The sequence below is a fragment of the Erinaceus europaeus genome, chromosome 18, assembly GCF_950295315.1.
Source record: "Erinaceus europaeus chromosome 18, mEriEur2.1, whole genome shotgun sequence".
NCBI classification, from domain to species: Eukaryota; Metazoa; Chordata; class Mammalia; order Eulipotyphla; family Erinaceidae; genus Erinaceus; species Erinaceus europaeus.
In genome coordinates this window covers 7,085,347-7,229,525 of record NC_080179.1, presented here as the reverse complement: position 1 = coordinate 7,229,525, position 144,179 = coordinate 7,085,347, and the positions used below count along the sequence as shown (strand labels likewise).

The following is a 144,179-nucleotide window of genomic DNA, read 5'->3' as shown; positions in this document are numbered from 1 at the left end:
TGAAGCAGGTCCTTCCTTGGGAAGACTGGAGATACTAATCATTTACATCATTCTGTCTTTTCATCACACAATCATGATAATTCTTTTTAGCTGGGGAGTTCTCTCTTGACACTGAGCGCTGCCTGCTTGGAGAACGGGTTGTTTCAGGCAAAATGATTTTATTCTCCCTCCCTTTTGTGTGGTTATTCTCAAGTTTGTTGTTGTTGTATTGTTGTTATTGTTGTTTTCACAGCATTGTTGAAGTTTTTGAAATGGACTCCAATACTCTTTTTTTTTTTAATGGACTCCAATACTCTATTTTTTTTTAATGGACTCCAATACTCTATTTTTTTTTAATGGACTCCAGTAATCTTTTTTTTTTTTAACAGGCAGGTGGGGACCAGCCCCAGGCTTTAAATTGTTCAGTGTGGGGAGGGGTGCTAGATCATGTCCCAGGTCCCCTCAGCTGCTGAGGAATCTGGCTGTTTTGTTTTGTTTTCATGGATAACTATTTCTTTATCTTTCTTGAGGGTCTCCTATTCTCCTCTCTTGGTGATATCACTCTTAAGTAATTTGTTTTAAATTTGCATGTGAATTGCTCGCTTTTACACTATTATTCCAGACTCTTTGCTCCTTGATTTTGAGATTTCCTAGATGGTCCTCCTCCTCGGAGAAATCTACTCATTATTTTCCAGATTGTGGCCTCTTTTGTACTTGTGGAGTCTTGGACTGATTTATCCAATACTCACATCCCTCACTTTGATGGCATTTGCATTAAGCATTCCTCAAATTTCAGACACACTGGCTAATGGACACAATCTGGCTCTGTATTTTGTGCATTCGCATCTGTGGGTCTTACAGACAATATATCATTGACAAAAATCATTTTATATGTTTTGTGCCTTAATTTAGTAATAGTTTAGAAGTAATTCTAAGTGACTTAATATACATATGCCTTTTCTTACAACCACTAAATTGAAGTTTGAACAGGGATTAGCGTTTACTGGATTTGCAGAAAAGGATATATTCTCATGTTCTGCTATTCTCAAAGGAGTTATCTTTCAGCCTTTTAATATCATTCCTTCTTTGATCTATTTCCAAATTCCTTCCATGCTTTTATCACTTTAAAATCATAAACTACTGGAAAGATTTTAGAACTTTTATTTTTTCAGCCTTACGAAATCATTGTATCACAATGTGTAGAAAGTAGTTTCTTAATTCAAACACAGTTGAAATTCTTCCCAGTTGGGTTTACTACTTAATGACTTGGATTTCAGCTAGATTGACTACATTTAAAAGAATGGCATGTGTACCCTTTAATGATCCACTGGTAACTTGAAAGTCAAATTAAAGACCTACAAATCCAATCATCTGTGACAGTGACTTTAATCACCTCTTGGAGGAATTTACTGAGAATCCAAACTTTTCTAGTTCAATAAGAACCTTCCTACATTAAAGTGAATGTCAAAGAAAATGTAGTAAGGATGAAAACCTTAAGAAAATGCCATGTCTGTTGTTTTTTTTTTTTAATCAGAAATCTGATAAACAATAAAGTCATTTATTCAAGTAGTTTTTGTACCTTCTCATAAATGACAGAAAAATAAATGAAAAGCTTTGTTTATAAAAAAAAAATGTATCTATCTGACATAGGCTAAATTTGCTTCATGATAAAAGCAAAGCTATTTTTATTGATTAAAGTGAGATACAATTTATTGAGTGATTATAGATACTATTTTTAATTATAGATAATATTTATTGAGTGATTATTACTGAGTAATTATCAACACTGTGCTGAGTACTGTATTGATATTATCTGAGTTCATCTTTCCAACATCTCTATAATATAAAACATCACTCCAATTTTAGAATTAAAGAAGTGGAGATTGAGACAGTTTCACGTTTTTGCTGATGTTCCCAAACATAGTGAGAGTTGAAACATGAGAATCAGACAGTATATTTTAAGAATACATCTTCCACTTGACCTTTGGAATAAAAAGATGAAATTATATCTGTCCGCAAGAAATGTACAATTTATTTCAATCGAAGATAATTGTTTTAAAGAGGAGAACTGGTTGAATGAAAGTATAAGCATAAAAGTCAACTGAAAGCTGTCTTCAAAGATTGCACAGAAAAGCTAGGATTTAAGCTAAATCTTCTAGACTAAGTAAGAATTTTTCAGTCATTAAAACAAGAGTTGGTATTTAGGCTGAAAAAAAATAGTTGAAATTCAGAAGTCTGAAAGCAAAATGACAGCTAAAAAAATAAATTCTGAAGTTTTGACAGTATACTTTCATTTTCTACATATAAGCGTGCGCACACACACATACACACACACTCACACATACACACACTCACACAGTGCCTGGGAAAAGTATGAAAAGACAGGTTCTAATTATCTAAATTACTGGAAAATAAACTTCTGTTTTTTCCCCCTGTTGACAACTTGACACTACCTTTTTTTTTTTCCCCTAGTTCTGCTCAACAAAATAATTTGGTTCTTACTGGAAAGCCCTAAAGGTTTAGAGTGTGGACTCTCTTCAGCAGAGCAATGGAGTTTTCTGCCATTTTCATTTATTTCCATCTGTAACAACATAATTACAAATAAATGTTGACTGCTAGGCTGCTGCTGACACTGACGTGTGGAGAAATATGGCGGTAACCCGGTAGGCTTAAACCCCTGAAACTGTGAATTACCTAAGGTAAAGAATATCCAATAGCAGGTGGAGGGGTAGATAGCATAATGGTTATTCAAACAGACTCTCATGCCTGAGACTCCAAAGTCCCAGGTTCAATCCCCTGCACCACCATAAACCGGAGCTGAACAGTGCTCTGGTTAAAAAGTTTAAAAAAATAAAAGATATAAAGAAAAGAATATTCAATAGCATCTGATTTAGTTGGTGAGCAGGAAAAGCAATAACATTTTCAGTGGAAGACTAAAGAAGCCTTGGCCTGTGAGCAGGCTGAGCTATGCTGTCAACAGATGACCTTTCCAAAGTCTCCATTCTCTTTTAAGAAAATGCAAAACTGATAAGAAGATCTATTCTTATCAGAAGCAGATTCTCTTATAAATATTTATTGACTAATGAGAGAGAAAGAGATGCCACTCAACTGTGGGATGTGGTGGTGCTAGCACAGGAATGAATGAACGTGTGTCTTTTGGGGTCTTGGTCATTCAGTTTGAACTTCAATTCTTCTTCTAGTATTTGCCCTTCTTCCGTAGCCAGTCAACAGCGTCAGGTTGAGCCTGATGTCAAGTTTCGAGACCTCCTTTGAATCTGGAGAGGTGGCAGTCATTGACTATGTGGGTCATAGTCTGTCTGGAGCCGCAGGGGCAGTTCGGGTCGTCTCTGGCTCCCCAGCGATGGAACATAGCGGCGCACCGGCCATGGCCTGTTCTATAGCGATTGAGGAGGGCCCGATCATAACGTGCTAGGTCAAAGCCGGGTTGACGCTCGCAGGGGTCTGTGATGAGGTGTTTGTTCTTGACCTCAGCTGACTGCCAACTCTGTTTCCAAGAGTCTGGAACAGAGAAGTTCAGTGTAGGCGTAGGGGACCAGATTGGGTGACAAGACGTCAAGCGTTGGACAGGGTGGGCGAAGATATCCGCGTAGATTGGCAGGTCCGGTCGGGTGTAGACGTGGGAAATGAACTTAGATGATGCCGCATCCCGACGAATATCTGGTGGGGCGATGTTGCTAAGAACTGGCAGCCATGGAACCGGGGTGGAACAGATGGTTCCAGAAATGATCCTCATGGAGGAATATAATTTGGAATCGACCAAGTGGACATGGGGGCTACGGAACCATCCTGGGGCACAGTATTCTGCAGTGGAATAGCATAATGCCAGAGATGATGATCGTAGTGTGGCAGCCCCATGAGGAGCTGGCCAGTCTTGCAATGATGTGATTCCTCGCGCCCACCTTTGCTGCAGTTTTTATGAGATGTTCGTGAAATGACAGGGTGCGATCAAGAGTAACGCCAAGATAGACTGGCTGGGCTTCATGCCGGATTCTCGTATCGTCAAGCTGCACATTAAGCTTATTGAACTTCAATAAGATCAGCTAAATATTTGTTGTTGTTTTGATCACAGTACCACGGACCTCTGGCTGCTGGTGCCACAGATCAAACCTGGGACCTTTTGTACATAAATATTCTATAACAAAATTGCATCATTTCCCTGATAGTAGGATTAATTTGAACCAAACCCGCATGCCGTGCTCCACAAGATTAAAATGGCAATTCGAATGTCAAGAAGCATTTTTGGATCTTGTGTGCATTCTCCCAGGCCTTAATAACCTCTTGCTCTGAGCCTCTGTTTCTGTTGATTTGGTCCAGATTATGAATAATCTCACTTGCTTTTACATAAAAGTATTTGCAACAATTGCCACACATGGAGCTAGCACTTTCAGCTGAATATGTGCATAAAATTGGGCCAAGTCACCACTGTGGCCTGTCCTCGACCTTGCCACTGGGACTTCAGGTAGAGTCCAAAATCCCAAGAGTTTTGAAGACTTGCTAGAACGTCGGAGCACTCCCCTATGGTCTGCGTTGTGGACATGCCAACAACCTGAAGGGATCAGGCAGCTCCACACACCCCTACACTACCTTTCCCCCAGCCCTCTGCAACTCCCTCTCCATTACTAGATTCAGGGTCACAAGGCATTTTGATATGCCTCTACCCACAAGCAAAGTTCTCGCCTCATCAGTCAGTCTCTAAAATCTGAAGGAAGTTGCTGGCTGTTCATTTAAGCAGACACCTATACAAAGTTAAAAGAATCACAAAGAATAGCAAAACAACTTCTTTTTTTTTTTTATTTTACTTTTTTTTGAGAGAGATGCAGAGAAACACCAGAGCACTGCTCAGCTCTGGTTTGCGGTGGTGCTGGAGATTGAACCTGGGATTCAGGAGCCTCAGGCATGAGAGTCTGTTTGTGTAACCATTATGCTGTCTCCCCCACCTGCAAAACAACTTCTTCCAGGACAAAGATTTTGTGAAGCGAATATTCCATCACATTCAAACAGTTAATCTCACTTGTTAAATGGATGTAAGTCGTCTCAATTCATAATACTTAAAAATACCCATTTGAACTTCTTACAAAAAAAAAGCTAGTGTTATATATATAAACTTGTTAGATTTTTTTTATTCATTTGTTTTATTTTAGCCTACAGATTTTTATGAAATGTTTGAGGTCTCAAAACTAGCAGAAATATTTTCCTTAAAAAAATTTAGTTCATCTGTTAATAAATGAACAGTTAGGAACCTTAAATTAGGACCGTAAACCCTCCTGACATTAAATAAGTATCATGGTTTTTAATATGAAAATTTTCAAATAGCTGCTGAATTACAAGTTCTAAATAAATATTTTTATTTACAAAAAAAAATTTGGTAAATAAGCCAAACTTTTGACCTTCTACTACCCTGCCTTGCCTAAAATACTCTCATTTGTGATGCTGAAATAACTGAAATTGGCGTCTGGGTGATGACGAAACTAGTTGGGCACACATGTTATAGTGCACAAGGACTTGGCTTCGAGTCCCCGGCCCCCACCTACAGAGGGTGGTGAAGCAGGGCTGCAGGTGTCTCTCTGTCTCTCTCTGTCTCTAGCACCCCCTTCCCTCTCAATTTCTGGCTGTCTATAGCCAAATAAATAAATAAATATATTTTTTTAATTAAAAAAAGAAATAACTGAAATATTAAGTAAAATAATATGTGCGAAACTCTGTTTTATATCTTGGTTCATAGTAATTATCAGTAAATATTATTTTCATTAATTCATGAAGATTATTGTTATTCATTTAACCTATTAACAAGAAAAAGGATCTAAATGATAAACATAAGTAATAAAAATATTTAAAGCATATGAAAACCTTATTGATCTTGTGATATAAATTCCCCTCCCTATTCCTTAAAATAGATTATATGCATCTATTCATCTGGACTGAGTGGAGTGGAAAGTAAGGGGAGAGGATACAGAATCATCTTTAGAGTCCCGAGTCAGGAAAGGAAGAATTTAAGAACTCCTAGCTAAGTCTTTAATGTTCAAATATTTGCATAACCTGTGACTAGGGTGTTTGTATTTGAGATAATTGACTTTTATTTCCATACCACCCAACCCCTCAAAAAATTCTTTATTGCCTGAAATGAGTTGTGTACTTTTTCAATTAATTTGTAAGTCAAACTCAAGGTTCCGTTTACCAAAAAAAGTAAAAACAGAGAGCAGATTTGTCCTTGGGCTTTTCATGTTGGGTTACAGCAAGACAGGCTAGAAAGGGGATATAAAACGAAGCTGAAAACAGGCAGCGTAGCTAATACTGTGTGGATGGATACTGGCACTTCCATTTATTTCAATGGCAACAGCCCAATGTCTTTGCAATTTTATGTCTGACAAAGACAAAATTTAGAAAGATAGCTAAAAATAGGGTTCATCAGACTGACCGTTCAACAAGAATTTCTCTAAGCAAACTTTCTTAAGCCCAGTTACAAAAGTCCTGATTGATTGATTGATTGATTGATTGATTTGGCAGTATCTCACAGATTTTCCAGATTGGTGCCAGGATTGGGAAAGATGGAACATTTTCTTTTCCTAGAGAGTATTAAAAGTTTTCTCCTTAGTCCTGCTTTCCAGGCAAATCTTCCTTTCAATTCTGACTTGAAATGTCCATCACATAATGGTCTGTCAAGTTTAGACTAATTCCTCAGGGAGGGAATAGGTATAAATGTAGGTGGATTCCACAGGGACTGGATCTATTTGCATAGCCAGCAAGAAGAATCCCTTCCTTCCTTCCTTCCTTTCTTCCTTTCTTTCTTTCTTTCTTTCTTTCTTTCTTTCTTTCTCTCTTTCTCTCTTTCTCTTTTTTTTTTTTGGGGGGGACAGACAGAAGTTCTGATGCATCCAGTAAAATGTACATGTTACAATGCACAAAGACCCTGGTTCAAAGCCCCCAGTTGCCACCTGAAGGGAAGAATCTTCACAAATGGTTTAAAAAAACAAAATACAAAAAAAGATGCTGTTGAGAATATTCAAGATGGCAACTGTTAAACAGTGCCGGGAGAGCTCTCTGGAAGACAGAGATAATGGTGGTAGCAATACTGACATCAAAGATTCAATTCCAATATCAAAAACCTAAACAAATACAATCAAATGGAATTGCTTCAAGTTGAAAATTTTCTGTATAGCGAGAGAAGCAAAAGTATAATAAAAAAAAAGATCCCCCACCAAATTGGAGAAAATAAACAACATGCAAAAGGACAGTATATATGATACTGTATATATATATATATATATATATATAAATTTATGAGGCTGAGTGGAGGCACAGATGGTTGAACACATATTACAATGCACAAGGACACAGGTTTGAGCCCCCAGTCCCCACATGCGAGGGAATAGCTTTGTGAGTAGTGAAGCAAGGCTGCAGATGTTTTTCTGTCTTTCTCCTTCTCTACCTTCCCCTCCCCTCTCAATTTCTGGATGTCCCTATCCAATAAATAAAGATAATTTGAAAAACACTGAAACAAAAAATTCACAAAACTCAACAAAATAAGAGCAGATGACCCACCCCATCTTAAAAAAAAAAAAACAAGAAGAGATCAACAAAGAAGACATACAAATGCTTAACAGAACATGAAAAAATATATAATCATTATTTATTATAAAAGGAATGCAAATCAAGCAACAATGCAATAATCCCAAACACCTGTGAGAATGAGCTACATGAAAAAAGCCAGAAACAATTATTGCTGGAGAGTGTGTCGGAAAAGGAGAGTTCATGCACTGTCGGTGGGAATGTATACTAATCTAACCAGTATAGAAACCAGTATGGAAATTTCTGAAAAATAAATTAGATCTGTCAGATGATCCAGCAACCTGAGAAATTAAGCAGAAGGAATATATCTGAAGAATACAGAAGCACCTGGGCTAAAAGATATACGCATATCTATGTTCATTGCAGTGTTCCTTACTAACGTAAGATTCAGAGTCAGGGGCTGGGTGGTGGCCCACCTGGGTAAGCTCACAGGTTACAATGGGCCAGGATTCAGGTTCCAGTTTCCCTGAGGGAAAGCTTCACAAGTGGTAAAGTAGTGTTGCAGGTGTCTCTCTTGATTTCTGGCTGTTTCTATCCGATAGATAAATATAACTCAAAAGATTAAAAAAGTAAAAAAATTCAAGATCACTAGTTAGCCCATAACTGCCCTTGGGGGAATTCCTGTAGCTTCCAATGGAGGGAATGGAGATACAGAAATTCGATGGTGGGAATAGTGTGAAATTATTAACTCTCCCCCCCCCAATCATCTTACAATTTTGTAAATCAATATTGAATCACTAATAAAATTAAAATTGGGAGTCGTGGTAGCGCAGCGGATTAAGTGCACGTGGCACAAAGCGCAAGGACGGGAGTAAGGATCCCGGTTCGAGTCCCCGGCTCCCCACCTGCAGGGGAGTCGCTTCACAGGTGGTGAAGCAGGTCTGCAGGTGTCTGTCTTTCTCTTCCCCCTCTCTGTCTTCCCCTCCTCTCTCCATTTCTCTCTGTCCTATCCAACATCAGTGACATCTACAACAACAATTATAGCTACAACAATAATTTTTTAAAAAGGGCAACAAAAGGGAATAAATAAATATTTTTTAAAAATTAAATTAAATTTAAATTAAAAGATTCTGGATCAGTCCAAATGCCCAACAAGTAAGAAGATTAAGATGCCATGGTATATATATACAAGAGATTGCTCACTACTCAGTTGTGGGATGAAATGAGACTGTGTGTTTTGCTACAACACTGAGCCGGTAAGTGAAGTAAGAGAGAAAGGGAAAGATGTGTAACAGATTATCTCACTTATCTTGGAATTACAAAGAGGGAAAGCAAGGAAACTAAAACATATATCTTTTTTTTTATTTTTTAATATTTATTTACTCCCTTTTGTTGCTCTTGATGTTTATTGTTGTTATAGCTATTATTGTTGTCGTCGTTGTTGGACAGAGAGAAATGGAGAGAGGAAGAGAAGACAGAGAGGGGGAGAGAAAGACAGACACCTGTAGACCTGCTTCACCGCCTGTGAAGCGACTCCCCTGCAGGTGGGGAGCCGGAGGCTCGAACCAAGATCCTTACACGGGTCTTTGCACTTTGCGCCACCTGCGCTTAAGCTGCTTCACTGCCATCCAACTCCCCAGCATACTTCTTTAATATATGACCACAGTTCTGATGCTACCAAAGGAGGACCACAAGGGAACTGAAAGATCTATGGATTTGAGGGATGTGGGTGGAGACTGTCACTTTGTTAGTGGGCTAGGTGCAGTGACATCTACTCTGTAGAGGTCTTAATGTCACCCTAAAATAAAAACAGTTCTGTAAAACCATAACTTAATTAATTAATTAATTAATTAATCAGTTTAAATAAGGTATTGCTTATAAAGTGGTACAAATCATAGTTGTCACTTACACATCTGTCCTACATGTCGGGAACTGAACGAGGGGCCTCCATAACTATCACTCAGTCTTCTGACTGACTCTTCAAGATTTTCACATTTCACGGATAAAGAAAATGAGATTTATGGAAATCAAGTCATCTAGTCAGTAATTAGTTGTACAAAATTAGCTCAGATTTAAATTTAAGCGATTTCACACATCAAAACAAAGCATTGCCTATATTGTTGGAATTTGAGGGTTTAAAGGTCATGTATCATGTGATGAACTGATTTCCCCAATACTTTTTTATATTTGTATTATTATGAAATGCCTATTTTTAGATTGATGTGAAAAGTGACTTCTTTGAAAAAAAGAATTACTTACTGATTAACCTTTCTCACTATTCTTTTTAACACTCTATAATAAAGTGACACATATTTCTAACATCCCATCATTTTCTTGTCCATTTGAAGTTGTAGTTCATTAAAAACTTAAAGGCCTCTTGTACTAAAATGTAATATGGTTTTATTTGCTACTGAAAAAAAATTTAATAACACTAATGAAAGGATTCATTGTAAATAATTGATTAACTTTTGTTGTTTTGGTAATTGAACATTCCATCTTATGGGTCAATTTTTTTTTTTTGCCAGAATGACTTTAGATATACTGGTAGCATGCAATTTTAGTCACAAATAAAAATTAGGCAGTATAATTGCAAAACAGAGAGCTTCCTTGCAGGTAAAGCTCTGTGCTTATTAAACTAGTTCCTCATTATCAACAATTGAAAACTGTGCTATCCTGGTGAGCTAGTTCACCTAGGAGGTGCCTTTCTTGTCACCGACACATCCTAGGATTGTGTCCCAGTTGGATGCATGGAAGTGCTGTGGCACTGAGGGAAACTTTGTTGCTACAGGTGTCTTTCCCTCCCTCCTCCCCTTCCCCTCTCCCGCTCCCTCCCTCCTTCCCTCCCTCTCTTTCTATTTGATTCTCACTCTTTCTATCTGGAAAAAAAAAATCCTTTCAGAGCAATGAAATCCTGATGATGACAATAAAAAAAATAATAAAAATAAAATAAGACTGCAAGGGCAGGGGTAAATAGCATAACGGTTATGCAAAGAGTCTCTCATTGCTGGGGCTTCAGAGTTCCAGGTTCAATCCCCCGCACCACTATAAGCCAGAGCTGATCAGTGCTCTGGTAAAAATCAATTGATTCATTAGTTAACTGGGGCCAGGATAAATAAATAAATCAATAAAACCAGGCAGTGGTGCACCTAGTTAAGTGCACATAGCACAACGAAGCTCAAGGGCCAACTCAAGGATTCTAGTTGGAGCCCCCGGCTCCCTATCTGCAGAAGGATCGCTTCACAGGCGGTGAAGCAGGTCTGCAGGTGTCTGTCTTTCTCTCCCCCTCTCTGTCTCCCCTCCTTTCTCGATTTCTCTCTGTCCTATCCAACAACAGTGACAGTAATAACAATAACAATGATAAACAACAAGGGCAACAAAAGGGAAAAATAGTCTCCAGGTGGATTCATAGTACAGGGACCGAGCCCCAGCAATAACCCCGGAGGCAAAAATACATAAATAAATAAAATAAAATAATTTGTCATCTTAACTCAGAAATTTAAGCATGAAGGAAATCATCTTTTAACACTTCTATTGACACAGCATGTGTATACCTGGAAACATCTAGATGACTAAAAGAGATCATCACGTCTGTTGCTATCACTTGTGCACTGAACTACTGTTTAATGTAAAATTGTAATGGTATCCTTAAAAAATTAAATCATTTTTAAAAGAATCGTTCTTTGCTTAATAATGAAGAAATCTAAAAATGGGGTTCTTTTACAATGGCTTCATTTTCTAAGGCCAAACACAAGAGATTTGTAATAGGACTTCATTTCTACTAAGTTAAATTTATCACTAACAGCCAGAGGGAAAGTGCTGAGGGAAGAAAACTTTTCCCTCAGCGCACTGAAAATAATAACTTGAGTGGTTATTGCATGAAATAAAACAAACAAACAAAAAGAAGTATGTTAAGATCATTGGGGATGTAAAGAATCAAATAAATAATACTAGTTTGTTCCTCCCCTAAGTTTGAAAATAACAAGTAGATTCATATTTTATATAAAGTAGTGCCTTTATTTCCAATGAGATAGAATGGACAATGTGGTTTTAGCCCTACAGTTTTTCCAGGCATCTTAACACATTATCCTGAATAAGATCAATGTATCCTCAGGAAGTAAGGGGAAATTTCAAACCTTTCTAAAAAAAAGAAGGTAAAAAGAAACTCAAAGTTAAGCATTCAGTGGCAGTTAGACTGAAGGATCCAAGCGGCAAAGAAAGAAATAGGATAGATTAGTCCAGTTTCTCCTCCCAAAACAGGAGAGTCCTGAATGAGTATGAAGAGAGACACCAGAATGCTGTGCTCCATCAAGCCCCTCCATGCGAAAAACAAAATGCCTTAGATACGGAGTTTTCTCCCAGTGATGATATGTGCTTCACAGGTCCAATCAAAACATTGGGAAAATTACTAATAAATGTCAACCAATACCAAAATTAATGGTGTTTTACTTTTTCAGCTTTAGTAAAAAGAAAAAAGAGAAAAACAATGTAAGATATATCCTAGGGAAAGGAAATGTCTGTGTACTTGTGTTTATGTTTTGTTCTCCCAATGAGCCCCAATATAGAGCTAATTTCATAGCTTTCCTTGAAAAATGTATAGTCTTTAGATTTAAGGAAACAGTTTTTCTTCTGTCCCCTTAAAGAAACTCAGTGAACGTGGATAGGCACAATTAAAGGAGTCGTGTTAACTGAAAGGAACCAGGGGAAAAGGACAAATAGCAGATCGTCTCATGTATAGGTCAGATTTAAGAAATAAGGAAAGCACAGGGTGAATCTTGAATTAGTTTGCAGTAATGCCAACTAATTCAACTAACTTGGGGTGAGGTAGGGGGATTAGCTGGAAGCTGTGTGTGTGTGGGGGGGGGGTGTTTGAAGACCCAGAGCACAATTACACAGGAGCACTTATTTGACTTGGTGTGAGGAGTGGTGTACAGATACCTGTCATGGGGAGATAAAAAGTCATACTCATGGGGAAACTGTCTTACATATAACTGTTTCCCACACCTAAAGCAAAGAGAGACTGAAGATGGAAAATAATAAAATCTGAGAATACACATAGATCAATGGTCATACATCTAAAACCATCTAAATGTAATAGAAAAAGTAGGGTTAGATTAAAATTTCAAAAGAAAGAAGGATGTTTGGCAGGACATAAAATTTAGAGAAATTTTAATGAAGGGTAGAATTATACTAGCAAGTAAAAATTATTTATGTTGAATGTGTGTGTGAAAATCTATAGCTTTAAATCTATAGCTTTATCCCAATGTACAAAGTTCCTAATAATCCTTATATTTTTCTGGTAAAAAGAAAGAAGTGGTTTGATTTTTTTTACTTCTAGTCATCCAAAGTCTCTAGTCATATGAAAAGTCAAGACCTGTAATTATTCCTGAAATACCAAAGGAGACTTTCTGTAACTGTCAGAGCTGTTCATGTTTAGTGTCTATCATAATACCCTAAGTGAAGTATAATTTGATAGACTTAGTTCTGAGACTTACCACAGCAACTACCTTAAAGCTAAGTATGATTTAAAGAATAGCCTCTTAGCAGAACTTGGACTAGAATTGGAGTATTGCATCAAAGTGAAAGACTTCTGGCAGGGGGCAGGGATAGTTCAGGTGCTGGAACATGATGGCAGAGGAGGACCTAGTGGAAATTATTATTATGCGGAAAACTGGGAAATGTTATACATGTACAAACTATTGTATTTACTATTGACTATGAACCATTAATCCCCCAATAAAGAAATTTAAAAAAGAAAGAAAAAAAGAATAACTTCTTGATTGAATGTTGAGACAAGATTTAGAATATTTGAATTTCCATGAGTATTTAGCTAAACTAAATGAGGTCAAAAATGCAAAGATTCTTTAACTATTCTAAAGATCTTTCACTAAAAGATCTAACATCTTTTAAATAAAATTGCATATACTGGAGGAAGTCTAATTTTTCCTGGTTCTGCTAAATATTCAAGATAGGTTAAGAGGACAGCTATGAAGAACAATAATCCCACTCATAAACAGAAGTTGAGAAAGAAGAACAGAAAGGGAAACTCAAAGCAGGCTTTGACTAAATTTGGAGTAGGGCACCAAAGTAAAAATCTCTGGGTTTGAGGGCAAGGGTGGAAGTTCTGCTTCACTTGTGGGGGTGGGTGGGTGGGGGGGATAAGATGGGACACAGTCTTTTGGTGGTGGGAATGGTGTTTATGTACACTCCTATTAATTTGTAGTCATATAAATTACTATTTAATTAATATGAGAAGGGAAAAACTGATTGTATGTCTCAAACTCATTAATGCACAGGCCATAGGCTGAGTCTTTGATATGTTGACTCTCTTAAAAGCTTAGACCAGGGAGAACAGAAGCATAATTTATGTCAAAGGACATAAATTATGGTGATGTTGTGTATGATACAGTAAATCCTAACAAAGGTATTTTTCAAAGCTAACCCAATTGCCAAGTAATATGATTATAGAAATAACTATCTATTGCCTTCTTGCAGGGCTAGCCTGGGGCTGCCTCTTCCAGGGCGTGTACTCTTTGGGTTGGAGAGAACGTGACCGGAGCCAGCCTGGGCTGCTACTCACTCAGCCACGCAGGAGAGATGACTCATGAACTCGTGGAGGAGTGGCGATACAATGTCTTTATTGATCAGAGAGCCAACACTTTTAAATGACGGTAGACCCAGGAGTGGCAAGTTGGAAACAGAAATGGCTAGGAAGGAGGTGGAGAAAGGCAAAAGCATACTGCAAAGGTAGCAACTTCCTTACCTACTGTTGCAAGGGTTTTAACTGGTAGGATTAATATTACCCTGCAGGCAGGGAGGGTCTCGAGGTAGAAAAAAGATAGATCAAAGGAATGGAATGGGTGGGGATCTCTCAGGCAAAACAATGATTATGTAGATAGGTCATATTATGAGGTATGCAGGGTGCTTTGTGAGTCTCCTCACAATTACCTGACACCTCTTAAACCCTAAGAGAGCAGGAACCTCCCCCTTCCTCTATGGAGCCTATATTTCCCCAGTCCTGGAACCTCTACAGTGGGGCTCACTTTTCTGCATGCTTCTCTCAATTCATAGCAAATAATATTGCATCCACTAATCCCAACCTAATCAATGCAATGAGTACCACCTCAGCATGCTTCACTTCAGACTGTGTCCGAGACATCAGGCATGGAATGTCAACCCTTCACCCTCATTACTTGGGTGAGACCTTTCCTTTCATAGGATTTTCTAATTCCATTCCAGGAGGTCCACTTTCTAACAAAGTCCCAAAACCTAGATTTAGACCAAGTCCCATGAGAAAGAGCATATGTTCACGTGTATCCATAAAATAGGGCAAAATACATACCTGAAAGCAAAAGTACACAAGAGTCTGTAGTGAGTCAATATAAAGTTCATAATGAAATAGTGTCTACTTAGACCTACATAGCCTCCTCACCTACTTCCTATTACACTTCCCTCACTCACTCCAAAGTTAAACTTATCAAAGCAAGGACTGCAAAAGCTGAATAAGGGCAAGAGACTGGCATACTTTAACAATGACTCTTTAGTCACTATCAGGCCACCCCATCAGCTGGGGCCCTAGTTGGGGAGTCCTGAGATTCCCAAGCAGACATGATGGACCTAGACCTTGAATAAATCCCTCTCCCCAATATTATGAGTCATTTCTATCAGGAACAACAAAATAGACCCCTTTGTGGGCCCCCATAAGACCTTGCCCTCAACTTGGATCAACAATGATATAGAATGTTCTATCCTCTGAAGGGAGGATGTACAACATACTTTATGCTCCACCCGAATATATGTCCTGAAATTGAGGCAGCTTGGAATATTCCTACTCATGACCACAGAATGTGAGCTCAGATCTACAGGGATGCAGAGGTCACATAGGCTACTAAGCTGAATATGGGCCCCAGGTCAGATCAAATCAATGAGGCTTATAGTCAACAATATTTATACACCTTTCTCATGTTTGAGAGCTACTCTCTTCCCTGATCCAGCTTTCTGGTCCTTTTTCCAATCCATGACATCATCTCCCCAGACAATAACTTGGATCCACCTGCATATCAGATGTCAGGCTCAGGGAAAAAAAAAAAAAAACTAGTATAGCTACAGGCCCTTTGGAATAGAACTAAAATAGGCCTACTAGCTATCTACAAAATGGAGACCACCCCACCCCCCAACTCTTCATCTGCACTATTCCAGCCTTTCGGTTCATGATTAGTCAACAATTTGTTTGGCTTTATATGTTAACTCTCTTTTCAGCCACCATGTTCCAGATGCTACCATGATGCCTTCCAGACTTCCCTGGACAGACAACCCCACCAATGTGTCCTAGAGCCCTGCTTCCCCAGAGCCCTGCCCCACTAGGGAAAGAGAGAGGCAGGCTGGGAGTATGGATCCACTTGTCAACACCCATGTTCAGCAGGGAAGCAATTACAGAAGCCAGACCTTCCACCTTCTGCATCCCATAACAACCCTGGGTCCATACTCCCAGAGGGTTAAAGAATAGGAATGCTATCAGGGGAGGGGATGGGATACGGAGTTCTGGTGGTGGGAATTATGTGGAGTTGTACCCCTCTTGTCCTATGGTTTTGTCAATGTTTCCTGTTTATAAATAAAAAATTTTTAAAAAGATAAGTTAAGGGGAAAAGAAACCGTAACACCAATGTGTTGCTTATAATAGTCTCAGTTCTTACACTGTATGTTGATAGCTTAGTGAAGGTTGTAAAAATCTCTTTCCAGTTGCTCTTAACTCTCAGCAGAAAATTTTACAATAGAGTGGTAACCATAAATAAATGGTGTATTTCACACATTTCAGAAAAGCAATATAAAATAATGTGCTTAAAATTGCTTTCAAATGCTACTCTGTCTGAATCTGACTGCCAACTCAGCCTCACCTTTGCACAGTAACTCGGCTTTGTTTACTAAACCTACCTGTGTGTCAATGATAATAGAACCTAGACTTGTTAAGGGTGATACTTTGTATAAAAATACTTGGAATGAACCCCTGCACACTTGTTAAGTATTAACTGACTATTATTCTATTGGGAAAATAATGATTCAGAGGTCGGTTGTCATATGGGTACAAGTTCTCATCTTTCTGTAATAAATGTCTGCTTACCACTCCCACCAACAACATGTCTTCTTTCACCATTGAATACTGAGTCTCCAAGGCCTTCTCAGCCTCCTGCTACTCCCTCACACGTCCTTGGTCACACGACAGCGGACTAGTCCAAGTTTCATCCAACGTTTACCTCTTTCATCTGATAATCATCCCTTTCCTTCTGGCTGATTATACTTAATCGAATTCCTTCAAGTTCTATTCAAGATGAAGTAGAGGAGATGATTCCATCCTTTTATATATGCCACATAATTTTCTGAACCATTCATCTGTTACTGGGCATCTGTGTATTTCCATATTTGGGCCATTACAGGTAATGTTGCTATGAACACAGGTGTACATAGATCTCTTTGGATATGGGTTTTTTTTTATTTTCAATGGGCAGATCCCTAGGAGAAGGATTGCTGGATCATAAAGTCCATCTCTGATGTTCTGAGGTATTTCTAGACTGTGTTCCACAGTGGCTGAACCTATGTATAATACATTCCAACAGCACTATAGAATTCCCCCTCACCCTTGACATTCTCACAGATGTAAAGCAGTATCTCACTGTTGTCTTGATTTGAATTTCCCTGGTAAACAGTGACTTTGAGCATTTTTCCTATGTCTGTTGGCCATCTGCATATCTTTTTCATTAAAGATTTTGTCCATGTTCTATCCTTGTCTTTTATACCTTAAAGGGCTGGGGAGACAGCATAATGGCCATGCAAAAAGACTTTCATGTCTGAGGCACCAAAGTTTCCAGGTTCAATTCCCAGCATCACTATAGTCCAAGCTAAGTGGTGCTGTGGTAAAAATAAATATAAATAGATAACACATCAATTTTTAAGATTTTTGGGGGGAGTTGCTTTTACTAGCTATGCAAAAGAAAGAGAGAGAGAGAGAGAGAAGAATTGCTTATACATTTTAAAACACAGGGGGCCAGGTGGTGGCACATCTGGTTGAACACACTTGCTACAGTGTATAAGAACCCAGGTTCAAGCCCCTGGTCCCCGTTTGCAGGGAGGGAAGCTGCATGAGTCTTGAAGCAGGTCTGTAGGTGTCTGTCTGTCTCTCTATTACTCCGTTTCTTCTCAGTTTCTGGCAGTCTCTATCCAATAAATAAGTAAACATAATTTTTTTTAATTAAAAGAAAAAATTTAAAACATAGTTCATTCCATCTCACTTTAGACTCTAATTTTGGCTGAAATAAAGGTAATGGTCAGTGACAAAATATTTCACAGAAAAATAAAGGGGCTGAGACATAGTGAACATGTTACCTGATGAGTGAGTATCCATCCAGACTTAAGCTCCAGCCATCACGTGAGAGCAGCCAGGAAAGAGGAAGCTTCACAGCACTGTGGCATCTCTCCTTTCTCTAGTTCACTTACCTCTAGAGGAAAAAAGAAAAATTAAAATGAACTAGTAGGAAAAAATCCTGATGTTACTAAAGTGCCTTGAATTTGATATATCCTGCCTGTGAAACTTTCTGTGACTTCAGTTAAATCCAGCTGTTCAAACCACAGCACCATGCTGAGTCTTCAAGCTCCACTGGAATTCAGTTCACTGTTTGCTTTCTCTCACTCTGCTTCAAAAGTAACATGGTCTAAGAAAATTTTTTAATAGGTTTATTCATTTGTTATAGGGTAGACACAGAGAGAGATTGAAAGGGGAGAGGAAAAGGAGGAGAGGAGGAGGGGGAGGGGGGAAAGGGAGAGAGAGAGAGAGAGAGAGAGAGAGAGACCTGTAGCACTTTGCTTCACTGCTCATGAAACTTCCCCCTACAGATGGGGACCAGGGACTTGAACTTGGGTCCTTGTGCACTTGTAATGTGTGCACTTAACTAGGTGCATCACTGCCTGGCCCTTAATTTTAAGTTTGTAGTTTGTTTGTTTATTTATTTATTTATTTTCCCAGAACACCGCTCAACTCTGGCTCATGACCAGAGTTTGGAACTTTGCAGCCTCAGGCATGAGAGTCTGTTTGCATAAGCTTTAAGCTACCACCACCTTCTAGGCGAATTCTTACCCCAAAGTTTCTCCACTGATCTTTGTTCCTTACCTAAAAAGGAAAACAACTTGACAAGGGTGGAAATAAGCTTTTCATGTACCATCTCTCAGAGCACCAACTAGTGGGACGCCAGCATCATTTTTACCATAAAGGTAACTCCCTAACAGAGCAGCGTAGTACATCAGAATATGTTTTATCAGTGACATCTATTACTCTTTTTTTTTTTGCCTCCAGGGTTATTGCTGGGGCTCAGTGCCTGCACCATGAATCCACTGCTCCTGGAGGCCATTTTTTCCCCCTTTTGTTGCCCTTGTTGTTGTAGCCTTGTTGTGGTTATTATTGTTGTTGTCATTTGTTGTTGGATAGGACAGAGAGAAATGGAGAGAGGAGGGGAAGACAGACATGGAGAGAGAAAGACAGACACCTGCAGACCTGCTTTACCACTTGTGAAGCGACTCCCCTGCAGGTGGGGAGGGGGCTCAAACCGGGGTCCTTACGCTGGTTCTTACGCTTTGCGCCAAGTGGGCTTAACCCACTGCGCTACAGCCCGACCCCTGACATCTATTACTCTTAAGTTCAAAAGTATATGCTGGCATTTTAGTTCCTCTGCTTGAAATTAACTTTTACTTTAGTCACAAGCATTTGTAGAACAATTAGCTTTTTCTTAATTAATGTATGCTACATTCATTTATGATAGACACACACTTTCGCTAGAGGTTAGCATATGACCTAAGGGACTAATTCTCACATACCACCAAACAACATTATTAATTTAGGTGGACCTTGTCTGGCAGTGTGTCTTTTTAAAGAAAAAAAAAGTAAGTATAGGAGTGTGACTGACTGGCATGCCTAGTCAATGAATGTTGTAATTTTTCAGTGCCTGTCAGCTTGAAAACAATGTTTCACCCCAGTGTTTTCTTTCAAAGACCTCCAGAGGAAATTTGGCAAGATTAGGAGAGACACAATGGAACGTACAAAAGATATTAGCTTTTTTTTTCTTCTTCTCCTTGAACTCTTATACATTCTACACATTCTATACACAATAGTGACATCTTCTGGTTGGTTGGAACACTGATATTTGGACCAATGCTTTGAAACCAAGATGTTTCTTCTCCATCTACTTGAAACAATCCTGATTCAGGATCACTTTAATTTTAAATATCAATATATACCATCAAAGTTTCAATTTAATTTTTTGGTGACAAAACCATAACAGAAGAAAAGATAATTACATCTTCAAAACAAATTCAAGCTGCGGGATAAATCATATTAAAAATCAACTGAACGTCAATGTCCAGCCAGCACATTGGACAGCCTGGGGAGTAAGCATTTGCAATGGGAAGTTTAAGTTCTAGAAATTTCACTGTCAGTTTTGAAGAAGGTAAAAAAAAAAAAAAATGAATGAATGAATGAATGAATGAATGAAAGTATAAATTTTTCTGATGTTATTTCTATGTTATTTTGAGTGGGAGACAAGACAACTATGGGCGTGGAAGAGAAGGGAGAATCTCCCGTAAAGCTAGTCTTCTCTGAGCCACTTCCTAAGGGTCTTCCATGATGCAGAGCACCAGAGTGGCCAGAAGATGTGCAAACGATGCTTTGCTTAGCATGAAATGTTCATTTTAAGGCTATAACTTCCTCCTAGTGCAGACAGCCACCCACAACAGCTCCGTTTCTCCTGATAACTGTCTGAAAGAACCGAGAATCCCAAGTTTCATGAGTATCGAACCAGGCACTGATCAGCTAAGGGCAACTTATTCACATTATAGTCCCTTTCCATAGACAATAGAGAAAGGATAACTTCCATAATTCCAGGGTGATTTTCTTATACCTTTCTTACTAGGCAAAAGGAAAAGATCCCAACTAAAATTTTAAAAGGACACACCTAATAAATAATCAATAACAACAGAGAACTCTTAACAGTAGACCACAGCAAATTTAGTTTCACATCAGCAACTGTTCGCCAAAAAACAAATTTAAAAATTAAGAGCAACTGAATTAGCATTGCTCCATCTGTCATGAAGGCAGTGAAACAATTAGTATTATAAGTTCCAGTCATTCATTTTAAACTTATTACAATTACACTAATTATATTTCGCTCTTATCTGGATGAACTCATATCTGTCTTGGTAATAACAGCTATTCACAGTCTTATTACCATATGTCTAAGTGAAGATTTGTAAAGAACAGGACCAGAAACATATTTAATACTAAAAAATATACTGAAGAATATAGGTCACATTCTTCGATCCATTTAGCAATTAAGGAGTTTATGTCATCTGAAATTGCAAATCAAATTTGACCATAGACACAAGTTATAAGAAATGTAGAGTTTTCTTTTAAATGATGCTTGGATTTTATGACTAATTGAAATTTGTCTTTACAGTGTAGATTACATGCTGGATATCTTTCTGAATCCATAAATTTTTTTTTTCAAAAACAAACAGAGGGTGGGCCGGGAAGTGGTGCATCTGATTCAGTGCACATGTGACAATGCACAAGGATCCAGGTTCAAGCCCCCAGTCCCCATCTGCAGGAGGAAAGCTTCACAAATGACAAAGTGGTGCTGCAGGTGTCTCTCGCTCCCTCTCTTTCTCCCCAGTCACTCTCCATTTCTCTCAGTCTCTAGCTGATAAACAAATAAACAAACAGATAAACAATTGAGCCCTTTTCTTACCTAATCTGTAACGGCTATGCTAGATGTTTCTGGTATCATTATTGCTTTACTACTCAGATTCTAAACTCTTTTTTAGAAACTTTCTCTCTGTGGAAAGCAATAAACAGACTTCCTACAATAGCTATGCCTGTCATAGACCTATTCCCAATAGAACTTTTAATTATACCTAATTAAACCGTAGGGCCCATTTTCTGACTGACAATAAAATTAATCAAGTTTCAGGTAAAATATGCAGTTAAATAAAACAATAATTTTTTATATTTAAACACAATGGATGCAGCTTGTTAGCAATTTTCCCTAAATGTATCAGGTAGACAAAATGCTAATATAAACTTACATTTATCTGTATTGATGTATTTCTAATATATCAATAAAACTTTCACCATTAAACTGATCTCTGTAATGGTCTTTCAAAACAATTGTACTAATTAAAACAACTCTTTTTAAATTTAAATTTATTTATAAAAATGAAACAGTGACAAAATCATAGGATAAGAGGGGTACAACTCCACACAATACCCACCATCGGCAGGGGGGGAGATAGCATAATGGTTATGCAAACAGACTCTCACGCCTGAGGCTCCTAAGTCCCAGGTTCGGTCCTCCACACCACCATAAGCCAGAGCTGAGCAGTGCTCTGGTGTTTCTCTCTGTCTCTCTCTCTCCATCTCTCTCAAAAATAAAATAAATAAAATATTTTTTTAAAATCCCCACCATCAGAACTCTGTATCCCTTTCCCTCCCCCAATAGCTTTCCTATTCTCTATCCCTCTGGGAGCATGGACCCAGAGTCACTGTGGGATGCAAAAGGTGGAAGGTCTGGCTTCTGTAATTGCTTCCCCGCTGAACATGGGCTTTGGCAGGTGGATCCATACTCCTAGCCTGTCTCTCTCTTTCCTTAGTAGGGCAGGGCTCTGGGGAAGCAGGGCTCCAGGACACATTTGTAGGGTTGTCTGTCCAGGGAAGTCTGGTTGGCATCACGGTAGCATCTGGAACCTGGTGGCTGAAAAGAGAGTTAACATACAAAGCCAAACAAATTGTTGACTAATCATGAACCTAAAGTCTGGAGTAGTGGAAATGAAGAGTTGGGGGTGGTCTCCGTTTTGTAGGTAGCTAGTAGGCCTATTTTAGTTCTATTCCAAAGGGCCTGTTATACTAGTTTGGTTTTGTTGTTTTTTGTTTGTTTGTTTGTTTTCCCTGAGCCTGAAATCTGATATGCAGGTGGATCCAAGTTATTGTCTGGGGAGATGATGTCATGGATTGGAAAAAGGACCAGAAAGCTGGATCAGGGAAGAGAGTAGCTCCCTAATATGGGGAAGGGGTATAAATATTGTTGACTGTAAACCCCATTGATTTGATGTGACCTGGGGCTAAAACAACTCTTAAAAAATAAATAACTAGAAAACTCAGGATCCTCACGTTACATGCTGAGAAGTCTAGAGGCTGTTTATCAGACATCTGTGCCTGAGAAGTCTAGAGGCTGTTTATCAGACGTCTGTGCCTGAGAAGTCTAGAGGCTGTTTATCAGACATCTAGAGGCTGTTTATCAGACGTCTGTGCCTGAGTCTCTGAGGTCCCAGGTTCCATTCTTGGTGCCATCACAAGCCAGAAGTGACTATTGTGCTCTGGTTTCTCTACTGCTAAAATAATATAAATATTTTTTTATTCTAAACACTGTATGTTTGGGCATGTATATGGGTGTTTGTGTGATTGAGAGCAACTATGTTCTGTCAAAAGACGGAGACTTTTTTCAAGAAGTAAAGCGAGTGCTCAATCTGAAAGACATCCATGCCTTCCAAATAATTCACAACGTTTTGTATAATTCTACAGTTCCAATAAAATGAAAATATAATGATTTTACTTTTCTCAACTGAGTGATCTCTAGTTTTTTAAATAAAAGTTCACAAACATAAGACAGATACAGGATGCACATAAATCATAAAACATCACTGACGTAGCAATGCGTCACTATTTTAATAATTTTCACTGGTCCGGGAGGTGGCGCAGTGGCTAAGGCACTAGACTCTCAAGCATGAGGTTCTGAGTTTGATCCCCGGCAGCACATGTACCAGAGTGATGTCTGGTTCTTTCTCTCTCTCCTCCTATCTTTCTAGTTAAAAAAATAATAATAAATTCTTTTTAAAAAAAAAGAACTTTCACAATTCTTCTGAGTTTTTTTTTTTTTTTTAAAGCAAGGCTGCTGGGAAGATAGCATGTTGGTTATGCAAAAGACTTTCATACCTGAGGCTCTGAGGTCTTAGGTTCAATCCCCAGCACCAACATAAGCCAGAGCTGAGATGCACTCTGGTCTTTCTCTCTGTATCTCTTGTATTAAAAATACATAAATAAAATAAAATTTTGAAGCAAGAGGTTGTTTATTGGCACTGGATTTGACCAGATGATATATTTGACATGTAATTGGTTTTGGGGGGGTATGTTGAGTCTTTGTGTTTTATTGTCAGTGTTTTGTTGTTGTTGTTGTTTAATATTTATTTATTTATTCCCTTTTGTTGCCCTTGTTGTTTTATTGTTGTAGTTATTATTGTCCTTGTTATTGATAATGTTGTTGTTGGATAGGACAGAAAGAAATAGGGAGAGGAGGGGAAGACAGACAGGGGGAGAGAAAGACAGACACCTGCAGACCTGCTTCACAGACCTGTGAAGCGACTCTCCTGCAGGTGGGGAGTCAGGGACTAGAACCCAGGTCCTTACACTGGTCCTTGTGCTTTGCACCACCTGCGCTTAACCCACTGTGCTACCGCCTCACTCCCTATTGTCAGTGTTTTTAACTATCTCCTACGTGCTTAGCAAGAATATTTCCTTCTCTCCTGCTGGACACAAACTGATATAAAAGTAAAAGTGTATCTGTATCATCCAAACATTCTTGCTTTTTTTTCCCTCTTAGTATCAGTATCAGAGGAATAAGGAATAAATTAAAGTCTGTACCTGTATTTACTGTGATCAAATTACTTGTTTCTATAGTTCTGTAAATTTTTTATGTTTAGGTTACACTTTTGGTTGCAAGAATTTTCACAACTATATCTTATGTCATCATTATCTTGTATGATGTTCTAGCTGTGGAATCTGCTTAGTGATTTCAATTAAATCCAGCTGTTCAGACCACAGCACCACACTGAGTTCTTCAACTTCACTGCAATTCAGTTCACTATCTGCTTTCTCTCACTCTTTGCTTCAAGAGTAACTTTGTTTAGGCAAATTCTTTTTAAAAAATAGGTTTATTTATTTGTTAATGGATAGAGACAGAGAGAAACTGAGAGGGGAAGGAGAAGGGAGAGAGAGAAAGAGAGAGAGAGAGAGAGACCTGTGGCCCTGTTTCACCACTCATGAAGCTTCCTCCTGCAGGTGGGGACCAGGGGCTTGAACCTGGGTCCTTGCACACTGTGATGTGTGCACTTAACCAGGTGCACCAAATTCTGCTTTGATTCACATTTGCCTGACAATTGTTTACAAACCTTATATAATTTTATAACAGGAAAAATATTTGTGTGATCTGAAGAGACACTGGAGCATAATTTTGGAAACACTTTATTTGGAAATCTTTGAAAACCCCGCCTGAGCTCATGATTTTGTTACTAGTGAGAACAAGACTGGTGCGGACTCAGATATAAGAACCTACAACAGAATAATGAGAAGCCCTTGAAAGCATTTTTTCATTTTGTTTGTTTACTTCTCCACGGATATGACAAATTTAACCTGCAGATCTAACTTTCCACTCCTCCACTATACCACTCTTTAACTACCCAGACTGTAAAATTTACTATTGAGAATAAATACTTAATAGACAAGAACAGAAAATAAATGAATAACTTAACAACTTTCTATAAATCAGTGGGATGTGCCTCTTAAGAAAGTTAAAAAAAAAAAAAACCTGACCCTATTGTGCATTTAGAAATAAATTTCATTCTATTTTCTCTCGTATAAAGTAAAAATTGAAGCAATTAACTTATTCAACACTATATGTAACAGAAAATGAAGTGTGTGTTTTTTAATCCTTTTAATTCCTTGTCCCCTTTTATTAAGAACTGATTTAGGGAATATAGACCCAGGGTCTTTTTATCACTATTACCTTTTAAAACAATTCCTTATTTTTTAACAATATGTGCGGTCAAATCTGTGCCAATATTTTCACTCTAATATTTCACTCACCACAAGACCTTTCCTATGATTTCTTCTAGTTTCTGAGTTTTCGAGTTTGATACTTTATTATCTAGATTTTCTCCTTATCACTTGACTAAAGTTATAGAGATGGTCATGGAAATATCTCAACCATCTCCAGAAAATCTTTGCTTTATTTCAGAGGATAAAAACTTTTTCCTGGAGGCATCACACTCCCAGACCTTAAACTATATTATAAAGCCATCATCATCAAAACAGCATGGTACTGGAACAAAAATAGGCACACAGACCAGTGGAACAGAATTGAAAGCCCAGAAATAAATCCCCACACCTATGGACATCTAATCTTTGATAAGGGGGCCCAAAGGATTAAATGGAAAAAGGAGGCTCTCTTCAATAAATGGTGCTGGGAAAACTGGGTTGTAACATGCAGAAGAATGAAATTGAACCACTTTATCTCACCAGAAACAAAAATCAACTCCAAATGGATCAAAGACCTAGATGTCAGACCAGAAACAATCAAATACTTAGAGGAAAACATTGGTAAAACACTTTCCCACCTACACCTCAAGGACATCTTTGATGAATCAAACCCAATTGCAAGGAAGACTAAAGCAGAAACAAACCAATGGGACTACATCAAATTGAAAAGCTTCTGCACATCCAAAGAAACTATTAAACAAACAGAGAGACCCCTCACAGAATGGGAGAAGATCTTCACATGCCATACATCAGACAAGAAACTAATCACCAAAATATACAAAGAGCTCAGCAAACTTAGCACCAAAAAAGCAAATGACCCCATCCAAAAATGGGCAGAGGATATGAACAAAACATTCACCTCAGTGGAGATCCAAAAGACTAACAAACATATGAAAAACTGCTCTAGGTCACTGATCGTCAGAGAAATGCAAATTAAGACAACACTAAGATACCACCTCACTCCTGTAAGAATGGCATACATCAAAAAGGACAGCAGCAACAAATGCTGGAGAGGATGTGGGGACAGAGGAACCCTTTTACATTGCTGGTGGGAATGTAAATTGGTACAGCCTCTGTGGAGAGCAGTCTGGAAAACTCTCAGAAGGCTAGACATGGACCTTCCATATGATCCAGTAATTCCTCTCCTGGGATTATACCCCAAGGACTCCATAACACCCAACCAAAAAGAGGTGTGTACCCCTATGTTCATAGCAGCACAATTCATAATAGCTAAAACCTGGAAGCAACCCAGGTGCCCAACAACAGATGAGTGGCTGAGAAGGCTGTGGTATATATACACAATGGATACTATGCAGCTAACAAGAACAATGAACCCACCTTCTCTGACCCATCTTGGACAGAGCTAGAAGGAATTATGTTAAGTGAACTAAGTCAGAAAGATAAAGATGAGTATGGGATGATCCCACTCATCAACAGAAGTTGACTAAGAAGATCTGAAAGGGAAACTAAAAGCAGGACCTGATCAAATTGTAAGTAGGGCACCAAAGTAAAAACCCTGTGGTGAGGGGTAGACATGCAGCTTCCTGGGCCAGTGGGGGGTGGGAGTGGGTGGGAGGGATGGGTCACAGTCCTTTGGTGGTGGGAATGGTGTTTATGTACACTCCTAGCAAAATGTAGACATATAAATCAGTAGTTAATTAATATGAGAGGGGGAAAATCAATTGTATGTCTCAAAGTTTTTCAAAACACAAACTGAATCTTTTTAATATATAGGCTGTGTATTTGATATGCGGACTCTCTCAAAAGCCTAGACCAAGTAGATCAGAAGCATCCAATAGCACAGCTATATACAAGATACTGGATACTGTACAGCAAACCATAACAAAAGGACTTTTCAAAGTTAACCCAATTACCAAATAATGTGATGATAACATTAACTATCGATTGTCTTTTTGAACCCTAAGACAGCAGGAACCTCACATCTCCACTATAGAGCCCCTACTTCCTCCAGTCCTGGAACCCTTGGATAGGGCCCACTTTCCCGTATGCCTCTCCCAATCCATATCAAATAATATTGCATCCGCCGATCACAACCTAACCAACGCAACGATTGCCACCTCAACATGCTTCAGCTCAGACTGTGTCCAGAGACTTCACGTGTGGAATGACAACCCTTCAGCTTCATTACTCGGGTGAGACCTTTCCTTGTATAGTACACTCTAATTTCATCTCAGGTGATTCACTTTCTAACAAAGTCCCATAACCTTGATATACACCAGTTTCTGTGAGAGAGAGCTTATGTTCACACGTATCCATAAACTACTGCAAAATATATACCTGAAAGCAGAAGTACACTAGAGTTTGCAGTGAGTACCTCCCTAACACTTCCTCTCCACCATTCCAAGCTTTGGCCCCATGATTGCTCAACAATTTGTTTGGCTTTGTATGTTAACTCTCTTTTCAATCACCAGGTTCCAGATGCCACCAGGATGCTGGCCAGGCTTCCCTGGATTGAAGACCCCACCAATGTGTCCTGGAGCTCAGCTTCCCCAGAGACCCACCCTACTAGGGAAAGAGAGAGGCAGACTGGGAGTATGGACCGATCAGTCAATGCCCATGTTCAGCAGGGAAGCAATTACAGAAGCCAGACCTTCTACCTTCTGCAACCCTCAATGACCCTGGGTCCATGCTCCCAAAGGGATAGAGAATGGGAAAGCTATCATGGGAGGGGGTGGGTTATGGAGATTGGGTGGTGGGAATTGTGTGGAGTTGTACCCCTCCTACCTTATGGTTTTGTTAATTAATCCTTTCTTAAATAAAAAAATAAATAATAAAAAAAAACTTTTTCCATCATGTCTCTTAAGCCATCATCATTTAAAAAAAAAAAAAAAACAAGGAGTCATTATTGACTATCTGTCTGTCTTGCAGTAAACTCTTTCCTACACATTCAGTTCTCATGTAGGCCTTCTATTTTTATTAGTATTTTTATCAGTATTCAAGCAAAAGAGTAAGGACATATCCCGTACTTATTGCAAACTGGGATTCTAATACTTCCAGTCCTTGATATCACCAGTTGGCTAGTTGGTGGGTTAAAACATAACCTAGAGATTTCCTCTAGTGAGCAGGTTAGAAATGCCAGGTTTACTTTGCTATAATGGGACATAAGACCCTCAAAGACTTAAGAAGATTGAAGTGATAGAGTGAATTCAGCACTTAATATCTACTCATGCAAACCAGGAGAATGAAAGTATATTGTTAATCTTCCTCCCAGGATTCCCCAATGGAATCTATAATCTTTTACCAGAGTAACAGTATGATAAGGGCCAGGATATAATTATACCTTTTAGAGCATACTGGTTACTGACTCTGATTGGCACTTATTCCAAGAGACCCAAAACATCACTGTGACATGTTGCCCACCAGTCCGAGTAGGGACTTAGAGAGACAAAGTGGCAATGGAGTTTTTATTCAATTCCATCTCCTACCAGACCCACTGGGTCTCTGGATTCATTCAGTTGTTATTTTTCCCATTCCAAAATATATAAGTAAAACAGGCATACTCAATATGGGGCAGAATCCCCACATACTTGCTTATTATTAAACACTATTTTATTATTATAGTTTAACAGTTTGGGGTTTTTATTTTGTTTGTTAGTTAATGTTCATCTTCCACGTGTAAGTGAAATAATATAGCATTTGTCCTTTTTGTTCTACTGACTTCATTCAGAATACTACCTTTTCTTTTTTCTATAAATATTATTTACTTATTTATTTTGTCTAGAGACTGGGAGAAATTGGGAGGGAAGGGAGAGATAAAGTGGGAGGCAGGTAAGAGACCCTTGCAGCCCTCCTTCACCACTCATCAAGCTTGCCCCTGAGGGTGGGGGTCAGAGGCTTGAACCCAGGTTCTGGCACATTGGAATGTGCATTCAACCAAATTCATCACCACCGGGTCCCAGAATAATACATTTTCATAAATAAATTAAAAATAAATAAATAAAATAATTTTTAAATGATAAACAAATAACAATACCCTTTCAGTAAGTTCATGTTGTTCCAAATGGCAGAATTTCATCTTAAAATTTCTTTTTAAAGGCCAATAATCTTTTGGGTGTATACATACCACATGTTGTTGTTTTTTTTTTAATTTAGGACTATCTTGCAAAACTCACAGGAGGAATTTTTTCACACACTTTGGTGATAGTCAGTCTCAAATTTATTACTGCAAAATATTTAAGCCAAAATAATGAAATTTATATTTGCCACTGTTAAACTTCATATTCTTGCTTCTCGGCCTCCACTAAAAGCTATCAAGATATTTTTGATTCATAAGTAATCCAACAGGCAAACATTTATTGATGACCTACTCAGAGTCACGCCTGGTAATGGAGCTGTAAACATGAACATGACACTGTCTTTGACCTCCAGTTCTATCTAGCAAGAGACACAAAATGCAAAGAGTAGACAAGTATGGAAAATACGAAATTAGTCCATGTAGTTGCTGTGAGAAAGACAGTAAGAGAAAACCAATACTGACCCTGAATGAAGCTATCACTGTAAGGAAGGAAAATGCTGAGGGCTGAGCGACGAGAAAAAAATAACTAAAGTCCAGAAAAAAAGGATGAAAGAGGACACAAAAAGTTAAGATTAAGCATCTAGGGAAGAGTCTGAGAACTCCAGAAGACTGGAATTATAAAACTCTCAAAAACCACCACTGGTCCCTGAAATGTCACAACCTACTTTCAAATAATGCCAACAGATAAGTTTAGGTCAAATGATAGATTCAGTAAAAAAAAAGAAAATTGTTAGACTCTGGATGTTGATGCACACATGTTACCATGAGCCAGAAAGTGGTCCAAGCCCCCACTCCCCACCTTCAGGGCTTGCTACTATGATGCCACTATGGTTTCATCCTGAACTCCCTGGTTAGATGACCTGACCAATGTGGACTTCACCTCTCCAGAGCCCTAACCCACTAAGGGAAGATAGAAACAGGCTGGGGGGATGGATCCACCTGCTGATGCCCATGTCCAGCAGAGAAGCAATTACAGACGCCAGAATTCCCACCTTCTGAATTCCCAAAAGAATGCTGAGAGGAGGAGAAAAGTTAGGGAGAGATGACCAGAGGCCTCTGAACTCCAATTCAATCAAGACCCCAAGACCCAGAGAGAAAAGAGGGAAAAAGGAAGGACTTTTGGAAGCAGCAATAGGTGTAGATGTGCCTAGAAATGAAGGGATGACAGGACCAGAAAAAAAATGGACAAATATGTATAAATATAGCTCATATAAAAATAATAGTCAACCCATAGCTAAGATCTTAAGAGAACTACTGTAGTTTCCAACGCAGGGAATGGGGGCACAGAACACTGGTAGTGGAAACAGTATGGAATTATACCCCTGTTGTCTCATAATTTTGTAAATCAATATTAAAACACTAATATAAATAAATAAATAAATAAATAAACATTCAAATGTCATGACTTGTTTTGAATAAGTAATGTTTATGTGATTGAATCTATAATTTTGGTATCAAATTAATAAATCAAAAAAATAAAACAACAGTCACATAAACTATACGTAAGTAGGAAGAGAATTATTTTCACATGGTGTTTACAAAGCATGAACAGTTTTTGCTTTTGTTTCTACTTCCAGGGCTTTGATTGGGCTTTGCATGTGTGTGGTTCCACAGTTCCCAGCCAACTTTTATTTTCTTCTGTATAGAGAATGAGAGACAAGAGAGGAAGAGCGAAGGACAAAGACACCAGAGCACTGTTTCACTGCACATAACACTTGCTCTTTGCCTGAGACTCCTGTGTCTTTGCCAAGGTCTTGAACTTAGGTCCTCAAGCATAGTACAGTGAGTGCTCTCCCAGGGACGTTAACTGCTGGCCCAATAGTAACAGTTTGATCTTATTTTTGTGACAACTTTGGTCTTTGCACTAAGCCCACAGAGCAAGTTAAAATTCAGACTGTTTGAAGTTTAAAATATATAGTAAAGATCCTGGTGAGAAAATCCTAATAGATATTATTTTAGAAAAAGCAAGGGGCTGGGAGGTGGCGCACCTGGTTAAGCGCACATGTTACAATGAGCAAGGACCTGGGTTCAAGCTCCCTGGTCCCCACCTGCAGGGGGAAAGCTTCACAAGTGGTGAAGCAGGGCCACAGATGTCTCTCTGTCTCTCTCCTTCTCTATTACCTCCTTCCCTCTTGATTTCTGGCTGTCACTATCCAATAAATAGAATAAAATTTAAAAAAGAAAAACATTTATTCCAGTCTAGCTACACTAAAAACATGCAAATTATAATATTATGTATTAAGGTGTGATTGAATCTTTCCTGTATTCAAATTTTTGCTCAGTAACAAAAGTGTAGAAATTGCATTAATTATAAGTAATATCAGTACTAATTAATAGACCTTTTGATAGCTTAGATGCACTTACCCCTTATCACAAACAGCCATGGAAGGCATATATTTTCCCACATAACTGATACTAAGCTTGGTTACATAGCTTTACTTGGCCATTAGAATATGCACAGACATGGGGCCAGGTAGTGGCGCACCTGGTTAAGTGCACACAGCACAACACACAAGGCCCCGGGTTCAAGCTCCTGGTCCCCATCTGTAAAGCAAAGCTTCACAAGTGTTGAGGTAGAGCTGGAGGTGCCTATCTGTCCCTCTCTCTCCATCTCTATTGCCTCTATTTATATTATTATAAATAATAATTATTAATAATTATTATTAATAATAATTATTATTAATAATAATTAATATTATTGTTAATAATAATATCTGATTATTTTTATTTATTCCCTTTTGTTGCCCTTGTTGATTTTTATTGTTGTAGTTATTATTGTTGTTGTTGATGATGATGTTGTCGTCGTCGGAACAGAAAGAGATGGTGAGAGGAGAGATGGTGAGATAGAACAGAAAGAAATGGTGAGAAGAGGGGAGACGAGGGCGGGGGGGAAAGATAGACACCTGCAGGCCTGCTTCACTGCTTGTGAAGTGACTTTCCTGCAGGTGGGGGGCCTGGGCTCGAACCGGGAGCCTTCAGCTGGTCCTTGCGCTTTTGCGCCACGTGTGCTGCGCTACCGCCCAACTCCTCCCCTCATATCTATATGTGCAAGACATGACAGTGTCAGCTTCAAGTCTAGTTAAGAGATTTTCACTCACCCTGGGAGCCTTCCAACTTTACCATATAAAATAAACAAAAAAGCTTAAATAATCACCTCTCTTCACTTCAGACCTAGAATAAGACATTTAGAGGGCTGAGGAGTTAGCAAAATGGTTATGCAAAAAGAATTTTCATGCTTGAGGCACCAAAAATCCCCAGATTCAATCCCCAGCACCTCCATAAATCAAAACAAAATAGTGCACTGGTTTAAAAAAAAAAAAAAAAAGTGATGTAGGGGACAAGAGCCGTTTGGAGCTTTTTTCTTACTAATTTACAACCAGAAGAAGAGTCAGGAGCTCAACACATCTACACAGCTAAATTATAAGTGTCCTGTTAAGTCACTGAATTAGGGTAGTATGTGTAAGGCACTACCCAACTGCAATTGGTACTGCAGAAAAAAATAAGAATGTTAATTTATACAAAAATTCTTCTGTGGGGCAGAGGTAGATAACATAATGATTATGCAAACTGACTTTCATGCCTGAGGCTCCAAAGTCCCAGGTTCAATCACCAGCACCACCATAAGCCAGAGCTGAGTAGTACTCTGGTAACTAAAAAAAAAAAAAAAAAAAAAAAAAACTCGGGAGTCGGGCTGTAGCGCAGCGGGTTAAGCGCAGGTGGCGCAAAGCACAAGAACCGGCAAAGGATCCCGGTTCGAACCCCGGCTCCCCACCTGCAGGGGAGTCGCTTCACAGGCAGTTGAAGCAGGTCTGCAGGTGTCTATCTTTCTCTCCCCCTCTCTGTCTTCCCCTCCTCTCTCCATTTCTCTCTGTCCTATCCAACAACGACAACAACAATAATAACTACAACAATAAAACAACAAGGGCAACAAAAGGGAATAAATAAATTTAATAAATAAATAAATAAAAATTCTTCTGTTATTGTGTAAGGGAAACAATTAGCATTAGAGTACAAGTCTTACAAGTCTGAAATCTTAGAGGACCAAGTTCAATATGCAGTACTACCATATGCCCTAGCTAAGAGGCGCTCTTGTCCTCCTCTATCTCATTCCCTCACTTCCATAAAAACAAGTAAGTCTTTAATTAAAAAAAGATTTCTCATCCTAAAATATTTTACAAATTCATCCTTCACGTGTGAGAAGCAGAGGAGTTGCAAGGTAGCTCACACAGTCAAGTGTACATGTCGCCAAGTACAAAGCCCTGGGTTCAAGCTTTGGCAGCACCTAGTAATACCATGGGCAAAAGTGAACTCCATATGGGGTAATGGGGTTCCATGCCTGGATCTCTGTGCATATCTCTCATTTTTGTCTCTCATTCTCTCTCTCAAAAATAAATAAGTAACACTGGGCTGGATAAGCCACTCAGTGGTACAGGGTACACAGAAAACTCCAAGACCATTCCCTAGTGCCATATTTAAAAAGGATAGTAAAAAAAAAAAATTCAGGCATATTTTTAATATAATTAGGCCTTGTCTTTGATAGAAGAGCACCCTCTATTAGAAAGTCAATATAATGAAGGCAAGTTAAAAAGAGCAAAATTCTGAATGATTTATGGCAACATTATAAACAAAATCATGAGCATTAATAATTGGTCATGAATAATTAACATTTAAATACTATCAACATATGTATAAATCAAGGAGTGTGTTAATGTCTATGTAGTAAACATACACCAAAGCAGTACTCATAAATAAAATAATCTGCTGACAATAGTTCTATAAAATTAGATGTATTATCATGACAGTGAAAACATTTAACTTGACCTGAACTTTGGACTTCTGTACTTAGCTGGTTATTTTAGCTAGAAAAGTGGTAAGAAAAAAAAAGTCATTAAACACATAAATCTATAAAAACTCGCCAAAATAAAGATGATGTAAAGGGGCATAGGTAGATAGCATAACGGTTATGCAAAGAGACCCTCATGCCTGAGGCTCCAAAGTCCCAGTTCAATCCCCAGCACTTGCCCGAGCTGAGCAGTGCTCATGGTAAGGTCTTGTATGATACAGCAAATCCTAACCATGGGATTTTCAAAGTAAACAAAATTCCCAAATAACTTGGTTACAAAAATTATTATCTATTGTCTTCTTAAACTCTAAGACAACAGGAACCTTCTCCATTCTCTATAATACCCATATTCCTCCCAGTCCTGGAAACTCTGGGGCGTAACTCATTTGCCTTCACACTTCTCTCAGTCCATATACCATCTGACCGGATCTGCTGAGCTCAACCAAATCAAGACAACCAGTCCCACCTCGACACGCTTCACTTCAGATTGTGTCCAGAGACGACAGGCATACAATGTCAGCCCTTCAGCTGCAGCACTCTGGTAAAACTGTTCCTAGTTCATAGGAACCATACTGGGTGGTGCACTTCCCAACAAAGTCACAGAACCTAGATATAAACAAGGGCCCATGAGATGCGCCCATGTATCCATAAGTTAAGGGAAAAAATATATATCTTAGTGTAAAAGGGCACAATATTTTCCAGTGATTCAATAAGTGCAACAAGCAAGTAGAAAGACTTAAAATAGACACATTTTTTTTATTTTTTAGGTAACATAAACTACTTAATCAAATAATTTCTTTTTTATTTTTTTTAATATTTATTTATTCCTTTTGTTGCCCTTGTTTATTGTTATAGTTATTATTGTTGTTGTTATTGATGTCGTCATTGGATAGGACAGAGAAAAGTCGAGAGAGATGGGGAAGACAGAGAGGGGGAGAGAAAGATAGACACCTGCAGACCCGCTTCACCACTTGTGAAGCGACTCCCCTGCAGGTGGGGATCCTTAAACCGGTCCTTGGCGCCACCTGTGCTTAACCAGCTGTGCTACCGCCCAACTCCCAATCAAATAATTTCTATTTAGACCTAGATACCATCCTCACCTACTTCCTATTCCACTTCCCTCAGTCACTCCAATACTAACCTTGTCAGGCAAGGTAAGGACTACAAAATCTGGATAAGGGCAAGGGACCAGCACACTTTAATGATGGCTCTTTTGGCCACTACCAGGCTGCCCCATTGTCCAGGGCCCTAGTCAGGGAAGCCTGGGATACCCACATAGACATAATGGACCTAGACCTCTAAGAGATTCCTCTGTCCACTGTCACTGGTCATCTCCATCAGGAACAACATCATAAACCATCTTGTGGGCCTCTATAGGACCTTGCCCTCAGTGTGGATCAACAATGGTAGGAACTGCCCCACTCTCAGAAGGAAGGTTAAGTCAACATGCTCTGACGCCTGAGAAAGACAGGTTCTGCAATTAGTGCAGCCTAGAATGTTCCCAGCTATGACCACAGAATGCGAGCTCAGACCTACAGGGATGTAGAGATTACACAGACTCCTGTGCTGAATATGGGCCCCAGATCAAGTCGATAGTATTTATAGTTATCAATATTTATATACTTTTCCCAAATCTGGAAGCTACTCTCTTCTCTGATCCAACTTTCTAGTCTTATTTCCAACTATGACACCATCTCCCCCAGACAATACCTTTAACCTTCCTACATGTTAGCTGTTGGGCTCAGGCAAAAAGGAGTAAAGTTGTGGGCCTCGTGGAATATACCTAAAATAGACTAGTACATTTTCCCAAGTGGAGACCCCAAATCTCACCTGCTATAAACTTACCTTTAGGTTCCTGATTACTAAACAATTTGTTCTGCTTTGCATCTTAATGCTTTTTCAGCCGCCAAGTTGCAGGTGCCACCATGATGCCAACCAGACTTACCTGGACAGATAACCAATGTATCCTGGAACCCTACCTCTCCAGACCCCCTGTCCCACTAGGGAAAGATAGAAACAGGCTGGGAGTATGGAACAACCTGCCAACGCCCATGTCCAGTGGAGAAGCAATTACAGAAGCCAGACCTTTCACCTTCTCTACCCCATAATGATCCTGAGTCTGTGCTCCCAGAGGGATAAAGAACAAGAAAGCTTCCAATGGAGAGAACTCCGGTGGTGGGAATTTGTGGAATTTTACCCCTCTTATCTTATGGTCTTGTTGATCATTATTGATTAATAAATATAAAAATTTAAAGATACAGTAAATATCTTACACAAATAAGTAATTCATATCTCTTTAAATTTCTCAATATGATTCCTACATTTGTGAGGAAAAGAGAAATACTATCATATGAATAAAAGCCTACATGCAAACATAGGTAATTACTTTTAATTCTCATTTTTCTGAACAAGAAGAGATTATCTTTTCATTCCAAAAATTGAATGTCATTCCACATAATAATGAAAATTAACATTTTAAGCTTATTATATTTTAAAATGAATTTGGAAAAATTGTCATGGTAATTTGGAAACATTCAAAATAATACAATTTGATGTTTTTTACTTTTAAAGGGCTTCAAAAATAGCACCCAATTTGAATAAAAGCAAGCAAACTCCGACTAATTGTATCTTGTGATCATAAGCAAAGCAGCATATTACAGACTAACAGAAGATGGAGTCCAGAGAAGTGCAGGTTTCAGGCCAGTGAAGTGCTCACTCAGCCACCTGCTTCGTCCTGTGAGCAACCACATTCAATTCAAGCCTTCACCACACTGAGGAAAGCGTCAGTGCTGTGTTGTCTTTCACAAGGGGAACATTAATGAAGATCAGGCACTGCCCCCACACTTATGGACATATAATTTTTGGCAAGGGGACCCAAAATACTCAGTGGAGAAAGGAATGTCTCTTTAATAAATGGTGTTGGGGAAATTGGGTTGAAACATGGAAAGAATGAAACTGAACCACTCCATCTCATCATGCACAAAAGTAAGCTCCGAATAGATGAAGGGCTTGGATGTTAAACCAGAAACCATCAAGGATTTGGAGGGAAATATTGGCAGAATTCTTTTTGATCCAAGTTTTAAAGGCATCTTCAATGCCTCCAGTCCTTCCTTTTTTTTTTCCCCCTATATTTTATTTATCTATTCATGGGAAAGATAGGAGGAGAGAGAAAGAATCAGATATCACTCTGGTGCATGTGCTGCCAGGGACTGAACTTGGGACCTCATGCTTGAGAGTCTAGTGCCATCTCCTGGACCACAAGTCAAGTCCTTTCACAAGGAAAAGAAAAAAAAAAAAAACTAATGGGACTAAATCTAATTGAAAAGTTTCTGCATGGCAAAAGACCCCCTTATGCAATGGGAGAAAAATCTTTTTATGATAGACATCAGACAAAAGATTAATAACTAAATTATACACAGAACTCACCAAACAGAGCAATGAAAATGTAAACAGTCCCATCCAAAAGTGGGAAGAGGCTATGGACAGAGTATTAGCTAAGGAAGGGACCCAAAGGGCCAGCAAACATATGAAAAATGCTCCACACCCATGTTCAGCAGGGAAGCAATTACAGAAGCCAGACCTCCCACCACCTTCTGCAGCCCACAATGACCCTGGGTCCATACTCCCAGAGGGATGAAGAATAAGAAAGCTATCAGGAGAGAGGATTGGGATGCGGAGTTCTGGTGGTGGGAATTATGTGGAGTTGTACCCCTTATCCTACAGTTTTTGTCAGTGTTTCTTTTTTATAAATAAAAATTTTTTTAAAAAGGAAAGAAAAATGCTCCAACTCTCTTGATTATCAGAGAAATGCAAATAAAAACTATGAGAATTCTGAGCTGTTCCTTTGCTTTGTTTTTTTATTTGCCACGTATAACTAAAATCATCTCATAATTACCCTTCTCCTTCTTTCTATTTCTTTGACATAACTGATAACATCCATTATATTAGTGAAGAAAGAAGAATCTTGTCCAGTAAGCAAGGTTGAGAATCCTTCTCTAAATAACGAAAACATGAAATCATATCCACTACTTTACATTATTCTACTGATTCCCTACCTTTCATTTATTGGATGCCTGTTTATTGTTTAATATTTTCTTCTGGTTTAATTTCTTTTATTTTTCTAGTTTCTCGAGGTAGTTTTTTTTTTTTTTTTTGGTTTTACTGAAGTAACACTGACAACACTGTTTATGTCAGGGGAGTTGAGGATCACACTTCTCCAAATGTTTGTCACTACTGTATACTCAGTACAGAAGTACCAATAACTGTCCATCACAATTCACTGGACAGCCTTCCCCTTCCTCCCACCCCCTTCTTGCCTTCTGATAACCTCACTTCTACCATCGCAACCAACGGTTCTGAGTCTGTTTTGAATGCTCATAATTAATTACCTTCCTCCTTTCTATTGCTTTATTGATTCAAGTGTTATTCACAAGTACATTATTTAGTCTTCACATAATTGTGATACTCCGTTTTCTTCTGTTATTGATTTATTATCACATAACGCTATGATCAGAAAAGACTGGATATATTTCAACCATCATATACATTTTTTTAAATTTATTTCTTTATTGAGGAATTAATGTTTTACATTCAACAGTAAATACAATAGTTTGTACATGCATAACATTCCCCAGTTTCCCATATAACAATACAACTCCCACTATGTCATTTATCATCCTTCATGGACCTGTATTCTCTCAGCCCACCCACCCCAGAGTCTTTTACTTTGGGGCGATATGCCAATTCCATTTCAGGTTCTACTTGTGTTTTCTTTTCTGATCTTGTTTTTCAACTTCTGCCTGAGAGTGAGATCATCCCATATTCATCCTTCTGTTTCTGACTTATTTCACATAACATGAATTTTTCAAGGTCCATCCAAGATCAGCTGAAAACAGTGAAGTCACCATTTTTTACAGCTGAGTAGTATTCCATTGTGTATCTAGACCACAACTTGCTCAGCCACTCATCTGTTGTTGGACACCTGGGTTGCTTCCAGGTTTTGGCTATTACAAATTGTGCTGCCAAGAACATATGTGTACACAGATCTTTCTGGATGGATGTGTTGTGTTCCTTAGGATATATTCCCAGGAGAGGAATTGCAGGGTCATAGGGTAGGTCCATCTCTAGCCTTCTGAGAGTTCTCCAGACTGTTCTCCACAGAGGATGGACCAATTGACATTCCCACCAGCAGTGTAGGAGGGTTCCTTTGACCCCACACCCTCTCCAGCATTAGCTTCTGTTACCTTTTCTGATGTATGACATTCTCACAGGAGTGAAGTGATATCTCATTGTTGTCTTGATTTGCATTTCTCTGACAATCAGAGACTTGCAGCATTTTTTTCATGTGTTTCTTGGCCTTTTGTATCTCTTCTGTGGTGAATATTCTGTCCAAGTCTTCCCCCCATTTTTGGATGGGGTTATTTGTTGTCTTGTTGTTGAGTCTGGCAAGCTCTTTATATATGTTGGTTATTAAACTCTTGTCTGATGTATGGCATGTAAAGATCTTCTCCCATTCTGTGAGGGGTCTCTTGGTTTGGGTAGTGGTTTCTTTTGCTGTGAAGAAGCTTTTTAATTTGATGTAGTCCCATAGGTTTATACTTGCCTTAGTCTTCTTTGTAATTGGATTCGTTTCATTGAAAATGTCTTTAAAATTTATGCGGAAAAGAGGTCTGCCAATATTTTCCTCTAAGTATCTGATAGTTTCTGGTCTAACATCCAAGTCCTTGATCCACTTGGAATTTACTTTTGTATATGGTGAAATACAGTGATTCAGTTTCATTCTTCTGCATGTTTCAATCCATTGTTTCCAAAACCATTTGTTGAAGAGACTCTGCTTTCCCCATTTAATAGTCTGGGCACCTTTGTCAAAGATTAGATGTCCATAGGTGTGGGGCTCAACCATCATATACATATTAATAACTGTTCATGTGTCTCAATATATGGCCAATTCTTAAGAATATTCCAAATAAAGCATGCATAATTTTACTTTTAGCACAGTGCATTAAATCCATTCATTTTGCCACAAAGAAAAAAGCGAACTTGATAAATAAAATATCAATCAAATAGAGCAGATAAGTAGTGAGGTAAGATGATGAAATACTATTCATCATTAAACAGACAGTAAAAACTCAATTTGAGGTAGAAGACTAAGCCACAAAACATGTAAAAACCACTCAAAAGGGGTCAGGCAGTAGCACGGCGCGTTAAATGCACATGACACGAAGCGCAAGGACAGGAGTAAGGATCCCGGTTCGAGCCACGGCTCCCCATCTGCAGAGGGGGTCGCTTCACTGAGCGGTGAAGTAGGTCTACAGGTGTCTTTCTTTCCCCCTCTCTGTCTTCTTCTCTTCTCTCCATTTCTCTCTGTCCTATCCAACAACAATGACAGCAATAACAACAATAAAAATAACCACAACAACAAGGGCAACAAAAGGAGGAAAAATAGCCTCCAGAAGCAGTGGGTTCATGGTGCAGGAACCGAGCCCCAGCAATAACCCTGGGAGCAATAAAAAACACTCAAAAGGTGACAGGCAGTGGTGCACCTGATTAAGAGCACACACTACAGTGCAGAAGGACCAGAAGGACTGGGGGTCAAGCCCCTGGTCACCACCCACAGGGGGAAAGCTTCACAAGTGGTGAAGCGAAGCTATAGGAATCTGTGTCTCTTTCCCTCTCTATCTCCCCCTCCATGCTCAATTTCTCTGTCTCTAATAAACAAATGCATTATGTATATTAAAAAACCACTCCAGGGGGCTGGGTGATGGTGCACCTGGTTGAGCGCACTATTACAATGCACAAGTGTTGGTCTGCTTCTAATTCTGCTTCTAAGACCCCTTCTGTTTTGATCATCACATCAGGTTCATTGCTTAAAGCTGCATTGCTTAATGCTGTGGTCTATTTACATAATCCCTGTTTTACCTGAGACCCACCCTGCCTGCAGGGCACTGGTTTAATCCCACTGGTTTGCACTCTCTTTTCACTCCACCCCCTCTCCTAGTCACACCCTGTTTTTACACCCTACCACTTCCTTCCTGGAGGGTATAAAAGCAGATGAATAAAGGCAGCATGGCATTGCATTGCCTCCCAGCTCAGCCATGAGTCCCTGTTCATCTCTCTCTTGCCCGCGAAGCTAGCCCAGCATGCAAGGATCTGGGTTCGAGCCCCTGGTCCCCACCTGCAGGGGGAAAGCTTTATGAGTGGTGAAGCAGGGCTGCAGGTGTCTCTCTGTCTCTCTCCATCTCTATCACCCCCTCCCTCTTAATTTATGTCTCTAGCCAATAAATAAAGATAAAAAAGTATAAAATCTAAAAATAGATTTTTAAAAAAACCACTCAAAAGAATGAAAGCTAAATAAAGAAAAGAAAAATAAATTTTAAAAAGAAGGAAAACTAAACCACATATTTGTGACATATGAAATAACTAGAAAAAAAAGTCTAAGGAATGGGGGACAGATGGTGGCACACCTGGTAGAGTGCACGTTACAGAAAGTCTAAGGAACATGAACCATAAATTTCAAGCTTATGGGAAGGGGGCAAGAGAAAGGTTGAGACTAACTTGGCTTCAGCATTATTTGACAACAAAAGCAATATTCTATTTCTTAATCTAAATGCAAATACTTTTTGGTATATAAAATATATATCACAATAAAATGTATTAAATTTTAATCATGATTTTTTTCTTGTTATCCTAAGAATAAAGCTAATGGTACTAATTTTAATGTACAGAGACTAAAATAGTTTTATCCTTCCTGTTTCCTCCCACTCTGGACCCTACACAGTCTCTGCACTCATCTGCCCTTTGCATTATGTGTTTATTCCCAACTTCATTTTGATTTTAATTATCTTCCTGATCCTTATAAAACTGAATGGTTTCTCTCATTCAGGTCTCAGCTCAAATTTCATCTCAACACACAGACCTTTCTTAAACATTTCCTAGCAAGTAACAAACAGGGTCTAAAAAACATACACCTTCCTGACAAAAGCTTCAGACAACAAATTTCTTTGGAATGTATCATTTTATCAATCAATGCCATCCCAAAATATAAAGTATATAAAAATGGAGTCTAAACTGTTTTGAGTGGGTTATATCAAATATGACAAACAGAACTGGCAGTGGAATGAAGAATAAAGACCTAACTTGTATTGCTATTATAGAAGTTGTCTACATGTTAATTTACAGACATTTTGCTTGGGTTCATACTTTATTCTGAAGTGATTATAGCTTGCTAACAAAAACGTTATATTTATAGTGCTAAATTTAGAGACTTGCTACTCTTTTTCCTGAACTTTTGCCCCAATCAAAATAAGCTGTACTATCATTAATACTTCCTCATTTTTCTCATTTTTATTCCAGAGTTTTTAAAATTAACTCCAATAATTCATACTTAACAACTGAAAAAGCTAAGAAGGGGGGGAGGGACTTTATTAATTTCTAGTTCAGATTTATTCATCAGACATAAATAGCTTGCATATTTCCTTTTGGAAACAAAAAAGAATTGCATTCAATACTTCACAGGAACATAGCAATTATCTGCATTTTTATATTCTATCTTTAAACTACTGATTACCTCATTTTTTACTTAGACCAATTAGTCTGGGTTGCTAAAGATATTATTTGATATGTAAAAAAAAAAAAAAGTAACATCTTTGTTGTAACCTTATTATTCTTTTTCTAATTTATATTGAAACTCAACTTTGCACATTTTAATATGCTCATTTTATTTCAAATATTAATTCCCTGTCTCCTTGTTAACATGGTATATCTCAAAAGAATTTGGCTTAGAGGATCCAGGTGGTGGCATACTCGGTTGAGTGCATGTGTTACAATGTGCAAGGACCTGGGTTTGAGCCTCCGGTCCCCACCTGCAGGGGGAAAACTTCACAAGCAGTGAAGCAGGGCTGCAGCTGTCTCTCTGTCTCTCTCCCTCTTTCTCTCCCCCTTCCTCTCGATTTCTGGCTATCTCTGTCCAATAAATAAAGATTTTAAAAAATTAAAAAAGGAATTTGGTTTAGTAAAACATTATTTTTAATTTTTTTTAAATAGGTGGCACACTTAGTAAATGCCACTGCTACAGAAATTAAACCCAATTGCTTATAATTGACTGGTGTGCAAATAATATTTGGTATATGATGCAAATATTATTTCTTTTTTTTTTCTTGATTGGGGATTACTCATTGACAGTTGACAGTAAAGCACAGTAGATGGTCCCTGTGTAACATTTCTGTTTTCCTCCTAACACTCTAACTAACCACCTATTTCCTCCTCCACCATCATGTTCCAGTAACATATCAAATGAGTGGTACGACTTTTATTATACTTGATATATTTTTATTTTCAGTAAGGTGATTTTAAATATATAATTTGTTCTATGTTGCCCATTAAGTAAGATATTTAAAACTATAATAATGTGCCAAAAAGAAATATTAAATATAGCAGTGTAAAATTCTTATTCAGTTTCCAGGGAATAAAAAGTAAAAGCTTACATAGTTATCATATATGATCCTAAATATTTTTGAAAGAAAAAATTGACCACAGTTAAATATATCTATCACAAAAAAAAATGTTAAAAAGTATAAAATCACAATATTTCCTTTTCTTGTTAGGATGTAAGCATTTCTCAAACTCTCGAGATTTTATGTGGTTAGAACTAGTCAGTGTTCTTTCACATATTATACCTTTTTGTGTCACCTTTGATAAAGGATATTTCCCCTACTGTTTGTCCTTTAGAATATCCCATGTAGACTTGAATAGTATGTATATTCCAGTTTCTTTGGATAAATGACTGAAATATCCAATAATTTTAGTTTATCTCTTCCCTTGTTATCTCGTTATCTTCCTTTGTTTATCTGTCTCTTCCCTTATCTATCTTTCCCTTGTTTAATTCCCTTCTTTCTTTATTAATCTTCTGCCTAGGTCATCTGTCAAGTTGAGAGCGCACGGTATTGAAGTCTACCACTACTGTGTTGCTACTGATACAATGCTGTAGGTCTTTTAGTAGATGTTTGATGTATCTAGATGACCCCTCTTTGGGTGCATAGATGTTAATAATTGTTAAGTCTTCTTGGCTGACTGATCCCTCTGAGCACTGTGTAATGTCTATCCCTATCTTTCATTACTTTATTTATTTTAAAGTTGTGTTAGATGTGAGAATAGTGGGAGTTGGGCGATAACGCAGGGGTTAAAGCACGAGTGGCGCGAAGCACAAGGACCTGCATAAAGATCCAGGTTCCCACCTGCAGGAGAGTCGCTTCACAGGCGGTGAAGCAGGTCTGCAGGTGTCTGTCTTTCTCTCCCCCTCTCTGTCTTCCCCTCCTCTCTCCATCTCTCTCTGTCCTATCCAACAATGACGACCTCAATAACTACAACAACAATAAAAAACAACAAGGACAACAAAAGGGAAAATATATAAAAAGATATGAGAATAGTTGTTCTTTCCCCCTTAAAGTACAAAATCTTGAAGTCAGAGAAATCTAAAACGTGTGGAGAATAATTAAGTATAAATTCTAGCCTAAAATAAGAAATATGAACATCAACATTACAATTTGCACTGAAGTCGGATCATTAAATGTAATAGGATCTGGATAAGTAATTTAGTGAATAATTATCTATTATAAAACCCTCAAATTGTGAAATCCCATGCAAACATTTTAAAGATTTATATTATTTCATTTATAAGCAATCGAGAGGTGTGTGTGTGTGTGTGTGTGTGTGTGTGTGTGTGTGTGTCAGAGAGAAGCCAGAGTATCTCTAAGCACTCTGGCACGTGTGACACTGGTCAACCAGAAAGTGTACCATCCAAGTCCTGCACCTTATGAGCTGAGCTATTTTCCTGGTCCTCATCACATAACTTTGATGTCATAATCTTCTCTAGTAAAAATATAGTTTGGTTTGGGAGACAGCATAATAGTTATGCAAAAGACTCTCATGCCTGAGGCTCTGAGGTCCCAGGTTCAATCCCCAGCACCGTAAATTGAAGTTGAAAAGTGCTCTGGTCTCTCTCTCTCTTTACTAAGTTATACATATAGCATATATATGTATATATTATATATATGAAAAAGGGCATATATATATATAGATATATGAAAAGGGGATATATATATGGAGCAATGACGCCCCACTGACTACCAAAAGATAAATAAATAAATACAGTTAGAAAAATTCCAGAAAATCAGCTCTGAATTATTACTTAGACTTCCTTACATTATGTTTAGTAGCAATTGAGAATTGTTGATTACTGATCTCATACTTGAGGTGCTAGGAATTGTAACTGGGACCTCTGATGTTTCAGGCATGAAAATATCGTTATGCTCTGTCACATTAAGCTAGCTCTCTGGCCTACAAGTGGAATTTCTAATCTTCACTTCTCTTTTAATCTCTTTTGGGAATGAAAGCATTGCAGGGAAAGTTAGTTAAAGGTGTGAAGACTTTATGCTCCTTGAGTTGAAGGCATCCAATAACGGAACATAAATTAATAATCCAGCCTGACTAACACGAGTTATACCTAAATTTGCTGGACTTCAAAAGTAAATTTGACTTTTTTACTTTTATTAACCCATTTCTTCTGACAGTACTTCCATGTTATTAGAGAATTATATGTGGAAAATTCATATGGAATTGAGATTTTTTTTCTATTGGCTCTTTTTTCCCCTATTAATTTATCAGGTACTTGAAACTGGTCAACAATAGAATATATAGAATGTTGATGTATCCATTTGTATTTTGTGATTGCAACCAAGTTTACAGTAAGTTAAATATCTCTAGTTCAGAAAGTTAGACTTTCTAATCTCAGCTCTAGAGAGAGGGAGAGAATGGCAAGGTCTTAATTCCACCACTAATACATTTTACAACTATTTTTTGTTTTAACCAGTGTTAAGTATTACTGAAAAGAAGGCCACGTGAGCATGTATATATAGCGGCTAACAATAAGAATTTCCCCCAGAGAATTTCTCACTGTAACATCCCATCAAATTTTACCATACAATCTTTGTATCTCCAAGACAACATGCTATTTAATTTGTAACTATTTATTACTCCAATACAATGTGTTATTTAATCTAATACTCAACTGTAATCACTAACATTTTAATTAAAAGTTCAAATTTCATTTAATTCAGTACGCACTCATTGCTGTAAAGCGGTTTAGTTTATTGTTGTTGACAGGCATGGTTCACAGCATTTCATGCTTCGCTAAATGAAGAAAATATTTTGAGATCCTTGGGCAACATGAACGAAATAATAGCTATCTGCTTCTCCAAATTTAATTCAAAATGCTAAAAACACACCATAATTCATACAATTTATTACCAAAAAGAAAAAAAATACAGTGTTATGCTTTCATTTTTTGCAGAGCTTAGACTCTACAAAACGCAGAGGAAGAAGAAAGAAGGCTGGCAGATGGAGAGGGCTTGATGGGCTGTGGTGAAACCAGATTGGCACTTTGTTGTGGCAGATACACAGACCTTGTTCAAACATTTTCACTTGTGATTAATAGTGGTTTATAAGATTGTAAGATTACAGGGTATAGTTCCATACTACATGGTAAATATGTCTTCAAGAGGTGAGATATTGAATACCTAAAACTTGCAGTCTTAAAAATCATCATTATCTCAGGGGAAAAAAAAAAAAAGTATTTTAAGTTGCCTAGCAGCAATAAAACAAAAAGAAGTAAGATTATGACTTAGTGTTTAGTTTTGGGAGAGTTGGGATAGGAACTTTTTTGTTTTATTTTATTTTTTCATATTAGTTGAGGATTATAGTACTTAGTTCGCTCCCTTATTGTCCCAAGGCCCGTTAGATTCTGTGGCCTGCAGACCTGAGTGTGTACGTCCTATAGCTTACTGGGGTGAGGCCATAACCTCTAGTCAGACAGACTCCCCACATTGCTTTCCTGCCTCCCAGCTCCGCCCAGGTCTGCATAATTGTCACAACTCAGTGGTTCCCAGTCTCTCACATACACTGACCTCTGCTCAACTCAGGCCTGCCCAACTGTGACACACAGGTAGGCGTGAGAACTTAAAACTTCAAATTCTAGGTTACTGCTCAGGTCCTCGGAAATCAGCTTGTCCCTGGTGCTACAGCTGTTGCTGCACACTGGGCATATCTAAGTCTGTGCAACCTGCCTGTAAGAGGTGCCCCTGGGCACATGCAAGAGGGAGCACCAAGTTGTCCAGGCTCACTAGCCTTGGTGTCATCGCCACCATAGTGACTGCATACCTGGTCTGCTACTTAAACCTGGTGGGTGGAGAGCAGAGAGTATTTATTTGATCAAACCCAACGTGGATGCCATAGCTACTCGAGGCAAAGAACAACCGATACCTTGGATTCACAAGGCCCATCCAATCACAATACAAAGCTGCCATGTGACACCAGCAACAGCAAAAACAATTTAGTACACTAATAATGAAGGAAATGAAAGACTTATGCACTGAAAAATAAAATCACTATTTAAAAAAAAAAGCTGATATATTCCGTACTCTTTGATTGGAAGAATTCACTCTGTCAAAATGTTCATCCTACACAAAGCACTTTAGAAATTCAATGAAATCCTATCAAAATCCCAAAGGCATTCTTTAAGGAAATAGAACAAACAACACTGAAATTTGTTTTTGCTTTCTTTTGTTTTTTAGATTATTTTTTGCAACTTTTATTTTATTTTTTATTGTCTTCACTTACTGGATAGAGATAGGCAGAAATCAAGAGGATAGGAGAGACAGGGGGTGAAAGAAAGAGAGACAGCATCAGCAACACTACACCATTTGCAAAGCTTCCCCCCTACATGTGGGAGCCTGAGCTCAAACCTGGGTCCTTGCACATTGTAACGTGTGTGCTTAACCAGGTACACTACCACCGGCACCTGACACTTTTGAACCATGAAAGACCCTGAATTGTCTTTCAAAGCAACACTGAGGGGGATAAAAAGAATAAGAATGATGGAGGTATTATGCCTCTGACTTCAAACTACACTGCTACATTAATCAAATCAGTGTGGTATTGGAATAAGAGCAAATGAACAGATCAATAAATAGAAACCCATGAAATTAGTCTTCATCTGTATGGTCAAGTAATATCTGACAAAGGCATAAAAGACATAAAATGGTGAAAAGAAATTCTCCTCAGTAAATGGTAATAGTGAAATCGGATTGCTACATAGAAGACAATGAAGCTGGATAATGATTTCTCATCATGCACAAAAATTAATTCCCACTGGGTTACAGATGTGTTTGCTACAATCGAAACCATAAAATCACTCAAGGAAATGAAGATGTAACTTTCCTTGATACGGTGCTATCGAATACATAGAAGACTGACAGGACACTTCACAATGTCTGCTTTAGAGTTTCTTTTCAGAGACTTGAATCCAACAGCAAGGAAAATAAAAACAAAAAGAAACTGATGGAGCTACAGCAAACTGAAAAGCTTGTGGACAGCAAAGGGAACTATCACCCAAACAAAAAGATATCCTACAGAATAGGAGGAGATCTTTACATGCCCTACATCAGATAAAGGAGTAATAAAAAAATATTTCCTGTTCTTTAACCCTCTGGGAGCATGGACCCAGGGTCATTGTGGGATGCAGAAGGTGGGAGGTCTGGCTTCTGTAACTGCTTCCCCGCTGAACGCCTGCCCTTCTAGTGGGAATGCACACTGGGGGTGGGCTCAGTCTTGTGTGTACAGTAAAGCAAGCACAATAGCCAAGTGAGCTATTTCTCCAAACCTCACTTTAATATCTTACTCTTCACTTTATTTTGCCTTGCTCCTTATTTTCTTTCTTCTGTTCATTAAGATAACACTGGTTTATAAGCCTATATATGTTTTAGGGCTATAATTTTACACCTCTTTAAAATATGTTACCAGGGTTAGGGAGTGGTGCACCTGGCTGAGCACATGTGTTAACATATGTTACCAAGTCTACATTTTTGTTGCTTATTATTCAATTTTCCTTTCTTTGTAATCTTTTGTTATTTTCTTTATTTATGTATTGGACATAGATAGTCAGAAATTGAAACGGAAGGGGAGATAAAGAAGAGAGGCAGAGAGACACCTGCAGCCCTGCTTTACCACTCTCAAAGCTTTCCCCCTGCCAGTGGGGACCGAGGGCTCAAACCTTGGTCCCTTGTACATTATAACACGTGCGCTCATCCAGGTGTGCCACCACCTGGCCCCCTATTCGATTTTCTTAACACATCATTTTGGTTTTGTTTGTTTGCTTATTTATTTGTTTTAGGAAATGCAATCGAGTCTGACCTCGAAATACTATCTTAACACTACACCACCTGTAGTGCTTCCATTTTTATGCTGCTATAATTCCAGTTTCCCTTACAATTGATAAAAACTCTGAGGGTACTACTTGGGCAATATTTAGCTTTGTTGGCATAAAATAGGAGAAAGATCTACCAGGAAGCTGAGAACTTCAGATTTACTAGGCAAGCTGCCGCTAGTTCATACAGAGGCAGCCTGTCTGACCCCTGACATTGTAGACTGAATTGTCACTGAAGCTAATGTAAGCACCCAGAAAGAGCCAATGTAGTTGAAACACTGATACATTTGGCAAGCCTGGGTTCGGAGAATCCCATTTATATTTTACTTTTTAGGCAATTAAAAAAAAAAAGTGTAGCTTCCAGCTAAGACTAAAACTTGGCAGCATTGTCAGTCATTGCAAGATAAAAATGCATCTCACAGTTACTGGAGAGGTGGGCAGACAGTCACTGCTATCAAATCCTTTTACTGGGATGTTAATGGTTTGCCTTACAACTGTTGGCACCTGGTCACAGTTTCTCATTTCTCCGTCATAAGAGACTATAAAACCCTCTTACTTTCAGCTAAGGGGTTGGCAGAGAAACAGAAGGCCAAACAACAGGTTTTCCATCACTAAGACTGTGGTCTTCAAAACAGAAAGCTTTCATTCATCCTGATAAGAAGCACAACACAGTCAGAGCACTATTACAGGTCCCATTACTGTAAGTAAATTCACAGTGTGCAGCTGGCCTCCAGGAGGCTTTGGTTTCAGTCCTTAACCCCACCTTGACAGTTTTTGAAGAACTAAATTTGTAAGCGTGTAAGACATGCACTAGAAACAGGTTTTCCCATGCCTTTAAATTTTCTTCCTTTTTTTTTTATTGATGAGTTTAATGCTTTACAATACAGTCATTGGCATACACATACTTTTATTATGTACTAGGCCTGTGAGTTTTTTTTCCTCCCTTCCTCTCCCTCCCTCCCCCAGACTCCTTTGCTTTGGTGCAAATACCCCACGTCCAGTCCATGTTTCACTCTGTGCTCTGCTTCCCCAACTTTTGTCATATTGGGTGGTTTAAAAATATAGTTAATTTGTTCCTGCCATGGTAATAAAACTAATATTGTCGCCTGATACATTATATTCATCAGCCCTGGCTGAATGGAAGAGTACAATACTCTCTTCAATTACAATAGACGATTAATTTACAAGAATGTAGTAAAAACCATCCTGGGAATGAAAACACATTAAGGAGCATGTCAACCTTAGAAAACTGTGAAGATTTCTGATTTATGCTATGAAGAAATAACATTATCCCTGATTTGTACCCAAAAAACCATTTATAAACAGATATTGTAATGGTAATTAAGCATGAACTTGGGTATGTTTCCTTTTAACTCAAAAAATCACACACTCTTAAAAGAATATTCATAACAGTCTTTTTACTGATACATAATTAAACTAAAAAAAACTACTTTTCTTTTGATTCATCAGCCTTACATTAATTAGCTTTGGAAAAGATCAAAGTGAAATTATTTCTATTATCTGATTTCTTTAAGAGGTAAAGGAGAAAATTTTGTGTTAGCTGGTAGCCAAGTTGATAATTCAAGCATAAAAAAAAATAAACCTGAATAGTATTATTATTCACAATTTAGTATGTGATAAAGCAAAGAAGAAAATTAAAAGGAACTTTGAATAAAATAAGACATGAATAAAGTATATTTTAAGGCAAAAGATAAATTATAAATAGTACTCAGAGGTGTGGCAATTAGTGATATTTCTAAGAATACAAAATTTTAAATAATGACTGCATTATCAAAAAGTCTTCAGAATTTTCCAGCAGTACAGATTCAACAAAATATTTGACCACAAAAGCATAACATAATTTGTTCATTTTGTAACAAGAAAGCTAAATTTTATTTTTACTTTTCTGATATTCGGTGATAAAAGATAAAGTAATTAGGACTTCGAGTCAAAATGATGTGGACTAGCAGATTCTGTCCTTTTTTTTTGCCACCACCACTAAAAGATGCTTTAAAAAAAAAAAATAATAACCCTTCATAGACACAAGTAGATAAACTAATAAAAAAAAAAAAAAGAAAAGTCCTGAATCCAGGTGGCAAAGACAGACAGACGTTCAGTTCTCACTCAGGTCCGCAACATCTAGCCATGTCTTTCTAAAGGTTTTAGTTTTTATTAGTAATTTAATTTAATCTTGATTTACAAGACTGTAAGGGGTATAACTGTAATAGGGGTACGATTCCATACATTTCCCACCACCAGAGTTCCATGTCCCATCCCCTGTATTGAAAGCTTCCCTATTCTTTATCCCTCTGGGAGTATGGATCAAAAAATTTTATGGGGTTCAGAAGGTAGAGTTCTGGCTTGTGTAATTGCTTCTCTGCTGAACATGGGCATTGGCAGTTCAGTCCAGGCCTCCAGCCTGTTGAGTCTTTCCTTAGTGGAGTTGGACTCTGGAGACAGGAGGCTCTGGGACACAGTGGTGAGGTCATCCTGCCCAGGGAAATCAGGACAGAATCCTAGTAGCATCTGGAACTTGGTTATCTAGCCATGTTCCCACTGCTGTACTCACACACTCTACCTTTCTCTCTACACCGACACAAAGAAGCCCCGCCAGCTGCTTTTGCTGATAACATTCATCCAAGTTATGCCCTTCCCACTGTTACTAGCTGTGACCCACCGACCATCATTACAGTCACCTCACCAGATGGCTGGATCCCTGTCACTGCCATCAACAGGCCCGTTACCACTGCCCGCTGCAGCCCCCCAGCCTTGCCCACCATGTCCTGACTATCTCTGCTGCTGCCTCATCTTTGTGACAAATCTTCATCTACAACTTTACAAAAGGGCAAGAGGAAGAAGAAAGAAACGAAAGCTATAAACCACATGACAACTGCAGACAACTAAAAGAAGCCACTGAGTCTGCCTACAGGGCCATACCGCCCAAACATGCAGGACATGCAGGATCCCATCTGAAAGAAGCCACTGAGTCTGCCTACAGGGCCATACCACCCAGAACATGCAGGACATGCAGGATCCCATCTGAAAGGAGCCACTGAGCATCTCAGTTTCCATAACAATGGGGCCTGGGGGGAGATCCAAAGAGAAACATCCAAAGTACAGACTATTAGAGTCCTCCCACCAATTTGTGATATGCCTAAAACTTCAAACTGCTGGTTTAATGGACCAAGCCAGGTAATTGTGACTATGAATTCTTACCTAAGGCCTAAAGCTGTTCACACAGAGTGCTGACCCTGCACCTCACAGAGGGTCACATACAATAAGAAAGCAAAGGAGAGCACTTCCAATGATGGAGCAAGACTACGCCTTAACTCAGCAGAGCTGCGCAGACTTCCTGCTGAAGACTTCGCAGCTGTGATCCCAAGAACGCTCTCCAAAATGAGAAGACCTATGAAAGCAGACTGCAACAAATTCAGGGGGGGGGAAATGAAGGAAACTATCAAAGGATTTTAATAGAGATCAGAGGAGCAAAGTACACAGTCAATGAGAAACAAACACACACCAAAGAGGGGAACACCTGCAGAAGAACAGGTACTGGAGATCTAAGTGGAGAGTAAGAAGCTACAGTAAACTGCCCAAAGAAACAACAAAGGAAGCAAACAAACAGCACTAAAACAAATGAAGATTTTTTAAAAAGTTTTAAATGAAGATGTTGTAGGAGAGTTATGGGACAATATCAAGAGGAACAGCATGTGTGTCACAGAGGCATCAGAATTAGAAGGAAAGGAAGGAAGGAAGGAAGGAAGGAAGGAAGGAAGGAAGGAAGGAAGGAAGGAAGGAAGGAAGGAAGGAAGGGAGGGAGGGAGGGAGGGAGGGAGGGAGGAAGGAAGGAGAAAGGGCAGAATTCATATTTGAAGAAATATTAACTGGAAATTTTCTAAAATAGGAAATAGACAGTCAAAAGTCAAATCCAGGAAGCTCAAAGACTTCCAGAAACAAATGAATCTAAACCTAAGTCCACCAATGTGAGAATACTGGGTTGTCAGGAAAATTATGACATGTTTTTGCACAGAAAAATACACCATCATGACTTTTCTCACAGCCCAGTAGTTAAAATGGAATGAATCCAAGTGATAATTCTGATTCTTTTCTTCCTTTTTTTTTTTTTTTTTTTTTTTTAGTCAGAGTGCTTCTTAGCTCTGACTTACAGTGGTGGCAGGGATTGAACCTGGGACCTCCAAGTTTCAGACAAGAGTTTGCTACATAAACTGCATTGTTATCTCCCCCCCACACCCTCTTTATTTATTTATGTTTTTTTTTTTTAAGCAGAGCACCATTTATCTGTATTTTATGGTGGTTTCTGGTATTGAACTAAGGACTTCCAAGCCTCAACCATGAAAGGCTTCTGTGTGAATCATTGTACAGTCTCCCATGCTCTGGTGATAATTCTGAAAGCTGTTAGACAAAAGCAAATCGGGGAGGGGGCAAATATTCGTAAAATAGCAGAATGATAAAGTATGAATCTTAGATTGAGTATCTGAAGGACACACTTGACACAGTAGATGAATGCAAATAAGAGGGAGCCGAATGAAAACAAGCAGATCTGTAAGAGGCACTGGGAGTGGAAAGGTGGAGCGTCTGAACTGGTGGACTCCCAACCCAACAAGTTTGGTGGTTGTTGTTTTCCTGCACTGAACCCTTGGGCATAGGAGCAGAAAAAGCAGATTATGTGGAATATGAGGTAATTTATAGGGACAAGAAGCCAAGAGCTTTTAGGATACAGACAAAAGAATAACAGAAGTAAAACTTGAAAGGGCAAGAATCTGAAGACCGCCCCCACATTCCCTCTAAAGAAAAAAGTAGACAAATGGAAAAGGGAAAGGTTATATGGTGTCTGCAATGAACCTACTAGCCTTTAGATAGTTTGTCTAGGTGACTTTGTTTCGTTTTCACAATAACCCATTATGAAAGTGTGTGTTCTGCTATTAAATAAACTGAGCTGAAAAGAATCAAAGTAATCTTGACCTAGATTTTTAATTCAGAAGGAAGTCAGATGATGGTGAAAGAGTGGTACATTCAAGTGTAAGATTTCAAATATAGAACTTTTTGAACACAGCTTAGCATTGTAATCAAATAAAACCTGTAGTTATCATTTGATAGATATTAATGATACTCATCATGATCGTTACACATGAGGTAATTATCCATAGATGATATGTTATTTTCATTATTTTTATTGATGACTGTCATTAGTATTAATTTTTATACACCAAAGTCAGGATTTTTTTTTTCTTTCTTAGTAGTCCTCTGATAGCTATAAAATCCCTCCGTGGTGACTTATATCCTTGGTACTAAAGAGAGTAAAATCAAGATTACATAGTGCTAGAAAATAGTTTCTGAGCTGACTTATTTGCTTGAGAGAGTTATCTTCTTCTTCTCCCCAGTCAATTCAAAACTTCTAATCCCTGACAGAAGAAAAGGTCTTTATCTCCCAGTCTCTATGGTAAGCGAAAAGGCAAGAAAAAAAAAGTTGACAAGACTAATGTTAATTGAGCACTCTTAGATCAATGACATAAAATTCTACCAATTGTGTTGCTTTGCCTACAAAAAAGAATCAGCATTCACTAAGAGGGTAATAACTAACATAAATCTCCCTAGGTTCTAATCTAAGTACCATTACTATTTGCTGTGTGAGAAGGATAAATTAATAAAAAGGAATACAGAGAGATATTTGAAAAGACAGGAAAAATAAAACATCCCACTAGCTATTTTTAGTATGTAAGCATTTTATGATCAAATAATATCCCACAGCAGCCCAGCTCCTAAGTGAGGCTCTTCCCATTCTGTTATCACTGGGCCAGCAGAAAAAAATATTAACTCTTCACACTCTGTCTCTGTGAGGATATTTTATAGGAAGCAAGAACTCTCCCATTGTTTAAGGTCTTTATTGAAGGAGTACTAAATATGCTATAGTGAATTTTACCTTTCAAACCAAAATATGCTTATCTTCTGACTACTTGACAATAATATAAGATGTATTTCTATGTTTCAATGACAAAAAGCTGTAACTACTTGGTGCAAAAGACAAATTCCAGGTGGCCAGGCGAAGGTGCAATGGGTTAAGCGCACCAGCTTAAGGATCCCGGTTCCAGCCCCCAGCTGCTGCAAGGGAGTCGCTTCACAGGTGGTGAAGCAGGTCTGCAGGTGTCTGTCTTTCTCCCCTCCTCTCTGTCTTCCCCTCCTGTCTCCATTTCTCTCTGTCCTATCCAACAATAATGACAGCAATAACAACAATAATAATAACAGCAGCGATGAACAAGGGCAACAAAGAGGGGAAGAGATGGCCTCCAGGAGCAGTGGATTCGTTGTGCAGGCACTGAACCCCAGAGATAACCCTGGAGGCAAAAAAAAAAATTTTTAAGACAAATTCCAAAATACTTTAATCCTGCTATAGCTCAGCCTCTAAAAGGAACCACAAAGATGACTATGAGCTAATGGGGGGGGGGGGCGGGACAGATAGTGACACACCCAGTTGAGTGCAAATAGCCCTATGTACAAGGGCCCAGGATCAAGGCCCCGACCGGAGCTTCAAGATCCGTGCGGTCATGCATTCATTCATTCGTGCATTCATTCATTCATTTCTCTCCCATTCTGTCACCCACCGCCCATGTTTTAATTGTACCTAATTAAAAAAAAAAAAGTCTGCTGGGAGCATTGGAGTCATTATGTAGGAACCAAGCCCTAGCTATAACCCTAATGGTAATTAAAAAGTGAAATAAGATAACCTAAGCACTAACACACATTTAGGAAAATTCAAGGTTTTTGTTCAATCAGGCATCCAGGAGTTTCTGAGCCCTTCCCACCTCCACTTGGGTGACTCAGAGCTCCAAGAGGCTTTAGGGTTACACAGCACGACCAATTAAAGGACAATATTGTCTCTAGGACAGACCTTATTAGAATCATCAAACAAGAAAATGCACTAAAACTTGAGGCTTACTTAGACCCCACTAAAGCCCTGAGGGTATTTCCCCCTCAACTTGAGGCCAGACCCCATCGACCAATTTGAATACAAGTGACACTCGATGCTTTAACAGCTGAGCTGTCTCCCCCACCACCACCAAGGTTATTGATAGAGATCAGGGCTGGCATTATGACTGCAGTGCTCCTGGCAGCCATATTTTCCTTCTCCTTCCTTCCTTCCTTCCTTCCTTCCTTCCTTCCTTCCTCCCTCCCTCCCTCCCTTCCTTCCTTCCTTCCTTCTTTCCTTCCTTTCTCTCTTTCTTTCTTTCTTTCCTCCTTTCTTTTTCTTTTCTACTTTTATTTGATAGAACAGAGAAATTGAGAGGGGAGGGGAGGGGAGGGGAGGGGAGGGGAAGATAGGGAGAGCCAGGTGCAACATTGCCTGGTGCCCTGCATGATGTTAACTTGAGCCTAATCCATTCTGATACACAGCTTTATTTAAAACACATTCCTCATAGATAAGTTGGCCGGAGTTATTGAGAAATTGATTATATGATACCATTTCTTTTAATTTGGCCATCCTCAGTGCCAGAAAGTGCAGCAATAAAGAGAGAACAATATTCAGAAGTAGCCACTTTGTCCATACAAATAGCAGTATTCAAGTACAAAAGAATGCAAAATATCTTGCTTCTCTCTCATCATTTCAGTCATTTGAGATCAATAAGTAACTTCTCCAAAGGGTACATGTTGTCAATATATTAGAAATAAAGGCATTGTTAGTGATAGGAATCAACATAGTGAATTGTAACCTGCTCAAACTTGTCTGTGACTTCCACAGATGAAGAAGGAGAAGAAGGAGAAGGAGAAGGAGAAGGAGAAGGAGAAGGAGAAGGAGAAGGAGAAGGAGAGGGGAAAGAAGAAATACCACTACACTCCCAATAGAATAGAACTAAATGAATCTCAATTTCCTCTTTTCTTTCATTCTCTTACCACAGTTAATCTCAAAACCTCCCAACCTTCTTCTTCTAGCGTTTGCCCTTCTTCCGTAGCCAGTCAACAGCGTCAGGTCGAGCCTGATGTCTGCTTGTTGCTGGCTTTGAAAGTGACTGGGATCCATGTGGATTCAGTCGGCTAGGAAGGATCGTCAGTTTCCCCAATAAATGGATGCACCACGAGAAGGTCGATCCAATGCATCCCAAACCTCCCAACCTAATCAGGGCCAAATCTGCTCCTTCTTCAATATTTGCAGTACTCTTGCTTTAATTCAGACGTGGTACTTCTTACTGGCATTACTCAGCCTGTTTCCTCTGCCCTTCCCTATCCACCTATTTTCCCTTGGCTTCTAGAATAATCTACAATTCAAAAAAATATATTCATATTCGACCCATTACAAAATTTGCCAATGGCTCAATTATTTTCAAGATTAGGTTCTAAGTGTGTCACAATTCTGCATGATTTTCTTGGTATAACCCTTGTTTATCTTATGCAACCTCAGCTTATAAAGCCTAATAATATAGCACCACCTGCAATTTCAAATGAACAGTGTTCTCTCTGGCCCTAGTATACCTGGAAGAGTCCATTTCGAGTCACAGCTCCTCTGGGGACCGCTGTTCATTCTTACCAAAGTCAGTGAGCTAAGGATTTTAGACACGGCCTTTTGTCTTTGCTTGCATATTTGTACCTGTCACTTCCTACAGACTCTGACTGTGAGTTCCTAATGCTAAATGTCTATTTAATGTCTATGGGATGTGTTCATTATATAGACAAATGGATGCTATTTCCATACAACCTGGGGTTTTAGAACATTTCTGATTATCATTGTCTATCTCTTCATTAACCTAAGTATTGAATAGTTTGGAGATGCTGCCTTCTCATTCCCAGTATCAAAAACATGAATTTAAAACATGGATTTAACCAGATGTGGGTCTGAGAAAGAACAGAGTATGCTGTGCACCTTATGTTATATTTTTATGACAATTTTCCTAAATTAGTAAAGCCAGGTGGTTGCAAACCTGGTTGAGCACACATGTTACAGTGTACACGGATCCAGGTTCAAGCCCCTGTCCCCACCTACAGGGGGAAAGCTTTAAAAGTGGTGAAGCGGGGCTGCAGGTGTGTCTCTGCCTCTCTCCCTCTTTATCTACCCTTCCCCTCTCAATTTCTTCTGTCTCTATTAAATAAATTAAAAAAAAAATTTAAGTAATTTTCCTGGATTATAAGAAATAGCAGTTAGGTAAACAACAATAAGATACTATTAGAAATCTATCTATAAGCCAGAGTTTGGTCAGTTTTTGCTTTCAAAATACATGAAATAATAATCAACTTCCTTTTTTTCATTTTTTTTTATTATCTTTATTTGTATTGAATAGAGACAGCCAAAAAATCGAGGGGGAAGGGTGGGATAAAGAGAAAGAGAGACAGACAGACACCTGCAGCCCTGCTTCACCACTTGTGAAGCTTTCCCCCTGCAGGTGGGGACCAGACACTCGAACCTGGGTCCTTGAGCATAATAACATGTGAGCTCAACCAGGTGTGGCACCACCCAACCCCTCAACTTCCTTTTTTCTATAATTGCCAATTAATATTGTCTTTAAAAAAAAAAAGAAAAAAAAAGACTTGTATTTGCTTCTTTCACACTTGTAATTAGCTTGAAAGAACTCAATTCTTATGTGCAGTTTCCTGCTCGAGTGATAACAGAAAAACACTGGATTACTATGTTGATGATACAGCCTCTAAAAGAAGTAGCTATTTCCCTAATTTGGGGGGAAAGTCCTCCCTCTCAGTGTGTGTACCTCACTAGCAAGATCTCCACACCAGTGACACATGCGTTCCTTAGCTGAGTTCTGTGAACACTTTTTTTTTTTTCAGTCTCTCTTGTTCCCTTCCAGGATCTTTTTTTTTTAATTTATTTATTGGGAGATTAATGTTTTACATTCGACAGTAAATGCAGTATTTTGGACATGCATAATATTTCTTAGTTTTCCACATAACAATACAACCCCCACTAGGTCCTCTGTCATCCTTCTTGGATCTGTATTCTCCCCCTGACCCACCCCAGAGTCTTTTACTTTGGTGCAATACGCCAATTCCAGTTCAGGTTCTACTTGTGTTTTCTCTTCTGATCTTGTTTTTCAACTTCTGCCTGAGAGTGAGATCATCCCATATTCATCCTTTTGTTTCTGACTTATTTCACTCAACATGAATTTTTTCAAGCTCCATCCAAGATGGGCTGAAAAAGGTGAAGTCACCATTTTTAATAGCTGAGTAATATTCCATGTGTATCTAGACCACAACTTGCTCAGCCACTCATCTGCTGTTGGACACCTGGGTTGCTTCCAGGTTTTGGCTATGACAAATTGTGCTACTAAGAACATATGTGTACACAAATCTTTTAGGATGGGTGTGTTGGGTTCCTTAGGATATATCCCCAGGAGAGGAATTGCGGGGTCATAGAGTAGGTCCCTTTCTAGCCTTTTGAGAGTTCTCCAGACTGTTCTCCACAGAGGTTGGACCCATTTACTGTGAACACTTTATAATGTACATTATATGCATTCTCCCCCATCCCTTTTCCCTAACCTTTGTTACAAATTTATGGACAGAAGGTCGTGAGTGGAGTATTTGATACCCAAAAGGATATACTTCCAGTGGGTTATATGTACTAATGATATTTTGGTTTTGAGACAAGCAGAGCAGAAGGTCCTAGTGACTGGAATCTTGCAAGCTGGTCACCTCTGATCCTTTGCAGCCATTTTATTTTCTGTGTCCCATTATCATTCAGTGTAAATACCACGATGTGACTGTGGGAAACATATCAAAGATTTAGGCAACAAATCTCTAGCAGACACATCATTTTCCTCACTCCAACTTGCTACTACCTTTATATTTTCTATTTCTTTTGCTTGCATCACCATCTACTCAGTCACCACATTTAGAAATATTAGTCAGATGAGACCATCCCCTGTCTTATCACCTTTCTAGTTCCTTATTCACACTCCTCCCTTCCCCGGGCAGACGACTTTGCCCATGTGTCCCAAAGTCCCACCTCTCCAGAGCCCTATATGACTAGAGAAAGATAAAAACAGGTTATGGGATATGGATTCACCTGCCAACACCCATGTCCAATGAGAAGCAATTAAAGAGCTAAAAAGAATTATGGTCCAGGGAGGTTGGGTGGTAGCACAGCAGGTTAATCAGAAGTGGCACAAAGTGCAAGGACCAGCATAGGATCCCAGTTCGAGCCCCCAGCTCCCCACCTATAGGGGAATCACTTCATAAGTGGTAAAGTAGGTCTGCAGGTGTCTATTTTTCTCTCCCCTTCTCTATCTTCCCCTCCTCTCTTCATTTTTCTCTGTCCTATCCAACAACGACATCAATAACAACAATAACTACAACAATGATAAAACAACAAGGGCAACAAAAGGGGGAAAAAAGCAAATAAAAAAAATAAAACCAAATTTAAAAAAAAAAAAGAATTTTGGTCCATACTCCCAGAGGGATGAAGAACAGGGAAACTTCTAATGGAGGGGTTGGGACAAGAAGTCTGGTGGTGGGAACTGTGTGGGATTGTACCCCTGTTGTCTTATAATCCTGTTAATCTTTAGTTAAAAAAAAATTTTTAAATACTCCTACCATGGCCAACCTGGTGTTGCTAAGCAAAGCTGTCAGAATAAATGCACAGTAGTAGCACACATTTATATAGGAATTATACCTGACAGCCATAATAGATGTAAATAATTTAAAGAACACACATACATTTAAGAGCATAGATATTTATTTTACATATATAGATTAGGAGGTGGTGAATTGTTGTATGCTTTACATTGGTTTGGTCTAGCTCTCGCCCTGCCAGGAAAATTGGTTTAGTCCTGCTAGTTTTGCAGGCCCGCTTGTCCCCGCCCCAAAGAACCCTGACAGAGTTAGAGACTTCTTGGCGCCGCCATGTGAGAAGGAGGCAGGAGAGTTCAGTTTGGTGATTAGTTTGGGTTAGTTTATGAATCATTGTTCGTGAATAAAGAAATACAGCTTCCCGGCCCAGCCGCGTGTCTCTGGTTGTCTCTGTTACCTGCCCGTGAAGCCAGCCCGGATAAAACAACATATGGCGCCCAACATGGGGCCGGACCCACGCATCTCTCAGATAAGTGAAGACAATTTGGCTACCTATGCACTATGGCCTTCTCTTCTGCTTGTGAAGAGATCTCCAAAGGCGTCTGCCCTTTCTTCACGAGACTGTTTTGCTGTTTCTGGAACATTTATCTCTGGACAACGTAATTCTCATAAAGATAAAATTAACTTACATTTAAAGTCTGAGGTAAAAATTAGTTAACAATCAATATATTTTAACTAAGTTGGTCTAAACAAAACCTGCGCACACCTAGGGTGTGTCTCCATCTTAAATGGTGTAACAAAAGGTTAAATAGACTTGTTGATATGTAAAACTCTCGATTACCTTCCCTATTAGAAATGGTAGATTACACAATGGCTATGCTAATGATACTCATGCCTGAGGTTTTCTTTCCTTGATTCTCATGTTTACCTTTTCACATTCTATTGTTTAAACTTTAACCAACCTTAAAATCATTCTTTAAAAGACTTCTAATTGTAATAGTTATCAATTGTGATAAACTTCTAACCTGCTACAAGTTTGTTTCATAGTAAGTAAATTGCATCTGTCAAGTTCTCTACAGAAAAGCAGAATTCCGGCAGCGGACCTTCCTCATACAATGCTCCACCCCTGGCATTCTTCCGTGGACATCTGCTTTCGACTGGCACTCCTATCGGACTCACGGATACACCCTTAGACACTTTGCACAAAAGTGCAAAAGTGCTGCTATATTTCTCAAATACTGACTGCAGCCAACTGCCTTTGAGACTCTAGGCCGTTCCCCACCCCCATGCTATAAAATGCCTGTCAAGGCAAGTACACCCCCCAGAGGCAGGAAATGTTTTTTTAAGCTGATAAAGTTTTGCCCACAGAGGCAAAAAAATGGCCCCCTCAGGCCCTCCCTTTGCAGCACACTGGTTCTTGTTACTTGCTTACATGTTTCTCTATGTTTGTGCCAGTTTCTTTTTTGAAAATGCCTGTACAATATAGGTTTCTGTTCACCCCACACTCCTGATACTGTAGTCATTTAGTTAAAAAGAAAAGGGGGAATTGTTGTATGCTTTACATTGGTTTGGTCTAGCTCTCCCCCTGCCTGGAAAATTGGTTTAGTCCTGCTAGTTTTGCGGGCCCACTTGTCCCCACCCCAAAGAACCCCGACAGAGTTCGAGACTTCTTGGCGCCACCATGTGAGAAGGAGGCAGGAGAGTTCTGTTTGGTGATTAGTTTGGGTTAGTTTATGAATTGTTGTTCGTGAATAAAGAAATACAGTTTCCCGGCCCAGCTGCGTGTCTCTGGTCGTCTCTGTTACCCGTCCGTGAAGCCAGCCTGGATAAAACAACAGTGAATTTTCAGTGGTTATTACTTTTGCTTTTAATAAAATGCATTTAAATTGTAAAGTCATATAATTTGATTTTAATAATGACTATGTCTAACTAGAAGCCTCACCAAATTCCTGAAAGTTTAACAACCAACACCTGCAAATCACATTACTTGGCTCTAGCCCCATATCAGTAATATTTGCATGTTCAATATTCTGGCCTCGTTCCTAATTAGCCAAGGGCTACTTTTTTTTCTAGACAGAGTTTCTCCAAGTGTGAGCATAATCCAAATGCACCTACTTCCCTGGGCTGTTTGCTAAAATGGCAGTTCCTAGCAGCAGGTGGCTCAGAGTGCCAAGAACCACCCTTACCTCTGCAAGGTTGATTCACGTACCAGGAACTGAAAACTCCTTCCTCCCCAAGAGTCCTTTATGTTGGTGCAATATACCAAACTCAAGTACAAGTTCTGTTTTGGGGTTTCACCTTACTGTTTTTATTTCTCAACTTCTGTCCATGAATGAAGTCATCCCATATTCATCCTTCTCTTTCTGGCTTCTCTCACTTAACATGATTCCTTCAAGCTCCAGCCAAGATCCAGTGAAGAAGGTAAATTCAACAGTGTTGGGAAAAGTAGGTTGAAACATACAGAAGAATGAAGATGAACCACTGAATTTCACTACCAAAGCACTACCAAATGTCATCTGTAAGTAAGAAGGAAGCAATAGGTCATAAAAAGATTTTTTTTTATCTCAGCTTGAAAAATGATATACCTTAAAATTCTCTCAATGTGTAAACAATGGATATAAATTTACCCCCAATCTCAAAAGATGACACTTGATAAGAATATTATATGCATATTTAACAACAAGTAGAGAATTACACAGTCAAATTGTGATGGGTTTTGTGGCAGCCAGCTAACTTCAATTACCAGATAATCTACTTGTTTTTATGCTATGCTTTATAGCACCTCAAATTCAAATCTCTTCCTCAGCCAAATTTCAAATGATTACCTCAGGGGGGAATATATGCAGAAAGTTGTAAAGAGAAATACCTTAAATATGGAAATGCATGAATATCCATTAACATTTGCTTCTTAAGAAATGCATATTTCTTTTCAACACATTATGTAAATGCAAATAACATTTTTTTCCTGACTCTTTGACCATAGGAAAATCACTGCAAATATTACCACCTCTAAAATACATTGTCATTTGTGCACTGACTCTTTCTCAGGGCCAAAATCATAATTTACATACAGTATATCTTCAATAGATCATTTCTGAATTAATGAAAGAATGAATTTGAGAACACTAAGAATGATTCTATTTGAATGTTCCCTTTGAACATAATATGAGAATGTTCCCATTTCACGAATAAAAGTGAGGCTTCAAAAAAAACTGGTTTATAATTTAGATACAGCAAGCATCAAGAAAATTCCTTGGCAAATAAGAGTTCTCACTATTCAGTCCAAATTATGCCCCATTGATGTCAAATTACTGGAGGACTGCAGACATTTATCTTGTATTTTTTAAAGAAGCACTATATTGTACCTGACACTCAACAAAATGCCATGAACATTTTTAATCCAAGAAAAAGCCCAAAAAATTACATTACAAATAAAGCAGGATTATTAATATTCAGAATACCTGTAAACAGATTTTTATTCTGATAAGGTCTAATGGTCTAATAAACTCTTCCAATTTCTCCCATCAAAACCGAGAACAGATCAGGTAAAGAAAGACAAAAATTCTAAAAGGTTAACATCTACATATACATACTCCTTCTGAGCAGGACAGACAGCATAGATACTATTTTTACCACACAGTAAACATAGAAAGAAGCCTAGCTCCTACCTCACTGTTGTATTTGTCATGAATAATGCATGCATTGTTGTGAGGGTTGAAAATGGGTACAGGTATAATCAAGGGGAAAATGGGTACAGGTATAATCAAGAAATTGCTGGCATAGACCAGACCTGGATGGTGGTTAGACACCAGAACAATAGAAAGGTTAAAAATTAACCAGACCTAGAGTAGAAATAATGCTAATTTTCCACTTCTGTAGACCCTGCCGCTTTCAGTAAGGTAGGATGTTTGTTTCTGGGAAAACAAGATGTTTTTGTACCAAGATGTAGTGCAAGCCTCAAAGCCCCCTAGTCATTAGATTTCAGGTAAACGAGCCAAGTCCCAAAACCTGTGCAAAACTATTGTACGTAACCAATGCCAGCATCTGCTGCAAACTCTGTAAAAAGATGCTTGTGACTGTGGTTAGGCGTTCAGTCCGTGGGTAGCTCCTGCGTGCATCTTCCCTGGACCCTCAGCTGAGCAGGCTTAAATAAAATTCACACTCGACCACCTGTGCTGTCACCTGCAGGGCTAGTGTGAGGGTGTTTCTTCCCAGGCACATGCTCTCTGGGTTGGAGAGAACTCGACCGGAGCCAACCTGGGCTGCTGCTTGCTCAGCAACACGGGAGAGAGACCAGGAACTCGTGGTGGAGCCGGAACGCAATGTGTCTTCATTAATCAGGCTTTTATATCTTAGAACCCAAAGTGGCAGTTGGAAAAGGAAATGGCTAGGAAAGGGGGTGGCGTAAAGGAAAGAGCAGGAAGGTAGAAAGCTTCCTTAGCAACGGTTGCTAGGGTTTTAACTGGCGGGATTAGGTACCCTGCAGGCAGAGTGGGTCTCAAGGTAGAAAGAAGATAGATTAAAAGTGGGGATCTTTCAGGCAAAACAATGATTATGTAAATAGACCATAGTGTCAGCAATGGAGGATGGGGGGGCTGGCTTAAGGCCCGACAACCACCCAGCCCACAGAGGAATTTTTGTATTTGACCATTATTTGTGGTGTCATCTGTAGTTTGTGTCCTGGCTTTTGCTGTTCAGATATGGTTGGGGTGACCTGTAGTCTGCGGGTTCCTAGATAACTAAAGGCAGTCAGCTTGTGGTCTGACTCAGGAGTGGCTGGAGCTGTAGTTCTAATGTGATAACAGTCTTTGGAAGAAGAAGTGTCTCCTGTGTTCAAACTGAAGTGAGGGGTATATGATTAAAGCAGCTATAAAAACAAACCAAAAAAAAAAAAAAGGCAAACCAGACCAAACCTAAACCCTCCTGCTAACAAGAGCACAACTAAACACCAATAAAAACAACAAAATCAAAGATTAATCAAACCAAAGAGAAGGAAAAGAGAAAGAGGGGGCAGAAGAGGAAAAAAAAAACCCTACCAAATAAACTGATGATCAAACGAAGACAAATCAACCAAAGAACTCTCCCTCAAAATAAAGCAAAAACAAACAATTACAAACAGCAACTATCAAACATCAAGTTAAGATACAAGGGAGGGGGTCGGGCGGTAGCGCAGCGGGTTAAACGCACATGATGCAAAGCACAAGGACCGGCTTAAGGATCCTGGTTCGAGCCCTCGGCTCCCCACCTGCAGGGGAATCGCTTCGCTGTTGGTGTGCTTCTAAATTATGGTTCTAAGATGCCTTCTGTTACATTGCTTGAGGCTGCGGTCTATTTACATAATCACTGTTTTACCTGGGTCCCGCCCTGCCTGCAGGGTATTGGTTTAATCCCCACTGGTTAGATGGAAGCTCTCTATGTTCTGTTCAGGCTCTTTTTTTGCTCCGCCCCCTCTCCTAGTCATTTCCTTTCCCTTGTCACTTCCAGTAAAGAGATGCATAAAAGCCGATGTATCTCATTAATAAACAAGATACTGCACCCAGCTCAGCCGTGAGTCCCTGGTCATCTGTCTTCCACCCACGAAGCTAGACCAGCAAATGGTGCCCTGAACTGGGACTGGCACTTCACTGCCGGTGAAGTAGGTCTGCAGTGTCTTTCTCCCCCCTCTGTCTTCCCATCTCCATTTCTCTCTGTCCTATCCAATGACGGCATCAATAACAACAACAATAACTACTACAACAATGAAACAACAAGGGCAACAAAAGGAGAAATAAAAACCAAAAGATATGGAGGGAAATATCAAACTAAGGGAATAAGACTCCACCCCCACCCAAACTGTGCCTTGGTACCATCTGTCGCTCAGATTCAACAAGGCAGTTTTAGATCGCTTCCCACTGGGTTCAGACAAAAGGTTCAGCCTTGGAATATTGCTTGATGAGTCTAATTCCACAGGTGGTTGTCTTTGTCTCTGACTGCCCCTATTTCCCCAAGTAGGCCACCTCTGGCCTGGGGGATAGTTGGGGGAAGGGGGCTGTGGGAGATTCAGGGTTTGCTTTTCCTTTGCCCTTTTCAGCTTGCTTTTGCCAAGTTATAGATGCATTAAAATATTACAACAACTATGGTTCCTCTCTGCCCCATCCTCTAAAGCTCTCCTACTGGCCTGGAAATAAATCCTGCTGCCACTTGGAATTCCCAGGATTTGAATCAGTTTTGTTTTGGGGTTTTTTTTTTTGTGGAGAATCTGTCTAGTTGCTGCCTTCAAGCCACCATCTTGACTCCACCCCACTCCCATCTCCATCTAGAACCAAAAAATATTAATAGAAATCATTTTGAAACAAAAAAATCAAGCAAGAGGCTAAATGAGTCCTTTGCCAATTTTGCGTCATACTAAAGTCTTTCTCAGGGGCCTCAGATGTGAGCATCTAGGAATATGATGCCATGTCATCCTGACTCTTAGCTAAAGTGCCTGATTTCCAGCTTGTTGGAAATTCACAGGAGACTTATTTTTCTTTGGATAAAGACAATTAGCGTGAATGTAACAGACTACATATCTCTGGTTCTATAAAAAAAAAAAAGGATTTGTTGTTACCTTTGCAGCATTATTAGCATATTGCCTGGGGTTCATCTCAGTTTGGCTTAATAATTTTAAAGTAATAAAATTGTTGCTGTTTTCCACATTTTTATAATATATTCACTGGGCTGGCAGAAGATTTTTTCCTATAAAATTCAAATACACTATTTTTTTGTTTGTTTTATAAACTTGGAGTGAGGGGAAAAAATCATTCCAATTTTAGTATATGTGCTGCCAAAATGAGCACAAAAAATCAAGAGTTACATTAGAACAAAAAGACTGGATAATACAAAGCAGATGCCTCAGACTAAGTGACTAAAAATGATTCTTATCTAGCAAAACTACAGTAAATGCTATTTACTTGTCCTGACAAGGACAAAGATTATAAAACTTATATACATTAAAGTCAATGTTAAGAAACTATTCAAAAATCCCAGAGAATTAAGCTTTGGTCTTAGCTAAATCCTTCTGTGTTGGTTAGTAAAAGGAAACTCAATAGCTGTACATCAAAACAAGGTCTTTATCTCAATGACAACTAGAAAGGAATGAAACTACATGCTAATACAAATATTTAATTGATGAAAATGGAAAAAATATCAGAGAGAAAAATGAAATATCCTCATCAATGAATACATTAAAACCTCACTGTAGGGGTGATTTAAAATTTGTCATCATAAAATAACCTCATAGAAAGTGATCTACTATATGTGTTATCATTAATTAGCACTCAATTATATTTCACACCATTTAGTCTAGCACAAAGAGAAAACATAAAAAATGTCATCCATATGCTTCTCTAATATCAAAGTGCTCTCTACATGATTAGAAGCTTCCGATTTACACACAGAGTTCTAATCAGATAAGCCAACCAAGAAAAACGTCCAAAATCCTTTCAACTGCGATAGGCTTCTTTCCTGACGTTAGGCCCTCCTATCTGTAAGAGCATTTTCTTTAGAAACTTATACATTCTGTCTCTGAAACTTTGAAATGGAAATCTCTTTAGAGGCCTCTTGCCAGCTTCAAAAAACCAGGATATTTTATTCAATATCTGACCACCATTTTTTTTACAGTTATTTATTTTCCCTTTTGTTGGCCTTGTTTCTTTTTATTGTTGTTGTAATTATTTTTGTTGTTGTTATTGACGTTGTTGTTAGATAGAACAGAAAGAAATAGAGAGAGGAGGAGAAGACAGAGAGGTGGAGAGAGATAGACACCTGCAGACCTGCTTCACCACCTGTGAAGCGACTCCCCTGCAGGTAGAGAGCTGGGGGCTGACCCTGATCCTTATGCCGGTCCTTGCACTTCCAACTACATGCTCTTTTCCCACTGCGCTACTGCCGGACTCCCCACCATTTTTTTTTTATGTAATCATTTGGCGTTTAAAAGCCTAACTTTTTTGATAGTCACTAATTAGCAAATACAGACAGCCTAAACACAGAGGAGGGGGAAGAAAAGCATTTTTCAAACTGGGATAATCAACATAACCTGTTGACCAACTTCCTCCAGTGACATCCGTCAGTATCCTTCCACTAGCATATCTCAGTGCCCAAATAGCCTCCTGTTGTCTTTCCAGCAGCATTGATTCAGATTTCCTATTGCTCCCACATTCTGCAACAGACTTGGAAAAAAATGTCTTCTTTATCCACATATCTTTCTCCAGTTCAAGTACTGTTATGACAAACTCTAGCATATGAATTATAAGAAACATCCAAGTTCGACATCCTCGAGGAAACACTCACGAAAGACATGTCTCTGATATCTGATTACTGTAAAAAATGGTGACTAATCCCTAGCACTGCAAAAACAGTATCATCTGTTTTCCATCTACACCATGCCTCGGCCTCGCGTGAGCTTAATGTGCAGCTTGACGATAAGAGAATCCGGCGTGAAGCCCAGCCAGTCTATCTTGGCGTTACTCTCGATCGCACCCTGTCATTTCACGAACATCTCATAAAAACTGCAGCAAAGGTGGGCGCGAGGAATCACATCATTGCAAGACTGGCCAGCTCCTCATGGGGCGCGAGCGCTTCCACACTACGATCATCCTCTCTGGCATTATGCTATTCCACTGCAGAATACTGTGCCCCAGGATGGTTCCGTAGCCCCCATGTCCACTTGGTCGATTCCAAATTATATTCCTCCATGAGGATCATTTCTGGAACCATCCGTTCCACCCCGGTTCCATGGCTGCCAGTTCTTAGCAACATCGCCCCGCCAGATATTCGTCGGGATGCAGCATCATCTAAGTTCATTTCCCACGTCTACGCTCGACCGGACCTGCCAATCTACGCGGAGATCTTCGCCCACCCTGTCCAACGCTTGACGTCTCGTCACCCAATCTGGTCCCCTACGCCTACACTGAACTTCTCTGTCCCAGACTCTTGGAAACAGAGTTGGCAGTCAGCTGAGGTCAAGAACAAACACCTCATCACAGACCCCTGCGAGCGTCAACCCGGCTTTGACCTGGCACGTTATGATCGGGCCTTCCTCAATCGCTATCGAACAGGCCATGGCCGGTGCACCGCTATGTTCCATCGCTGGTGAGCCAGAGTCGACCCGAACTGCCCCTGCAGCTCCAGACAGACTGTGACCCACATAGTCAACGACTGCCACCTCTCCAGATTCAAAGGAGGTCTCGAAACTTCACATCAGGCTCAACCTGACGCTGTTGGCTGGCTACGGAAGAAGGGCAAATGCTAGAAGAAGAAGAAGAACTTGGGGCAGGTGTTGGCGCACCAGGTTGAGCACACATGTTACAACACACAAGGACCTGGATTCGAGACCCCGGTCCCCACCCACAGGGGGAAAGCTTTGCAAGTGGTGAAGCAGGGTGGTCTCTCTCTGTCTCTCTACTTCTCTATCTCCCCCTGTCCTCTCAATTTCTGACTGTCTCTATACAATAAAGACAATAAAAAAAATTTAAAAGAATCATAAGAACCTTTGCAAAAACAGAAAAATATAATAAAGTTGAAAAGAATAAAGGTTATTTAGTCATTTATTTTCTTTATGTATCAGATTTTTGTTGGGTACTGATAGCATAGTTTGATACATATGTATCTATATATAATCTCAGATATAATAATCATATATCTGTATAAACATACTGAAGGACATCAGAATATGTTACCCAATCAATCAAATGTATCTATTCAGCATACAGATTATTCTGAGGAAGATCTGGCACAGAAAAGGTTTTAAATAGAGCATCCATTTTCTTTTATAAAGGAAACTTATATTTATATAGATACATTGTGCTTTGTAGCACAATGGGGCTTGGTTCAGGCACTACAAATCCACTGCTCCTGGTGGCCTTTTTAATTTTTTTTTTCCATTTTATTGGATAGGACAGAAAGAAACTGACAGGGGAGAGAAAATAGAAAGGGAGAAAGAAAGATAGACACCTGCAGACCTACTTCACTGCTTGGGAAGCTTCCCCCTGCAGGTGGGGAGCTGAGGCTCAAACATGGATCCTTGCATGGATCCTTGCACTTTGTTCGTACTGTGTGTGCTTGACCAGGTGCACCATTGCCCAGCCCCTAGATACATTCAGTTTGTAATGGTGGCTTCCTTTTTAATATCCAGAAAAACTATTCTTATCAGTGAAAACTCAGCATCTTAAATCTGTATAATGTACACCACAATATGCCAGAGCTGAGCAGTGCTGCTCTGGTAAAAAAAAAAAAAAAGGAAAAAAATCTATTTCTAAGTTAAAATTTTAGCTTCCCCTATGATTTTCTTTTTAAAAAATGAACATGGAAGTCAGGCAGTAGCACAGCAGGTTAAGCGTGTGTGTTGCAAACTGCAAGGACTGGTTAGGATCTGGGTTTCAGCCCCTGGCTTCCCACCTGCAGGGATGTGGGACTATGTGAAAGTTTGGTAGAGCTTAGGGTAGCTCTCCCATCCTTGGATGGAGGTATAGAAAGACACCCCGCTTGTTAGCCTCTCTCGTCATAGAGATGAGCCAAGAGGGAAAAAGTCTCCCAGACTAAGCTTTTCTTGTTAGCCTCCCAGGCTCAAAGAAAACCTACAGACCTCTTGCACTTAGTTTCTCCCTGCTGGCAGGCCACATGGTTGCATGCTTTAAAGTTCATTTACTCAAAGTTCACCTCACCTTCTGATCACAAAAGAGAATACACTTTATCACACACTCCTAACAGTGCTCTTTGATGTCCTTAATTTACATCAAGTCTTGCTTATCTTCTCTCTATCTCACCTTAACTGGTTTAACCCCTATTCTTCTCTCAATTGCCTTTGGGTAATTAAATGCCTGCATCAGGAGACTAATTATCTTGACCTTTATGTATTTGCATCAATTCTTGTCATACCAGCCCCCTACTATAGGGGCAAGCTGACCTTTAAAAAACCTATAATTTCTGATGTATTTGAAAAATATTCTTTGTTCAACTTTATATATATCCAAGTCCACCCCTGAATAAATCGAGAGTGTCCGTACCAGAATCCTCCCTGAGTCTCTTTCTTTATCATGTAGCCTCTTGAGCTAGTGATGGAGTCTCTGTAAGCTTACCTTCCTGGCTGAGAATCACCCCACGTGAGCCCCAGCACAGGGGAGTCACTTCATAGGCAGTGAAGCTGGTCTTCAAGTGTCTCTCTGTCTTTGTCCTTTCTATCTCCCCCTTCTCTCTCAATTTCTCTCTATTTCTTTCCAATAACAAATTAATTAATGAATTAATTAATTACAATTCTAAAATCAGCATAATGTAACTAGGCACAGCTACTTTTCACACATTTCTCTGTCATCTTACCATTCCTTACTCTAAGGAACCCAAAATCCCTTTTATTTTCTTTAACATCTCCATGTTGTGTTATTTATTAGGATAGTATACCTAGAATTCTATCTCCTTGAGTCTCATTTCTTCCTAAATTCTTGTGCATAGTTGCATAATTGTTTTTCTCTTGTGAATCATTTCTTATCTCTTTTTTTAATTTCTTTATTGGGGAATTAATGTTTTACATTCAACAGTAAATATAATAGCTTGTACATGCATAACATTCCCCAGTTTCCCATATAACAATACAACCCCCACTAGGTCCTCTGTCATCCTTTTCTTATCTATTTAATTATCAGCTCATTATTGAACTTAAGCAGAGGGTAACTTTATTTCTTACTCTAAAGATAAATTTAATTGAAACATTCTCCCAATGCTTTAATGATAATATGGAGAGGAAAAGTTCTGAAGTTATTTTTGGTTTGGTTTGTTTAATTTTTATTATCTGTATTTGTTGGATAGAAACAGCTATAAATTGAGAGGAAAGGGAGTGATAGAGAAGGAGAGAGACAGAGAGACACCTGCAGCACTACTTCACCACTTGCAAAGCTTTCCCCCTGCTGTTGCAGGTAGAGACCAGGGGCTTGAACCCAGGTCCTTGTGCATTATAACATGTGTGATCAACCAGGTGCACTACTGCCCAGCCCCATGAAGTTATTTTTGAATAGTGCTTTATCCCATTAATTTCATACAAAAGCAAATGTTCAACCTAGTCTCTTAAATTTGTATTCATTTACTATATACCAAAGCACAGCTCAGTTCTCATCTCTAGTGGTACGGGGGATTGAACCTGGGACTTTGGATCTTCAGGCATGAAAGTCTTTTTTGCATAAATCATTAGTTTAGAATAAGATCCACTGGTGGAATTACTAAGAAAAGTATTGAATCATCCAAAATAAGCCCCCACACCTATGGACATCTAATTTTTGAGAAGGAAGAACCAAAATATTAAATGGGGGAAAGGAGAGTCTCTTCAACAAGTGATGGTGGAAAAATTGGACTGACCCATGTGGAAAAATTAAACTGAACCACATTTCACCACATGCAAAAATATAGTTCAAATGGATCAAGGACTTTGATGTTAGGTCAGTAGTTATCAAATATTTAGAGAAAAATATTGACAGAACTCTTTTCCATCTGAGAAATTTTACACACTTATCAGCAACTCTATTTTCTATATAGCATTAATTCCCCCCAATAAAAAATGTTGAATTTTCTTTAATTGTATTTAAGTGCATACAATTTATGCAGCTTGATATACTAATTTAATTTTTATCATGTTGTAGAGTGTATCAAAATTTTTATTTAAAACAGTAATGATTAAGGAACAGACTTTTGGGGCCGGGACGTGGTGCACTAGGTTAAGTGCACATAGTACAAAATTGCAAAGGCCAGCTCAAGGATCCTGGTTTGAGTCCCTGGTTCCCCATCTGTGTGTGTGTGTGGGGGGGGTCACTTCACAAGTGGTGAAGCAGGGAGCAGGTGTCTTTCCCTCCCCCTCTCTATCTTTCCCCTCCCCTCTCAATTTCTCTCTGTCCTATCAAATAAAAGTGGAAAAAATGGCAACAAGAAGCAGTGGATTCGTAGAGCATACACCAAGCAAAAGTAAAAAAAAACAAAAAAAAAAACTATTTTTCAAGAAAGAAATGTACCTAATAATTGACACAATTTTTTTTAGATGAGGGTATCAAATCTGGTGTGAGAACTAGAGGGAAATATACCAGTCTTTCACTTAAAACAATTTCATGGGAATTATCAATATGAAAAACTGCAGAATTTGAAGTCTTCCATTATTATTGAGTTGTGTTTGAATTCATTCTCGAAAGAAATGAGTGACAGAGAATTTTTTTTCTCTGCTTTCAGATAACTTACTTACAAAATTATTTATGTGAGCATCTCTTTTGGGAATGGTGTTTTATGACATATTACTATTTTGAAGAACAAAGTACACAGCAACAAGTTAGAGAAAATAAAATGCTTGCCTACCTGAAAAATGTAAATCAGGAAAATAGTCTTAAAGTTGTTATCACATAAAAAAGAAAGTAGGAGAAAGGAGGAAAGAGAAAAAGGGAAAAAAGAGACAGAGAAAAATGAAATGCTTAAAGGTACAAATTTGAAACCTTTATAAATTAACTAGGGAAATAACTACAATTTTCATGTAAATATAAAAGCAATTTAAAAGCATCACTTTTCTCTTGTTGAAATAGTTCTGCTAATTATGTACTTTAAATTTTTAGTGAAAAAGAGCAAAAAAAAAAAAGCTTATTTAGCCAGAAAAGAATCTTGAGTTATCTGTTCTCTCCCTTTCAAAGAACACAGTGGGAGTCTATTGAACAAACTAATCAAATAATGAACAGTTTACGAAGCTCTTATATTCTTCTAAGAGAAAGCACAAACCAATAACAAGATATTGAAGTCATCCATGTAATGAAGAGATGCAGCATAATATTCTTAGTGAATGTTCTGAATGTTTGCAAGGTTTTGCCACATAAATTTGACTATTATTGTATTATACACTGAGCTCTAGGTGGTTGTATTTGAGAGGAAAATCAATAAATCCAGAATATGGTACTTAGTATATTTTATTTAATACTTTAATCCTTCTAAAAAGAAAAGAGCAATGTCTCCCAGATAGAGACATTTTATAATATCCTCATTCTTCCTAACAAAAGGATCCAAGGGGTAAATAAAGCTTTTCAGTTTATATTTTTTGTTTTGGTTTGGTTTGGTTTAGGGTCTTTTTCTTTCTTTCTTTCTTTCTTTCTTTCTTTCTTCCTTTCTTTCTTTTTTTTTGAGGGGGAGTAGAAGGAGGAAAGGCAATGTAGACATGATGTTTTATTGTCTTTTAAAAAGTGGTTTGAACCTGATCCTTGTGATGACTCAGGTTCAAGACCTTAGTCCCCACCTGTAGGGGGAAAGCTTTGCAAGCGGTGAAGCAGGTCTGTAAGTGTCTGTCTTTCTCTCCCCCCCGTCTTCCCTCCTCTCTCCATTTCTCTCTGTCCTATCCAACAACAATGACAGCAATGACAACAATAATAATAACCACAACAACGATAAACAAAAAGGGGAAAAAAATAGCCTCCAGGAGTAGTGGATTGATGGTGCAGGCACTGAGACCCAGCAGTGACCCTGGAGACAAAAAAAAAAAAATTACTAACTTAAATGAGTAATATAAATAACTATATAGACATATAAATATAGATTTAAGTTTCCTCATATATCTTTGTTTGTTTGTACTCCCCCAATATATTTGATTGGCTCTAAATATACCCAAGATGAAGATTTATTTAAAAGTTCACTACAAGTCCAAAGGTTCCAGCACAAATGAAAGAATAAGGGAACCCATGAACACCCTGCAATCAGATCATACAAGTAAACACAAGTTGATACTATTTTCTATGAGCATATAATAGTCATGTGATTTACTAGACCCTGAACTCAAATCTCTCTCAAATATTCAGCAATGAGACAGAACACATGAGTTTAAGTCTATTGCAAAGAGAGTAAGATTTCCGGTGCTACAGAAAGAAGTCTTGCTACCAAAGATGAATGGGGAAGTAGCAGAACAGTCCTGTTTCTGGCAGCATTTTCTAAGACCCACAAATCAAGAAGAGGATAATAAAGAAAAATAATAAAAATATAAAAATAAAAAATAAAAAAAATAAAAAATATAAAAAAATAAAAAATTAAAAATTAAAAAAATAAAGAAAAATAACTCACCCCAAACATTTACCATATCCTAAACTTCATAATCTAAAATTAAAATGTGTGAATCTATGCTATGCTTTTCCAGCCAACAAATTTATAGTAGATCTGATTAAGCTTATTCAACGTTTTAGCATATCATGAATTATTAAGACTAAATATACTTGTACGTCATTACCAAAAACTAAACCACAAAGACTATGCCCCTAAAAGAAACCTATGCCTGCAAGGGGTAGATTAAAAGTGATTAATGATGCTCTTAGTTGAGTATTATCATTTACTGTAATTGAATTACTTTAAGAATTTGGCCCAGTAATGTATGAACATTAAATACACAGAGAATAGTATTTAAAAAAACAAAAGCCAGAGAAACAATATACTTTGACCTTCAAAAACAGACTTTAATTACTTAGCAAATCCAATTTATAATCAACAAAGCATAATAGCCTGTGAATGCAGGATTCGAATGTGCACTATGTTGTGTTCTTTCTACATTTGGGGCTTTCCGGACCAATTCTCTACTCCATTCTAGAACATGACATATCAAACATCTCTCACTGGTACACATTTGAATTCTGGAAGCTGCTTGCATCTATTCTAGTGTTTTTCTCAAAATGATCAACTTTCATGATTAGCAAATTTATTTATCTTCATTATTCTCTATTTGGAGTGGGAAGGACGTTTTTCTTTTTATTTATTTATTCCCTTTTTGTTGCCCTTGTTTTACTGTTGTAATTATTATTGTTGTTGTTGATGTCATTGTTGTTGGATAGGACAGAGAGAAATGGAGAGGGGAGGGGAAGACAGAGAGGGAAGAGAAAGACAGACATCTGCAGACCTGCTTCACCGCCTGTGAAGCGACTCCCCTGCAGGTGGGGAGCCGGGGGCTCAAACCAGGATCCTTATGCAGGTCCTTGTGCTTGGCGCCACCTGTGCTTAACCCGCTGCACTACCACCTGACTCGTGGACGTTTTTCATATCAAGAAGTTTATTGTACATAACAGTTTCACTAAAGATTTATTCATCTTAGAAAATTATAAATTGGGAGTCGGGCTTTATTAGGTCTAAGTTTAATTGTTGGGGGAAGGTGCCACTCAGAAATTGGAATGGTTACAGGTGTGGTATAGAAGGTGGAGGCAGGGCTTTGGGTTTAAATCCAGGAGTCTGAGAACTCTGACTCTTTGCCTGGCCTTCCATCACCATGTTAAATCTCTTTCTTCTGCTCTCTCACTCTCTCTTTGGCCTGGACCACAACACAATGTGAGTCAGTGTCTTTCTCTCTCTTTTTTCTCTATCTCGCTCTCTCCCTCTCATACCCTAAGAGCTTTGTTTTTTTAGTTAAGTTTAAATTACCTGAAAATGATGCTCTCTCCTCAATTCTTTGTTGAGAAAAAAGCATGATGAGCCTTTAGAATGGGAAGAACAAATGCTGTTCCACCCCACCCCACCCCACCCCCATGTAACGTAAACATGGAGGGCTGCTAGCACTTTTACTCTGAGTTATTACATAATAGCCTTTGCTAATGGATCATGCACACATACAGGTTCCTAGTACCTTCGGGCCTGGCCTGTAGATAGTATCTGTAACTTTGGTAGATAACATGCCATCTGAAATGGAACTAGGTAGTCCCATGTGTTAGGAAAGATCTCACCAGGCAAGAGGAGTTGTGAGGCCGGCATCTCAAGCTTGGTGTCTCTGGAGACAATCCGCAGTAACAAGGCAGTAACAGCATAACATGGCATGGGGGCGCTGCTAGCTCTGATTCAGCTTCTTCTTCTAGCGTTTGCCCTTCTTCTGTAGCCAGTCAACAGCGTCAGGTTGAGCCTGATGTCAAGTTTCGAGACCTCCTTTGAATCTGGAGAGGTGGCAGTCGTTGACTATGTGGGTCATAGTCTGTCTGGAGCCGCAGGGGCAGTTCGGGTCGTCTCTGGCTCCCCAGCGATGGAACATAGCGGCGCACCGGCCATGGCCTGTTCGATAGCGATTGAGGAGGGCCCAGTCATAACGTGCTAGGTCAAAGCCGGGTTGACGCTTGCAGGGGTCTGTGATGAGGTGTTTGTTCTTTACTGATTCAGCTGAAGTCAACAGAAGCGGAATAAGAAGGTAAGGGACCAGCAAGAAGAAACATTAAGAAAAACATGAGCAGAGTCCCAAAAGTTCAGAACTAGGAAAATACAGATTTTAAAGAGAATGGGAATAGTTCCTTGTAGTTTTAAAAAGTTTTACTTAGCAATGATTTATTATTATTACTATTACCAAGTTAATTGAGAGCTTGTTTTTTTCAAGAGGTTGTCAATACCAGATAAGGGTGTAGGCAGGCAGCAGCCTCCCAGTTGACAATATGGTCAACAGTCTGTTCTCTGTGCTAGTGAAGAACCCAGCTTGCTGTCCTGATGTTGCTGTAAACTGAGTCCTGTCTCAAGATTTCAAAGGGAACATAATGAGAATCTATGCTCTTGAGGGAATGTCCCCAGCCCGCTAGATCCTTGACCAGTTAAAGAGAGGAGAAAGGCTTCCCAGAGTCTTCCCAGAGTTTTTAAGCAGCAGGGACCATCTCCCTTTAGAGTATGGGATAGACAAAGACTTGTTTGCATTGATAAGGGGAGAATTAAATGGTTTTCCTAGTCCTGCACAAGCTCCATTGTTCTCAGCTTAAATAATTAGCATATCAAAGGATGGCAACTTGGGGCCAGCTCCTAAGAAACTTTCTGAGTCTATTTATAGTACCTTTTCTCTACCTTGTGTTAAAAGAATAGAGAAGTTGTTAGTAATGTGTTTATCCATGGTTTACTGGGGCAAAAGAAGTTTTCCTCCCTAGCTTAATTTTCTTTCTTCAGCAAGACACTTAATTTACATGAGGTTCTGTGCTGTCAAACACTAGAAAAATGAGCTTTAAAACTGTCATATAGCTGAATGGAGAGATAGCCTAATGGTTATGTTAAAGGCATCCATGACTTAGGCTCTGAGGTCCCAGGTTCAGCTCCAGCCACTATCATTTTGAACAGTGCTCTGACGTGTATTATTTAAATATTAAATGTTTACCTTTTGTTTGTCTTACCAACAGTTGTGTGTGTTGTAGTATTGTTCATCTTGTCGGTTTTTTTTAATATATTTCACTCAGGCTCTTTTTCACTTTTGAGTTTTTTTTTTTTTTTTTTTTTTACTCTCAAAGACAAAGTTATGTGGATTCTTTTCCTTTCCTTGCCCCCCTTTGGTCTCTTAACACAGGATAAACATCCCAGGCCTTTCCTAGAATTTACTGTCATATACATTTTCCAGACATATGTTATTAAATTGATTTTTCTTTGACTGATTTGTCAGATGCTGCTTTAATTGCATTTCCAGTCTGAGAAGAACATGGAAGGATTGGGGATTTTTTTTTTCTCCCCTTGCACTCAGACAACTTTTTTTACATTCCCTTTCTAAGTTGTTAGGCCAGATAAGATCTGATTTATGAATTGTTTACTAGGCTACCCTTATGTTACCTCCTTCATTTTGAGATGGGTATGAAAGAAATCCTCATCAAAGAATAGAGTCTACTGCTTCTCCCCACTGGGAAGCTTCAGTTGACATTGTCAATCTCCCCACAACAGTAAAAATACATTCACTCAGACAGTTTGCAGGTTCCCGGGATACTGAGCATTATTTGATTAGACGAATAGTCTTTCATTTCTCTGTCTCATCAGGAGCACAGTTGGCAGACAAAGTAATTAATATATGCTGGGATAGCCTGAAGGTGCTGCTTCCCAAGCAAGTGCTCTCTGGGTTGGAGAGAACTAGACTGGAGCCAACCTAGGCTGCTGCGTGGGAGAGGGATCAGGAACTCGTGCCGGGCTAGCGTCGCAGGAGAGAGACTCTGGGACTCTCAGAGACGGAAGGCAATTCCAAGTGTATTTAATCAGAAGAGCATCTGTATTTATACTCGCCAAGAAGGAAATAGTAGGGTGGAAAGTAGGATGTGACTTAGAGAGGGTGGAGCGAAAAGAGAGTGCAAACTAGTGGTGGGAAACAGGGTGTGGCTAGGAGAGGGGGCGGAGCAAAAAAGAGTGTGAACCAGTGAGATTAAACCAGTGCCCTGTAGGCAGGGAGGTTCTCAGGTAAACCGGTGATTATGTAAATAGACCACAGCATTAAGCAGGGGGGAGCTGGCATACTGCCCAACAAATATACTTCTATTGCCTCGGTTCATCCTAAAAAGAAGACAATCAGAAATTGATTTTAGTATTGTCGGTTGGATTATATTATTTTCACTTCAAGAGTCGAGGGATCTAGGCATACTGAGTCTGTCAATGCAAGCAAGGGCTAACACACTGAGGAGGTATATAAGAACAGCCGTTGACCCAAAACCAACTGTTCCTTGTTGTGCATAAATAGCTCCACCTGTACCCACCCTATGATAACTATGAAAAGGTGAGATGAAAAATGACTGGAGTCGCAGACTCTCCCTTCTCCCCTTGCGTAGAAGGATGTTGGCAGCCCAAGCTTAAGCTTGCTAATAAAGGCTCTTGCTATTGCATGTGATCCTAGTCTTCTTTGAGATCGGGACTTGAACTTCTGGACCTAACAACACAGAAATAGAATCTTTTACAATATCTCCACCAGAATGGCTAAACTTCAAGGGACAAAAAACATAAAATTTGTACAGAAATGTACAACAGAGAGAACTCTCTTGTGTTGTTTGGCTGAGTATGTAAAGTAATAGTACAAGCACTTTGAAAAATATGTCAGAAAAAAAGTCACTTTCTTACAGAATTAAGCTTATACCTACCCTATTACCCTGGTATGTATTCAAAAGATAAACGTATATCTATATAAACACTTGTTCAAGAAGATTCATTAGGACTGTATTGATTAGTCAAAGACTAGAAACAGCCATCAAACTTTCCAGGTGAAAGAGATTTAATAAGCAAAATGCTATGTTCCATAAAATGGAAACTCCTTCAAGATATAAAAAAGCAAATTACTAATGCTCACAACAACACAGGTGAATTTAAGCAGCAGTGTGGTAAGTGAATGTCATATTTTAAGGACTACCCAATGTATGACTTCATTACACAGAATTCTAGACCAGACAAAGCTAATTCGTAAGAAAAAAATATTATAGGAATGATCATGTCTAGGGCAGGGTAGGACATCAGAGATTAACAGGGAATTATCTTAAGTAAACTCCTAGAATAATATTAGTTAGTGGGAGGTTATATCTTGATTTGGCTCACATAGGTATAAGCACTTGTCAAACTCAGAAAGCACAATTTAAGTTTTACATTTTTTATTGTTACCCATTTTAGCTCTAGAGGAAAAAAAATAACTGAATTATAATTAATGATGTACATGTTAAGAGTACTTTGAGAAAAATGCACTTATATCTGCAATATGTCTTTTTCTCCCTTTTTAAATTTTTATTGATAAAATGGAAACAATGATAAAAACCTTAGGATAAGAGGGGTACAACTCCACACACAATTCCCACCACCAGAACTCCATATCCCCTCCCCTCCCCTGATAGCTTTTCTATTCTCTATCCCTCTGGGAGTATGGACCCAGGGTCATTGTGGGATGCAGAAGGTGGAAGGTCTGGCTTCTGTAATTGCTTCCCCGCTGAACATGGGCGTTGACAGGTGGATCCATACTCCCAGCTTGCCTCTCTCCCTAGTGAGGCGGGGCTCTAGTGCGGTGGGGCTCTGGGGAAGCGGGGCTCCAGGACACATTGGTGGGGTCGTCTGTCCAGGGAAGTCTCATCAACATCTTGTTAGCATCTGGAACCTGGTGGCCCAGGCAAGACCGAGGCCCTGGTTGGTCAGGTATTCTGTCACTCAGATCTGCAATAAATCTTGTAATGGATAAAAAGTGATGGATTGGTGATAGAGAGAGAAATGCAGAATATAATAATGTACTAAAAAGGTAATAGCTGAATCTAGCTGCTGTGCTTACTAATGTCAACTTTCAATTTTCTTGAACATTTGCATATTAAAATGTTAGAAATATATGTCTGCGTAAGAGTAACTACATTCTTTTATTTCAAACACAAGATTGACACCTACTTAAAATGTCCTATCAGTTGAATTCACTAAAAGTATATTTAATACCTTCCAACTCAACATAATCAAGATAGACAGTTGAGCAATTAAGTGCATATCATGAAACTAAGAAGACAGGGTGGTACTGAGGGTGGGCAACTGACTAGCAAACATAAGGTCCTGAGTTAACCCCTGGCACTGTGCTTTGCCAAGCTGATGCTTTGGTACCATTTAATTAGATTGTCCTAAAAATTACTATCTGCAGACTGCCATACTCTCTGAAGGGAGACTTGGTCATCCTACTCTGCCACTCGAGGAAGACTAGTCCTGAAATAAGTGCAGCCTAGAATGCTCCCACCTGTGACCATGAACTGCGAGCTCAGTCTGACAGGAACTCAGAGGTTACACAGACTCCTATGCTAAATGTGAGTATATCCGGGCACTGGATCAGATCATGAAGATAAAAAGTCAATTGTATTTATATATTTTCTTCAAGTTTGGGAGCTACTTTCTGCCCTAATCTAGTTTTCTAGCCCTACTCTCACACCTGACACCATCTTCCCAGCTAATAGTTTTAGTCTACTTGAATGTTAGCTATCAAGCTCAAGTAGAAATTATTAAAGTCAGGCCCCCTATGAACATACCTAAAATAGACTTCCTAGCTTCTCTCCACCCTAAGATCTCTATTTTCCTTTGCTCTGTTCTTAATGTTTTGGTTCCTGTTTACTAAACACTCTGTCTTGTATCTTACTCCTTTCAGCCACAAAGCTGCAGATGCTACTATGATTCCATTCTGAACTCCCTGGGCAGGCGACCTCACCAATGTGTCCTGGAACCTCACCTCCCCAGAGCCCTACCCCACTAGGGAAAGAGAGAAACAGGCTGAGGGGTGTGGATTGACCTGCCAATGTCCATATCCAGTGGAGAAGGAATTACAGAAGCCAGAACTCTCACCTTCTGCACACCATAAAAAAATTTTGGTTCATTCTCCCAGAGAGGCAGAAATGTTAGGGGAAGATGACCAGAGGGCTCTGAACTTCAATTCTATCAGGACCTGGAGAGAGAAGAGGAAGAAAGGAAGAATATTTACAAGTCGTAACCGATGTAGGTGTGAGTTAGAAAGAAAGAGAAAGCAGGACCTTAGAAAAAATGGACAAATATACATGTAAATATATATAGTTATAGAAGTGATAGTCAAGCCATATAGGTAATCTTGGGAGAATCACTGAAATTTTCAATGAAGGGAATGGGGACAGAACTCTGGTGGTGGGAATGGTGTGGTATTATACCCCTGTTATCTCATAGCTTTGTAAATCAATATTAAATCACTAATAAAATTTAAAATAAATAAATAAACAAAAGTTACTACCTGTGTATAATAATATTTGGCACAAAGTATTTAGTTCAAACACATAACTGCCAATATATAAAAAAATTCTACTATAATGTAAAAATTCAAGCTTATTTTAATATTTTTAACTTCTCATTAAAAAGAAAAAAAATGTAGTACTTTCACTCTAAAAAAAAAGTACAGATAAACATTTGAGACTATTTAAATTGAATTTTTTTATACAGCAAAAGAAAATATAACCAGAAGAAAATGGCAACTTATTGAATAGGAGAAGATATTTGTACATAATATTTTTCCCTGACAAAGTGTTTGACACGCCAATACACAAGGCAAAGAGGTTTGAGAGAACAGAAACTGAAGTTTTAATATCAACCAATCAGACAGTAGACAATTCCGTGTCTCTCCTTGTTCCTTTGTCTGTAAACATTTTTTTTTATTAGAAAGAAAGCAATGATGACAGGTTAGGTGTTTGTCATTATTTGACTGGCTAAGCCTATTTTGATAAGCAGAGGAAACTTGAAATCTTTTATTTGGACATCTGGTTGATGATATTTTCACATGAATGGGAAAAGGACTCTTCCGATCACCTGAAAAACAAACAGGAACAATGCTTGTAGAACTTAATACTAGGACAATTAGTTCATTACTATTTGCAGAGGGAGCACTCAGCTACAGCTGAACATTCTGCAAAGCTCTATCTTTATCAAGAAGGGTGTGCGTTTGGGCGGATTTCAACAGTTTTGATAAGGAGGAAGTGTCCATGTTATATAAGGAACTCATACAACTTAACACAATAACAATCAACACAATTAAATAATGAACAGGAGATTTGAACAGATGACTTCTTCAAAGAGGACATACTCAGATGGCCAACAAGTACTTAGAAAAAAAAATACTCAACATTACCTGTGAGTGTGGTTTACACTAAGAAAAAAAAAAGTGTTGGAGAGAGTGTGGAACCAGGTAGCTCTTACACATGAAAAATGTAAATTGATGTGATCATTTTAGAGCATGTTATGGAGATTTCTCAAGATGCTAGAGATAAACTACTATATGAGCAATTCCAATTCTGGGCATCTATCCAAACTCTAATGCTTCTTGTAGCATTTTTGATAATACATAAATATGGAAGAAACCAAAGTGTCCCTTGATAGATGACTAGCTTAAGAAGAAGTGGTCTATCCATGCAATGAAATATTATTCCATTACTTAAAGATAAAAGGAGAAAGTGTACCATTAGCAGCAAAATGTAAGGAACTCAAGGAAGTTATGCAAAGCAAATTATGTCCAGAGGATAAAACCAAGTATTGAATGATTTCACCCATTTGCTCGTCAAAGGATATAAAATTGATGGACAGATAAGGTAAAACTGTATCTGTGACCTTGGGAGAACGGCTCTAGCTTCCAGTGGAGGGAGTGAGGACACAGAACTCTGCTGGTCGGAGCAGTGTGGAATCACCACTAAGTCAATAATACAATAAAAAAGGAATAGAATAATAATAATAATTAGAAAATTAAAAAAAAACCAGTGGGCATTGACAGTGATGCTAATTACTTAAGAAGAGGATGAACTCCCCTATTCCATTAGGAGCACAGGCTGGGGGTGTGGATCAACCTGCCAACACACATGTCCAGCAGAGGAACAATTACAGAAGCCAGACCTCCCACTCTCTGCTCCCCATAAAGATCTTTGGTCCATCCTCCCAGAGGGATAAAGAACAGGAAACTTTCCAGTGGAGGGAATGGGATGTGGAACTCTGGTAGTAAGCATTGTATAGAATTGTACTCCTCTTATGCCACACTCTTGTCAATCACAATTAAATCACTAATAAAATGTTTTTAAGAAAGTCACAGTGTCTTGTGCTAGAGCCTTTCAATACTACTTGTTGCTTATATGATAGTGCTCAACTTCCTTCAACAGAATTCTATTGAATTATTATTTACATTTACTCTCCTGCCATACCCTTCAAAATGCTGACTGGCCTTCATCATATTACTGTTCTGCATGTATTTTTGTGTTGATTACTGGACTTCGAAGTCCCTCTCTCTGTGTCTTGTGTATGTTTCTTGAGGATGTTTCTTGAGGATGTGCTCTCCACCAGTATGGTTTTTATGATACATCAGGCCGTTCAACAGCTACTCAATATAATGAGATTCCCAGCTTACCATGTACCTATGTGGGGGGCATATAACATAGCTCTTAGTCCTGAAAACGAAACAAAAATCCTTAGAGAATGCTTTATTTTCTCAATCATGCTGAACAGGGGTGTCACAACACTTCCAGTTTTCAATCAACTGAAAAATATTCAGTTATTATTATTTTAAATTCATTTATTTTCCCTTTTGCTGCCCTTTTTTTTATTATTGTTGTAGCTATTATTGTTGTTGTTATAGATGTCGTCGATGTTGGATAGGACAGAGAGAAACGGAGAGAGGAGGGGAAGACAGAGACGGGGAGAGAAAGACAGACACCCTGCAGACCTGGTTCACCGCCTGTGAAGTGACTCCCCTGCAGGTGGGGAGCCGGGGGCTCGAACCGGGATCCTCACGCTGGAATATTCAGTTATTTTAAGTGTTCACTCTAGTTCGGGAGAGCATCACATAGATGGAAGGGTAGGCAGTTCAGTGGGCAGGGCATAGAACTTGCTTGATGAGCTTCTCTACCTCACCCCAGGTTTGGTTCCGAGCACAGCAAATGCTACTGTGGTGATCTGGTTCTCTCCCTCCTTTTCTGTCTCATATAGTAAACTTTCTTGGAAAGAAAGTGTTGTGGGTGGTGGGTGGTGGGTGGTGGGTGGTGACGCACCTGGTTGAGCACACGTGTTACAGGGCACAAGGACAAGGTTCGAGCCTCCAGTCCCCACCTGCAGGGAGAAAGCTTTGCAAGTGGTGAAGCAGGGCTACAGGTGTCTCCTCTCTTCTCTTTCTCTCTCTCTCTCTCTTTCCCTCTCTCCCCATAACCCCCTTCTCTTTTGATTTCTGGCTATTCTCTATCCAATAAATAATTTAAAATAATACCTTCCCCCCAAAAAAAAACTTTAAAAAAATTTTTTAAATAAAGAACTGTATAAATATTTTATTCTGTCAAGAAATATTCCAAAAACTCAGCTTACATTAGTGATTTAACAGTGTTTCACAAAATGATAAGACTTCAGGGGTATTATTTCATATCCATGCAGATCACACATAAGTAAATCATATTCTCCACAAAAGTTCCACACCTGCCTTTTCCCGCATAACCATCAGAGTTCTCACAAAGTCCAAGAGATACTTCAGCTACCATTTAAATATATATATATATATATATATATATATATATTTAAAAGGTCTAAAATTAGAAAAAGGTATTCCTTTTAACAATAGAACATATATGCCAACGTAACGCTATAACACATCAGTTAATAAGTTGACTCATATGTAATCATGAACCAAGTCAAGGTGAACCGAGATTGTAGTAGGTACCATAAAACTTCCTAAGACACCTTATATCATATCTTCCTTCAAAAAAAAAAAATCTACTGGTTCATAAAACAGATAAGTGACAGGATCAGGCTGTGGTGTAGACGGTCAAGCACACATATCACCAAGCTCAAGAACCTGGGTTCAAGCCCCGGCTCCCCACCTGCAGGGGGACACTGCAGGAGTGGTGATGCAGGTCTGCAGGTATCTGTCTTCCTCTCCCCCTCTCTATCTACTCATCCTTTCTCAATTTCTCTCTGCTATATCCTATCTAACAAAAGAGAGAAGGAAGAGAGAGAGAGAGAGAAAGAAAAGAAAAAAAATGGCCAACAGGAGTGGTGGATTCCTAGTGCTGGAACCAAGCCCCAGCAAAAACCCTGGTGACAGTAAAAAAAAAAATGAAATAAAATAAAATCAATAAAGTTTGTATTGCTTAGCTGTAATACTGTACATATTTTATTTTTTCCATTTATTTATTTATTTACTTTTGTGCCTTCCAGGGTTATCGCTGGGGCTCGGTGCCTGCACTATGAATCCACTGCTCCTGGAGGCTATTTTTTCCCTTTTGTTGCCTTTGTTGTTTATCATTGTTGTTGTTATTATTATTGCTGTTGTTCTTGTTGGATAGGACACAGAGAAATTGAGAGAGGAGGGGAAAACAGAGAGGGGGAAAGAAAGACAGACACCCGCAGACCTGCTTCACCCCTGCAGGTGGGGGAGCCGGGGGCACGAAAGGGGATCCTGACGTCGGTCCTTGTGCTTTGTGCTCTGTGCGCTTAACCCACTGTGCTACTGCCCAGCCCCCACATATTTTATTTTTTTAAAGGGAATTTTATTTAAATAACGAAAGTCATGTTCCTTGAATGACATTTAAGGGAAATATTTTTCTTAAAATTGCTCTCATAATCTAGAAAAAAATGCCCTAGTTATTATACTCATTCTCAAATCTATATTAATAATTAAGTCTGTGGGAGTCGGGCTGTAGCGCAGCGGGTTAAGCGCAGGTGGCGCAAAGCACAAGGATCGGCATAAGGATCCCGGTTCGAACCCCGGCTCCCCACCTGCAGGGGAGTCGCTTCACAGGCGGTGAAGCAGGTCTGCAGGTGTCTATCTTTCTCTCCTCCTCTCTTGTCTTTCCCTCCTCTCTCCATTTCTCTCTGTCCTATCCAACAACAATAATAACTACAACAATAAAACAACAAGGGCAACAAAAGGGAATAAATAATAAAATAAAATAAAATAAATAAGTCTGTGTCATATATCATCCACAAAGAAAAAAGGATACATGTTAAATAGATCATTTAAAAGTCCTGCTATAAAAATTATAAGGACCCCCCCCCCCTCCTTCCTCCAGGAAAAAAATATATGTATACACAAATTGACTATCTCTGGGCAAAAAAAGATACTGGGACTAGATCATAACTGGGTGAGCAGTTGGAAAGAAAAGAGACTATTCAATCTGAGAAAACTCGTGCAGAAGCCATTGATGTGGAAAGGTAGAATGAACCAAACAGGAGTCATCTCCACCATAATTTAATGCCTGAATAGATGTGCTGTCGCTAAGATCTTCTCAGACATATTAGATAATAGAAACACAGAGGAAAGTAGTGAACTGTAATTACTGCTTGGGAATACAGCTACTGATACTTGCACTCTCCGTAATAATAGTTTGAGCATTTTCTACATGGGTCTGACTGTATTTAGTAGAGCTAATAATAATATATGACAGTTCATGAGCATGTATTTGTGCCAGCTACTGTGCTACATTTTTTTTTGCCTCCAGGGTTATTGCTGGAATGAATCTACTGCTCCTGGAGGCCATTTTTCCCCTTTTGTTGCCCTTGTTGTTTTATCAGTGTTGTGGTTATTATTGTTTTTGTTGCTGCTGCTGTCGTTGTTGTTGGATAGGACAGAAAGAAATCGAGAAAGGAGAGGAGACAGAAAGGGAGAGAGAAAGATAGACACCTGCAGACCTGCTTCACCATTTGTGAAGCGACTCCCCTGCAGGTGGGGAGCCAGGGCTTGAACTGGGATCCTTGCACAGGTTCTTGCAATTCGTGCCACCTGCGCTTAACTGCTGTGCTGCCGCCAGACTCCCCCATGCTACATCTTTTTCATGGGTTATCTGATTCTGTTCTCACTACTGTTAACCCTGTTTCTGCCCTTGAAATAGCTGAGTTTGAAAACAAATCAAATTCAAAAGCCACCTATGTAATCTAAGGGTCCATCCCTCATAAAACTTTTAAAAGCTTTTTAAAGTAATACATGCACTACAACACATTACAAAGGAGACCATAAGTTCATGAGTTTTTATTTTTAAATAATCTTTCAAGTACTATTTTTAAGAGTTTGGTAGGCTCTAAGATGCTACGGTTCTTTGACTATACATTATTGCTCTGTGGACAGAAAGTCCGGGAGGGGGGATGGAAATGGCTTTTGCAACAAGGATTAGGTTTGAAAGAGTAATCGCTAAGATGAGATGCAGATTTTCCCCCCGTTCATGAATCCTGCTTTTATTTACAATCACAACGGTCTTTGGAAGCAAGGCAGCAGCAGGCAGCAACATGCCCAAGGTTCATCATTCACCATGCAGGGAAGAACAAGTCTCCAGACTAAACATTATTTGGAAATCAGCTTGTATCGTAAGGATGCCGAAAGAAGCTGTCACAGCTCTGCAGTGCAAAGACAAACGCATGACTCCTATGGACTCAGGTTCCAAACTGTTATCTCAGACACAACAACAGTGGCTACTAAGCTTATATAACAAATGAACTTTTCGTTCACTTTGTTTTCTTACTGCTGAACTACAGTGGCTTATAAAATTGTTTAGATCCCAGATGTGCATCATGAAACTGGCACACATTTCATTGTACGTCACGTTCGCCACTGAAAGTGTACGTCAGTCCTAATGAGAAATTTGTGCAATTTTAAATCGTTTTCATAGGTTTCTAATTACTATGCCAATTAGAGATAAATGACTTAACAAGAACAAAGCTTAGCACAATAGGACTAAAGCTTCAACTTCTTTCTTATAACTACCTACCTGTACCCTGAAAGGCAATATTTTTTATAAATGCTTTTTAATTTATTATTTTTATCTATTTATTGGATAGAGGCAGCCAGAAATCAGAGGGAAGGGGGAGTAGAGGGGAAAAGAGACAGAGAGACACCTGCAGCCCTGCTTCACCACTCGTGAAGCTTTCCCCCTGCAGGTGAGGACCAGGGGCTTGAACCTAGGTCCTTGTGCACTGTAATGGGAGCACTTAACCAGGTGCGCCACCCTGCCGGCCACTCTGAAAGGCAATATTAAGACGATTCTGGCCACATGTTTCCCTTCAAGCCAAATTCAGGGCTTCCCTGCAGACAGCCTGTACACATGCACATCAGGCAGACAGTAATGAGATCACGATCTGGCTGGCTGAGAAAGCACTGAGAGGGCAAGTGCAAACCACTAAACTGCCCGGCCCACCAAGAACGGTCACCATCAGTCACCTTAACTTACGGGTTCAACTGACACACGGTCCCTCTTGAGTGGACTGTGTCTGATTGCCTATTACTGAGGAGAGGATCACATCTGTTCTCACACTGTCTGCTCACACAGACTGGAAAGCTACCCTTACCCTTCTTTCTCTGAACGCTGACTAGAAGCCCCATCTAATCATGAGCTGTGGATGTGCTTCCTCCCCATAATACCAGGCGTGGGATCTTCCTCAGGGAGCTAACATAGGGGCCTATTCCCCCTGTGTCTCTCAAGTTCCAGTAAAGCCTTGACTGAGAATCATTCAGACACTTGCCAATCTGCATTGCATGAGAACTGAAGAGCCCGGGCTTAAGAACAAATCTGCTCACACTCACATACCAGTTGCCGCATTTGGGATGCAGACCCAGTAATGTGGATACATTAAAATGTGCGGCCATTGTCAGCAGCTGGGAAAGTGTACACAGCTCAATTATTTGGAACTTAAGTTAAAGAAATGCAATAGTTTGGGAATAGGGGATCTTACAGATGATTTTGTCTGATGTTTTCTACTTAGTGAATTAAGATGCATGGATTCAGGCTAATAACAAAAATATATAAAGAGCTCACCAAACTCAACAACAATAACAAAAAATAACCCCATCCAAAAGTGGGGAGAGGATATAAACAGAATATTCACCAAAGAAGAAATTCAAAAGGTCAACAGACATATCAAAAAAAAAAAAAAAAAAGTTCAAAGTCACTGACTGAGAAGACAACAGAAAAAAATAATAATAATAACAACTAATGCTGGAGAGTTTGGGGGTGTGTGAGTGAACCCTCCTGCACTGCTGGTGGGAATGTAAATTGGTCCTACCACTGTGGAGAGCAGTCTGGAGAATTCTCAGAAGCCGAGAAACGGACCTACCCTATGACCCTAAAGTTCCTCTCCTGGGGATAGATCCAAGGAACCAAACACACTTGTTCAAAAAGACCTGTGTTCATCGCAGCACAATTTGTAATAGCTAAAAACTGGAAGCAACCCAGGTGTCCAACAGCAGATGAGTGGCTAAGAAAGTTGTTGTCCATATACACAATGAAATACTACTCAGCTATTAAAAATGGTGACTTCACCTTCTTCACCTCATCTTGGATGGAGGAATCATGTGAAGTGAGATCAGCCAGAAAGAGAAGGATGAAGATGGGATGATCTCACTCCATGGGCAGATGTTGAGAAATCAGAACAGAAGGGAAAACACAAAGCAGAACTTGGACTGGGTTTGGTGTCTTGCTCCAAAGTAAGAGACTGGGGGGAACTGGAGGGGTGAGGGGTGGAGAGGTGACCTTCAGGTCCCGGTGCTTGATGGTGACAATGCTGAAGGAAGGTCTGCGCTGGGGATAAAGAGCTTTGCAGAACACTGAGACATTCTGCCTACATGCCAACTGTACTTTTAGCCGTTTTCCCTTAATAAAAATATTTTTTAAGAAGAAGACTTATGGGAGTCAGGCGGTAGCGCAGCGGGTTAAGCACAGGTGGCACAAGGCGCAAGGACAGGCATAAGGATCCCAGTTTGAGCCCCTGGCTCCCCACCTGCAGGGAGTCGCTTCACAGGCTTCTCTCCCCCTCTCTGTCTTCCCCTCCTCTCTCCATTTCTCTCTGTCCTATCCAACAATGACGACATCAATAACCACAATAACTACTACAACAATAAAAAACAAGGGCAACGAAAGGTAAAATAAATAAATATTTTTAAATTTGTTTTTTTTAAAAGAAGACTTATGGGAGCCAGGTGGTGTCACATCCGGTTCAGTGTCCATTTCACTATGTAAAAGGACCTGAGTTTGAGCCCCTGCTCCCTACCTGCAGGAGGGACTTGCAAGTCTGCAAGTGTCCATCTTTCTCTTCCCTTCTTCATCTCCTCTCCGCTCTCAATTTCTCTCTGTCTTATCAAGTGAAAACAGAAAGGGGGAAGAAACGGAAAAGAAGCGGCTGCTGGGAGTGGTGGCTTGGTAGTGCAGGCACTGAGCCCTAGCGAGGACAGAAGGACGCTCACAACAGAGGCAAAGCCCACTACTCCTCTGGTTCCACACTGCTCAGCCAGGCTCTTGCTGTTGCAGTCATCTGCCCTCCTTGGGCTCTGATCACTACCAACTCCGGCTGCTTTGGCTCCAGCTGCTCCTGCTGCTGCCACCTGCCCCAGCACCACGTCTGCCATGGCTGCCTGCTGTGGACCTGACTGCAAGTGTGGCGGCTGTCACACTCAGTTCATGTGAATCTGATGACTGGCATGCGCCACCCGTGTTTGCCTGATACGCTCCACCCAGTTCTAGCTAAGCCCTCTGCCTCTCCAAGCTACGAACTGCTATGGATTAGGCCTTGCCACCCCCTGCCCAACGGTCTGGCACTGCTAGCACCTACCCACACTGCTGGTCATGGTCTTCAGAGAGAATCCAACATGATGGAAAGACAAAGCAAGTCATCTGCACTGTTGAAGGGAGATGCTCAGTTCAATAAAGCCATACAAACTTGCAGATAAAGACATCAAAGTTAGGGTCCTAGAGGTGTTCGTCAGATTGACAACTGTCGAGGACTGCAACAATCTCAGAGAAATAATAAGGAATTTTATAGAAAAGTTCATAACAGTTACCAGAGGAATGAAGAGCTCAGTCAGTGATTTGGTTGAAAATAAAGGGGTGGGGGGGTGGCAGGTGGTGTTGCACTTGCTTAAACACAAACATTGCAGAGCACAGGGAGCTGGGTTCAGGCGCCCCGTGCCCACCTGCAGGGGGAAAGCTTCGCGAGTGGTGAAGCAGGGCTGCAGGTGTCTCTCTATCTCCCTATCTCCCCCTCCTCTCTCAATTTCTCTCTGTCTCTATCCAGTAATAAATGAATAAATAACTTTTAAGTGAATCTAAATAAAAAGATAGAGCACTAGCAAGGGGCAACACCTGCAGGCAAACATGAATAGAAGATCAATGTGGAGAGCAAAAAGATAAGGCAGAAACAACCACCCCTAGCAAAAAAAGGAAGATAGGGGAGATAGCATAATGGTTATGAAAAGAAACTGTCATCCCTGAGGCTCCAAAGCCCCAGGTTCAATCCCAGATGCCACTATAATCCAGAGCTGGGAAGTGCTCTGTTACAAAGTAAATAAATAAAAGGAAAAAAGCAGTAAAACAAATTAATATTTGAGAGTCATAAAACAGCATCAAGAGCAACAACATTCATGTTACAGGGTTATGAAAAAGGAAAGAGAGAGAGGGAAAGCAATAAATTTCTTCTCTGAAAAAATATTAGTTAAAATTTTCACCAAATTAAGGAAGGAAATAGACCTCCCAAGTATAGAATGTTCAAAGACCTCCAGGAAAAATATATCCAAATGGAAGTTCACTAGGATCTATAATCAATAAAAACAGAAAAGATCCACTAGATAGAAACAGCCTGGGTGTAGGTACTGACCTGCCAAACCCATGACCAGCAGAGAAGCAATTACAGAAGCCAGAACTCCTACCTTCTGCATCCCAAAAAGAATTCTGAGCCATATTCATATGTTAACTCTCTTTTCAATCACCAGGTTCCAGATGCCACCAGGATGCTGGCTAGGCTTCCCTGGATTGAAGACCCCACCAATGTGTCCTGGAGCTCAGCTTCCCCAGAGTCACACCCTACTAGGGAAAGAGAGAGGCAGACTGGGGGTATGGACCGACCAGTCAACGCCCTTGTTCAGCGGGGAAGCAATTACAGAAGCCAGACCTTCTACCTTCTGCAACCCTCAATGACCCTGGGTCCATGCTCCCAGAGGGATATAGAATGGGAAAGCTACCATGGGAGGGGGTGGGTTATGGGGATTGGGTGTTGGGAATTGTGTGGAGTTGTACCCCTCCTACCTTATGCTTTTGTTCACTAATCCTTTCTTAAATAAAAAATTAAAAAAAAAAAAAAAGAATTCTGAGCCATAATCCCAGGGGAGAAAAAATGTTAGTAGAAGATGACCAGAGGGATATGAACTCCAATTCCATCAGGACCCAGAGAGAAGAGAAAAATAAAAATAAATTAATTAGTTAAATTAAAAAGGAGGGGCAAAGTGGTGGTGCACATGGTTGTTCCTAAAATCATCTTATTGTATAATTTGGTGTGTGGAGGGGTAGTCACAATCAGTGTAAATTTTTTTTAATTTTTATTTATAAAAGCAAACACTGACAAAAACCACAGGATAAGAGGGGTACAACTCCACACAATTCCCACCACCAGAACTCCGTATCCCATCCCCTCCCCTGGTAGCTTTCCTATTCTTTATCCCTCTGGGAGTATGGACCCAGGGTCATTGTGGGATGCAGAAGGTGGAAGATCTGGCTTCTGTCATTGCTTCCCTGCTGAACATGGGCGTTGGCATGTGGATCCATACTCCCAGCTTGTCTCTCTCTTTCCCTAGTGGGGCAGGGCTCTGGGGAAGCGGGGTTCCAGGACACATTGTTGAGGTTGTCTGCCCAGGGAAGTCCAGTTGGCATCATGGTAGCATCTGGAACCTGGTGGCTGAAAGAAGAGGTAACATATAAAGCCAAGCAAATTGTTGACTAATCATGAACCTAAAGGCTAGAATCTTGCAGATGAAGATTTGGGGGTCTCCGTTTTGAAGATAGCTAGTAGGCCTATTTTAGTTATATCAGAGCCTGACCTCTGATATGCAGGTGGACCCAAGGTAAATCAATGTAAATTTTAAGAAGCTCTGATGTTGTGGTATCTTCCTCTCTGTCTAAAAGAGTGAACCTGGAGGGCCAGCAAAATACTCCCATGTGTGCATGCCAGGATCCAATGCTGTGATCTCTCTCTCTCTCTCCCTCTCTCTTTTTTGTCTCTCTCCCTCTCTCTGTCTCTCTGTCTGTCTGTCTGTCTCTCTCTCTCTCATCTCAGTCTAAAAAAATGGAACCTAGTTGTTTAAAGCCCTAATGGTGTCAAATATTATTTCAGACACCTTTACTTCTTAAAATATGGTTAGGTAAATGGTTACTGAGAGCTACATCTATACTGGAAAATTATAGATAATATAAACATTAAAAACCATTTTATCTGGGGTGGGAGTGGGTGGGTGGGGAGAATACAGATCCATGAAGGATGATAAATGACATAGTGGGGGTTGTACTGTTAAATGGGAAACTGGGGAATGTTATGCATGTACAAACTATTGTATTTACTGTTGAATGTAAAACATTAATTCCCCAATAAAGAAAAAAAAACATTTTAACCCGGGGGTCTGGCGGTAGCACAGAGGGTTAAGCGCATGTGATGCAAAGTGCAAGGACTGGCATAAGGAACCCGGTTCGAGCCCCCTGCTCCCCACCTGCAGGGGAGTCACTTGGTGAAGCAGGTCTGCAGGTGTCTATCTTTCTCTCCACCCTGTCTATCTTCCCCTCCTCTCTTGATTTCTCTCTGTCCTATCCAACAACAAACTACATCAACAACAATGACCACAGCAAAGCTATAACAAGGGCATAACAAGGGCAATGGGGGGGGGGGGCAATGGTCTCCAGGAGCAGTGGATTCATGGTACAGGCACTGAGCCCCAGCAATAACCCTGGAGGCAAAAAAAAAAAAACATTTTAACCCAAGAAGTCAATATAGCTACTATATTTGCAATGTGGAACACAAAGAGACATGTGAGCATAAGTAAAGTGATGTTAAAAGGACACATTTTCTCTGGGGAAGCTGAGCTCTAGGACCTTATGGTTTTGTTAATTAATCCTTTCTTAAATAAAAAATAAAATAAAAAAGGACACATTTTCATGATAGAAAATCAAGGTAATGTCAGACTTAAAGATTATGATATAGACTCATTCTGCAGAAATATGACAACATGGAATTAGCTACATTTTGTAGTAGTGGGTTTTTATTGGATAGAACAGAGAGAAATTGAGAGAGGAAGGAGAGAAAAAAAAAGACAACTGAAGACCTGCTTCACTATTCATGAAATATCCCCCTTGCAGGTGGGAGGTTTGAACCTTGGTCCTTGTGCATGGGTAATATGTCTGCTTAACCAGGTGTACCACTGCCAGCTCCCCTTATTTATTTATTTATTCATATTTAATTAAAATGAGAGACTGACAATTGGTCCAACCTCTGTGGAGAACAGTCTGGAGAACTCTCAGAAGGCTAGAAATGGACCTACCCTATGACCCTGCAATTCCCCTCCTGGGGATATATCCTAAGGAACCCAACACATCCATCCAAAAAGATCTGTGTACACATATGTTCTTGGCAGCACAATTTGTAATAGCCAAAACCTGGAAACAACCCAGGTGTCCAACAACAGATGAGTGGCTGAGCAAGTTGTGGTATATATACACAATGGAATACTACTCAGCTGTAAAAAATGGTGACTTCACCGTTTTCAGCCGATCTTGGATGGACCTTGAAAAAATCATGTTGAGTGAAATAAGTCAGAAACAGAAGGATGAATATGGGATGATCTCACTCTCAGGCCGAAGTTGAAAAACAAGATTAGAAAAGAAAACACAAGTCGAACCTGAAATGGAATTGGAGTATTACACCAAAGTAAAAGACTCTGGGGTGGGTGGGTGGGTGGGGAGAATACAGGTCCATGAAAAATGATGAATGAAATAGTGGGGGTTGTATTGCTAAATGGGAATCTGGGGAATGTTATGCATGTAAAAAAAAAAAAAGAAGTAGAAACGCAAAGCAGAAATTGACTGAGTTTGGAGTATGGCACCAAAGTAAGAAAGCAGAAGTATACTAGAGTTTGCAGTGAGTACCTCCCTAATACTTCCTCTCCACTTTTCCAAGCTTTGGGTCCATGATTGCTCAACAATTTGTTTGGCTTTGTATGTTAACTCTCTTTTCAGTCACCAGGTTCCAGGTGTCATCAGGATGCCGGCCAGACTTCCCTGGATTGAAGACACCACCAATGTGTCCTGGAGCTCAGCTTCCCCAGAGACCCATCCTACTAGGGAAAGAGAGAGGCAGACTGGGAGTATGGACCGACCAGTCAACGCCCATGTTCAGCGAGGAAGCAATTACAGAAGCCAGACCTTCTACCTTCTGCAACCCTCAATGACCCTGGGTCCATGCTCCCAGAGAGATAGAGAATGGGAAAGCTATCGGGGGAGGGGGTGGGTTATGGAGATTGGGTGGCGGGAATTGTGTGGAGTTGTACCCCTCCTACCCTATGGTTTTGTTAATTAATCCTTTCTTTAATAAAAAAAAATGTGTTAAAAAAAATAAAATAAAATAAAATGAGAGACTGAGACAGAGAGAGGAGAAACAGAGAGAAACAGAGCATCACTGGTACACACAGTGTCAGAGCTTAAACTCAGGACTCCGTGTGCCCAAATCACAAAGCTCTTTCTACCCACTGCATCACCTCCGGGCAGACATCACTCAGCACTCTGAACACAGTGTCTTGTTTAGTGGGACAAAGCAGGGGAAGTACTATCGGACTATAATGCAATTTGCTGCTGACAATAGAAAATGACCCGTGACTGCCCTGTATGTTGAAACCGGTCACATGACTCATTGCTTTCTTTCCCAAGTAATATGGCGAGGACAGACAATAAGACAATAAGGTCTGGACAAGACCGCTTACTTGGTGCAATGCCTTTACACAAGAAACACTAAAAAGGACAATTTCACCTTCAACATAATTCATTTAGGAATAAGGAGGCCATTTTTCCTTTTTTTTTCTTTCTTTCTATTTTTTTAATTGAATAGGACTAAGTGAAATTGAGAAGGGAGGAGATACACACACACACACGCACACACACACATACACACACACATACACACACACCTACTTCACTGCTATTGAAGTGGCCCCACTGCAGGTGGGGAGCGGGGGCTCGAATCAGGATCCTTGTGCTTGGTAATATGTGCACTTAACCAGGTACACCACCGCCCAGCCCCAGAATAAACTTCTTCAAATAATGAAAACAAAGATAAACGATTCACCTTCATAGTTATTATAGAAAAAACTAAGGCTAAAAGGTTTTTTTTAAAAAAAAAAAAAAATCAAGTCTAGTTACAAAAGAGCCGTGTGTCAAATTCCATTTTTATTTTAGCATTCAGAATGGCTCAACTACATGAGAGCAGGAATGCTTAAGGTTTTTTATTTCTAGCATGAGGAAAGAGAGGTCACATTAAGAAGAGGAAACAACTGCAGAGGAATTGCACTCTAGGTAATTATCTCCACCTTGGAGGAAAAAGAAATCTTCCGTCTTTTTGCCTAAATAAGAAGAGTGTTTATATGAGGTGTGCTTACATTCATCATTAACTTTTCTACTAAAATTCTGAGTGACTAGAGGAGGCCGACTTTTCTTCTGTTAATGAGCCAGTGTGCAAGGATTGCCTCGAACTAATTAATCTTAACAAGCAAGCCAGTGTTGAGACGTGGATTTTGATGTGCAAAATAACTCACATTTAAGACCTCTTCCTAGCACATCCTACTCAATAGCATATCACTTTAGAAAATAGCAAACTAGGAGTCACTCACCTCATGGCCTCTCAGCACGAAAATACACACAATTTTTTTCCCCTGCGTACAAAAGGCAAGTTTAAAACACAGTAATCTATGAAGAAGTCTGTTAATGAGTAGGTAAATGAATACTGATTTGATTTGTTGCCTTAAACTATGCTTTTAATAACTGGTGTATAATTTAGAGATAACCTTTAAACATATTAGGATACATCAAAAATGACTTATAAACCGTAAATCTGGACTTCTAACCTTTTGAATGAGAATTATTCCAACATCTTATGTTTATCTGGGGGGTTTGTTTAGATTCTGCTTTGTTTCATTTGTGAAGTTAAAGGTGACTTGCAAAAGTGTACAGAATGCAGAAAAGTTGTCAACAGTATTTACAAACCTTTCCCATATTTGGGAGCTACTCTCTTCCCTGATCCAGCTTTCTGGTCCTTTTCCAGCCATGACAATAACTTGGGTCCACCTGCATATCAGATGTCAGGCTCAGGGAAAAACTAGTATAGTCATGGGCAATTTGAAATATAACTAAAATAGGCCTACTAGCTATCATTAAAATGGAGATTCCCAACTCTTCATCTGCACTATTCCAGCCTAGGAATATGATTAGGTTCATGATTAGTCAACAAATTGTTTGGCTTTATATGTTAACACTTTTTTCAGACACCAGGTTCCAGATGCTAGCATGATGCCAACTGGACTTCCCTGGACAGACAAACCCACCAATATGTCCTGGAGCCTCGCTTCCCCAGAGTCCCTCCCCACTAGGGAAAGAGAGAGACAGGCTGGGAGTATGGATTGACCTGTCAATGCCCATGTTCAGTGGGGAAGCAATTACAGAAGCCAGACCTTCCACCTTCTGCATCCTATAATGATCCATACTCCCAGAGGCTTAAAGAATAGGAAAGCTATCAGGGGAGGGGATGGGATACAGAGTTCTGGTGATGGGGACTATGTGGAGTTGCACCCCTCTTATCCTGTGGTTTTTTGTCAGTGCTTCCGTTTTATAAATAAAAATTGAAAAAAAAAATGTAGAACAGCAGCAGGCTTGGCCTATAGTGGGAATGTGAGTGAGGGCCTAAGTTTCATCTGACGTAGCTTTGAGTTCACCAAGTAGATAACATGACCAAAGTACACCCTGCTGAGTTGAAAAAATAAACAACTGTAGCTAAGAAGGTACCCTTGAAATCAAATAGTGGCAAACATATCCACGGGATATAGTGGATAAAATGTGTAGAGATTGCAGGGAGTAAAAAACAAAATAGCATTGCATTGGATCAGTGGTAATAGTAGGAAATAGTGTCACCACATAAAAGGCTTGAATCCATCTTAACCATGCATGTGCTCTATACTGTACTAGTTTATTCCACATATTCTCTCTCTCTCTTCTAAGTTATTTATTTTCTTAATTTTATTTTATTTTCTAGGACAGAGAGAAAGTTAGAGAAAAGAGGGAGAGAAACAGAGAGACACCTGCAGATCTGCTTCACTGCTTGTGAAGTTTTCCCCCTGCAAGTGGGGACCGGGGGCTTGAACCCAGGTTCTTGCACACTGGGATGTGTGCTCTTAACCAGATGTGCCACCATCAGGCCCCTTTCACATGTTCCCTCTCCACAGTATCCTTTTACTATGATGTAAAGATCCTAAGATTACAGTGTATAGTTCCACACTAAACCCACCATCATGTTCTGTGTCCTTACCCTCCCACCTCCGAAAAATAGCCATTATATTTTCATAAGTCTCAAAAACATTTTCCTTGCTTCTGTTTTTTGTTTTGTTTTTTTCAAGTTCATGTGTATTCAATCTCTAGATTCCCCAGATGAGCGAAACTTTCTGGCAGCTGTCTTTCATCTCTTTATTTATTTCCCTGAGTATAATCTCCTTTGGTTCTGTCCATTTTCACTCAAAGGACACAATATCATCTTTTTTGATTGCAGAGTACCATTCCATGGAATATATAGCCCCTAATTTAGGCTATATATTCATTTAAGCTTCCATTCTTTGGTTACTTGTCCTCGCCACATATCTTTAAAAGACAGAAATGTTGGGGGTCGGGCGGTGGCGCAGTGGGTTAAGCGCATGTGGCGCAAAGCGCAGGGACCGGCGTAAGGATCCCGGTTCGAGCCCGCAGCTCCCCACCTGCAGGGGAGTCGCTTCACAGGCAGTGAAGCAGGTCTGTAAGTGTCTATCTTTCTCTCCCCTTCTCTGTCTTCCCCTCCTCTCTCCATTTCTCTCTGTCCTATCCAACAACAAATTGCATCAACAAGGGCAATAATAATAGCCACAACGAAGCTACAACAAGGGCAACAAAAGGGGGGAAAAAATGGCCTCCAGGAGTGGTGGATTCATGGTGCAGGCACCGAGCCCAGCAATAACCCTGGAAAAGGAAAAAAAAAAAAAAAAAGACAGAAATGTTTAGGGGCCGGGTGGTGGCGCACCTAGTTGAGCGTACATTTTACTATGTACAAGGACCCAGGTTTGAGTCCCCGGCCCCCACAGGCAGGGGGAAAGCTTTGCGAGTGGTGAAGCAGTGCTGCAAGTCTCTCTCTCTCTCTCTCTCTCTCTCTCGCTCGCTCTCTCTCTCTCACTCTCCCTTCCTTCTCAATTTCTGGCTGTCTCTATCCAATAAATAAATAAAGGTAATGCAAAAATATAAAAATGTTATAAGCCTTTGAAGGTCTAATTCCATTAGTTATATTTCTTAATTCTTTTCTTACTTCCTTAAATATTGTCCTGTTTTTTCCTTAGTCCCTCTACCCAGGTCATTTCTTTCATTCATTTCTGTCTTCTTATCCCACCTAATTCTCTTCTACACCACCATGCACCCTTCATGCCACATTATTTTCCTAGTAAGTGTTAGTCTAAGAGGATCTGAAAACCTGACCATCTGTTACAAATACCTCCTAACAAATTTCTGTAGGAAATCTAATGGAAATTTAAAAACCAGAGTCCCGGTTTAATATTCCACAGGCCCTGAGATGAGTAACAGCATTAAGCACTGTAAATTACATTCACCTGTACAGAGCTGACAGGAAAGCTGACACTATTTTGATTTTCTTAAAAGGGGATGGATAAAATCTATAAAGACCTGCTTCACTGCTTTCCCCCCTGCAGGTGGGGACTGGGGGAATCAAACCTGGGCCCTTGAGTACTGTAACACATGTGCTCAACCAGGTGCGCCACCACCCAGTCCTGAATCATATATATTAACCAAATGAGCAGTTAACTATAGGCACAGAATTAATAATGGACAATGGGCCCATTTAAAATAAATGTGACACCTGTCTTGTTGCCATAGGTTTATAGGGCAGGACTTTTTGCCAGGGAGAAACAGTTGGGTGAAATCTTAGGATGTTTGATGTCTAAGTTACCTCTAGCACTAGTTAGCTTTGTCACGTCAAGCCAGTACTTCTTCGGCCCTGGGTGTCTTCATTTGTAAAAGGTGACATTAGGGTTATACAGTCCAAATAGCTCTCTTTGCCCATAAATTCAATTCTTGCTTCTTATTTTATTTATTTATTTATATTTAAGAAAGGATTAATTAACAAAACCATAGGGTAGGAGGGGTACAACTCCACACAATTCCCACCACATAATCTCTATATCCCACCCCCTCCCCTGATAGCTTTCCCATTCTCCATCCCTCTGGGAGCATGGACCCAGGGTCGTTGTGGGTTGCAGAAGGTGGAAGGTCTGGCTTCTGTAATTGCTTCCCCGCTGAACATGGGCGTTGACTGGTCGGTCCATACCCCCAGTCTGCCTCTCTCTTTCCCTAGTGGGGTGGGTCTCTGGGGAAGCTGAGCTCCAGGACACATTGGTGGGGTCTTCAGTCCAGGGAAGCCTGGCCAGCATCCTGGTGGCATCTGGAACCTGGTGACTGAAAAGAGAGTTAACAATACGAAGCCAAACAAATTGTTGAGCAATCATGGACCCAAAGCTTGGAATAGTGAAGAGGAAGTGTTAAGTGTTAGGGGGGTACTCACTGCAAACTCTAGTGTACTTCTGCTTTCAGGTATATATTTTGCAGTAGTTTACGGATACGTGTGAACATATGCTCTCTCTCACAGAAACTGGTGTATATCTAGGTTTTGGGATTTTGTTAGAAAGTGAACCACCTGAGATGGAATTAGAGAATACTATGAAAGGGAAGGTCTCACCCGAGTAATGAAGCTGAAGGGTTGTCATTCCACACGTGAAGTCTCTGGACACAGTCTGAGCTGAAGCATGTTGAGGTGGCAATCGTTGCGTTGGTTAGGTTGTGATTGGCAGATGCAATATTATTTGATATGGATTGGGAGAGGCATATGGGAAAGTGGGCCCTATCCAAGGGTTCCAGGACTGGGGGAAGTAGAGGCTCTATAGTGGAGATGTGAGGTTCCTGCTGTCTTAGGGTTCAAAAAGACAATCTATAGTTAATGTTATTATCACATTATTTGTTAATGTTATTATAGTTAATGTTATTATCACATTATTTGGTAATTATTTTGGTAATTGCTTCTTATTTGTAAGAATAAGTTCATGGCTGTGTGCTACACAGCATTTGATTAAAGAATCAATGATCTGCATGGCCCTTGCTTGTAACTATTGGGCATGTAATGATAGAATAGTGTATCTTTCTTTTTTTAGAAAAGCCACATAATAGCACAAAACATAGCATCAGTTACTCCCTGGAAACTCTGCCTGCCTTCCCGGTGTTCATTATCTACAGTCAAATGAAAAGCAATGGCGTCTGTGAGTAAACATCTTTTTTGGTTTATTGCTAATTTCTTTCAAAACATATCCGATACATACAAAAGAGAGACAGAGTAGAGAGCTATTTGATATTCAACCTTCTGTCAGAAATTATTCACGCCAATTAACCAGAATGCTAAGGTGTTCCATTTATTTTAAAACACTCATTTTCTGGCCCAGTAGGTTTAGAACTTTAGGAAACAGTATTTATGTTTCCTCGAAGCTAAAGGAAAATTGTGCTTTGTCAAATTTCCCTTAGATATGTTATTAACATTTCCCTTAAATAACTATCATTCATTTGTCCAACAGTTAACGCCCGTCACCAACTACATTAAGATCTAATGCACCTAGATGAATAAGATAGATTCCCTGTCTTCTGAAAACATGTTATTTAAGACAAGTGAGGGAGAAATATGCAAATTGTTGACAATTAAACTTGATAGAGATGTGCATGAAGCCAAAGGAGAAAGTATCTAGATTTAACTGATCATTACCATACTGGGTCACAGTTAACAGTTTAGTCGGGCTTTCTAGATAGTGAAGTGCTCACACGGACCTGGGTGTTAGTGCCCAGTTCCTATATGCAGGAAATCAATGGTTTATAGTCAACGGAGAGGTAAGTGGTTCTCTCTCCCCGCTCTCTATCTACACTCCCCTCTCAATTTCTTCCTGTCTTCTCAATTTAAAATAGAGTAATTAAATTTTAAGAGAAACTTTCTAAATATACATTTGTTGAATTCTGAGATATCATAAGGGAGATGTAGACACCTGAAGACAAGTTAGGGAAGGATATATTAGAGAAAACAATTTCTGAAAAATTATTAATATTATTTTTTAATTATTAATATTCTAACCTAAAATGTAATCGTTTAGTGAGATAGATGAGGCTAAAGAAATGGAAATATTTCAGCCATGAGTGGCTGTGTATATCAGGATAAAAATACGAGTTTTTTTTTTTAAGTGAGATAAGTCAGAAACAAAAGGATGAAGATGGAATGATCTCACTCACAGACAGAAGTTGAAAAACAAGATCAGAAGGAGAAACTCTAAACAGAACTTGGACTGGAACTGGTGAACTGCGCCAAAAGATTCTGGGGGTGGTGAGGGAGTTCAGGTCCTAGAACATGATTGCAGAGGACATTGCAGAACATGATTGCATAGTGGGGGGTGGATTGTTATGTGAAAATATTATCCATGGACAAACTTGTATTTTACTGTTGACTGTAAACCATTAATCCCCCAATAAAGACGTTTTTTTAAATCATGAGTTTTGTCTTGATTGATATGCAACCACGGCATTTTACAAAATTTTCTATGGATTTAAAAAAAAAAAAATGATAGAAAGCAGTGGAGCATATTAGATACACGTAACAATTTATGCAAAGAAAGTCTGAAATACAGGCTTCATCTGTATGTCTCTCAGAAAGGAGAGAGAGAGAGACGAAAAATAATTTAGGGAGTCGGGCGGTAGCCCAGCGGGTTAAGTGCACGTGGTGCAAAGCGCAAGGACCAGAGTAAGGATCCCAGTTCAAGCCCCTGGCTCCCCACCTGTAGGGCAGTCGCTTCCCAGGCGGTGAAGCAGGTCTGCAGGTGTCTGTCTTTCTCTCCCCCTATCTGTCTTCCCCTCCTCTCTCCATTTCTCTCTGTCCTATCCAACGACAGCAACAACAATAGTAATAACCACAACAATGACAAAAAACAAGGGCAACAAAAGGGAAAAAAATGGTCTCCAGGAGCAGTGGATTCATGGTGCAGGCACAGAGTCCCGGCAATAACCCTCGAGGCAAAAAAAAAAAAAAAAAAAAAAAGAACTTAGAAGGTAATAAGGTAATGATCCATCAGTTAGCAAAAAATAAGCATCATGAAAAAAACTTCTAATATACTATCTTGATAAAGTAGTAAATAGTGACACTATTTAAAGGGGATTTAAGGGCTAAGGAGATAGCATGCTGGCAATGCAAAAAGGTTTTTTATTATTTTTTAATTAATTAAATTATTTATTCCCTTTTGTTGCCCTTGTTGTTTTATTGTTGTAGTTATTGTTACTGATGTCATTGTTAGATAGGACAGAGAGAAATGGAGAGAGGAGGGGAAGACAGAGAGGGGGAGAGAAAGACAGACACCTGCAGACCTGCAGACCTGCTTCACCGCTTGTGAAGCGGCTCCCCTACAGGTGGGAAGCCGGGGGCTCGAACCGGGATCCTTATTATAGTCCTTGAACTTTGCACGCAAAAAAAGTTTTTTTATGATTGAGCCTCTGAAGTCTCAGGTTCAGTTCCTAGCATCACCATAAGCAAGAGCTAAGCAGTGCTCTGGTAATAATAAATAAATAAATAAATAAATAAATAAATAAATAAATAAATAAATAAAATAGAATAGAATAGAATAGCACAATGAAAGAAAGAAAACATGCTGATTTTTGCACATGTAATTTTAAATGTTTGTGTAATATCTGGGCATGTACAATAAGATAATGGGGGAAATGGCATGAAATTAAAGAAGAAAAATGCTGCAAAATTAAAAAATCTGGGACTTCTGGAGGTGTAGCTACCAAGTAATAGCACTCTCACTCTGTTTTCCCTGATCAATTAGAAAAAAAAACATGAAAATCACCTGAAAACTCAACAACTTTTTAAAAGCTCACCAAGCCACGTCAATGTAGACAAGTGTGATTAGTGGACAGTAAAGAGGAAAGGGAGAGATTCTCAGGACGCAGAATGCCTTACTCAGTGATGGCTGGTACAAAATCGGAGGTTATCAGTAGAGCTCAGGCGAAAATATAGATCTGGGTGCTTAACCTGTGAACTATGGAGCAAAAGGTTAATGAACTGCCCACAAGGACCCTCCAGTGTTTAAGTTTGGGGGAAAAAATCTGTAAGAAACTAAAGCTCTCTGACCAGTTCAGTCTCCCAATCAACTTCCAGTCATATGGCCAAAAACATCAGCAGTTGAGACGCATCAACCCAGGGGATTGAGTTAAAGCAGCAACAACTGTTTTAAAGAAGAAGAAAAAAAAAATCACCTAAAATAAATAAAGTTAAAAAAAAAAAATCACCTAAAAACTTAACCAATTTACCCAAGCCAGGCGGTAGCGCAGTGGGTTAAGCGCAGGTGGCGCAAAGCACAAGGACCGGCATAAGGATCCCGGTTCCAGCCCCCGGCTCCCCAGCTGCAGGGGAGTCACCTCACAGGTGGTGAAGCAGGTCTGCAGGTGTTTCTCTGCCTCTCTGTCTCCCCTCCTCCTCTCAATTTCTAGCTCTCTCTGTCCAATAAATAAATGAAGATTATAAAAAATACTTACTTGGACTTTTTAAAATTGCTGTTTTCTAAATACGTGGATGTTCAGTGTGTAATACACCAAGCAAATATAAACTGCGATGTATTCTGAAGGAGAAAAAAAAAAAACCTAATTACCGATTTACAACTTCTTAAGAAACTCAGTCACAAGTGGATACAGCTAAACCTGCTCAAGAGTGAGGGGGAGGCTCTCAAGACTTGAAATGCCCTTCTCAGTGGTGCGGGAGCCACTGTGATACTTTAAAATAAAGCACATGGTTGGGGAAAGGGGAGTAGGGGGCTTTGAACTGTGAACCCAGGGGTGTCAAGACTTTGAACTGCCCACAAGGATCACCAGGACTCATTGCAAAGACCTGACTTAGAACTGATCCTCTGTGAGCTATACAAGCACTGGCACCAGCTAGAAAAATTAATTCTGCTTTATTTTTTCTTAAACACTAAGGAGAAATTCTGCAGTGCTCTCACCCCACAGAGGCTAGAACAACAACAGGGAGACCTTATATTGACATCAAATTCACTGAATTAACCTGGTAATGCAGAATAAAAACTTTCATCTCCCCCAAAGACATACACAGAGAAGTCTAACAATTTCACCATAGTGTCAATTGTTGGTACAACAACAAACGACACATTAAATGCAGAAACTGAGAAATACACAGACAGCAGTGACAGAAACTCCAAATGACTAGACAGACACAGATCTGGAAAAAAATGACAGAGATAAGAGTTCAGAGTACCATTATAAAATTAATTCAAGAAACTAATCACACAAACACAGATTCAAAAACTCAGAGAACATGTTACCAAATAATTACAAAGTCCAGAAAAAAAAAAAAAAAAACTCCAAACAGATCTTCAGGGTATGAAGGGCTCTGAATGCAGTTCAGGTTGAGATAAGAGGCCTCAGACGCAGACTAAATCAGGTAGAGGAGAGAATATCACTGTTAAGTGTGGGGAGGGGGAGGAAGGGGGGTTGACAAGACTGACTAAGAGCTGAGCAGTTCTCTGTTAATAAAAAAGCAAGGACTGTGACCCATCCCTCCCGCCCACTCCCACCCCCCACTGGCCCAGGAAGCTACATGCCTACCCCTCACCACTGGGTTTTTACTTTGGTGCCCTTCTTACAATTTGATCAGGTCCTGCTTTTAGTTTCCCTTTCAGATCTTCTTAGTCAGCTTCTGTTGATGAGTGGGATCATCCCATACTCATCTTTATCTTTCTGACTTAGTTCACTTAACATAATTCCTTCTAGCTCTGTCCAAGATGGGTCAGAGAAGGTGGGTTCATTGTTCTTGATAGCTGCATAGTATCCATTGTGTATATATACCACAGCTTTCACAGTCCTTTGGTGGTGGGAATGGTGTTTGTGTACACTCCTAGCAAAATGTAGACATATAAATCAGTAGCTAATTAATATGAGAGGGGGAAATCAATTGTATGTCTCAAAGTTTCTCAAAAGACAAACTGAATCTTTTTAATATATAGGCTATGTATTTGATATGCGGACTCTCTCAAAAGCCTAGACCAAGTAGATTAGAAGCTTCCAATAGCACAGCTATATACAAGGTACTGGATACTGTCCAGCAAACCATAACAAAGGGACTTTTCAAAGTTAACCCAATTAACAAATAATGTGATGATAATATTAACTATTGATTGTCTTTTTGAACCCTAAGACAGCAGGAACCTCACATCTTCACTATAGAGCCCCTACTTCCCCCACTCCTGGAACCCTTGGATAGGGCCCACTTTCCCGTATGCCTCTCCCAATCCAAACCAAATAACATTGCATCTGCCGATCACAACCTAACCAAAGCAACGATTGCTACCTCAACATGCTTTACCTCAGAATGTATCCAGAGACTTCACATGTGGAATGACAACCCTTCAGCTTCATTACTCGGGTGAGACCTTTCCTTTAATAGTACACTCTAATTTCATCTCAGGTAGTTCACTTTCTAACAAAGTCCCATAACCTAGATATACACCAGTTTCTATGAGAGAGAGCTTATGTGCACACGTATCCATAAACTACTGCAAAATATATACCTGAAAGCAGAAGTACACTAGAGTTTGCAGTGAGTACCTCCCTAACACTTCCTCTCCACTATTCCAAGCTTGGGATCCATGATTGCTCAACAAATTGTTTGGCTTCATATGTTAACTCTCTTTTCAATCACCAGGTTCCAGATGCCACCAGGATGCTGGCTAGGCTTCCCTGGATTGAAGACCCCACCAATGTGTCCTGGAGCTCAGCTTCCCCAGAGTCACACCCTACTAGGGAAAGAGAGAGGCAGAATGGGGGTATAGACCGACCAGTCAACGCCCATGTTCAGCGGGGAAGCAATTACAGAAGCCAGACCTTCTACCTTCTGCAACCCTCAACGACCCTGGGTCCATGCTCCCAGAGGGATAGAGAATGGGAAAGCTACCATGGGAGGGGGTGGGTTATGGGGATTGGGTGTTGGGAATTGTGTGGAGTTGTACCCCTCCTACCTTATGCTTTTGTTCACTAATCCTTTCTTAAATAAAAAATTTAAAAAATAATAATAATAAAAAAAATTAAAAAGCAAGGAAGGAAGGAAGGAAAAAATAAAAGAAAGAAAATGAGTGGCTGGGGAATAAATCAGTGGGTGGAATGTGGGCTTGCACATCTCAGGCTCCACATTAAATCCTCAGGAGAGAGAATTGATTGCTCTCTCTCTCTCTTATAAAGTTCTATCACATCTTAGAGTCAGGTAGTAGCTCACAAACTATTGTACTTACTGTTGAATGTAAAACATTAATTCCCCAATAAAAATAAATAAATAAAAAGAAGACACAAGCACCACACTCTGAATTTGCAGCTGTTGGAGAGGACCAGCCATTGTATTTACTGTCGACTGTAAACCCCTAATCCCCCAATAAAGAAAAAGAAAAAAAGACTAATCTTTACCTTCAGTCACATACCACTCTAGATTCTTTATATATATATTGGCTTTATTTAGTTATTAGATAGAGAAAGCCAGAAATTGAGAGGGAAGGGGTGATAGGGAGAGGGGAAGAAAGACAGCCGCAACACTGCTTCACCACTGGCAAAGTTTTCCCCCTGAGGTGGGGACTGGGGTCTCAAACCTGAGTCTTTGCTCATTGTAACATGTGCTCTAGATTCTGCATCTGCCGTTTCAGTAGTGAACCTTTTGAAAGTCTTCTACTACAGCATGGCTAAATTTCATAATCTTAAAACTTTCTTCTGTCTTGTCATCCACAGTTTCCTCTGACTTTTCGGTTTTCCATATAATACAACCCCCACTAGGTCCTCCTCTGCCATCCTGTTCCAGGACCTGAACCCTCCCCTCCACCCCAGAGTCTTTCAATTTGGTGCAACACACCAGCTCCAGTCCAGGTTCTGCTTAGCGTTGTCTCTTCTGGTCTTGTTTTTCAACTTCTGTCTATGAGTGAGATCATCCCATACTCATCCTTTTGTTTCTGACTTATTTCAATTAACATATCTTGAAGCTCCATCCAAGATGAAATGAGGTGAAGAAGGTGAATTCACCATTTTTTAAAAAAAATTGTCCCTTTTGTTGCCCTTGTTGTTTATCATCATTGTTATTGTTGTTATTGTTGTTGTTGTTGCTGCTGCTATTGTTGTTGAATAGGACAGAGAGAAATGGAGAGAGGAGGGGAAGACAGAAAGGAGGAGAGAAAGATAGACACCTGCAGACCTGCTTCACTGCCTGTGAAGCAAACCCGCCCAGGCAGGTGGGGAGCCGGGGGTTGGATCCTCCTCTGGTGACCAACAGACTGGTGGGCGTGGGGTGGTCAACACAGGCTGTTCAGAGCTTGACCCACAGAGGCAAAAAAATAAATAAATAAAAGCTTGAAATTATTGAGCAAAATTTGTACACAAAATAAGAACAAAGGAAGATAAGATAATAGAATGACTGGCTATCATTTTACCTAAGGATATCCTGAATAAAGTGGCATGGAAACTGTGTTCAGCTGCTAATATAAAGCATATGAAGGGGCCAAGTGGTGGTGCACCTTATTAAGCGCACACACTACAGTGTGCAAAGACCGGGTTCAAGTCCCTGGTCCCCACCTAGAGGGGGAAAACTTCACAAGTGGTGAAGCAGGGCTGTAAGCATCTCTCGATCTCTCTCCCTCTCAATTTCTGTCTCTATGCAATAACAAATAAATCAAATTATTTTTTTAAAAAGACACATGAAATGATTTGAAGAGTTCTCACTAACTAAACTGGTTACAGTTAAAACTTGGTTTAAATAGTCTTTTTACAGGAAAAAAGGTAATTATTTCATTAACTTTATGATCAAACTCAAGCATAGAAGCATATAAATAGATACATTTACCACGATGCTCATAATATAAAAAGTAGTTGTACAGGTACAGGAAGGATGACAGAGGACCTAGTGGGGATTGTATTATTATATGGAAAACTGAGAAATATTATGCATGTACAAACTATTATATTTACTGTTGAATGTAAAACATTAATTCCCCAATAAAGAAATTTTTTTAAAAAGTAGTTAGTTGTGTCTTCATCACTCACATTTGAATTCCACCTTGTTCCTTTTAACGACAGGTGGAACATCCTCCTAATGCTTTATTTAGGAAGCTTGTCCAAAGCAGAGATGTTGTAATGATTCCCTCCAACAATAGGGAACCTTTTTTGTTTTCTTAATACATAAAGTCATTCACCAGCTGTTCAGTGATAGATGTCAATCATTTAAGAGATGAGAATAGTTGGGAAAGTCTAATCTCTTGATGTGTTTATTAGAAATATCAAGGAACCACTGCAAGATTGGACTAGCACAACACAAATCAATATAATTGAGTCCTCTAATTCTTTTCTACTAGTTATTAGAAGAGACCCCAGAAGATGGAAAAGAAGTTATAATCCCCAAAGAAAATGCTGAGGCGAAATTGCCTGAATGATAGGAGAAAGATTTCTTGGTAAGGGAAAAGATTGGATTAATACCAGAGTTCTCAGCACACAATCAGAAGAGTGGAGACTAGTAATCCCCAGCTGATAGATGATAGGGTACATGGATGGAAAGTGCCTTTCAAGACACTGGTACTATGAATGGAAATCTCTGAAAAACATTATTTACTTGTGCTCACTCTGTGAATACACGATGTAGAAAGTCATGATGGAGATCAAAAATTTCCATCTTGCTGACAGTACCTAGGGATGATACTCTAAGATCGTGCTGGCAACTTCATCTTCAAGTTCTGCTTTCAACTGTCATAAATTTACTCAAAAAAATAAGACTTCAGTGCTGATATTTTTCAACTGGTCTCCTGGTAACTATTGTAAGGAAGAGTGTGCAAAATCAATTTAACAGTTTTGAGTATTTCATCTAGTAAATATTTATTATTTCCAAATATTAGTCCATAAACCTGTCATCATGTAATTCCTCATAGTGATCAAAACACATTTCTTATGACCTAAGATTATATGTGTGTGTGTGCTGTAAACACCACAAATAGTAAATTAGATTTAGCATAAAATGAAAATCAGAATAGACAAGACATGTAGAATATAAAATGTCTGCTTTCGTCACACTCTCAGGTGAAGCATTTAACACATGATAAGAAGATTTTCACCCCAGTTCACTAGTGTCACAGAAAGAGAATTGCTAAGCCTGCCTGATAATTTACGAAGATGATTTCACCATTCTTAATGGACATCTTAACCGAATTGTGAAATGGCATGACTGAAGGTCCCTATTCTGAACCAACGCATTGGTTGTCAAAAATGCCACACACTCAAAACTTTCTAGAACTTTACCTTTGTAAAGTGACTGGTTGCTTTAAAATGTATTTGTTCTGTGAGAGTGCAAGTAGAGCACAGCTTTGGTTATATGCAAGACTCAGGGCCTCATGTTTGAAAGTATATGTCTCCTTCCTACTAATACAGACTGTTCCCTTTAGTGTAATTTTACAAAGCACTTATGTGACATTATTCCTGATAAGGCATTCATTGTGGCGAGCGTGTGACATCACAAATTGTAGGAATTATCTGTTCTCTCTTCTGAAATCTCCAAGGAGAAACCAAGGTTCAGAATCCCAGGGAAAGTTGGGAGAACATATGCATTTACCACTCATGAGGACCAGGGTTTAAGCCCCTGGTCACAACATAGTTGCACCATGCTTGGGAGATGCTTCAAGATCACTGAAACAGATTATTGCATTGCGTTCCTGCTCAGCCACTAGAGTTCCTGGTTCCTCTCCGAGGGTTGCTAGGTTGGCTCCAGTTGAGTAATCTCCAACCCAGAGTGCACGCGCCTGGGAAGAAACACCCTCAGTCCACCAACCCCCTTCGCCAGAGGATAGAAGCAGAGAGGAGGAGGAGAAGGAAGAGGAGACAGCTGCAGCACTGCTCCGTCATTTGTGAAGCTCCCCATCCCTGCAGGAATACCAAAGGAGACCACCCGGACTGAAACAAGACAGGACTAGAATGACCACAGGAACCCAGTAAATCATCCATGAGTACAAACACGCGTGGCTGGTGACAGAGAGGAGAGAGGGACCTGAGGAGAGATTAAGTGACTGCTAACAGTTCAACAGTTTATCAGTGGAGACACCACCTCCAGTCTGCTCCACCAACAAGGGGACAGCTGAAGGGAGGAAAGGACTCCCCAGAGACTCACCAAGTGCAACTCTGAGTCTCCATTGCTACTACCCTCAGAATCTGGAGCAGCAACAGGGAGGGACACCAGGGGACAGAGATCTAACCGGGAAACTCAGGAGAAGACCTATACCTCGGTGGCATAGCTGAGGGGCTGTGAAAGTCTCTTTGCATAACCACTGGATTATCTCTGCCACACCCTGCTTTATCTCTTGGTCAGGAGTCAGTGATTAAGGTAAGAAGCCTATTGATAGTTTAAAAGCCCTCAGGCTACCATACCTACAGGGAAGAAAAAAAAAGAGGCTTTTACTCCACTGAGCCCCAACTCAGGGATTGAAAAAACTGTTAACTTCCACCCCGGTAAACCCTTTAATTAAATTACTTAGACACAAGTCAATCCAGGCAATAGTAAATAATAATTTGAAAAGTACTGATAAAGGGAACTCATAACATAATATATAAAATGGTTAAAACAACAAGAAAAAATATTGGAGACTCGAACCAGGACAAGAGTCCAGCTAAAAGTCCTCCAGAGGGTGAAGCACAAAACAACGAGTTCAACATCCAAACATTAGCTAAGGAAATAATAACAGGAGTGAGTAAAGAATTTGAAAAAATTGTAATCAGAAATGCAGCAACAACAAATGAGAATATGGAAGAAAATTCTAATTATCTCATGGTTATTAGAGAGCTGAAAGCTGAAATTGCTGAGCTAAGAAGGCAACTAGCTGAACAAGCTAAAACAGTATCAGAGCAGGGCAACAAAATAGATGAACTCCAGAAGCAGTACAGGGCAGAGAGAATAGAATTTATGAGGCTGAAGACAGAATTAGCAAGATTGAGGATGAATTAGAGACAACTAAAAAAGAAGTAAGAGATCTCAAAAAGAGATTAAGAGATGCTGAAAACAACAACAGAGTCCTATGGGATGACTTCAAAAGAAACAATATACGCATTATTGGCTTACCAGAGGAAGAAAGAGAAGGAGAGGAAGAAAGCATTCTCCAGGCCATAATAGCTGAAAATTTCTCTAGTCTAGACAACACCAAAGACATAAAGATTCAAGAAGCCCAGAGGGTCCCAAACAGAATTAACCCAGACCTAAAGACACCAAGACATGTCATACTTAGAATGGAAAGGAATAAGGATAAAGAAAGGATCCTCAAGGCTGCAAGAGAAAAACAAAGAGTCACCTACAAAGGAAAACCCATAAGATTAGCAGCAGACTTCTCCATACAAACACTACAGGCCAGAAGAGAATGGCAAGATATCTGTCGAGTGCTCAATGAGAAAGGCTTTTAGCCAAGAATACTATATCCTGCTAGACTGTCATTCAGACTAGATGAAAGCATCAAAACCTTCTCAGAAAAGCAACAGTTGAAGGAAGCAACCATCACCAAGCCTGCCCTGAAAGAAGTTCTGAAAGGTCTCCTATAAACAACCTGACCACCACAAATAGGACATATATCAAAACACTCTAAAACTCTACAAGAATGGCGTTAAAATATCTTCAATCTTTGATATCAATAAATGTCAATGGCCTGAATTCACCTATTAAAAGACACAGAGTAGGAAGACGGATCAGAAAACACAACCCAACAATATGTTGTCTACAGGAAACTCACCTAACTCAACAAGACAAACACAGACTTAAAGTGAAAGGATGGAAAACTATCATACAAGCCAATGGCCCACAAAAAAGGGCAGGAACAGCTATTCTCATATCTGACATGACAGACTTCAAAATAGATAAGATTAAAAAAGATAGGAATGGACACTACTTAATGCTCAGAGGATCAGTCAATCAAGAGGACTTAACAATTATTAATATCTATGCACCCAATGAGAAGCCATCTAAATACATCAAACTTCTACTGAAAGAGCTACAGCAGTATATTAACAGTAACACAATCATAGTAGGGGACTTCAACACCCCACTATCTCAACTTGACAGATCATCCAGGAAGAAAATCAGTAAAGAAATAAGGGAGCTAAATGAAGAGATAGATAAACTAGAACTATTGGACATTTTCAGAGTCATTCATCCCAAGAAACTGGAATGCACATTTTACTCAAATCCACATGGATCATTCTCAAGGATAGACCATATGTTAGGCCACAAAGATAGCATCAGCCAATTCAAGAGCACTGAAATCATCCCAAGCATCTTCTCAGACCACAGTGGAATTAAACTAACACTTAACAATCAACAAAAGATTAGTAACAGTCCCAAAATGTGGAAGCTCAACAGTACACTTCCTAACAACTTCTGGGTCAAAGAGGTAATCAAGGAAGAAATCAAAATGTTTCAAGAGTTCAATGAAAATGAAGACACAAGCTATCAAAATATTTGGGACACAGCTAAAGCAGTCCTAAGAGGGAAGTTCATAGCTATACAAGCACACATTAGGAAACAAGAAAAGGCACAAATAAACAGCCTGATTGCACATCTCAAAGACCTAGAAGAAGAACAACAAAGGAATCCTAAAGCAACCAGAAGGACAGAAATCACTAAAGTTAGGGCAGAAATAAATAACATTGAGAATAGGAAAACCATACAAAAGATCAATGAAAGTAAATGTTGGTTCTTCGAAAGAGTAAGCAAAATTGACAAACCTTTAGCCAGACTCACAAAACAAAAATGGGAGAAGACCCAAATAAATCAGATAGTAAATGAAAGAGGAGATATCACAACAGACACTGCAGAAATTCAACATATCATGCGAGGCTTCTATGAACAACTATATGCCACCAAGCTAGAGAACCTGGAAGAAATGAATGATTTCCTAGATACCTACCAACTTCCAAAACTAAGTCAAGAGGAAGTGGATAACATGAACAGGCCCATCACAGCTAATGAAATTGAAACAGTTATCAAAAATCTTCCCAAAAATAAAAGTCCTGGACCAGATGGTTTTACAAATGAATTCTACAAAACTTTCAAAGAAGAACTAATACCTCTACTTTTAAAAGTCTTCCAGAAGATTGAAGACACTGGAATACTCCCTGCCAGCTTCTATGAAGCCAACATCACCCTGATACCAAAAGCAGACAGGGACACAACCAAAAAAGAAAACTACAGACCAATATCTCTGATGAACATAGATGCGAAAATATTGAACAAAATTCTAGCCAACCGGATACAACAGTATATCAAAAAGATTGTTCATCATGACCAAGTGGGGTTTATCCCAGGCATGCAAGGTTGGTTTAATATACGTAAATCAATCAATGTGATCCACCACATCAACAAAAGCAAGACCAAAAACCACATGGTCATATCAATAGATGCAGAGAAAGCCTTTGACAAAATACAACATCCCTTTATGATCAAAACACTACAAACAATGGGAATAGATGGAAAATTCCTGAAGATAGTGGAGTCTATATATAGCAAACCTACAGCCAACATCATACTCAATGGTGAAAAACTGGAAGCATTTCCCCTCAGAACAGGTACTAGACAGGGCTGCCCACTATCACCATTACTATTCAACATAGTGTTGGAAGTTCTTGCCATAGCAATCAGGCAAGAGCAAGGAATTAAAGACATACAGGTTGGAAGAGAAGAAGTCAAACTCTCCTTATTTGCAGATGACATGATAGTATACATGGAAAAACCTAAGGATTCCAGCAAGAAGCTTTTGGAAATCATCAGTCAATAAAGTAAGGTGTCAGGCTATAAAATTAACATTCAAAAGTCAGTGGCATTCCTCTATGCAAACACTAAGTTAGAAGAAATTGAAATCCAGAAATCAGTTCCTTTTTCTATAGCAACAAAAACAATAAAATACCTAGGAGTAAACCTAACCAAAGAAGTGAAAGACTTGTATACTGAAAATTATGAATCACTACTCAAAGAAATTGAAAAAGACACAAAGAAGTGGAAAGATATTCCATGTTCATGGGTTGGAAGAATTAACATCATCAAAATGAATATATTACCCAAAGCCATCTACAAATTTAATGCTATCCCCATCAAGATCCCAAGCACATTTTTTTAGGAGAATAGAACAAATGCTACAAATGTTTATCTGGAACCAGAAAAGACCTAGAATTGCCAAAACAATCTTGAGAAAAAAGAACAGAACCGGAGGCATCACACTCCCAGATCTCAAACTGTATTATAGGGCCATTGTCATCAAAACTGCTTGGTACTGGAACATGAACAGACACACTGACCAGTGGAATAGAATTGAGAGCCCAGAAATGATGCTCCACACATATGGACATCTAATCTTTGACAAAGGGGCCCAGACTATTACATGGGGAAAGCAGTCTCTTCAACAAATGGTGTTGGAAACAATGGGTTGACACATGCAGAAGAATGAAACTGAATCATTGTATTTCACCAAATACAAAAGTAAATTCCAAGTGGATCAAGGACTTGGATGTTAGACCACAAACTATCAGATACTTAGAGGAAAATATTGGCAGAACTTTTTTCTGCATAAATTTTAAAGACATTTTCAATGAAACGAATCCAATTACAAGGAAGACTAAGGCAAGTATAAACCTATGGGACTACATCAAATTAAAAAGCTTCTTCACAGCAAAAGATACCACTACCCAAACCAAGAGACCCCTCACAGAATGGAAGAAGATCTTTACTTGCCATACATCAGACAAGAGTTTAATAACCAACATATATAAAGAGCTTGCCAGACTCAACAACAAGACAACAAATAACCCCATCCAAAAATGGGGGGAGGACTTGGACAGAATATTCACCAGAGAAGAGATCCAAAAGGCCGAGAAACACATGAAAAAATGCTCCAAGTCTCTGATTGTCAGAAATGCAAATCAAGACAACAATGAGATATCACTTCACTCCTGTGAGAATGTCATACATCAGAAAAGGTAACAGCAGCAAATGCTGGAAAGGGTGTGGGGTCAAAGGAACCCTCCTGCACTGCTGGTGGGAATGTCAATAGGTCCAACCTCTGTGGAGAACAGTCTGGAGAACTCTCAGAAGGCTAGAAATGGACCTACCCTATGACCCTGCAATTCCCCTCCTGGGGATATATCCTAAAGAACCCAACACATCCATCCAAAAAGATCTGTGTACACATATGTTCACAGCAGCACAATTTGTAATAGCCAAAACCTGGAAGCAACCCAGGTGTCCAACAACAGATGAGTGGCTGAGCAAGTTGTGGTATATATACACAATGGAATACTACTCAGCTGTAAAAAATGGTGACTTCACCATTTTCAGCCGATCTTGGATGGACCTTGAAAAAATCATGTTGAGTGAAATAAGTCAGAAACAGAAGGATGAATATGGGATGATCTCACTCTCTGGCCAAAGCTGAAAAACAAGATTAGAAAAGAAAACACAAGTCGAACCTGAAATGGAATTGGAGTATTACACCAAAGTAAAAGACTCTGGGGTGGGTGGGTGGGTGGGGAGAATACAGGTCCATGAAAGATGATGAATGACATAGTGGGGGTTGTATTGTTAAATGGGAATCTGGGGAATGTTATGCATGCACAAACTATTGTATTTACTGTTGAATGTAAAACATTAATTCCCCAATAAAGAAATAATTTAAAAAATAAAAAAAAATCACTGAAACAGTACTGTAGTCTCTCTCTCTCTCTCTCTCTCTCTCTCTCTCTCTCTGTTGGCACTCGTGTGGGTGGTTCTCAGCTAGAAAGGTAAACTTACCGAGTTTCTCATCACCAGTTCAAGAGACTGCATGAAAAGAAAGAAACTCGGGGAGGATTCTGGTACGAACACTCTCGTTTATTGGGAGGTAGGTTTGGGTTAATATAGAAGGCTAGACAAAGAACAGTTTTCACATAAGTCAGAATTCACAGGTTTCTTAAAGGTTAGCATGCCCCTATGGCAGAGGGTTGGTATAACAAGAGTTGATACATAAAGATCAAAACAATTAGTCTCCTGATGCAGGCATTTAATTATCCAAAGGCATTTGAGAGAAGAATAGTGGTTGAACCAGTAAGGTGAGATAGAGAAGGAAGAACAAGGCTTTAAAGACATCAAAAGGGCTCCAGGAAATAAGATCTTGGGGGGCTTTTCACTTGTCCAGTGTTAGGAGTGTGTGACAGGATGTGCTCTTCCTTTGTGATCAAAAGGTGAAGTGGAATGTGTGAACTTTGAGTGAGTGCAACCATTTGGCTAACAGCAGTGGAGAGAGGAAATAGGCTCTTTGTCGGCTCTTTGTGGATTTACAGAGGCAAGCTGAGTCTGATAGACTTTTTCTCTCTTGGCTCATCTCTATGGAGAGAGGCTAACAAGAGAGGTGTCTTTTCAGACCTCCATCCGTGAAGATGCGGGGAGTTTCCCTAAGCTCTACCAAACTTCCACATAGTCCCACATCTCCTTATCTTCCTCCTCTTCCTCCTGTTCCTTTACTCTAACCTTCATCTAGTTTTCATGGGATCCCACAATGATCCTTAAAACACATGGCTTTGGGAGGCGGGCAGTAGCGCACTGGGTTAAGCTCACATAGCACAAAGTGCAAGGACCGGCATAAGGATCCCGGTTCGAGCCCCCGGCTCCCCACTTGCAGGGGAGTTGCTTCACAGGTGATGAAACAGGTCTGCAGGTGTCTATCTTTCTCTCCCCATCTCTGTCTTCCCCTCCTCTCTCCATTTCTCTCTGTCCTATCCAACAACAATGACATCAACAACAATAAAAACAACAATGACATCAATAACAATAAAAACAACAAGGGCAACAAAAAGGAAATAAATAAATATTTTTAAAAACTTAAAAAAAAAAAAAACAGATGGCTTCATGTATGTACATAAAGCACCAAAAGCAAAGCTTCAGGGCAATTATTTACTTCAATCTGTTGCATTAAGGTAATTTGTACTTAGGATACTTATGAAATTATTTCTGAAGAAAAAACAATGGAGTTAACATTTACATCTTGTGTCTCCATAGGGAGATGAATGCTGATGAGACAGATATAACAACTTTCCAACAAATGGCATATTTATAAAGCCCAAAACAGACTCAACTGGCTTCTGCCAAAACGGCAGAGCACAAGCCCAGCGGACCAACTTATACAGAGAAAATAAGGCTGAAATCTCAACACAATACAAAAATGCACAAAAAGCTAATGCAAGAGTTAACCTGCAAGTTTGGTCATTTCCAGTATAAGATCGTAAGCTTCTTGGAGGATATAGTATTGAATTAGCTTGTTATACTCTGAACTGTTCTATCATTCAAGTGCTTTGCTGTACTTACTATATAACCAATATTTCCTGAACTGACTACACTGTATTTAATCATCGCAAATGTGATTAAATGTAAGTAATGTTGGTAGACCTATAGGAATGGCCTTTTTGGGGGGTCGGGCAGTAAGTAGCGCAGCGGGTTAAGTGCACGTGGCACGAAGCACAAGGACCGGCATAAGGATCCCAGTTTGAGCCCCAGCTCCCCACCTGCAGGGGAGTCGCTTCACAGGCAGTGAAGCAGGTCTGCAAGTGTCTATCTTTCTCTCCCCCTCTCTGTCTTCCCCTCCTCTCTCCATTTCTCTCTGTCCTGTCCAACAACAACAACTACAACAATAATAAAAAACAACAAGGGCAACAAAAGGGAAAATAAATAATAATAACAATAATGGCCTTTTATTTAAATTTCGCTGCTATTCCAGCAAGTATTTCTTGTTGTAATTTCTACTCAATATCCAAACTAGGATACTAATCTTTTTTTTCTTAGTGGACTATTAATGGTTTACAGTATAGTCTCTATCATGTAGACACTTCTCATCTCTCCTTGATAGGTGCTACGTAGAGATAAAAGGCAAATTTTAATTAGTGATTGAAGACTGAGTTACAAAATCATAAGATAACAGGGGTATAATTTCACGCCATTCCCACCATCAGGTTTCTGTGTCCCAAATTCCCTCTGTCAGAAACCCCAGTACTTCACCCAAGGTCTCAGATAAGGATTGACTATTATTTCTAGGACAATTTGTCTATATTTATATCTATTTTCCCTTCTTTTTTTTTTCATAGTCCTGTCTTCTCTTTCTTTCTAAGTCACACCTATACCAGTTACTGACAGTTCTGACTGTCCTTCTTATTTCCTCTTCTCTCTCTGAGTCCTGACAGAATTGGGGTTCAGAGCCTTTGGATCATCCTTCCCTAACATTTCTTTTCCTCTAGCAGTATGGAAATACCCCAAAATACCTTATGGGGTACAGAAGATAGGAGTTCTGGCTTCTATAATTGATTCACCTCTGGACATGGACATTGGCAGGTTGATCCATCCCCCCAGCCTATTTCTATCTTTCCTAAGTGGGGTAGGGGTCTTGGAGAGGTGAGAGTCCAGGGCACATTGCTGAGGTCTTCTGCCCTGAGAGGTTAGTCAGGAAGGAATTATTGTAGCATCTGCAACTTAATGGCTGAAAGGGGGTAAGATATAAAGCAGGGCAAAGTGTTTAATAAACAGGAACCAAAAAGTAGGAGTAGAGCAGATGAGATTAGGGATCCTGGGGTTAAAATGCTGGGAAGCCTATTTTAGGTATGTTCCTAGGGTCCTATGACTTTAGTAATTTTTTCTGAAACTAATTTTTTCTGATAACTAACATGCATGTGGACTCAAACTACTATCTGGGAAGATGGCGTCAGAGCTGAGAACAGGACTAGAAAGCTGTGTTAGGGCAGAAAACAGCTCCCAAACTTGAAGACAGTATATATATGCAAATTTTAACCAAAAAAAAAAACCCCTGAAATCTATCCCAGCTCAGTTCCTAAGAATAACACCATTCTGAAGAATAGGAGGAAAAAAAATATTTACTGTAAACATTTTTTTTAAAAAAACAAACAACAACACAGCTCTTGTTCATAGGGCTATGTAAGTGTGGCAGATTTATTAGGTTCTGAAAAACCAAGCTACCAAAATAAGCCAAGAGACAAAAGACCCGCCACCCATGCAGCGTGTGCCAGGAATTCTTAAATGTTATTCACCAGCATATGACATGTGACAAAAAGCAAATGCCAGGAACATGAGCCTAAGAAGGCTGCATTTCCACCAGACCCTCCCTTAAGTAACCATCTGTTCCTACAATTTTCCTCAAGAGTTTACACTCTATGCTATAAGTCTGTCATAGGCTGATGAAGTCAGCTGTGTGCTAACTACATACATGGCAGACCCTTCCTTTCATTGACTGTCCGTAGAGCATAGCATATTCCCAACATTAACTTGTCCTGTTTTTATTTTTTTAAGACCAGGTACAAAGTAACATGTCAGTTCTTAGTATCTGACACATAACGGAAATGTTTTGAGGGCATTCCTTGCAACATTAGTAAATATTCTTGTGTGTATGGTGGGGGGTGGTCGGGAAATAGCATAACAGTTATGCAAACATTCTCATGCCTGAGGCTCCAAAGTCACATATTCAACCCCTGACACCACCATAAACCAGAACTGAGCAGTGCTGTGGGAAAGAGGAAGGAAGGAAGGAAGGAAGGAAGGAAGGAAGGAAGGAAGGAAGGAAGGAAGGGAGGAAAGAAGTCAAATAAATTTTGTTGGTTATGCTCTTTGGATGAAATTTCCTTAGATTTCCATAAAAGAACTAGTAAAGTAGGGTCAGGAAGTGGGGCACCGGGTTAAGTGCACATAGTATGAAGCACAAAGACCAGTGCAAGGATCCATCCTGGCTCCCCACCTGCAGTGGGTCACCTCACAAGCGGTGAAGCACGTCTGCAGGTGTGTATCTTTCTCTCTACCTCTCTATCTTTCCCTCCCCTCTCAATTTCTCCCTGTCCCATCAAAAAAAGAAGAAGAAGAAAAGAAAAAAATGGCCACAGGACCATTTAAAAAAAAAAAATAGAAAAGCATGCACCATGGAGGGAGGGGATTTATAGATTTACTATATAAATCAGCCCTATAGTTCAAAAGAGATAGTATACATTCCTTGTCCAGGATATGGGACTCCATAAATGATGCTATTACTGTTTTTATTAATATATTTCAAAACAGTTGCTCTATTCATAGACATGAACACATTAATCATGTAAATTATTTGTTCATAGCTGATAAAAAGTGAAAAGTCTAATACTTAACCCAGACATTTATTGATTTCCTTTCATGTGTCAGACTGAGAACACTGTGGCTTCATTTTACCACACTGTTGTCATTTCCTTATGACTCCAAGGTAGAAAATAATTCAAATTAGCTTATAGCCACTGAATGATGCACTTTGAACACTTGGGAAAAATAATGTCTCAGAATCAAGAAGGGACATATTAATCATCTTTCTTTGATTAGTGTTAAACTGATTAAAATAGAACTCCCCTAAGACTCAGAAAGCAGAACTTAGCAATATATCCAAAAGAAATGAAGTCAGTATCCTAAAGAGACACATGCACAATCTGCTTTCCCACAGGAAAAAAAACACAATGTTGGGTTCACTGCTCACAACACTATCTGTGTATATGGCAACATCTTAAGTATCCACTGACAGATAAGTCAACAAAATTTCAAGCTTGAACACACCTACCTACACACACATAAAGAAGAATAGTATTTGGCCTTTGAGAAAAAGAAGCCCTACCATTTACAATACAGATAAAACAAGAGGGCATTATGCTACGAGAAGTAAGCTAACTATTGGGATGCATTGGATCGACCTTCTCGTGGTGCATCCCGTGAGTACCCATTTATTGGGGAAACTGATGATCCTTCCTAGCCGACTGAATCCACATGGATCCCAGTCACTTTCAAAGCCAGCAACAAGCAGACATCAGGCTCAACCTGACACTGTTGACTGCCTATGGAAGAAGGGCAAACGCTAGAAGAAGAAGAAGCTAACTATAGATAACTTCAGCAACATATCCCAGAACCTCATCTCTCCAGAGTCTTACCCTTCAAGGGAAAAATAAAACGGGCTGGAAGTATACATCAACCAGCCAATGTCCATGTCTGGTGGAGAAGCTATTACAGAAACCAGAACTCCTATCTTCTGCACTCCAAAAAGATTTCGTGTCCATACTCCCAGAAGAAGGAGATATTAAGGGAAGATGGCCAGAGGGCTCTGAACCCCAATTCTTCCAGAACCTAGAATGTTTGTGACCAGGAATCTTTTTTTTTAGTTAGTAATTTAATATTGACTTACAAAGAAAGTTACAAGATAACAAGGAAATATATATATATATATATCACTGAGAGGGAAAAGAATCTGGAAAATCAGAGAGAGAGAAATACCACAGCACAGCTCAACTCTGACTTAAGGTGGGGCTGGGGAATGAACCTGGGATCTTAGGAGTGATAGGCTTTTTGCATGATCATTGTGCTTTGTCTCCAGTCTGTCTTTCTTGGTCAGTATCTCTCCTTACACTTTCTTTATTCAGAAAAAAAAAAAAAAGAAAGAAAAATAATACACCAGGAGAGGTGGGATCATGCAGGCACAAAAACCCAATGAAAATAAATAAATGTATAAATAAATGTATTAAGAGGACAAATCTTAAGAGTTCTTACACACACACATGCACAGAGACTAGCAACTATATCATTTAATTTGATTGTAGTACATTTCCTACAATATGCATCTCAAAACATCATGTTTTATCCCTAAAACATGAACAACTTTTATTTTCCTTTACTCGTTGGTAAACTGTTAAATCCAAAGAAATATTTCTTTGAAATTATAAGTTTTTAATATAAAGTTATGGAATAAGGGCTAAGATTCATCAAAAAATTCACAACAGGGTTTTCTTCATTTATTTATAAGAAAATACTATACCTCTCCACATTTTGATATAGTATCACGACTAAGAAAAAGCCTTATATGAATATTTTTATATAATTGTATTGTGAGAGTGAGCATCACTATCTATTGGAGATAATAAACAGACAATTGTTAATGCATGGATATGATTTCTCAGCTCCCCATGATAACTGACTGCAAAGTACTCTCATCTCCAGTGTAGGTCCTTTCCACCATCATACGTCAAGCCCCTAATACCCTTATCACCCCTTCCTTCCTTCCTTCCTTCCTTCCTTCCTTCCTTCCTTCCTTCCTTCCTTCCTTCCTTCCTTCCCTAGAATGCTTTGCTTTAGTGCAACACACACCCTGTCTCAATTTCATTTCTGAATTTTTAAAAGCAGAATACAGATTTTCTTACTTTTATAATCTAGACAAGAAACTTAAAAGCTTACATATTCCTAGTAGTAAGTAATACAATACAGCAATTATTAACATACTTAGATATCTTTACTCCGGTGTTATTTAGAAATGCCACTGTTAGAAATGTTAATACTTAAATACTTAGATTTCTCTAGATTCTAATTATGCTCCTACAGTGCTGTGGTAACAGATCAGATTATCTGTCTTAATTAAGCAAGCTCTTTAAAGGAAAAGAATCATTAACGTTTTCAAACGTCAAGTCGTTAACTTGCCAAACCTTATGGATAATATCTTTGCATGGCAGTGGGATATAATAGACAGATACAGAGCATCTCGTTTGTGATTGTGAAACTTCCATTAGTAATGTGAACCTGAACAGTGACATCACTGAACTTCCTGGTCTTTAATTTTCAGGTTGTTAAAGAGATAAGTACGTCTGAGTGAATTCTTGGATCCATTCCAAGTTGAAAATGTTCTGAACCCCAAAAGCTTCAATCTAGAATGTTCTTCTCCAATTAAAAGATAAATTAATGATTCCGATCGAGACAGGTTAAGAGTTTGACAATGGCAGGACCACTGGATGCAGTGTGCATATTCTGCTAAAGATGAGGGGCCATAGGGAGCCCGGCTGTAGCACAGCGGGTTAAGCGCAGGTGGCGCTAAGCGCAAGGACCGGCATAAGGATCCCGGTTCAAGCCCCCGGCTCCCCACCTGCAGGGGAGTCTCTTCACAGGCAATGAAGCAGGTCTGCAGGTGTCTGTCTTTCTCTCCCCCTCTCTGTCTTCCCCTCCTCTCTCCATTTCTCTCTGTCCTATCCAACAACGACGACTACAACAACAATAAAAAAAAAAAAAAGACAACAAGGGCAACAAAAGGGAAGATAAATAAATAAAATTACAAAAAAAAAAAAAAAAAGGTGAGGGGCCATCTGACTTCCTCTGGAACCAGATTTTCAACATTTCTTCAAACTCCTGGAACCTACGACAATCTTCTATGTTTTCCTCATAGTTTACTGTCCACATTGTCTTGCTACCGCCTTCATCACACAGTTTAGATTCTATATTCCTTATCTACAACTGTACCCTCAGCCATTTTACCCAGAGTGATTAAATTCTACCCTACGCTGACATCTTGGAAGCATTTAGATGAGGACTAATGAAAATCCCCATCACCGCGCACTTACATGCATATCTACAGCTGTTCCACATCCTTTCCTGTCAGAGAACAACCCCAGCATCTGCTCAGCTCCTACCCCCAAGAACATTGTTCCAGAAGCTTTCTGGGCTATTTTACTACCAAATTCGGTATTCTAGCTTTCCGTTTCACTAAATGACAACTCATAATTCCAGCTGTTCATATGAAAGAGCAATTGAATCTGTAACTCAAAAGCAGTAAATCTGGGGGAAAGTTTAGAAGCTGTTTATCACAAATAAAACATTCCCATTATAGGGGGTCGGGTGATAGTACACATGGCACAAAGCACAAGGACCGGCATAAGGATCCCAGTTCGAGCCGCTGGATCCCCACCTCCAAGGACATCACTTCACAAGCAGTGAAGCAGGTCTGCAGGTGTCTATCTGCTCTCCTCCTCTGTCTTCCCCTCCTATCCAACAACAACAACAGCAACAACAATAATAATAACAACAAAGGCAACAAAATGGAAAAAATAGCCTCTAGGAGCAGTGGATTTGAACTGCAGACACTGAGCCGCAGCAATAACCTTGGAGGCAAAAATATATATATTTCCATTATAAAAAAAGGGGGTACTGGGAGCATAAGTTAGTACTAAAGGAATTAAGCACTCAGTTACCAGCCTGTCCTAACCCCAACCAAAGCAGTCTACAACTATTTTCTATTTCAGACTTAACCATAATGCTTTAATAAATATTTTGAAGGAAGCTCTATTTTTTATCTTTTTTTTTTACCATGGTTATTGCTGGAGTTCCATGTCTTAACAATACTCCTTTCTTTCTTTCTCTCTCTCTTTCTTTCTTTCTTTCTTTCTTTCTTTCTTTCTTTCTTTCTTTCTTTCTTTTTCTGTAAAGATTTTATTTATTTATTCATGAAAGGACAGGAGGAGAAAGAGAGAACCAGAGCATCGTTCTGTGAAATGTGTTGCGAGAGTTTGAACTTGGGAATCTGATGACTGAGACCCCAGCACTTCACCTAATACACCACCTCCTGGACCATGCATGAAAGCTCCAAAATTTAAAATCTGTAGTTATGAGGTCGGGTGGTGGCACACCTGGTTGAGGACACGTTACAATGTGCAAGGACCCGGGTTGGAGCCCCCAGTCCCCACCTGCAGGGAGAAAACTTTACAAGTGGTGAAGCAGGGCTGCAGGTGTCTCTCTGTCTCTCTCCCTCTCTAACACCCCCTCCCTCTTTCTGACTGTGTCTAGCCAACAAATAAATAAAGTTAATTTTTTAAAACCTGTAGTTATAAATCTACAATAATACTCATTCACAGATGAGGAGAATGAGTACCGAGGTCAGGCAGTGACACACCCACTTAAGCATAATATCACCATCCTCAATGACATGGGTTCGAGCCCCTGATCCCCACCTGCAGGAAGTACACTTCAGGAGCAGGGAAGCAGTTCTGCAGGTATCTTATCTTTCTCTCTGCCTCTCTATCTTCCCACCCCTCTGAATTTTTCTGTGTCTGTCAAGTTATAAATAGAAAGGGGGAAAAAAGTGATAAAAATGGCTGACAGGATTTGTCAAGAAGGTGATAGCCCTGGGAGGAGGAAAAGGGAGAATGAACACTGAAAAAAATGAAGCTGACCCAGGTCAAATCACCAGAGTTTGAAAAACAAGGGATGAGACCGGCCAGCGGCACACCTGGGTGAGTGCACCCATTAGCATGTGCAAGCTTCAAGCCCCCAGTTTCCTCCTGCAGAAGGGAAGCTTCTCTGGGTGTATGTGCATGTGTGCGTGTCTGTCCGTGTCTCTGTGTGTGTGTGTGTGTGTGTGTGTGCATGCGTGTATGTCTCAGTCTATCTTTCCCTCCACCTCTTCCCCCTCTCAACATTTCTCTCTGTCTCCTATCAAACTAAAAAATAATCCTTTTAGTGTTGTAATGGATGTAATCAAAACAAAAACACATTTTAAATCGCACAGATCTGAGAAAATGTATGCTCTACAGTGGGAAAATGGTTTATAAATGATATGAATACCGAACATTAAAGAATGCTGCTTTCCTTTGAAAAAAAATAATAAAATAATCCTTTTAAATTTACTTATTTAAAATAAGAAAGAAAAATAAAGAACTGGCACTTAGAACTCTTCGGTAATGCACTTATGTTCTCCCTAGCCCCTAGACAAAGTTTCTCAGGTACAGTTTTTCAATAATAAAATAATACTTGAATAAGATTTATGTTTTCTTTCTGAAAGATATAATTATTGTTTCAAATCTAAATAATTCCAGGTTCAAGATTTTTAAAAGTTCAAATCCAGTAATTATTCTCTCAGATTGCTGAAAAAAGAACACGTACGTTTTCAAAACCTTTGCAAATGAAACTAATCTATATTCACATTGCTAAAGCAGTAAGTACAGAAGTCTACATTACGTTTTTCTATATTTAAGTATTTCCTTAAATAGATTATATAACCCCAAGTTTTTGCATGCTACTCCTCAATTTCTCTTCATGCATCCCTGTGCAGACTCTTCAGCATATAGACCACAAAGCTGAATTGGTTTGTGACTGGAACAAATGAGAAAGAAAATCTATGACCCATGTGCATTCTACTGAGCTAACACAATTCAATTCATGTGTTTCTCTGCCAGGTTTAGATTAAACACTGATTTGATGCATCAACTGGCCCTTTTCTTGCAAATGGGTTTTCTACTACTCAGTGTTTAGTAAACTCCTTGTCGACAAGATAAATCCCAAGGCTGAATAAAATGCCCTTAAGACCTGGCAGCACTGAAGGATTAATTGCAGTTTTTAGAGACCTCTGACAACTTCACTGACTTGTCAGAGTTCTCTATATGATATATGTTTCAGTAAATTATACTACTAAAGAACAAAATACTTAAGCATTTGTACTGTTAAGGATTCAGTACTCTGAGAATAATGGGAATCCTATCCAGGATTTTTATGGCTATTAAGAGGATAGGATATCTAATCTATCTCACCTATTACAACGAAAGTAAATTCATGGCAGCACAAATTCATTTGACCAAAAGAAGTTCAAAGTGTCAAATGACCATCTGTGATTCCTGTGGTTCATAATACGGAGGAAAAAGACCAGAAATAAAGCTGTCCCAGCATGGACTCCACATACCTTCTACATTTTCAAGATTTTATTTGTTGGTAGTTGAGTGTTTAAAAAATAGGTCAGATTTACAAGTTGCAGTAATAGTCCAACAATAACTTCTTTACTTCAGTCAGTAGCCCTTATAAATTTAAAATTATTTGACATATAAACTTGTTATACCAAAACCTAGGCATCCATCACTGGTAAGCAACATGACTTTCACCTTGATCTTACAAGACATATGAACTTTAAATAGAATAACGTATCCAAAGGACCCATACAATGTGTGGCATAATATAGCCAGAAAAGTTAAAAGTTCCCCTCATCTTCCTTTTTCATTTTTCAAACTCACAAGATCTTACTACATATAAAAGCCACGAGATCATTTCCTAACAAAGTCCCAAAACCTAGATATAGACTAGGTCCCCTGAGATAAAGGATATATTCACATGTATCCATAAACTAGGGCAAAATATATACCTGAAAGCAAAAGTACACAATAGTCTGCAGTGAGTATCCCCCCACACCACCAACTCTTCATCTGCACTATTCCAGCCTTTAGGTCCATGATTAATCAACAATTTGTTTGGCTTTGTATGTTAACTCTCTTTTCAGCCACCAGGTTCCAGATGTTAGAATGATGCCAACCAGACTTCCCTGGACAGACAACCCCACCAATGTGTCCTGGAGCTCCGCTTCCCCAGAGAACCACCCCACTAGGGAAAGAGAGAGGCAGGCTGGGAGTATGGATCCACCTGTCAACACCCATGTTCAGCGGGGAAGCAATTACAGAAGTCAGATCTTCCAGCTTCTCCATCCCACAATGACCCTGGGTCCATACTCCCAGAGGGTTAAAGAACAGGAAAGCTATCAGGGGAGGGGATGGGATACGGAGATCTGGTGGTGGGATCTGTGTGGAGTTGTACCCCTCTTATCCTATGGTTTTGTTAATGTCTCCTTATTTATTTTTTAATATTTTTAAAGTCATGAGATGATTCTTTCTGAAAAGTATTTAGTGAGGAATCAGGCTGTGATATACCCAGTAGAGTACTCAGGTTTCTACACAAGGACCCAGGTTCAAGAATCCATCTGCACCTACAGGAGGGAAGTTCCATGAGCAGTGGATCAGTGTTGTAGATGTCTCCCTCTGTGTGTCTATCAGGAAAAGAAAGGGGGGGGAGGAAAGGAAAAGGAAAAGGCCATTGGGAACCATGGAGTTGTCCTGCAGGTGTACCAAGTACCAGCAATAACCACGTGGCAACAGCAGCAAAAATGCTTATTGAGTCCAGTTCTCCGAAAAGCACTGGTCATATCTCTGTAAGACATTAAGAAATGAGTTGTATATACACATGACTCTGTCCTCATGAACTAAAGCGTTTGCTTGTGGAAAAAAATTGGGTTAAAGACACAGAAGTTGTTACCTTAGATGGATTGGAACAGGTTACGGGGTTGGGGGTGTGGAACACACATTAAGCACACACATTGCAGTGCACAAGGTCCTAGGTTCAAGCCCCTGGTCCCCACCTGCAGGAGAAAGCTTCATGAGTGGTGAAGCAGGGCTGCAAGTGTCTCTCTGTCTCTTCCCTTCTCTATCTCTCACCCTCTCCTCTCAATTTCTCTCTGTCTCTATCCAATAATAAAATGAATAAAAATATTTTTTTTTAAAAAAAGATGGGTTAGATGAGAAAGACTCCTATTAGAAAGTGAAGGGAAATGCAGGTGAAATTCTGCAAATAATCTTTACAAAGCAAAGAGAATGATTAATGCATAGTACTAAAGATCAGATGAGAGGGGGCTGTACAGGGAGGATATAGTCAGAATTCTGATGGAAAACAGTGAGTAGGAATTCCTGGCGGGAATAGATAGCACAATGGTTATGCAAAGTCCCAAGTTTAGTCCCCCACACCACCACAAACCAGAGCTGAGCAGTGCTCTCGTGGAAAGAAAAAAAAAAGAGTTTCAAAAGGTGGCACAGCTCATTAAGTGCACAAGGACCCCGGTTCAAGCCCCTGGTCCCCTTCAGGGGGAAAGCTTCACAAGTGCTGAAGCAGGGCTGCAGATGTATCTCTGCCTCTTTCTCTCTCTATCTCAATTTCTCTCCATCATTATCCAATAATAAAATAAACTAATAAAACAAATATTGAAAGTTTGACCTTGAGTGATGTAACTCTTCATACATATTTAGAAATTTTCAGAAACTATCATGCCTATCTATGAGAGGCAAGTATAAGCATGTGCAGCTGAGGAACATACAATAAGCATATATGACCATACAGTCCATGTTGGGAAAGGGAGCAGTACCAATGCAACCTGTGCCACATCAACACGTTTCACTTCAGACTGTGTAAAGACACCAGGACTGGGACGTCAACCCTCCAACTCCAATGATCAGCCACCAAGGTGCAGATGCTACCATGACGCCAACCTAACTTCCCTGGGCAGACAGCCTGGCCAATGTGTCCTGGAACCTCATCTCCCAGAGCCCTACCTCACTAGGAAAAGGTAGAGACAGGCTGGGGATATGGATTAAACTGTCAGTGACCAGGTCCAACAGAGAAGCAATTACAGTAGCCAGAACTCCCACCTTCTGTTCCCCATAAAGATCTTTGGTCCATACTCCCAGAGAAAAAAAGAATAGGAAACCTTCCAATGGAGGGGATAAGGATACAGAACTTTGGTGGTGGGAATTGTATAGAATTGTACCCCTCAACCCACAATCTTGACAATCACTATCAAATCACTAATAAAAATAAGTGAATAGAGGAATAAATAAGAAAAAAGAGAACACTAGAGATTGTGATTAAGACCATGCTTTTTCAGTACAGAAATGAAGACATAGGTACCCTGTGGTCAAAAAGGAATCCTGTGCACAATTCTGTCCAGTCAGAGATCTAGGGTGCTAAAAGTATGAGATATCTTTGTAGCCAAAGGACATGCAGAAGGGGGGCAGTGTCACATTGTCTATAAAGTATAATCTTCTGCAAATGTCCCGTTACTATTGTTACACACTTACAAGTCAGACAGAGAAAGAGAAATACTGAATATTGCCATTTATATGTGGAATCTTAACTATGTAAATGTATAAATAAAACTGAAGTCAGAGATACAGAAAGTCTGTCATGGTTTGAAAATGAGAGAAGTCAGAAAAAGAAAAAAAAAAAAGGATTCAGACTTTGAGGAACAAGATGAATGAGGTCTTAGGGTTTTCAAATCTAAATCACTCCTAGCATGGTGATTATAGTTAACAATACCACACTTTATATTGAATTTTCTAAGAGAATAGAACTTAAATGCTCTCCTGTGAAAAAGGTCAATATATGAATTGATGAATGTGTTCATTAACTTACTAGTAGGATTCCTTTCACAATGTATGCTTATCTCTATTCATCATATTCTACACTTTAAATAATTTACAACTTTATTTCTCAATTTTACTTTAGTAAAACTGGAGAGAAGAAAGTTTCAAGAATTAAGGACCAGAAATTCTATAAAAATTGTAATTTCAGAGCTAATTTTTTTTTATCTTAACTGGGTCTTCAGTCCTCTGTGACAACTTTTTCGGATAGAGAGAGAGAGAAGGAGAGAGAGAGAGAGAGAGAAACAGAGAAAGAGAAACAGAGACAGAGAGGGAAAGAGACTACAAGTACCGACACTTCACACAAGACAAAGCAAGCACACTACCCAGTTAAGCTATTTTGACAGTCAAATCTGAAGGTTTTAATAAGGAAAACCCTTAGAAGAATACATAGGAAAGACAAACTATCTATAAAGACATCATTTTCTAGTAAGAGCAAACTTGCCCACAGCAATTGTAAACAACAAAAATTAGTGGAGTAAAATATTAAAGAAAAAGATAACTTAACGTTACTCAAAGGTAAAAGCAAAATAAAGACATTTTCAAACATATCTTCACATAAACACAAGTATACATGCCGATTATGAGAGGAGTGTGAACGTCACCAAGATGAGTGGCGAGCCCAAACGGAGAAAAACAGCCTCTTAAATAAATAGAGTTGGAAATAAAAATAAGCTAATAAGTTGTATGAGCTACTCAATGTAATATTAAGGCATAACTAGCTTTTGTGGTTATTTTTTAAAACACAAAAACACAAAAAGGCTAGGGCTGGGCAGTGGCACATCTAGTTAAGCACACACAGTACTAAGCATAAGGACCCGCGCAAAGATCTGGGTTCCAGCCCTAGCTCCCAGCCAGCAGCCAGGATTCTTCACAGGCGGTGAAGCAGGGCTGCAGGCGTCTCTTTCTCTCTCCCTATCTCCCCTCTTTTCTCAATTTCTCTCTGTCCTGTCCAATAAAATGGAAAAAAAAATGGCCACCAGGAGCAATAGATTTGTAATGCTGGCACCAAGCCTCCAACAATAACCCTGCAGATAAAAAAAAAAAAAAAAACAAGTCTTAAAATTTGAGTCATCAGGGTTGACTCCTAGCACCATATATGCCAGAATGTTGCTCTGTTTCTCACATTAAAAATTAACTTGATAGGGAGTGCGGTGGTAGTGCAGCAGGTTAAGCGCAGGTGGTGCTAAGTGCAAGGACCCGGGTAAGAATCCCAGTTCAAGCCCTGGGCTCCCCATCTGAGGGGAGTCGCTTCACAGACGGTGAAGCAGGTCTGCACATGTCCATCTTTCTCTCCCCCTCTCTGTCTTCCTCTCCTCTCCCCATTTCTCTCTGTCCTATCCAACAACAACATCAATAACAACAATAATAACTACAACAATAAAACAAGGGCAACAAAAAGGAATAGATAAATAGATATTTTTAAAAAATAAGGAAAAAGACTTCTAAAAAAGTTAACTTGATTAGTCAACCACTTGTTTGGCTCTATATGTTAACTCTCTTTTCAGCCACCAGGTTTCAGATGTTAGTATGATGCCAACCAGACTTCCTTGGACAGACAACCCCACCAATGCGTCCTGGAGTTCCGCTTCCCCAGAACCCCACCTTACTAGGGAAAGAGAGAGATAGTATGGATCGACCTGCCAACACCCATGTTCACGGGGAAGCAATTACAGAAGCCAGACCTTCTACCTTCTGCAACCCACAAGGACCCTGGGTCCATACTTTATCCCTTGGGTCCAGAGGGATAGAGAATAGGAAAGCTATCAGGGGAGGGGAGGGGATACAGAGTTCTGGTGGTGGGAATTGTGTGGACTTGTACCCCTCTTATTCTATGGTTTTTGTCAGTGTTTCTTTTTTATAAATACATTAAAAAATAATCAACTAATTAATTAATTAAAAGCCTGGATAATAATCATCATAAAACAAGTCTAATTCTACTAGAAATTTCAATAATGCAAGTGAATTGCTCACTTGAAAAAAAGAGAAAAAAACTAGCAAGTTTTATTTACCCAGAAACCTGAAGATAACTCAATCAAATAAAGCACTGAACACATCTGGCTAAGGAATTTTGAAACCAGAGATTCAATCCCTCATTGAATCCACTTCATGCCAGAGTTGATGAGTGCCCTGATATTTCTCCCTTTCTTCTCTCTCAATCTCTCATAATAAAAAAATAATAATAATAAGATTTTAAAGAGAACTGCCTTAAGATCTAAAGAAACTAAAAATCATGAATGATTAAAAAAATACACAAGAGCAAACTGATCCCAGTTAAGCTGGTTTGACAATACCAGACAAAAGATAAACTATAAGGCAATGGCTTTAAGAAGGACAAACTAAACAATAACAAGTAACACGAATGACTGCACTTTGGCATCAGAGTAATTCAGCCTATGCTACCATAATAAATCATACCGGCTCGTCACAGTAAATGTTCCTTTCTCATTAGCCCCAGTGTGATTCAGAAACTAGGAGTTTTCCATACAGTGGCTTGGTCAACACAGCAGGCAGCATCATCAGTTGCCATGGCTGGGACCAAATGTGAAGAATGTTCTGCAAGGTGTTTTAGTCCTTCAGTCCATAAGTGGTACAGTCAGTGTTCACTGAAAGGCATGTGACCAGGATCTGTCAGGTGGTACAGCCCGACAGCTGGAGCCCTAGCAGGTCTGACTGGCCAGTGAGCATTAGCATTGTCAAGATGCGTATTGTAAAGCCAACAGTAATACTCAGAAAAAGAAGGGGAAAACCCACAAGGAATTTCAGTTATTTTTAATTCAAAAAAATAATGTTATTTATTCAAATTATTAAAGAGCTCAAACAACAATTTGTGGTAGTACATGTTGTCTTCATATATATGGAGATACAGTAAAATCGGGATTTTTTTCCAATTTATATCAGTTATTTAATATTGATTTACAAAATTACAGGATAACAGGGGTACAACTCCACACATTTCCCACCACCAGAGTGTCTACTCATGTTCCATTAGCAAGCAGTTTTGATGACAATGGCCCTATAATACAATTTGAGATCTGGGAGTGTGATGCCTCCAGTTCTGTTCTTTCTTCTCAAGATTGTTTTGGCAATCCTAGGTCTTTTCTGGTTCCAGATAAACATTTGTAGCTTTTGTTCAATTCTCCTAAAAAATGTGGTTGGGATCTTGATGAGGATAGCATTAAATTTGTAGATGGCTCTGGGTAGTATATTCATTTTGATGATGTTAATTCTTCCAACCCATGAACATGGAATATCTTTCCACTTCTTTGTGTCTTTTTCAATTTCCTTGAGTAGTGACTCATAATTTTCAGTATACAAGTCTTTCACTTCTTTGGTTAGGTTTATTCCTAGATACTTTATTATCTTTGTTGCTATAGTAAAAGGAATTGATTTCTGGATTTCAAATTCTTCTAACTTAGTGTTTGCATAGAGGAATGCCACTGACTTTTAAATGTAAATTTTGTAGCCTGACACCTTACTGTGTTGCCTGATGATTTCCAAAAGCTTCTTTTTGGATTCCTTAGGTTTTTCTATGTATACTACCATGTTGTCTGCAAATAGAAAGTGTTTGACTCCTTCTCTTCCAATCTGTATTCCTTTAATTCATTGCTTCTGCCTGATTGCTATGGCAAGAACTCCCAACACTATGTTGAATAGTAATGGTGACAGTGGGCAGCCCTGTCTAGTACCTGATCTGAGGGAAAATGCTTCCAGTTTTTCACCATTGAGTATGATATTGGCTATAGGTTTCTATAAATAGACTCCACTAGCTTACGGAATTTTCCATCTATTCCCATTTTTGTAGCGTTTTGATCATAAAGGGATGTTGCATTTTGTCAAAGGCTTTCTCTACAGCTATTGTTATGACCATGTGGTTTTTGGTCTTGCTTTTGTTGATGTGGTGGATCACGTTGATTGATTTACAAATATTAAACCAATTTTGCATCCCTGGGATAAACCCCACTTGGTCATGATGAACAATCTTTTTAATATACTGCTGTATCTGGTTAACTAGAATTTTGTTCAATATTTTAGCATCTATGTTGATCAGAGATATTGGTCTGTAGTTTTCTTTTTTGGTTGTGTCCCTGTCTGCGTGTGGTATCAGAGTGATGTTGGCTTCATAGCAGCTGGAAGGGAGTACTCCAGTGTCTTCAATCTGCTGGAAGACTTTTAGAAGTAGAGGTATTAGCACTTCCTTGCAGGTTTTATAGAATTCATTTTTAAAACCATCTGGTCCAGGACTTTTCTTCTTGGGAAGGTTTTTGATAACTGTTTCAATTTCGTTAGCCGTGATGGGCCTATTCATATTATCTAGTTCCTTTTTATTTAATTTTGGAAGTTTGTAGGTATCTAGGAAATCATACATTTCTTCCAGGTTCTCTAGCTTGGTGGCATTTAGTTGTTCATAGAAGGCTCCCATGATATGTTGAATTTCTGCGGTGTCTGTTGTGATATCTCCTTTTTCATTTACAATCCAATTTATTTGGGTCTTCTCATTTTTTTTAATGAGTCTGGATAAATAAAGGCTTCTCAATTTTGTTCACTTTCATTGATCTTTTGTATGTTTTTCTTATTTTCAATGTTATTTATTTCTGCCCTAACTTTAGTGACTTCTGTCCTTATGTTTGCTTTAGGGTTCCTTTGTTCTTCTTCTTCTAGGTCTTTAAGGTGTGCAATCAGGTTGTATATTTGTGCTTTTTCTTCTTTGCTAATGTGTGCTTGGACAGTTATGAACTTCCCTCTCAGTACTGCCTTAGCTGTGTCCCAAATATTTTGATAGCTTGTGTCTTCATTTTCATTGAACTTCCCCAAATTTTTTATTTCTTCCTTTATTTCTTCTTAAACCCAGCAGTTCTTAAGTAGCATACTGTTGAGCTTCCACATTTTGACTATTACTAATCTTTTGTTGATTGTTAAGTGTTAGTTTAATCCCACTGTGGTCTGAGAAGATGCTTGGGATGATTTTTGATGCTTTTGAATTTGCTGATACTGTCTTTGTGACCTAACATATGGACTGTCCTTAGGAATGACCCATGTGGACTTGAGTAGACTGTGTATTCCAGTTTCTTGGGATGAATGACTCTTCTTCTTCTTCTAGCATTTGCCCTTCTTCCGTAGCCAGTCAACAGGTCAGGTTGAAAGCTGTCAGGAGCTGCTTGTTGCTGGCTTTGAAAGTGACTGGGATCCATGTGGATTCAGTCGGCTAGGAAGGATCGTCAGTTTCCCCAATGAATGGGTACTCACGGGATGCACCACGAGAAGGTCGATCCAATGCAATTCCTCTAAAGATGTCCAATAGTTCTAGTTTATCTATCTCCTCATTTAGGAGATTTTCTCCCTGGATGATCTGTCAAGTTGAGAGAGTGGGGTGTTGAAGTCTCCTACTATGACTGTGTTGCTGTTAATATATTGCTGTAGCTCTTTCAGTAGATGTTTGATGCATTTAGATGACTTCTCATTGGGTGCATAGATGTTAATAATTGTTAAGTCCTCTTAATTGACTGATCCATTGAGCATTAAGTAGTGTCCATCCCTATCTTTTTTAATCTTATCTATTTTAAAGTCTATCATGTCAGATATAAAAATAGCTGTTCCTTCCACTTTTTGTGGGCCGTTGGCTTGTATGATAGTTTTCCACCCATTCACTTTGAGTCTGTGTTTGTCTTGCTGAGTTAGGTGGGTTTCCTGTAGACAGCATTTTGCTGGGTTGTGTTTTCTGATCCATCTTCCTACTCTGTGTCTTTTAATAGGTGAATTCAGGCCATTGACATTTATTGATATCAAGAATTGAAGATATTTTAACACCATTCTTGTAGAGATTTAGAGTGTTCTGATATATGGCATATTTATCGTGGTCTGACTGTTTCTAGGAGACCTTTCAGAACTTCTTTCAGGGCAGGCTTGGTGATAGTTGATTCTTTCAACTGTTGCTTATCTGAGAAGGTTTTTATGCCTCCATCTAGTCTGAATGACAGTCAAACAAGATACAGTAGTCTTGGTTGAAAGCCTTTCTCATTGAGCACTCGATAGATATCTTGCCATTCTCTTCTGGCCTGTAGTGTTTGTGTGGAAAAGTCTGCTGCTAATCTTATGAGTTTTCCTCTGTAGGTGACTCTTTGTTTTTCTCTTGAAGCCTTCAGGATCCTTTCTTTATCCTTATTCCTTTCCATTTTAAATAGGATGTGTCTTGGTGTCTTTAAGTCTGGGTAAATTCTGTTTGGGACCCTCTGGGCATCTTAAACCTTTATATCTTTGATGTTGTCTAGACTAGAGAAGTTCCCAGCTATTATGTCCTGAAGAATGCTTTCTTTCCCTCCCTTTCTTTCTTCCTTTGGTAAACCAATAATGTGTATATTATTTCTTTTGAAGTCATCACATAGGTTTCTGTCATTGTTTTCAGTATCTCTTAATCTCTTTTTGAGATCTCTTACTTCTTTTTTAGTTGTCTCTAATTCATCCTCGATCTTACTAATTCTGTTTTCAGCCTCATTTATTCTATTCTCTCTCCCCTCTACTGTTTTCTGGAGTTCATCTACTTTGTTACCCTGTTCTCATACTGCTTTGGCTTGTCCAGCTAGTTGTGTTCTTAGCTCAGCTATTTCAGCTTTCAGATCTCCAATAACCTTGAGATAATTAGTGTTTTCTTCCAGAGTCTCATTTGTTGTTTCTGCATTTCTGATAACAATTCTTTCAAACTCTTAACTCACTCCTGTGACTGTTTCCTTAACAAGCATTTGGATGTTGGCCTCACTATTTGGTGGTTCAACCTTTGGGGGGCTTTTAGCTGGACTCTTGTCCTGGTTCATTTCTCCAATATTTATTCTTGTTGGTTTCTATGTATTATGTTATGAGGTCCCTCTCTCAGTACTTTTCAAATTACTGATCACTCTTGCCTGGATTGACTTGTGTCTAAGTAAGGTACTTAAAGAATTCATAGTTGTGGAAATTAACAGTTGTTTCAATATTATTTTAGTCCCTGAGTTGAAGCACAGAGACTGTTAAAAGCCTCTTTTGTTCTTTTTTTCCCTGTAGGCTATGCAAGCCTGAGGCCTTTTAAACTATAACTAGGCTTCTTAGCTTAATCACTCCCTCCTGACCAAGCGATATAGCAGGGTGGGGAGAGATAGCACAGTGGTTATGCAAAGAGATCCTCAAACCCCAAGGATCCAAAGCTCCAGGCTCAATTCAGCTTCTCTGCCAAGCTGGGCAGCACTGATGGGCCCTGTGAGTTTTTAAACAAGTCCCATTTATAGTCTGTAGGTTCTGAGGCAATTAATCACCATGTTATCATCAGGAGAATAACATGGAAAGGCTTCCACTATACAACCCCACTGTTAGGCTATGGAGGTGTAGCTCTTCTCCTGAGTTTCCTTGTCAGTTCTCTGTTCCCAGATATCAGCCCAGGGCCTCCCCACTGCTGCTCCAGCCTATGAGGGCAGTAGCAATGGAGACTCACAGTTGCATTTGGTGAGTCTTAGGGGAGTCCTCTCCTCCCTGTCTTTTTGTTGGTGAAACAGACTGGAGGTGGTGCCTCAACTGGTAAACTGTGGGACTGTTACCAGCCACTTAATCTCTCCCTAGGCTTCTCTCTATCCATGACCCACACGTGTTTGCACTCACCAGTGATTTGGTGGGTTCCTGAAGTCATTCTAGTCCTGTCTTTTTCATTCTAGTCCTGTCTTATTCCTAGTTGACCCAGGAGAGGAGAGGAAACACAGCTACTACTACTCCATAGCCCCAGTTTTGTAACACATTATCACAAGTTTAATCACTAAAAAGAGTATATATTTATTGTCTCACAGTTTCCATGAGTCAAGAATCAGGCTATAACTTAATGACATTATCAGCTTCTTAAAGGCTACAATCAAGGTGCTGGTCAGCATTGTGCTATCCTCTGAGGCTCAGGGCTGTCTACAGAGTCACTTAGCTGTGCACATCCTAACACCTACAGTATCTATGGTAGCTCACTTCTTTAAGATACAGCAGCATATCTCCATTTCAATCAGCTAACACAATGTAATGCACATTTCCCTATAGCTAATCCAACAGATAATATATGTTTGTTTTTCCAGACTGATCAATTCTGGTTTATGGTAGTGCCAGGGATTCAACCTGGGAGTTCAGAGCCTCAAGCATGAAAGTCTTTTTCATAACCATTATTCTTTCATCGAAGGAATAATCTAATCTTCATATTCACAAATCCTGCCCATACTCAAAGTGAGGGAATTATTCACAATTATTCAGTAGTAGGCAGGAAACTTAAGAGTCCTCTTGGAATCCTGCACACTACACTGTCTCAAGATTCTCATTCTCTGGTGGAAAACATAGACATATGGATCACTTGAAGCATCCAAAACAGTGAGAGATGAACTATACTATATGTATTTTTTTTTTTGCCTCCAGGGTTATCACTGGGGCTTGGTGCCTGCACCAGGAATCCACTGCTCCTGGAAGCTATATTTATTCCCTTTGATTGCCCTTGTTTTTTATTGTTGTGGTTATTATTGTTGTTGTTATAGCTGTTGTCGTTGTTGGATAGGACAGAGAGAAATGGAGAGAAGAGGGGAAGACAAAGAAGGGAAGAGAAAGAGAGACACCTACAGACCTATTTCACCACCTGTGAAGTGACTCACCTGCAGGTGGGGAGCTGGGGGCTCAAACTGGGATCCTTAGGCCGGTCCTTGGGCTTTGTACCACCTGCACTTAACCCACTGCACTACTGCCTGACTCCCAATAAATAAATTCTTTTTTATTTTTTTTTACCAGAGCACTATTCAGCTTATGGTGGTGCAGGCAATTGAACCTAGGACTTTTGGAGTCTCTTTACATAATCATTATGCTATCTATCCTCTGCCCAAATGTACATTTTGGTTGGCTTCCCCAAAAGTTGATCTAGACAGAAGACATCATGTGTGTAGTATCCATGTGATTCCCAGGAAGCACATGAGATAAGAAAAAATCGATAGTCTGGTAATAAAAGGTACATTAAAGAGGTTACCAATATGGTGAGTGGGGCTTGAGGCACATTTCACAAACTGTCCCACTGATAGGAAGGATGAGGCATTTATCCACTGAGCTTTCTCCCCTATGTTTTAGATTCTCTTCAACATTGCTAAAGTGCTTGGTAAGTTTCCATGGTGCCAGAGGAATTACTCAGATGGCAAAAAAAAAAAAAAGGAAAGATGGGTGTATAAAATGTGAAGCTGTCAGGGTGCCAGAATGTACTATTCCCAATCCTGGTGGTTCAGAGGTAGGCGTATAAAGATATAGGCTACAACAGTGGGAACAGCTGTTGCCATGTATACAGATACGCCCTGCTTTTTGAAAGCTTCTATAATGCTGCTTTCCTTTTACAGTAAATAGGGAAAAGCAGGAAGAGCACTTAGTATTTGTTTTGCAGCAGGCATCCAAGAGACAACAAGCACCCCAAGCAATGAAATTGGGCCCAGCAAGTTCCTTCCTTGGGAACTATTTTATACAGCTGCATATTTATCCTGAGAGTCCTGATTGCGGAATGCTATACATGGACTGTATGTCAATGCTATTCTAGGCTTTGTGTTATTTTGGGTATGACTTCATAGCTTGCTTACTGGATCTGGGGATGATGAAACATTATTCCACACAAGTTTGTTTCATAAAGTTGTCTTCATTTTAGTCCATTTTGGTTTAGGAATGCTTTCATAGGTATTTTCTACTTTCAGATAGTAAAGGAAACCTGTGTTAGATACGGTGAAATTTCTTATTATAACAAATAAACACCCCAAACTCAGAGATTGAGTACAGTAAAAATGTTCTTTCTCACACAAAATTCATTTACCAGGACAATAGGGTTGAGACAGGGTGTAAAAGTAGCCACGGTGTTGCTTCAGTTATTCGGGATCCCAGCTGACAGGCTCTGGGATTTCAATGCAAGACTTGCAATAATAATAATAATAATAATAATAAATAAGGAAATACCTGCCTAAGCAAACAAAAGACAAGAACAAACAGAAAAGCTGATTTTGATAGAAAAAAGTTAAGTGAAAGGCCATATGATCCCACCTAAGTACAAAGGAATTTGGACAATGTACTGTAGTTGTGTGCTCAACAGGAAAAGAAAATGTTTGCGTTGACCAGCTGTTAATCTCTGCCACTGATGAGAAGTCATTAGCCTAGAATACTCGAACAAGAGTTGCTAACCTACATGAACTTCAAGTTAAATGTTAAAGGAAGGTGTGATGGCTTATTTTATGTGTCAACTTGACTAGACCAATAAAGTAAAATAAGATAAAAATAGAAAATTTCTTTAGCATGTTCTCAGTCTATCAGTGAAGATGTTTCTGAATGAGATTAACATTAGCATCAGTGGGCCCTTCCTACGTGGGAGGGTCACATTCAATCCACTGAAAATCAAGGTGAACCAAATGGTGAATGAAAGAGAACTGACCCTCTCTGACTGACGGTCTTCAAGCTGGAACATCAGTTTTCTCCTGTCTTTTGACTTAGGTTGACATTTACATCATTAGCTCTCCTGGTTCTTTCCTCTCCCAATATTGACTGTATTATATAAACAACTCTTCTTGGTCTCCAACTTGACAGCAAATCCTAGAGATGCTCCACCACCATAACCACATGAATACACCCCGTTGTTCTGTTTATTTGATTTGCTTTTGTCGCTGGTGCTTTTCTTTTCTTTATAATAATTCTTTCTGTATGCATATCTCCTGTTGGTTCTGTTTCTCTGGAGATTCCAGGCTACTACAGAAGGATTGAAATTTGCCATGGAATTAAGAAGGAATAATAAGCCTCTAAATAGAGCAAACAACATGGACAGGGGGACAGAGTAGAACTCCAGCAGCTATGGAGAGCAAAAACAAAAGTAGATTTGTTTTTGGCAGGAGAGAGAAAGAGAG

General features: G+C 39.4%; 1 long non-coding RNA gene across 1 annotated transcript; it reads right to left on the bottom strand.

The window, feature by feature from the left end:
* Positions 1-104,955: 104,955 nt before the first annotated feature.
* Positions 104,956-107,051, bottom strand: LOC132534308 (uncharacterized). Its single transcript, XR_009546031.1, has 2 exons — positions 106,930-107,051; positions 104,956-105,405 (listed from the first exon to the last, which is right to left on the bottom strand). It is a non-coding gene; the product is annotated as an uncharacterized LOC132534308 (long non-coding RNA).
* Between the last annotated feature and the right edge of the window lie 37,128 nt (positions 107,052-144,179).